This window comes from Lissotriton vulgaris, unplaced genomic scaffold (assembly GCF_964263255.1).
Source record: "Lissotriton vulgaris unplaced genomic scaffold, aLisVul1.2 SCAFFOLD_630, whole genome shotgun sequence".
NCBI classification, from domain to species: Eukaryota; Metazoa; Chordata; class Amphibia; order Caudata; family Salamandridae; genus Lissotriton; species Lissotriton vulgaris.
Genome location: NW_028252722.1, coordinates 887,732 through 1,022,726, shown reverse-complemented (window position 1 = coordinate 1,022,726; position 134,995 = coordinate 887,732). Strand labels below are relative to the sequence as shown.

Here is a 134,995-nt window from a genome sequence, read left to right as displayed (position 1 = left end):
ACTCTCTCTCACTCTCTCTCACTCTCTCACTCTCTCACTCTCTCACTCTCTCACTCTCTCACTCTCTCTCTCTCTCTCTCTCTCTCTCACCATAAGTCAGTTAATGCTGTCAAGGGTTAAGGGGGCGAAAATGATCAGAAGAACTGTACCATGAACATTTGTTTGCAACAAAGGGGGAGATGTCGTGACCCGACAGATGGGATGACAGGACTGGAGGACACTAGGACCCTGTGGGTCATGAGGGAGGTGACCAGGTCATCGGACACCACATCCGGTTAGGGACAGGAAGGACAGTAGATTGACCAGGACGGGCAGCAGGACAGACGTGTATGTGATCAGCTCCAAGAAGAAGTAATAAACAAAGCATTGTGTAACTAACCTGTGTCCTGAGTCGGATGTGCTGCCTGACGCCCACCATAGAGAACACGACATTGCCCAAGGGGCTGCTCCATGACACAAAGGGCATTTAAATATAAAAGAAAAACCCTGGTGTCTAGTGCGCATTCCTGCGCAATCGTGCAGCAGGAATCCTGAAAAGAGACATCTGAGGAAAGGAAAACCCTCAGGGCGTAATACAGGCCTCTGCAGCCCCCGCGGGGGGGGGGGGGGGGGGGCCGAGCTGCAGAAGGTCCCCTCAGCACAATTTTTAGGCCCAAGAACTCCTGATTAAACCCAGAGGAGGGCCCCTCTGTGTACGTGGCAGGGGTGCCCCCTCCATTTTCGTTACGCCACTGAAAATCCTTTCCTCCGATGCCTCGCTTTTTAAACCCCCCCCCCCCCCCCCCCCCCCACCCTCCCAAAGGAGAAACTCTCCTCTCCTCCTTGGACGCGCTGGAGCACGTCCGGTTTCACCTAATGAAGACTGTGCACGGTGCCATGACCTCATTAGATGATGTGGAGGGTGGGCGGGAGCCAGAATGAAGGGCAGCTCACCAGCGCTTCTCCTGTGGGTTGGTGCTTGGACGAGCCGTCCGACGCACGCAAAGGGTTAAATAGGACGGTAAACTCATCACATTACAATGAAGAAATAAATCCCAAACTCTTGAGGGGTTTTCCAAGAGAGAGCCTATGGAGTCTACAATTGGTCTGCCTGGTTGCCTTTTTTTCGAAGTTTTATAAAGCGTGAACTAGGAATCAGAGCGCTTTACATGAGCACCAGTTCCGCTACATAAGACCACCACATTCAATTTTGTTAGGCACTTTGGGCATCTTTGTGTATTTTCGGGAGAAAGTAGATGGTGGCCATTTTTTGCATTCATAATTCGGATATAGTGGTATTCTTCCAGATCACTATTTAGCCGTTTATTCAACAGTACATGATATTCTTTTTCTATCTGTTTTGCAGGGTTTTTTGTTTTGATTGTGTCTAATGTGCTGTATTTCCCAGCTGTCGTTGTGCCTCAAATTAGTAAATTGTCTTGTCCATTAAAATATTACCCCTTTATAAAACCATCTGATAATTAGTGACTCATTGTTCTTTAGAACATTGATATGATTCCAGTCCTTGAATGTTCTATTTCCCCTATCCTTCCATTACTTTTTCCTTCTTAAATTATCCTCTACCACCAACTATGGAAGAGATCAATTGTGTTATCTTCTGGCAATTGTGGCCAATATTTTCTGTTTGCAAACACGGTATATTACAGTGCCCATATTGAATCCCATCATTGCAGATCCGACAGCCAGTATATATATATGTATGTGTATATATAAATATATATGTGTATGTATGTGCGTGTATATATGTATACGTATGTATATACATATGTATGTGTGTGTATATGTGTGTATATATATATATATATATATATATATAGATATAGATATAGATATAGATATATATATATATATATATATATATATATATATATATATATATATATATATATATATATATATAGCACTGTGGCGTTTGCCTCTTTGTAGTTAGGTCAGAGTTTCCATAGGAAGAGTGTTTTCTACTTTGTTAATAACGTTGGTACAGTTTGATACATTTTCACAAAACCTTTCAAGAAAGTTAATCTACCTCCTCTCCTTTTTGGAAACATGTGGGGAGATCCATCAAGCAGGAGCTGAGGGAAAGGAGGGTTTTGCAAAACATGTTTTCCCCATGCAGTTTCCCATAGGACATTTTAGACTGTGCCACAGGGGAAAAATGGCTCAACAAATTTACATCAAATTTGATAGAAAGCTAGATCTTTACTCAAAGCGTGGTTTGTGAGATTTGGATTAAATCTGTTCAACACTTTTTAAGAAATTACGGTTAAAAGAAATCGAGCTATCTGGACAGTTGGTGTCCAGATATGCTCTGATTGACCACTTTAAGGGCAATTGATTAGTTGGTTACAACCTGGACCATATGTTGTGGTAGCCATTACAGAATTCGAGGACATAGAACTTGTGTCCAGAAAGTGATTTAAATGTGGATGGATGGTCCCAAGTGGATCTCTGATTAATTGGCTGGCCATAACATTGACAATGTGGGGTTGCAGCTGTTAAAGGACTCTGGGACATAGTGTGGTATCTTCCATCCTTTGTTCCCCCCGGCGGCTCCGCATGTAATGGAGCTGCTCGCGGTGACATCACATAGAACGTCACCGCGACCAGCGTTCCAAGGCGAGCGCCGGGGACGACTGTGCGAGTTGACTGAGGAGTAAGGCTGTGGCTGAGGTAGTCAGGTTGACACCCATCTCAATAAATTAACCTGAGGTCACTTTCACTGGCGTCTGGATCCTTTCATTGACCAATATCACACTGGCGACGAGGGAAAGTTTGACCTGCGACCTCAACACGCTTGGGTAATAATAACATTTGTAGAAGTGACAACTACTGGAAGAAAAGCGGAACGGAAGCGGATGGTGATGCGCAGAATTAGATTTTTTGGGACACAAGGTGACAGCCGAAGGAATATGCCCTAAAGCCGAGCTCCAGAAGACCATTATAAGCCTAAGGCCTCCCACAAGCAAAGATGAAATCAAATCGTTTATGGGAATGCTAGAGTTCTACGGGAAGTTCATACGGAACCTTGCAGGAAGGACACACGCCATCAGGCTGCTATTGAAGAAAGAAACTGAGTTCAACTGGAGTAAGGAGTGTCAGAGGGAGTTTGAAGATGTGAGGAGGGCACTGGCAGAAGCCCCCAGCTTGAAGTCCTACATACCTAACCGGGCGACAGTGGTCACCACCGAGGCTAGCGCCAAAGGGCTGGGAGCAGTCCTCACGCAAATGGGCAAAGACGGTGAGGAAACGATTGCGTTCGCCTCTAGATCACTTCAGAAGTCTGAAAACAACTACTCGGTGATCGAAAAAGAGGCTCTGGCAGTCTCCTGGGCACTGGGTAAATTCAGAGACTTCCTGTGGGGCACACAGTTTACTCTGCGCACTGACCACAAGCCGCTAGTGGAAGTCTTCAGCAAGAAGGGCCTGGATGCCATCTCCAGCAGGATCAGGCGGTGGGTGGTCAGTTTTCAAGAATACACCTTCTGCGTCGAGTATGTTCCGGGAGCACGTAACTTTGCAGCAGACTGTTTGTCAAGACTTGTAAATGAGGAGGAAACGAAAGAAGCTCATGACAGGACGGATGATGAAGCAGATGAACACCAGATGGAGAATGTCTGCGCTATCCAGAGAGCTTTAGGAGAAGAAACATGGAATAACGCTATGAAGGAGGATGGAATCTTGGAGGAGGTGTGCAAGAGAATAAAGGGCAAGTGGAAGCACGAAGACAAAAGGGAGGAGACTCTGCGGCTGTACTGGGTTGTCAAAGACGAGATGTCCATAGTCGATGAATGCCTGTTCAGGGGTACAAGACTAGTACCACCTGCATCAGTGAGAGAAAGCCTAGTTGAGATAGCCCATGAAGGCCACATGGGTATCACCAAGACGAAGCAAAGGCTGAGAGAGAGCTATTGGTGGCCAAACATGGACCTTGCAATTGAGAGGAAAATTAGGGACTGCAATCCGTGCAGCAACAGTGACAAAATCTTGAAGCAGATGACGCCGCCAATGGTATGCAGGCCGCCACCGTCAGGACCCTGGGAGGAATTGGCACTGGACATTGTGGGTCAGGAGAAGTGCGCACGCCATACATTCTGGTGCTCATGGACATGTATTCCAGGTGGCCGGAGGTGAGACTAGTGAGCGAAGTCACGACGAAGGTTGTCATCGAGTTCATGCAAGAATTATTTGTCAGAGAAGGGCTACCCTGCAGCTTACTTACAGACAATGGGGTGCAATTGTGTTCCAGAGAGATGGAAGACTTCCTGGAGGGGAGAGGTATCACTCACAAACGGTGTGCTCTGTATCACCCCGAGACCAACGGCATGATCGAGCGTTTCAATAAAACCCTAAAGGAAAGCATCCAACTAGCGAAAGCCAGTGGAATAAGCTGGAAGGAAGAAATATGGAGACGAGTGAAAGCATACTGGTTCACCCCACACCAAACGACGGGAGTCACCCCCTTCGAGTTGCTCCGGGCACGAGTACCCAACACCAAACTGTCCCCAGGATGGATGGGGTGGCACAAAGGATGGTCGGATCACTCAAAGGAAGCGAAAAGCCAAGAAAAACAAAAGGGTGTCATGATAGAAAGGAAGGAAAGGTACAACAGGCTCAAATCAACACGAGAGGCCAAGTTCAAAGTTGGAGATACCATCAAGATCAGGACACCTACTGGTAGAGCAAGTTGGTCAGGTTACAGCAGTCCCACCAAGATCACTAAACTGTTTAAGAATGCTGTGAAGACTCAAGAGGGGAAAATCTGGAACCTGGGAAGAGTAGTGAGGTTTCACCCACCCGGGCATGACTCTGATAGTGAAGGAGAGGGAAAAAGTGATGTGGGAGGGAGCAATCGTGCAAACACTAGAAAGCCGTTGTCGGTCTCCCACCCAGAGGGTAGGTCTAGCAGGAGAGTGACCAGACCCCCAAGACATTTGGATCAATATGTTATGATGTAACTTTCTGCTTGATATTGTTCTTCTGTTCATTCTTCTGTTTCATTCCGCAGGGGAGGGGGATGTGTGGTATCTTCCATCCTTTGTTCCCCCCGGCGGCTCCGCATGTAATGGAGCTGCTCGCGGTGACATCACATAGAATGTCACCGCGACCAGCGTTCCAAGGCGAGCGCCGGGGACGACTGTGCGAGTTGACTGAGGAATAAGGCTGTGGCTGAGGTCGTCAGGTTGACACCCATCTCAATAAATGAACCTGAGGTCACTTTCACTGGCGTCTGGATCCTTTCATTGACCGATATCACACATAGTCTCCATTGAAATGCAGTTTAGTGAAAGCCTGTTTTTGAGAGTCCCAAAAAGGGGTACTTATAAAGGGTGTTTGAAGATTTTAGTCCCCATATAAATCATTTGTTGGTGGAACCATATTACATTTAGGAATTGTAATGTACCGTGATTTGATTTTTACCATTTGTAAATAGCTGATCTGCTGGGATTCGATGAATCACGTTTGAGAGAAGTTTTCTTGCAAGATTTCCTAATAGAAGTTATAGAAGGTGCTCAAGACACTAAAATAAAAGCGAATTATCTTTAAATAAAATTCATCTTCCATAGCCATGTGAGAATAAAGTCTTACATAAGTAAAATATGTACTTGCATTAGCCTGTCAGTTGATTCCCCAGTATTCTACGGCAGCTTTCCACAGTGTTCTAATGAATAACTAGAGCTCGAACATTTGTATTTATGGCTAAGGTGTGGCACACCTGAAGACATCGATGATTGATTTAACCAAAGCTATAAAACTTAAAACATTTCCTTTAGAAATGAACAAACGAGGGTTTGCGTTATGATAAAAATTATAGTTACTGCTGTAAAAAGCAAAATTAGGAATCATTTTGTATGTTTTCTCAAATATCTTCCTCATCTGTTTAAGTAAAACGTTCTGACATGCAAGCTAAAACATGTACTTCAACACCACCCTGCCAGTTACTCCCCAGTGATCAACTACAGCTTTTCAAGTTTTCTATTGTGCAACTAGAGTGCTGAAATTCTGTTTACATGACAAATATGTGGTACACCATATTGATGGCATCAAAGCTGTCAAACTTCAAGCATTTCCAAAAGATGATACTATAGTAAATTAAGAAATGAGGGAGCTTGATTACCATAAAATCGGCCATAAAATGGCTGCTTGAGGAAAAAGGAGCCCATAAATAGCCCCAATATAGTCCAGTGATTGAAGTGTGCAAAATGCTCAAGTAACTTGTGCAACTAATAATTAAGTGATCAATTGGATACAAAAAAATAAAAACAGCAACAAGTTTAAAAACCCGTTGTCGCTATTTGAGAACTCAGAAAATGTGTCCCCATTTAGCTTTCTAGAGCACTAACCATAATTTCTATGAAAAAATAGTAATTTTGTTAATTTCTAAAGGAAATGCTTTAGGTTTTACAGGAGAGTAGGGTGGAGCAAAGGGATGCAAATGGAGGAGAGGGGGTGAAGGGCATGGGTAGCAAGCTGATCAGAGGACAGACCGGCATGGGCAGCACTATAGGCCAGGGTGGGCAAGCGAAAGGTACAAGAGTTCACACACACAGAACGCAGGGCAGCAAGGAGGGAGCAATTTCAGCAAGCTGACCATGGAAGGAAGGCTGAAGGGGCTGGGGAACGCAGACTGAGATCAGAAGGCTGGCAGAAGAAAGGCAGAGGCACCAAGCTAAACAAGGAGGGTAGGAGTTGTAGGCAGGAGTATACAGATTGAGAACAGAGAGCAAGCAAGAGGGAAGCAGGGGCTACAGCAGCAAGCTGACCGGGGGGCAAGCTGCTGTGGATAGCCACCAGCGGAGGGTGGGGACTGTGCCAACCCTTGGCTGCGCATGGCCGAAGGCTGTGTGCTGAGGAGGTGTTGGCTGGATATTTTCAAAAAAATCCTTTATAAAAATTGGAAGGGTGATGTGCATGCCACCCTCCCCATAGCCGGGGACCGCGGACCCCATTCTCCGGGGTCAGCTCAATGAGTGTCCCAGGAGCCCACCCCCGGGACAAAGTTTTCCTACCTTCAGGAGCACGGGCAAGCAAGACATGTCTGATCCCACCATTCGCAAGCTTTAAAAAGGCACCTGCTGGGTATGAGCAGATGGTCTTGTGTGCAGGGAAACTGATTGCTCCCAGCTAGTGGCAGCAGTGAGAAATACCTGCTACTGCTGGGCAGTAGCAATGCCAGCTCTCGATGCACCTAGGATAAGTGAATGCGGGGAGCCGGCGGCCCCAAGGAATTAAACCCCACCCCCGTCCTCAACAGTGTGCACAATGTGCACCCCAGATGGGTAATACGTCACCCACTAATGGCGGTCCCAGGCATGTAAAGGCTTGGGGAGGGGGGATGAGTGCCTCCCCCCCCTTATAAAAAAAAAGGCAGATCCCAGTAGATGGTGGTGGGGGGGGGGGTCTTTGGGCCAGGAAAGGCTCGGTTAGGGAGGCTGCTCATTTTATATTACTTGTTCCTTGAAGGAGTGCCCCATAATGCTCTGGGATGGCTTGTTTATATTTGTTTGAGCTTGGTGCTGCCCCTAGAATAGGGTGGGTCACCACCAAACCTTTTTATTTTGGTAGCTTCAGGGAGGTCTCCTGGGTCATTAAATTCATGACACCAGGAGAACTTTTTCCAGCATCCTTGCTGGACCTCTATGCTTTTCAGCTGTAGTAAGGCCCTCTTGCATTTTCTGGTCTGAACAATGTTAAGTTTATATTAAAAACAAAGTTTAACTATTTAGTTTAGCATTTTTCACCCACAAAATGTAATAATAAAAACCGTTAAGGCTCACACACTTGATTTTTTTCATTAAAACTGTATTAAACATTTTTATAATCTGTATTAATAAACATTGTATTGTGTAAATGACTACAATATGCATTAGATTAAATATATTAGTGATGTGTGGAGAAAAATGATAGATCTGCCTTGTATATATTGATATGCTCACCCCTTGAAAAATTCTAGAGGCTCAAATTTTATATTTTAGCGTTGTGACTTTTTGACAGTCAGTGACTGCCTGAGTGCAGCCAGGACCTGCTAGACCAACCGCATGCTGCGCTTGCCAAAAGGCTGTGTATGGTGTGGGGTTGGCGGCTCACAGGCCAGGCCCTGTAACCAACTCCATGCCATGCATGGCCAGGGTTGTCTGCCAACGAGGGGTTAGACGCAGGGCCTAGCTGCAGACAAGGCACTATTGCCAGACCGTGTCATCCACGAAGAAAGGGAGTGTGCGGCAGAGATGGACTTGTGTATGATAATAAAATATTACTTTACGTTAAAAAAAAAAAACTAGAAATTCACTGGAAAGAAACAAAGGATAAAGTGATGTAGTTAGGTGAAAATATCAGACAACACAACGTTTTACCTTTGAAATTGGCGTAGATGTGGTGGCTAAATTATCCAAAGGGTCGCTGACATTAGCAATCACCCTCCTCTCCATTACACGATGAGCTAGCCAGTAGGAGTTTGCCAGTCTTATTCCAGATGTCATATAGACAGTGCTGTGAGGAAACCCACTGTCTGGCTTTTGCTAATAACATTTCTTTTAAGGGCTACCTGACCTCTTCCAATTATTTAAAGGCACAACATCACACGCCTCCCGACCATATCTCAATTTCAGTCCAGAGAGAGTAGTGCCCAGGTCACGATCTTAGTCTATATGGTGGCCAGCTTTATAGGAGAGATGTACATGAATGATTGTATTTGGAGCTTCTCATGGTGTAGCTGCAGAGGGGGTGGAAGCAACATTGAAAGGTAAAAAGTCCTCAATATCCTTGTGGATGGAATCCGCTAAATGGCTTGCTTCCTCTGGGGGAACCCCGCGATGATCACCTTCACTGGGGAGTAATTTGACAGGCACCTGAGAAGAATGTTGTATAGTACCTCCCCTAGCAGATCAGCCGCTTGGATGAAAAAGTAACCTAACCTTACCTGGAGTGTGACCCATGGGTGCCAGAGTAGAATGTATAATTCCTAGTGTGTGATTGGTGCAGTTTCCATACATCAGACAACCACTCGCTAGAGGCCCAGCTCTGTAAGGGAGCTTTACAGCCACTATTATCCAGTATTGGGGTATCTTTCATAGATTCACATGCTTGAATCATTCCCCATCATCGAAGTGGGAGTCCCACGGTAATATACATAAAGCAGTAAGTACACATTTCCATAGGCTATCATGAAGGCAACCATTTTATAGCCTACCTACCTCCTTTTAAAAAAAAGGGCCAAACTAAGTACAACCAATCAGTAACCCGCACCCTCTAGACCCTTCCCAAGAGAGGCGGAATCCCTCCGATTTGGACCACATGTAGTGTGTGAAGGGAGTCTCCCTGAGCTCTGCTCAGTGTCTTCAACTATTACTTCTTTTTGGATCATCCTAGATTATATTTCATGTTTTATTTCTCTGACCCTGGCACTAATATGTCGGTAATATGTCAGAGTGGCAGAATACAAGGTAATAGACTATGAAATATGTCTAACCTTTTCCTCAAAAACGTTCCCGTTCAGAGAGATGAATCTATTATTGGGACAACAGAAACTTAAATCTGTCAATCCTGATGAGGACAGTGAGGATTCCTTCACCTCATAGGAGAGGTCAAAGGGAGAGGTCACGCCAAGGGTCTCCAGAGGGCGCGCAGGAAAGCCATGAAAAAGACTTACCATGAGTCTTGATAAGCCACTTTTCAGAGAGAGACAATTGGGGAAAAAACTTTCTCAGAGGCAGATCCTACAACTCTCTATTCAGCCCTAACACTACATCAGGGAAATCCTCATAACCCGACAATGAGGAGACTATGAAAAAACTCCATGCCTACTATTACTGCCTCACCAATAATGGCTTCCTCTATGATGGCATAGTCTATGATGGTCATCTACGATGGCCTCTACGACGGTCTTCTATAATTGCCTCATCTAGGACTGTCTCGTCTACGTCTGTCGTCTGATGGTCGTCCATGGCAGCTGTCTACAACTGCCTCATCTGCGATGGTAGTCTACGACTGCCTCATCTGCGAAGGTATTCTACGACTGCCTCATCTGCGAAGGTATTCTACGACTGCCTCATCTGCGAAGGTAGTCTACGACTGCCTCATCTGCGATGGTAGTCTACGACTGCCTCATCTGCGATGGTAGTCTACGACTGCCTCATCTGCGATGGTAGTCTACGACTGCCTCGATGGTAGTCTACGACTGCCTCATCTGCGATGGTAGTCTACGACTGCCTCACCTGCGATGGTAGGCTACGGCGGCCTCACCTGCGATGGTAGGCTACGGCGGCCTCACCTGCGATGGTAGGCTACGGCGGCCTCACCTTTCGATGGTAGGCTACGGCGGCCTCACCTTTCGATGGTAGGCTACGGCGGCCTCACCTGCGATGGTAGACTACGGCGGCCTCACCTGCGATGGTAGACTACGGCGGCCTCACCTGCGATGGTAGGCTACGGCGGCCTCACCTGCGATGGTAGGCTACGGCGGCCTCACCTGCGATGGTAGGCTACGGCGGCCTCACCTGCGATGGTAGGCTACGGCGGCCTCACCTGCGATGGTAGGCTACGGCGGCCTCACCTGCGATGGTATGCTACGGCGGCCTCACCTGCGATGGTATGCTACGGCGGCCTCACCTGCGATGGTAGGCTACGGCGGCCTCACCTGCGATGGTAGGCTACGGCGGCCTCACCTGCGATGGTAGGCTACGGCGGCCTCACCTGCGATGGTAGGCTACGGCGGCCTCACCTGCGAAGGTATTCTACGACTGCCTCATCTGCGAAGGTAGTCTACGACTGCCTCATCTGCGATGGTAGTCTACGACTGCCTCGATGGTAGTCTACGACTGCCTCATCTGCGATGGTAGTCTACGACTGCCTCGTCTGAGATGGTAGTCTACGACTGCCTCGTCTGAGATGGTCTAAGACTGCCTCACCTGCGATGGTAGGCTACGGCGGCCTCACCTGCGATGGTAGGCTACGGCGGCCTCGCCTGCGATGGTAGGCTACGGCGGCCTCACCTGCGATGGTAGGCTACGGCGGCCTCGCCTGCGATGGCAGGCTACGGCGGCCTCGCCTGCGATGGTAGGCTACGGCGGCCTCGCCTGCGATGGTAGGCTACGGCAGCCTCGCCTGCGATGGTAGGCTACGGCGGCCTCGCCTGCGATGGTAGGCTACGGCGGCCTCGCCTGCGATGGTAGGCTACGGCGGCCTCGCCTGCAATGGTAGGCTACGGCGGCCTCGCCTGCGATGGTAGGCTACGGCGGCCTCGCCTGCGATGGTAGGCTACGGCGGCCTCGCCTGCGATGGTAGGCTACGGCGGCCTCGCCTGCGATGGTAGGCTACGGCGGCCTCGCCTGCGATGGTAGGCTACGGCGGCCTCGCCTGCGATGGTAGGCTACGGCGGCCTCGCCTGCGATGGTAGGCTACGGCGGCCTCGCCTGCGATGGTAGGCTACGGCGGCCTCACCTGCGATGGTAGGCTACGGCGGCCTCACCTGCGATGGTAGGCTACGGCGGCCTCACCTGCGATGGTAGGCTACGGCGGCCTCACCTGCGATGGTAGGCTACGGCGGCCTCACCTGCGATGGTAGGCTACGGCGGCCTCACCTGCGATGGTAGGCTACGGCGGCCTCACCTGCGATGGTAGGCTACGGCGGCCTCACCTGCGATGGTAGGCTACGGCGGCCTCACCTGCGATGGTAGGCTACGGCGGCCTCACCTGCGATGGTAGGCTACGGCGGCCTCACCTGCGATGGTAGGCTACGGCGGCCTCACCTGCGATGGTAGGCTACGGCGGCCTCACCTGCGATGGTAGGCTACGGCGGCCTCACCTGCGATGGTAGGCTACGGCGGCCTCACCTGCGATGGTAGGCTACGGCGGCCTCACCTGCGATGGTAGGCTACGGCGGCCTCACCTGCGATGGTAGGCTACGGCGGCCTCACCTGCGATGGTAGGCTACGGCGGCCTCGCCTGCGATGGTAGGCTACGGCGGCCTCATCTGCGATGGTCGTCTACGGCGGCCTCACCTGCGATGGTAGGCTACGGCGGCCTCATCTCCGATGGTCGTCTACGGCGGCCTCATCTCCGATGGTCGTCTACGGCGGCCTCATCTCCGATGGTCGTCTACGGCGGCCTCATCTCCGATGGTCGTCTACGGCGGCCTCATCTCCGATGGTCGTCTACGGCGGCCTCATCTCCGATGGTAGTCTACGGCGGCCTCCTCTACGACTGTCATTGACTACAGTTTGATGGTCGTCGACTGCGGCCTCGTCTATGACTGTAGTCTACGACGGCCTCGTCTATGCGGCCTCGTCTATGACTGTAGTCTACGACGGCCTCGTCTATGCGGCCTCGTCTATGACTGTAGTCTACGACGGCCTCGTCTATGCGGCCTCGTCTATGACTGTAGTCTACGACGGCCTCGTCTATGCGGCCTCGTCTATGACTGTAGTCTACGACTGCCTCGTCTACGTCGACCGTCCAGGACGGCCTCGTCTACAACTGCTGTCTGTGACCGCCTCTTCTACGACGGTCGCCTCTTCTACGACGGTCGCCTCTGACGGTTGTTTATGACGGTAAACTATGACGACTGCCTCATCTGCAATAACCTCCCCTACGATCACCATGTCTACGACGGCCTAGTCTACGATGACGTCTGCTGTGGTCTCATCTATGACTGCATCCTGTACAGACAACCACTTTCTAGAGGCCCAGCTCCGTAAGGGAATTTTCCAGCCACTATTACTCAGAATCTGAACATTGAGGTCTGGATCCATTATGGAATTATTCTCCTCTGAGAATCAGTTTGTCCACTGGCAACGTTTGGATCAAATCAGAAAGGGTGTCAGTATATCCTCATCCAATGCCTCTGGCACATAAGCACTCCCAAAGGACCAGGAGACACCCTGCAAAAAAAAAGTTACTCCCACAAACCAGCCCAGCGGATCAGTGAGTACTCCAGTGACAGTATAGGGAAAGGTGCAGTGAATCATGATAGCAACTCCCATGGATCCTGGAGTATATCCACATGATGTACCCTGGAATAGCCGTACCTACTCAGACTCACATCTAGAACCCAGCAGTGGGTTTCCTACAGTAGACTGAGCTGGGGACCAATTTTCTTGAGGTACTGTAATGTTGCCCCTCTCCACCTTTATTCAGGCCATTTACATTCCAAGAAATAATATTAAACTCCGCTAGTGCCCTATATGGGCTGACAATTCTGCTGTGAAAATGTGTGTACAACATTGGAGTATCTGACCAAGTACTGTCTTTTAGCTAACTAGAACAACAATTCAGTCCTACCAACAACCCCCAACCCACACTTCCCAGACTGAAGCATCTATCCAACTCTGTGATCTCCAGCTTGTCCATGGCATATCAGTTATCTGTTCCTATTGAAATTAACCAAGTAGTACCAGCAACAAAATAACTGTCAATATCCCCTAATGTCTAATCACTCTAGGGCAGGGAGAGTGCCCTCCTAGTAGCCTTAACCTGTCGTCCTGTCCCCATCTCTTCCTCGACCCTGGTCTCCTCATCTTCACTGGAGTCTGTAGAGACAGGCTCCATAACACCAACCGCCCTCTGCCATCTCCGCCACAGGCTCTTGGGCCAGGGATGTTGTAGTATTTTTTACTTTGCCATCTAATGAACATCTGTGTCCCCAGTTCTGGTCTTTCAGAGGAGTTCTGGGATACCGACTCGCTCCTCTACCCAGTGCAAGGTGCTCTCCGGGGAGTCGAATAAATTTGCTTTCCCCTTCATAAATAGCTTTCAACTTTGCAGGGTAGAGTAACATGTATTGGAGATCCATGGCTCCTAAATATTGTTTCACCTCCTGAAAGGACCTGCTTTGCTGCTACACCTTGATTGTATAGGCAGGGAAATTTAAGTTTAGAGTTGCATACTCCCCAGTCGGGGTGCGCCTGGCTGACATTACTTTTGCTCTCCTCTCTACTGCCTGGTGGTACAGTGCGACAACTTGCCGCCCACATACAGCCTGTGAATATGTGCAAGTCTTTCTTGGGCTAGCCAAGGGAGGCACACGTGAGAGGCCTGCGATCTAGTGTCCCACAGTGGCAGACCCATCCAGGCTTACAAATCCTTCCTGTAACCAGTGCTCCCAGGCTCAACGCAGCTGGCCCCCTGCCAAATGCCAGCTGTAGCGACAACAGCCCTGGAAGGCTTCTTGCTCTTCCCTCCAGTTCCAGCTGTTGGAGACCGCCAACCAACATCCACCGTTGGGGCCTCTAGTGTCTTCTACCCCCAACTGCATCCGGACTGCTGGGCAACCACAAATCCAGCTCTCCTCCTCCACCTGTCCCCGGTGTAGTCCAGCGGTCAGTGGGCTGTGCACTTTGGGCCCAGCCTCTGCCAGCAGAGTAAAGCCTTGTCTGCTTGTAATCTTTTGACAGCCTTTAGAGGGGACTTAGTCTTCACAGAGCCTAGAGGACACTGGGCGGCCAGCAGGGAACCTTCTGTGCCCATCCTGGAGGCTAGTATGCAGGATTTTCTTCATCTTAAGTGCGGCCGGCTGGAGGCGCTCTAGATTGCGGCCACCATCTTGATCACAACCCTGGAAGTTCTTTTAATCAATTTTCTGACATCCTGACAATGTCTCGAAGTTCTAATCTGAACAGTTTGGCAGTTAACTCCTTCTACCATGTCCACGTTTGGTAAATGTACGTTTCATATTAGTCGTTCACCTAGGGGGGCATAATATATGTGAAAGCTTTCTCCTCTGTCTTTCAGAAAGACTAGGAATAGTCGCTGCAGTCTACATAAGCTTTTGTCGTGTCCATTCTGCGGAGCAACATTTTGTTAAATTCTATATTTTGCATTTAAATTATTTCCTTGCTGTATAAATGAGTCTACAATCTGTTTGTTAAACATGCTGTGGTTTGTACTTAATTTGTATTAAAGTGCAAAGGTTTAATTAGGAGCCTCCTGAATGCTGAGGTTGCACAATATATGCCAAGGTTCCTACTTTTGATTCCACATCATGCTTCTTTGATCCACCATCCTACACTTCATGTCCTTTTACCTCATACAAGCTTTTTTTCCTCATTTATCCATGTGTCACTGTTATCCTATTGGTCTGTTTCTCCTTACTTCCTTTTCGGTCTTCCATTCTCCTGCTTGGTGTTAGTCACGTGAAAAATAGGGTTCAGTCCCAAAAAATAAATGTCATGACCCAATACCTACAAGCACAAATTTGTTTTTTCTCTGTTCATAGTAGTACACATGCACATAACTTTAGGAAACAAATACATGAAGCTATTTCACTTGATAACTGAACACTTGCACATTAAATAAAAACACAGTAAAGAAAATGTGGTACAAAGTATTGGAGTTAAAGTATTTCTCCTATGCACAATGGTCATGAGCGGAAGGGAGTTTATTATTTTTTTCATTGCACTGCCTGTTCATTTAGATCCATTAGCTCATGCCTCAGAATTTTAGTAATACTTTCCACGAAGTTAATCTAGATACCTTCCATTTTAGTGTGTGATAGCAGTCTAGTAATTGTTTCTTTGATTTTTTTTTTCTGCTAAAATGTGTTCTTTCATTTCAAGGCTTACATCAAAATCTATCAAGGAGAGGAGCTGCCACACCCAAAGTCCATGCTGCAGGTATTGTATTTTTTGTTTTATTTAGAGATTGAGCCAATTACCCGATGCAGGTGGATAGGTGCAGCGCCAAATCCAACTATCAGAGGTGGATCTACCTTCCTCTGGGGTCTTCTAAAATCTCTGCCAGTGTTGCCTGTGTTCAGTGTAGATAGGCCAGTAAGCCTAAAAAATATGCTAGCCACTGCATAAAAATCACGCCCTTTAGTGAGAGGCAACGGCTTCTGTTTCCCCCACTTGGGACTTTACAAAATCTGTTTTGTTACTACTGTGCATCGCGAAAAGCAGATAATGGAGAGGAAGAGAGCAAAGTTCTTTACAATCCATCATGCAATAGTACTGTTTAAACTTTAACCTTTACAGGAGATGGCCTCTATTAAGGCCATTGGTTCTCCTGTGAACACAGAGCTTGAGCCTTCTCAAAGGAATCCTCTCTACCCTTGTATTTGACCAGAATTCATTAACTCCACCTCCTCTGTCACAGTTTTTAATATTTTGACAATTGTTTAGATCCCTTGGGTATGTAGCGGTCAATCCTGGATAATCAAATTGGCAAAACTTGAAATTGGGGCAGGCCATAGAGAAAGAAGAGGAACTTAAAGTTGGTACCAACCCAGGACCACTGTGGCAGTATACCCTGACATGGGACAGAAACGCTCATTTAGACTTATAAGCATATGAGACATAAAAACAATAAAGACCAGTGTTTCAGAAACTCTGCAGGTTTTTTTTTCTTTTTTAACAATTCGGAAGATTTTGGAACCCCAGAGGAAAATATAATGGGTCTCTTACATAACACTCATGCGGTATAGTTTTTGTTGTTGCATTCTGGACTTGTAGCCCTATGTTTATAATGGTAAACATCAAACGTCAAGCCCCAGAAAGTAAATTATAAAACTTATGATTTGAAGGGAAAACACTAGATGAATACTCGTGGAATTATAAATGGAATTATTTGAATGTACTAACAGAAATTTTCAAGCCCTTTTCCAGACTTGACATAGAATTAAAATTGTGCCGCCATTTGTTGAAAGTTTGTTGATGAAAATACTGAAAAATATTTTATGAAATAACCCCTATACTTCCACTATATGTTGATTAGAGGTTGGGAGGGGTGGGGTGCGGAACATCGGAGGAGGGGGCCTCAGGGGGAGTTTGGGGTGGGGTGAATGGGGTTGGGGGCAGGGGGGTTGGGAGGGGCTGGTGGGGTGGTTTGTAGCATGACCGGGATGTCTGGTCATCGTAAATTGTTGTCCCCTCCCTTGCTTAATTGTATCCGTTACCACAAATAAATGAACTCCATCATTGTTAGCTTAGGAGAAGATTGTTCTGGAACTGTAGGCCCTTGGTGAGATGTCTAAAGATCTACTCTACAATCAAAATTGTCTGAAACCCTTTAGGATATCTTCACCAAACTTAATTGGTGGTTTCCACAGCACCATCATCGGCAATAGACCTACTCTTGAAGCCCTGAAAACCTAGAGGCTGCCATTAAGCGGTGGCTGCTACTGGAACCATCAAAGCTGTGACTCCTGCTTTGGTGAGGATTAACAAACATCTGAAGTAATATAACGCAGATGAGTGCTGAATATTGCTTAAAATGGTTGTTCTCTGAAGTTTGTTTCAACTCCTTTAGCCACTCTTCTAAAACAAGTCCTCCGTGCCATTGAGATTTACCTGTGCAGAAGGTAAGCATGCTTCAAATCAGAAAAGGAGTGACGATGTCTCCTAACCTCTAAAAGAAATGTATTGCTGTTACTTTATGGTTCAAAGTAAGGATCCCAGTCAACATTAAAGATCTGGAGTTTATCCGAAAAAGTGAACAAATGGGTAAAGATAAACATTTTGAATGTTTGCCCTACATCAAATTTACTCTCAGGTGGACTGGATGTGTGCCATAGATTTTCGCAATACTTATTTGCACATAGCCAGTGTCTAGCAACACCTGAGGCTCTTCCCATTTCCAATAACCTTATCTGATAGAGACTACTCGCCGCAAATTCCCTTCACATAGAATTATCCCCAGGCGTGAGACCGGATCCGGAAACTTTTTTGCCACAGCATGCCTGCGTGCCGGGGGTGGGGCGACTCCGGCCAGGCGTCGTCCACGCACGTGACGTCAGCGAGGTCATATAAGACCCGCACTGGCGCGCCTACGTCAGTTTTTACTTTTCCACGTGCAACGCAGATCCGGTCCTTGCTATGGGTTCTATTTCGGGCCCTTTTTTCTCCATTCTTTTGGTGGAACAGTGTGCGAATGCCTTCGTGCTTCAAAATATGTACGTTTTGTAGGCGTCTTATGTCGACGACGGACCTGCACCTCGTTTGTATGTGGTGTTTGGGGGAGGATCACAGCACTACCTACTGCGAGGCTTGTCAACCGTTAAAGCCGAAGTCGCGGTGGAAGCGCCGCATGAACCTTCTTTTGGTGCGTCTCTCCAGGTCCACGTCCTCCCCTCGGTCTGCTTCGGCAGACGGCTTCAGGTTCGGCCGTGGTCGTCGCCCTCACCCTTCTCCGATGTCACGTGAGCGTTGCTCCCTGGTGGGTAAGTGTTGCAGTTTGTCCCCAGGGGCAGGGTTCTGGCCTACCGGGGGCGTGGACTCTCCGCGGGGGATGCCGCCCGCGTGTCGACCTATCCACCGTTCCCCGGTGTTGGGGCGTTGAGTCCAAATGGAGACATACGCGGTGGCTTTGCAGGCCTCGCTGGCGTCTCCTCCTCCTTTCCCTTCTGGGGCGTCGGAGGACCCCTTGACTTGCGCAGGGCCCTCTGCAGCACAGACTGGTTCGAATCCAGGTTTGGAGGGTGTGGCTCTGTTGGGGTGCGGCTCCACTGGGGCACCTGCTTCAGGCCACAGCATCCCTGCCTCGCCGCAAACTCCTGCGGGAGTGCCTGTGGGGTCGCGGGAGGCCCCCGGGGCTCGGGTCGCATCCCTGAGCCCCTCTCGGTCCCTTGACAGGGTGGTCCTATCTAGGACCGAGGTGACGCTTCTACGGCGCCGGCAGCAGCTGGACTGTGCAGAGCCACAGGGGTCGGTGAACCCTCCTCGCCCACGCTCCGGGTCGAGGCCAGGTAAGGACCCCTCTACCCTCTCCAGGCCCCTCTCGTCCTCCCCCGCAGGCGGCTGCCTCGACGGGGGGGGCGAGTCGGAGGTGGAATCGTCCCTGGCACCACCGTATGGGTTGTCGAGCAATCTACGCCTCATTCTGGGCCCCGATTGAGGGAGTGCTTCGTGTCACTCCCTAGGACCATCTTGTTCCCCCACGCGGATGGCTACCTCAGTGGGGGTCGGGTCGGCTCTGTTCCGGGGCCGGTCCGGCTCCAGCACCGCTCCCCGGTGCGGGTGCCTGGGAGGAACCTGGTCCGGCGACACCGGAGGGTGCCGACACTCTGCCTCCGGTGGCGGACTCTACGGCTCCACGCAGTGGTCCTGCCGCGGATTGGTCTTTGGATGCTCCTTCTCCGGAGGCAGCCTGTATTTTGGTGTTGTCCTCCCCGGAGACGGGTCACTGTGTGGTGTCTTTTTCACCGGCGTTGAAAGGCGGCTGTCCACCCTTCCTGAGGCAGAGGTGTTCGTCGGAAGAGCGCAGGTCCCTCATTCGTCTGCCCCTTCTGACTTCCAGGTCTGGCCCTTGCCCGCCCTGCTTATCCTCTGGGATGGCCGCCTTGGTTTGCAGCCGTCGCCCACGGTGGAGCTGCATTTCCCTGCAGTGGAGGCCTACGGAGGTGGGTGCGGCTTTCGCTCACGCGGTGTCCACGGCAGTGGGCATCCTGTGTATGGGTGACCCAGTGGCTCACTTTCCGGCGAACCATCTACTGGAGATTCTCCACCAGGGCTATGGTGAGCGGCAACTATTGCTTCCATTTGAAGGGGCTGTAGGAGAGTAGGGTCTGCAATCCTATGATCACCCAGATTTTTTGCTTTTGTTTCACTGGTTTACGACTTTCTCTGGCTGTGGGCCTGCCAATCAGACCCACAGCCTAGCTGTTCTCTCACTAAATTGACATGTGTACCTTAGGTGCATTATCCAATTGGGACTGGGCCACCTTATCAGACCCTGTAACTCAGGGCATAGGTGTACCCAGGGCCTACCAGGGGCTGAAGCATGTATTATGCCACCCCTGGATGGCCATCTAAATCTGACACAACTGGCTGCACGACAGCTGGGGCAAGGTGGTGTAATCACCCTTTGCTTTAGATATAGTACACCTATATCTAACCCTAAAAATGGACACACAGATTCCTATCAGTCACTCCTATGGCAGGCCTTGACAATCCTGAAGGCAGAGTGCTTGGAATCGTGTGAAATGGTGCTCTGGCATGAGCTGAGCCCGTTTGCAGCTTGTGGAACCTAGTCCTAATAGCTGTTCCATGATAACGCATACCATATACTCTTAAGTGCATTATAATCCTCGTGGTTAAATGCTATCTTTGGTATTGCTTTATCAAAACATGTCGAGTAAGGTGTCATACGAATTGGAATACTAACCCCTCGCCAATTCTGGCGACGGGGTTAGCATTCCACCCTTCTAGAGGGACACGACATGTATGTAACTGTGAACCCCGGTTAAAGTTAAACGAAGCCTCAGCTCCACAAAATGGATGCTGCCACCACAGACACGAGTCTGACCTCCTGCTGCTGGGAGTCCTTCCAGCAAGGAGAGCTTGGACAAAGGGTTTCCTGTCAGGGGCGGTGCTAGCACCATCCCAGACAGGGTTTTGTGTATCCTGGGTAGGCAGGGCTTTACAGGAAGGTGACTGCTGAGTGGCACCCCGGTGCTCACTACGCATCTGCCGGCTAGAACCAGTTCCAGGGGCACACCAGCCCCTGACCTGGGGAAAGTCCGGCATGGTAGAGGGGTGTAACCACCCCCCTTCCTGGTCCCACCCCTAGGGCAGGACCTAGTCGCGTACCCACCCCTTTCTTTAGGATAAAGGCAGGAGCGGGGACCCTTCCAAATTAGATCATCTTTGAATCCTGAAACGACTTTCTACGAAAGGAATTCAAGACTTCTTCTCAAGATTTCTCCCTTGTGACTAAGGAGTAGTCACCCTGCATCCGCAGGCACCATCTAAGAACTCTGCGGTTTGCTGCACGTCCTTCCTCAGGAATCTGACCGACCAGCACGACGAGACCCGGCTTCCCTGGCACCTCTGACCTCTACCTACCCCTACAGCTAAGCTGAGAACCGTAGGTGCGACGAAACCTCGAGGGACCGGCCATCGTCAGAACTGCACGACTCTAATCCAGCACGACCGCCGAGGGATCCTCTGGTGAGTGCTTTGGGGTCCGAGAAGCCCCGACCCTGAGCAGCTCCAGCACCGAAGTCCAGCCTCCCAGCATCTCCACGATCTGCGTGGGGCCCTTCTGCTTTTTGCTGCTCACCATGTTGTTTGGCTACTAGCCCGCTGGCTTGTGGCCTTCTTAACGACGCCCGACTACATCACTGCTGCTGGTCTGGTTGCTCCAGACTGGCCCTTGCTCCCTTCCAAAAGAGGAGCACCCCGGACCCTCCTGGTCCACTCCAGACGGCAATTTAGGTCCACCGCGTGGGCTTGAATTTGCCAAGATTTGTTGCCCCAATCCTGGGTCCAGCGACGTCGACAGCTTCATCCATCGTGGGACAGCTCGCACCTCCATCCTGGTCGCCGACATCGCCTCCTGGTCCGTGAGATCTGCAGAGCACAGCGTCGCCCACTCACCTAGTCGAGGTGACTACCCTCCGGTGCCCTCCTGGTGCCACCTGACTACTGGCTAGTAGTCACGAACTTGGTCCCCTCTGCTTTCAGGTGTCATCCATCTTCGATCCAGGCTTGGATCAACTCGAACTATCTTCACTGGTCGCCTGCCAGCAACTTCTTTCTTCAGGCTCCTGGTTCGTCTACGAGGATTCCCGACGTCTTTTGAGACATATGCAGCTGCAGCCCCTGGGCTAGGTAAACTCGGCCTTTCGGTGCCCCAGCATAGCCTCACTATCCAAGGGTCAGGATCCACTGTCGTTTTCGATCTACCTTATCGGGTTCGCCCGAGAACACTAACTTTGTCTTTACTAGCTCCCATAGACTTTGTCCCGCATCCCGCATCCCGCGTGAGAGTGCACACTCTGCACCCGAGTCCCCTAGGCCTCCTACTAGTAATCTGAAGGTTCAGTAACGTAGTCCTAGCGATTCCAAAGCCTATTAGTACAGTACTTACCTGCTAGTAATTTCGCATTCCACTTCCATAGTATATGGTTTTTCGTGCCCCTCGGGCATTTGTGTAAATTGTGCAACTTGAAGTATTTTCATAAGAGTTTTGTTGTGTGCTTAGTACCCTGTCCTCATAAAGAGTACAGGGCTGTTGTGATTCTAATAAATACACTGTTTATTTTCATAACACTTGTGTGGTGTCCTTTCACTTGGTATTCAAGAGGTATATGTGATGGTATAACAGCTGGCTTAACACGCCCTCTAGAGTTTAGCCCGAAGACTGCTCGTATCCACGCTACTAGGATAGCTGGCCTAAGGTTGACTTACAACCAATCACCATAAGGGTTGCTTGGACTGATATATAATGTTCACTATTCTAGTGAGCACTTTGTATCAGGCCAACTTCTCACAGGGGCGGATCTAGCTCGCGACCAAGATGGCTGCTTGAGCCGATAGCTCAGATAGACTGCCACATTTCCGATTAATTATCCTGCTGCTGTGCCGCTTCTCTCCCCCCTACAGTGTCCCATAATACTGGAGGCACCAGAGAACTGATCGCACAAGGGCCGACTCTCCTACCTGCTCACTCGGCGGAGATACGGTTCCCTCGATGCTGCGGTGGACTCGCCCCGAGTTGTTGGCGGGCTGAGCCTTGAATCCCTCCTTCTTCCCTCCGGCTCGGGGGGCGAAGTTTGGCTCCCACAGCGACCCGGCTGTGGATTCTGCGGGGCTGTGGACTGGCCCGACTGCTGGAGAGGGAACTGGTTGCCCCCTTCTGTGATCGCTGCCCTGCGACTGCCGGGGAGGAGCTGGCAACCTGGGAGTGCTGCCGAACAGCCCTGCTGGTGCGGTGGGAGTGGCGCCTTCTGGTGAGCACAGGCCACGCTCCGATTGCTGACTGCAGGCCCCGATATATATATATATATATATATATATATATATATATATATATATATATATATATATATATATATCCTATATGACGTGTTAAGTTGACATGAGCTTTTTAGGAGTTTAAACGCCATTTTACCTTTCTGCTGCTTTTGCACACGACACATAGCTGTTGCTTTAGCTTTGAGCCTAGTAGAATGTTTTCGATTCTTGTGAGAATAATATGTTACTCTGATAACAGTCTTGTTTGGCGAGCTGTGTCTGTACAGTGGGTGCAGAAACCTTCGAGGATATCTCAACACAGTGGTTGTTGTGAGCACTGATCTTCTCACGTTCCTAGACACAACATACATGCAGCTGCAGCCAAGTTCTGGCTTTAGGCGTGTTTTATATTGCTTTGCACAAGAGCATACAAACACACTTGATGGTGCTTCGCATGCCGAAGAGCTGGTTGCTGATGATGTGATCCCTTAACACTAGGATCTTGAGGTATGGGGCCGCTCTGCTAAAACCTAAAGAGACCTTCTTAGATATAATACAATATACTAGCTAGGGAGGGTGAGAATTAGGTTTTGTTAAACCCTATTCATTTTTAGCATAATACTATGCTTGCACCGTTTGTGTTCTATGGACTAGTGACTATGCTGATTACTTAGTTTCTTATAATATGTTTGCTTGTATTAGCTAAGATACTGCGTTTGAGAACACTGCATTAGTGAATAAACATTTCAAATATGCACATGTCCTCTTTTACTCCTTGTTCTGGATTGAAATGATTGTATAACGAAAGCGTGTTCATGTGTTCCACGTTACCTGAGGTGTACTAAGTCCATGTTCTGGTTTGTCTAAGCATTGGGAGTTTATGATAACCAATGAGACACTGATAGCTAGTCTGGTAGGGGATTTTTGGGTACTAAGGTGAGTTTTGGCACACCCTAATTCACTGAGGTTCCAGGCCTCTATGCACAGTTCTGTCTGAGCACGGAATCCCTGCGACAACCCCTTGGACACGGGCTGGGGAGCGGCCCTGAGACGTTTGCGGGTGCGGCGGTGAGACCTTCTTTACGACCCTCCTGCCTCTTTGGTGGCTGCCGGTCGGGCTGGTTTTCTCCCCGTGCCTCGCCTGGATTCTGACTGATGCGGCCTGCGGCTGCCTATGCGGTGAGGCCTACTGCTCGGCCCCTAGTGCTCCTGATACTGGGACTTATTGTTTCTGAAGCGGGCGGCTTGACCTGGGGGCGCAGCGAGCCCCAGCACTCTGGGGTCTGTGAGGGCTGATGAGGGTGGACTGTTGCTGGGCCCCACCTCTCCCTAGATAGTGTGGCGGAGCGTTTCTCGGGGGCTGCTGTGGATGCCCGCTGAGGGGAGCCCTACTGTTTGTGACCGTGTGCTGCCAGAGGTCCTTTCTACACGGGGTCCTTGCCCTGACGGCTGGGGTCAAGCCTTTTGAGAGGAGCGCTGCTTGACTGCCCCCCTCCCTCTGATTCTTGATGCAGCGTGGTGGACCGGCCGCGAACTGACCGCGGGCGGGGTGAACAGAACTGCCGGAGGCTGGGACCTGTTTGCTATCAAGTAGAGGTACGGTGACTAGCACTGCGACGATTGAACCACGCTCTGGTAACTCAGAGGGGCCTGGTGAGGTGTCCCGGCTGTTTGAACCTCCCCTCGGATGTATACGCGGGGCACTGGGACTGGGCTTTATTTGATCTCCACCCCCCCCCCCCCCCCCTTTCTCCTCGCGATCCACAGGTTGAGTCCTGCTGGTGGGGGGAGGTGCAGTACGCTGGCTCAGGGACTCTACTGACTGGGTGTAAGCAGAGGGGCCTGGTGAGGCCGCCATGTTGCGAAATTTGTGACTAGCTCCCTGAGGGCCTTTCCTAATCCGCGGTGACTGCGACAGCCCCGGTACTGGACTGAACGATCTCAGGGCCCTTCCTGTGTGTTCACTGATAGCGTCATGCGGAGCGCCCCTCTGCAGCCCCAACACCCATCTTGAATTTTACGTCGGGAGAGAGACTTGCGCTACGCCAATATGGGGCGAGTGGATAGGACTCAACCCAAATTGTCTTTTGACCCTAAGCGGACCAAACCTGGCGAGACTTTGACGGAGGGTGGCGCTGAAGAACAGGTACAGGTCGCGGAGGACCAGAGCCAGGACATTCGCGGCCTACTATTGTCCATGGGAAAGAACCTCCTAAGCGGAATAACCTCCCTAGGCACCAAGATGGATGCCCTAACCTGTAGAATGTACCGCATGGCCAAAAGACTGGATAAGCACGCAGAACGGCTTGATATGTCGGAACAGGCGCAAACTGTTCTTCATACTGAACATAAACCGATGGGCAGAGTGCTCCAAGTCTACAGGTTAAAACAGAAGACCTAGAGGCCCGTTCCCGGCGCTGTAATCTCCGCATTACAGGCCTGCCGCAGTCTACAGCTACGTGGAACATGGAATTCTTCATGGAGAAGCTGTTAAAAACACTGCTGGGAGACTCTTCTTTCTCAAATATGTTTGTGGTAGAAAGGGCGCACCGATCTCTGGGCCCTAGACCAGAGCGGGGTGCACCCCCAGACCGATCATATCGAAGCTGCTAAACTACAGGGACAGGGAGGTCGCACTTAAGCTAGCCCGTGAGAAACAGCCATTAAGATGAGGGGTCTACTATTTCGCTGTTTCCAGATTTTACAGCCAAGGTTCAGGGGGCGCGCTGCTTATTTGCCCCTATTAAAAGACAATTCCGAGAATTCGGAGCGGACTACGCCAAGCTGTACCCTGCGAAATTGAGAGTTAATCGCCAGGGACGCTCGCATATTTTCACAGACCAAAAGGCCTTACAAAAAGCGCTGAAAGAGTGGGTGTAAGAGAAGCGATCTCACCCGGACCAATATCTCCTGAGCGAAGCATCGGGAGGATACATGGACCAACAAGATTGACTCTGACATGTAACCTAGAACTATTGAGTAGGGCCTGATGATAGGGGGGTAGGAGTTTTGTCCATTGGATGCTACTGGGCTGGGGTCGTGACATACGTAGCTGAGGGGGCTGGAACCTCCGATAGCGCTCCTTGCGGATATGGTTTCTTTCATCTGCGTGGTGGTGGGGGTTCTGCATACTCAGGAAGGGGTTGACACATTGCGATGCCCTTTAGATGCTACCTGACTCCAACTTGGCCTTCTGTTGAAGATGGGAGGGGTCTGCTGCGACAAACCAATGTCTGGCGGGTTTGGGGAATTGATCTATGATGTGTCTATACCTCCTGGGGACTAGTCAAGTTATGTAATGCTACTCTATCTCACTGCTGTGAGTATTTCTACAGGGCGGGTGAGGGGCTGGATCATTGGGGATCCCACACCCTTATTGTGGTGTGACCTACATCTACCCCTTCGTGACTCACACCTGGGATGTGTTTTGTTGCCTTACAACACATTTGTTGGAAAGCATCTTTTCTAGTAGCCATCACTTTAGCCACAGTGAACTTTATACGGTTTTCTTAAAAAATAAATGCAGATATTTATTGGGAGAACTCAATTTGTTCACCCAAAAGTAGTATAAAAAATTTCCCTTCCAACCTTTTTATAGAACCCCTTCTCTCCAGCAGAGAGAACCTTACTTTCACTGGATGTTAAAATGGTGTTTAAGTTCTATCGCGCTACAACAGTTGGATCAACTTTTTGTTAATTGTGGGTTCTTTCATTCACGTCTGGCCACTTCTAAAAAGTATTTCCAGATTGCATCCTGTAATGTTATTTTAATGCTAACAGAGCGTTGTCTACAAAGCCCACGGCCCATCCTACAAGGAGTAAAGTGGCTACTGCTGCATTAATAAGAAATGTTTCCGTTTCTGATCTATGTACAGTAGCCACTAGGAGGTCCATACCCAGCTTTACAAGACCTTTTTGTCTTGACTCCAGTTCCAAAGTATATGGTGTGGTGCTCTAGCTTCCTTACTGAATGTTTTTGGGCACGGTTTCTTTGCCTTGTCTTGTGCCTGCTTTTTATGTGAATACTATTTCTACTGAATTCCTGGCTTTCCAGTGCTATTCAGTGACTATAAATGAAGATCAAACTATAAGAACTCTGCACCAGAACCAAGATAAGGGACATAAATCCTTTATTGAGACAATTTGACAGCCTTCTTTCCATCCACATAAATATGGTCAACCTCAAGACCTAAATAGTTAATAGAAATCTGGACCTTCCTTAGGGTGGTATGCTTCGTACGCAGACCCGTTTCTCGCCTGTTTTAAGTGTCCTCAAAATATTGATGGGCTTCCTCACAGTGGTAAGGTGTGGTGCAGTGGCCAGGGCAGCTGACTTCAGAGCACAGGGCTCACGGTTCGATCCTCCGGCTCCGGCGGCAGATCAGCTCAGCACCATGTGATTCTGGGCAATAGCTCACTTAATTTCCATGACGGCCCCCATCGCCTTGAGACCCGTAAGGGTGAGTAGTTTGCGCTATTCAAATACCGGATTTACGATTTCCCATATTCAGTTAGAACTTGTCAGAAAGAGTCTTATCAAACACAAAGAAATGGCGCAGAGATGCGGTCCCTAAGATTATAAAGGTCAGAGAGCTGATTGGGGGGAGTGGGGGGTGTCAGTTTAATTTGGTTCTCCTCAAAGTAACTGGTAAAAGTGACAGTGTTTCTACCTTATGAGAAGAGACTACATGTTTCTGCTTTTCAGTGAGCCTAGCAAGGTTTAATCCCTTTGCTTCTAGCACTGCCCCTCCCCCCAGCGTTTCCCTTGGTCTCCTGATAAAAATGATACCTCACTTGTGTGGGTGTCCAATGCTGAGTCAGCCTAAAAACTTGGCCCCCCACACAAGTGAGGTAGCATTTTTAACTGAGACCTGGGGGACGCTGAGTGGTAGGAAATGTGTGATGGCCCTGTGATGACACATCTTTCCCACACAGAAATGTGAGGAAAATGTTTTTAGCAAAATTTGAGGTTTTGCAGGGGATTCTGGGTAAGAAAACTTTATGGTATCCACGCAAGCTACACATTCCTGCAGTCTACCTGGTGTCTATTTTTCAGAAATGTCTGGGTTTGGTAGGTTTTCCTAGATATCTGCCAAGCCCGGGACGAAATAGAGGGTGATTCCCTCGCAAAACCAAGTTGTTTTGTGATAGATATGGGGTATCTGGGTTTTTGTTCCCGGGCTTGGTAGCCATCTAGGGAAACCTTCCTGCAAACCTCACATTCAGTTAAAAAAATTCATTTGGCTCACATTTCTACATGGGATCAATGTGCCGGCACAAATTTCCTACCAACCAGCGTTCCCCTCGATCGCCCAATAAAAACGATACCTTGTGGGTGCCCAAAGAAGAGTCTGCCTAAAAACATACAAAGTGAAAAACTGAGGAGGGACCAAAGCGTGTCTATAAGGGCAGTTTTTTAAATATTTTTATGGTGACTGATTTAGGCACCCACACAAGCAAGGTATCATTTTTATCAGGAGATAGAGGAGAACGCTAGGTGGTAGGAAATTTGTGCCGGCCCAGGGATACTTCAGCTTTCCTACACAGATGTGAGCAAAATGTGACTTTTTAGCTAACTTTGAGGTTTGCAGAGGATTCTGGGTAAAAAAATGCTGGGAATCCACGCAAACCACACTGCCAGCCAAGCAACAGTCCACAAAAACACACGCAGCCAGCCAAGCGACAGTCAGCGCACACTGCCAGCCAAGCACCATTCAACGCACACCTCCAGCCATGTGCCAGTCCACACACACCTCCAGCCAAGCGCAAGTCCACACACAAAAATGCCAGTACTCACACAGCCAGCCAAACATCGTACATACAGACCGTCAGCCGAACTCCAGTTCACACGCACAAACAAACTTTGCCTGTTATCTAGTGGTTTTCTGCTCCACTTGGGGACAGATGAACTTTTAAATATCACTGATCTGCCCCCAAGGGAAGAAACGGCTAAAATGTGTGCCTAAAGTGACTTGGTGTTCAATAAGGCTTTTTCAATATGGATTGAAGGCATTAAATCCGTCATGACTGTACCGAGCTGATGCCTCGGTGATTGCCTATATACCTATACTACATCTGATACCAGAAATAGCACCTTGGTGAGCTTCTTTAAAAGAAAAGTCCAACCCTGATGAAGTCAATGTTGGATGAAACGTGTTGGCTGGGCTGTTGCATTTGACTACAAATAAAGAATAATTGAAAAAAAAGAAATCTCAAAACTCTTTGCACTGTATTTTCTGATTTGGTGGATCTTATAATATTTTGTTTTGTTTGCAAATGAAATGTTTAATTACATGCTTGAGCATAATTGATGAAGGAATGAAGTTACGACTGCATGCTTCTTTTCAGAATTTGATTATTTGGAGAGAAAGCCTTTTCTCTTATATATCTAACTTCAGTGGTGGGGTAACGGGAAGTTGAGCATCCTCACTATACACCTATGAGAATTAAATATACTGGTGCAGCCCCTATAAATTTAGATGTAACTTACTCGTTTGCCATTGTGGCATACATAAATTCACCTTCTGAAAGTTTCTCCTTGAAAATATTACTTTTTTTTAGTTGTTTTACATATATCATCAGACATATCATCGATCTTGCATTCATCGTGTCTTTGTGGCATTCAGCTTATTCATACATTGCTATTTATTATACAGTCAGTCTACATATAATCTCATCTTTTTGCAGAAAGCATATCTTCTGCTCTGTGCCTTTATTTTCAAGTACCATTCTAATTTAATATAACCTCTTTAACTTTCAACTTGGGTCAAGGTTCGGGTTTGCTGTGTTAAAAGCTTAGTGCCTTTGGTTTTGTTGTAGGGTAGGTGGGAGGTTGATCGAATAGATATCTCATCTATTTAAGTCAGATCTTTCCTTTAGTTTCATCACTTGAAAAATGACATTAAGTACCAGTTTGATGTCCTTTCTATCCTTAGCTTTCTGGCAATAGTGGTACTAAGTGAGCACTTTCCAGTGTATGCCCATTGCTTCTTCAACTAAAGATTAAGCAGTTTAGATGTCTCAATTTTAAAGGCTTCCTGGGAAGTACAAACATTAGAATCTGAGCATCTGTTTGTGAAAAATGGTGTTTTCAGTCCTTGTCAAATAGTGCAAGTAGTCTCTATTATCAGGTGGAGGGTCTTGGTTTTCCAACTCTTACATTTGCTAGAAAGTATCTTAATTCTCAGATTATGCCCAGTTCAAAACAGTAGCATCATTGAACTTGAAACTTGTCTCTTTTGCAGACATCTCTTGGCCAGCAACGTGGGCCACTCATCATGATTTTTACAGCAGTTACTTTCTGGGTGCATCTTAAAGAAAAGATGCAAAATGTATATAGAAGTTCTGGGCAACCTATTAGATTAAAGCCTGGTCATGTATATGCTGTCTTCTATTCGCATGAGTCTTAAGGACCATGACGTTTGTCTGTTGATTTGGGGAGGAGAGAGAATGGGGCAACCAGGTAAGGTAAATTTGTCTTTGTGGATCCAGTGATTTTTGTTCTTGCTTTATTCTCTTCACAAAACCCAACACCGCCTCAATTCATATATGCTGTGCTAGATGTTTGAGATTCATGTAGGAACTGAGTGAAAGTCAGGCGCAAAGGTGAAGAGTGTAGCTCATGGGACCATTGGAATTATCACTGAAAGCAAAAGCGAGCTGAAGATGGGTAGGATGCACATGAATCTGGGAGGATACCTACATTGTGTAAGGAAAGTTTACTTATAGTCCTATTATAGTCCTAGCTATCTTCCAGAGAATCCTCGTCAGTAGTCCTAAACAACTAATAGTTCTCATCCAGGGGATACTCATCAATAGTCATAATCTATGAATAATCCCCGCCCATGTGCGGGATCCCGGAGCATATAGAAAATACATATAAATATATATGTATATATATGTGAAACATATATTTGCAGCCAAAAAAACATTTTCTAACTGGCAAAATTGCCGCAAAATTACATAAATTTGCATACATACAGTAGTACTCTTCCAAACCCTAAGGAAGAAAGAGAGCAGAAAACATTTGTATACAACAATGCTTTATTGCCATAGGAAAACCTGTAATTGCAGGCATTTGCCAGTAGGATGCAGTAGAGTATAAAGCAAACAGAGAAAAACTGACACCTTGCCTTTAAGGCATTAGAGTAGGGGTACCGTACCTTTAAGACCTGAAGGCAACCCCCTGCTCCCATGGTGCACCACAGGTGACAGTTGGGTCAGTTCTTTTTTCCGGCCCTTCTGTGAGGATCCTGGAGCTTGAGCTCTTCAGTTTTCAACTGAAATTGGTTCTTTGAGAGAGTTTTCTCAAATATTTCGACATTTTTTGAATAAATAAGGCTTCTGATTTATTTTTCTGTGGTAACCCACAAGAATTTCCTGTCAGAATGCCTGCTCTTTTTAGGAAATGTCCTTGTGACAAAAAGATGGCTCTGAATGATCCACATTCTGTGTGTATTGTGTGCCTTCCATCTTCACACATTCCTGATCATTGCCATCATTGTAAAAAATTTAAAAGTCGGACTCTTCGCGACAGGGAGAGAATTCGACTTCATGCCATGCAGGAGATGGACAAAAGTCCCCAGGTGGGTGCTTCCACAGCCCCTAGATCGTCTCCTACAAGCAAGCATGTCCAAAAACGGCGTCATTCCACCTCTCCTGTTTCCAGAAAGAGGAATGAAGGTCGAAGATCTCAGTCGAGGACGCCGTCGAAAAGGCCCAGATCATCTTCACGACGTCGAAGATCTCCGCCGCAGTCAAGTAAGTCGGCGTCAAGGCACCATGCTTCGGGCTCGAAGTCCATGGCTGCTGCTACTTCCAAGTCTCTTGACGTCGAGGTTTCCGTCGACGTTGAGACTCTCCGCCACCCCGGAAGGGATCGGCGTCGAGAGCTAGGACGGCATCTAGGTCGCCGCTGGATAGCGGGCTGCCGTCGAGAGGGACTGTCAGATCCCACCCTTCGACGTCAAGGAGGTCGACGCCAGGAAAGGTCGCCGTCGACGCAACGTCGAGGAAGATCGACGTCGAGGTCTCCGGATCGACGTCTAGGTTCTCAGTTGAGCCTTTCACGACGTGATTCAAGACACCACTCGACGCCGCTAGTCACCCAGACTTCTTCGCCAAGGATTTCGCCGTCTAGGGATAAAGTGACGGCAGAGGTGGAGTCACCTGGTTCTAAGACTTCAGGAGGAAAATCATCATCTCCTGGCTTGAACATTGTGCAGGTTTCCCCAGAATCTACGCCTAGATCAGCGGGCAGCTTGATTTCTCAACATCCTCAAGGGGCTGTATCTGAACAGAGTAGTCCGGACTCGGATTACTCCCGTACATATTCCCCTTCTAAGGCAAAGACTCCAGCCAGACCAGCTAGATCTCTTCGGAGTCCCAGGAGGTCACCCAGGCCGAGATCGCGAGTCGGATCACGTTCTCCAGTGCGGTCAAAGACACCTGTCAGACCAAAATCTCCAATCAAACCAAGACCAAGGTCTCCATCAAGACATCGTTCTAGGACTAGGAGCAGTCACAGCAGGAATCGTGACAGGTCCCATAGGAGGCGGCGTACAAGATCTTCCACAAGGTCGTCCTCGACTAGGTCGTCTTACCGAGATTATTCTCCGACCTATTCCTCTACGCCCCCTTCCCGAGTCTCTCCAATTGATGACCTCGCAACTTTCTCCGATGTACTGGTCAGGGGAGCAAAGAAGCTGAATATCACGCTGAACACTCCAGTGGTTCCCTCTTCTGTGATTTTTGATACCCTCCGTCATCGTACAGCGCCCAGGCCTCTACTGCCTCTGGTTCCCGGTCTCCTAGAACCAGCTATGGCTACTTTCCTCACACCAGCAGTGGTGGGATCTGTTCCATCTCGGATAGCCAAAAAGTATAAGGCCCCTGCAGAGGACCCCTTGTTCCTCAGATCGGATCCTCCTGCGGATTCCATCATTGTGGCGGCTGCCATGAAGTCCCATGCAGGCTCTACTTCTTCCTCAGTACCACCTGAAAAAGATAGCAAGCTTATGGACTCTTTTGGAAGGAAGGTATGCAACACCTCTTCTTCCTTTATGAAGGTAGCGAGTGCCTCTGCCTTGCTTGGAAGGTACGACAAGTCCCTTTGGGACTCCCTGACTCGCTTTACAGATAAGCTCTCCAAGGAAGATCGCCAAGACTTTCTGGAGACTTTACAGGAGGGAGGCCTGGTAGCCAATCAAGTTATTAGCACCGCAGTGGATGCCTCTGACCTTGCAGCTCATGGCTACTCAAGTGGTATTTGTTCCCGTCGTTCGGCCTGGCTCCGTCTGACAGGGCTCAAACCAGATGCCCAGAAGAAGATTTTGAATTTGCCCTTCAATGGAAAATCTCTGTTTGGTCCACACGCGGACGACGAAATGTCCAAAATGAAAGCTGAAATGGACACCGTCAAAGCTGTGGGACTAGAAAAGCGTAAGGAGTTCAAGAAACGCTTTCGTCAAGGAGACAGGAAGGCCTTCCAACAGTGGGTTCAAACCCCTCAGTGGCAATCCCAGTCTCAGCAGAAGACGCAGTTCCAGCAGCGTCGTCCTGGCAGAGGAAGAGGTGGCAATAACAGACAGCAGTTCACCTCAAAGCAACCTCCTAAGCCCTGAGCCATTGCTTCCTCCACGTCTGTTCACCACTCCGGTGGGAGGGAGTGTTTCTCATCATCTGACAGAGTGGGAATCCATTACAAAAGACAGATGGGTGCTGAGTATTGTGCAGCATGGTTACTTGCTGAGGTTCAAATCCCCTCCTCCGCAGGTGTTCCCCCAATTGCAATATCTTCCACGTTACAAGACTCAATTGCTAAGAGACGAAGTCTCCGTCCTTCTAGAGAAAATGGCCATAGAGGAGGTTCCCTCAACTCACAAAAATCAAGGAGTGTACTCCCGATATTTCCTGGTTCAAAAACGAGGAACTGTCAAAGAATACAGGCCCATTCTAGACCTTCGAAGGCTAAACGAGTTCATACGAAAAGAAAAGTTCCGTATGCTTGCCCTGCACCAGATCTTCCCACATCTACATCAGGGGGACTGGATGTGTGCCATCGACTTGCAGGACGCCTACTTCCACACACCAGTGTCAATCATGCATCGGAATTTTCTAAGATTTCAGATCGGACGTCGTCACTACCAATATCGAGTACTGTCGTTTGGCCTGAAATCTGCACCTCGGACATTCTCAAAATGCATGGCGGTGGTGGCTGCTTTTCTCCGCAAAAGAAAGATCTTCGTCTATCCATATCTAGACGATTGGTTGTTGAAGAGCTCCACTCCGTATCTGCTTCAGAACAATCTGTTGTTCTGCCTCAAACTGATGAAGTTGTTGGGTCTTCACGTCAATCTGAAGAAATCAGTTCTCAACCCTTCCCAGCGGATCCACTACCTGCGTGCTTCTCTGGACTCACTTCAGGCAAGCGTGTGTCCTTCGGAAGAGAGGTTGTCATCTATGCTCCTGAAGGGTCGCCTTCTTCTGGACAATCCGGCCCCCACAGCCAGACAAGTGTCCTCTCTGCTGGGGTCGATGGCATCATGCATTTACATTGTGCCCAATGCTCGCCTTCACATGAGACCTCTACAACAGGCCCTCGAGGATCAGTGGTCTCAGAGATCGGATCCAGTGGGAAGACCGAGTTTTGCTTCCTCAAGGAACCAGGGACTCGATCAGATGGTGGTTGAAACGATCCAATCTTCTCCGAGGAGTGCCATTCCATCGTCCTCCTCCATCTGTCAATTGTCACGGATGCCTCCCTTCAGGGCTGGGGTGCTCACATGGACCAACTCCAAGTTCAAGGCCTTTGGTCCGAGGTAGAGCAAGGCTACCATATCCACTTCCTGGAGCTTCGAGCAGTTCACCTTGCTCTCAAGTCTCTTTATCCTGCTCTGCGCACCAACCACCTCCAGGTTCAGACGGACAACACAACAACTATGTTCTATCTGAACAAGCAGGGAGGCACGAGATCAAGAGTCTTCTCTCTGGAAGCACAAGCCATCTGGCACTGGCTCCTAGCAAGAGGCCTATCCATTGTGGCAGTTCATCTACCAGGAATTCAAAACGTCCAAGCAGATTGCCTCAGCAGAATCTTCGTAGAAGCGCACGATTGGGTGCTCAACGAGGAAGTGGCTCAAGAGGCTTTTCGGTGTTGGGGCGTACCGGACGTAGACCTGTTCGCAGACGTGGACAACGCAAAATGCCCCGTCTTCGCATCCAGGTTCACCCAACAGGGATCACTGGGGAATGGCCTTTTGATCAGCTGGTCTCAAACATTACTCTACGCCTTTCCACCCCTGCCTCTGATCCCGGCAGTGATCCAGAAGTTCTACAGGACCAACACCAGAATGATCCTGATAACACCAGAGTGGCCACGCCAGTGGTGGTACCCCGATCTCCTTCAGATGTCGGAGGTTCCTCATTGGCGCCTACAATGCCGTCCAGACTTGCTGACCAAAGACCAGGGGAGGGTGTTGCACCCCAACCTTCTTTCCCTTCGCTTGACGGCATGGCTCCTGAGGTCATCCAGTATGGACATTTAGACCTCCCAGCAGACTGCATGACTATTCTTAAAGAATCGAAGCGACCCTCCACTAGGAAGTCCTACGCTTTCAAGTGGAAGAGGTTCTTCTTATGGTGTCGTGAGCATTCTCTAGACCCGGTACATGGCCAAGAGCAGGTGATTCTTCCATATCTATTGCATTTGGCGAGATCAGGCTTGAAATACCCCTCCATCAGGGTTCATTTAGCTGCCATCACAGCATATAGGAAGTCTCCTAATCAGACGTCTTTCTTTCTTATGCCTGTAGTTAAAGATTTCCTAGAAGGTCTGAAAAAAGTCTTCCCACCGGTGAGGTCCCCCTCCCCTCCCTGGGAGCTTAATGTTGTACTAACTAAGCTGATGAGTGCTCCTTTCAAGCCTATCCATAAGGCCTCTTTGCAGCACTTGACCTGGAAAGCTGCCTTTTTAGTGGCGATTACCTCTGCCCGTAGGGTCAGTGAAATACAGGCCTTGTGTTGCAAGGAACCTTACAGTTTTTCATGCCAATAGGGTGGTTTTAAGAACGCACCCAAGTTTCCTTCCTAAGGTGGTTTCAGACTTTCATATCAACCAGTCTATTACCTTACCTACATTTTTTCCAAATCCTTCCACTCCCCTGAGAGATCATTACACTCCCTTGATCTCCGGAGGGTCTTGAAGTTCTACTTGTAAAAAATCCTGCCTCTAAGAAAGTCTGACCGGCTTTTTGTTAACTATGGCAGTACTAATACTGGCCTGTCAGCTTCCAAAAGGTCAATTTCTCGCTGGATTGTCTCCTGTATAGCTTTTGCTTATCAGCTAGCTAACAAGACTTTGCAGGGTAAACCACATGCACATTCTACTAGAGGGAAAGCTTCCACTACAGCTCTCCTTCGTAATGTTCCTATTTCTGAAATTTGTAAAGCGGCAACTTGGCGGTCTGTTCATACCTTTACCCGCCATTATTGCCTGGACTCAGGCCGATGCCAGAGTAGGGCAGGCCTCTTTAAGGAATTTATTTGCATAAGATGTATTTGCAATATATGTCTTAATCGTTCTGTGAAGTCTTTATACTTCTTGCACGTCCGCGAGACTTTGGGTATGAGCTTGCTAATCTATTCATAGATTATGACTATTGATGAGTATCCCCTGGATGAGAAGGATTAGTTACTTACCTGTAATCCTAGTTCTCATCCAGGGGTATACTCATCAACTGAATTTCATTTATGTTCTTCATTTTAAAAACAACTGCAAATACGTAAAATTACCCACCAAACAGTTAAGATACTCTCAAAAGTCAATCACAAACCTTTTTTAAAACAAGAGACGTGAATGAAGCGCAGTGTTGGCCAATAACCTTCAATGCAGTGTTTAGGAGAAACTGGCACTGTGCCTTTAAGGGTGTCACAATCCACTCTGTACATCATACCTTACAATTTTCTGTTCAGTTAATTTTTCCTTTTTCTTAGAAACGGGGTCTTGGATCACTGAGCTCTGCTTTTTTGACTAAGTCATTGGAAAATCTTTCAAAAAATTATTTGCTTCTTTTTTTTTTTTTTTACTTAATGGCTCTAGAGACTTAGATTGTATTTAAACCTTTTTCTTACATGAAAGGATTTATTTTTCTGTCAAAATACTTTCACTGTTGCAAAGTGCCATTCTTGTGGAAAAAAGGCCCAGTCAGACCCTCAGTCTGCATTATTTGTCTTCCAGTAGACCCTCTACTAGAGACCTCCAGCCACTGTCAAGTTCTCCAGAAGAACACTTAAAGACAGGGCAAAGAAGATCCAGCTACATGGGATCCAGAAAAGAAAACAAACAGCTGCTGGGGCAGCTAAAGACTTTGAAAAAGGTACTCCTTCTAAAAGAGAGACCTTCTTCCTCACCAAGGACTCCCGTAGAGGTAGATCCATCGTGAAGCACCATCAGAGGAAGAGTGGTCACTCCTGATCGACATTAAGAAACAGGACGTCTAAGTTGGGTAAACGTATTCACTTGTACTCAGTCAACAGGTATGCCGATGAAGATGACTCAAATACCCCTTTCGGCAATAAAAGCAGCATGGCAGTGACCCTCTAAGACACTGTCCATGTTGGACATCGTTGAAGCTGATTTCAGATACACCAATGAGACTTTATTCGATGTCCAGCACAAGATGTCCAACGTCATGGACATGATTTTCAGCATAGCTTAAGGCGATGCAGAAAAGAGTGCCTGTCTGCCTCCGATTCTGAGTACTCTTGTACCTAGTCACCATCAGGAGGCACTCCTGATGCTTTCCTTCACCAAGGTGACCAATCTACCTTACTTTCATCAAGCACACCATTTATATGGGGTTTTTACAATCCCCTCTGCTTGCTCCTCAACACGTCATCCCTCTTCTCCTGTAAGGCCTCAGAGAGAGCAGTCTACAGTCAGACTTCCTCCCTTGGAACTCCCAGAATGTCTTGAAGTTAAGAGGCATCACTCATGCTTTATATCAAAAACTAGATCCAGCTGATCATGTAAGGGAACATCTTTTCATACAAGAGCTAGATGATCCAGCAGAGGATAAAATAGAATATCGCATTCTCATCACTGAACACTATCCACATCCTGAACAACCAATGCCCTTCGTCTGTCACAGATTATTCCCCATCTTAAACAAATTCTCCTCCAGCAAGTGTCTTTCCAGTGGACGATGTAACCACTTTCATTGACATCTTAGCAAGTTAGAGGAGCGGCAACATAAAAAAATCCAAAGACCACTTCAGCGTCTGTCACTTTACCAGACAACCCCATTGAAACCTTCTCTTCCTCTGGTCCCTGGACTACTGGTACCCGTAATGCAACTGTTCCTCATGCTGCATAAATCACATGTGGTCCATCCAGACTGTTATAAGTATAAATCATCGGACCAGGACCCTCTGTTTCTAAGAGCAGTTCTCCTCCGGTCTCCATCATTGTAGCAGCAAGAAAGTCTTACGCAGTAAGGACCTTTCTTCCTTCATTTCACCAGCCAAAGACCAAAAGAATGGACTCTTGGCAGGAAAATATGTGGAATATCTGCATCTACCATGAAAGATGCTTGCACCACTGCACTTCTAGGAAGATGCAATAAATCTATATGGGTTTCTCTTCAGAAACTCTCAAATGAAGACACACTACTTCCTGGTGGTACTTTAATGAGGGTATTCTTGTTTCTAACCAGATAATAGGTGCAGCGGCAGAGAAATCTGAGCAAGCGACTCATGTTTACTGCCATGATATCTGCATGAGACCAAATTCCTGATCTAGACTGACTGTACTCAAACCGGAGGCACAACAACAGATCCTGTATTGCCATTTTCCTGAAGTTCTCTCTTTGGTACTCATGCAGATGGTAAAATGTCTTGCATGTAGTCTGTAATTGAGACACTAAAAGTAGTGTCCCTGAAGAAGGAATACCGTAGGAGATGGACAGGCCTTACAGTAGATGTTAATTCCCTCAGAGGGTTCCAACCCCTCAATCACACCAGCAACAATACTACCATCCTCCTAATTCCTTTAGAGGTAGAGGTCAGCAAGTAATTGTGGCTGCAGGAAAATTACTTGCCAAGTAATGACTTACTTCTTCCCCCTTCTCTGTTAGTCCGTTTAGGGCTTGGAAGCGTAGTCTAACATCTGCAAGAGTGGCTTCTCATAATTGACAAGTCTTCAGTATTGTTCAGAATGAATATTTTCTATGATTTAAATCCCCTCCTTCTATACCACCAAGCAAAACTTTCTTATTGATTATCTGTTGCCAAAATAAGTTAACACTTTACTACAGAATAATGTGGTGCAGAAGATTCCTTATCACCAAAAAGGAGCAGCGGTTATTCCCATTACTTTTCAGTTTAAAAAAAGACACTATAAGAAACGTTCAGACCTATTCTCAAGCTCAGGATCCTGCATTTTCCTAACTTAACGTGCCAGGCTTCATACAATTGCCTAGAGGACCAGTGGAACCAGTTCTCAGCTGGAAAAATATTGGTTTGAAGACTGCAATAGTCAATCAGTCCCATGATAGAAACAGCCAAAAAAAGGATAAAAAATCTCATTCAGTCAAGATTTCCCAGATCAAACTCCAGTCACATACTTTTCTCTACAAGGAAAGGGAGCTCAACTGGGCTGCTTAAGGATTTAAGGGATTTGGGTGTTTCATCTGGCTTTGAAATCCTTTCTTCCATCGATCACGACAAACTCTCACCTTGGTCATTACAATACAACAGTGTGTTATCTAAACAAGCAGAGGGGAACTCATTACAGACCACTGCCTCTAGAATCTCAAGCCATACAAAACGGGCTAATAGCAAGAAAAATGAACATCGCAGCTGTTCACCTGTCAGTGGTAAAAAATGCGGAAGCATACTCCCTCAGTTATGCATTCAAAGAAAATCACAACTGAGTTCTAGACTACAAAGTCTTGCAAATGTTTTTTTCAGAATGCAGTTCACAAATAGGTTTACAGGTGCAGTAAGCAATACCTGCCCAGATTATGCCTCCAAATTTATACCCAGGGTCAAAAGTGAATGACCATTTGATACACTGGTCAAAGTAATTTGTGTGCTTTTCCTCCAGTACCACTGATACCAACAGTTCTTGACAAAATGGGTTGGGGCCCTCAAATTGATACGGCCAATCTGAAGCTCACTCAGGCAATAGGGGGATTATTGAAAGTCCAGAAGGGTTGTTCCTCAAAGGTGATAAGCTCACCCCTAGAAATTTATAAAGTACAAGCACGCTGGGCTTCTCTTTATGGGGCTGAACTTTGGGGTCATAGCTCAACAAATGCACCGACCCTTACTGAAAATAAGTTTATTAGACGCATTATGGCTTTGCCAACAAACACTCCCTTGGTACCCCTTAGGATAGATCTGGGTATCCTCCCAATGGTGGACTTAATCTCGAAACGACCCTTGCTCTATTGGCGTCGGCTATGGAGTACAGCCGAGCTGAGACACTATAGGGAGGAACTCCAGGTACTACTATTGTCACCGGGGGCCGTGGGTAGTATACCGTGGCTGTCTTTTGTGAGGGATTTGTTTCGTGCTATTGGTAGGGAGGACTTATGGGTTACCCCGGAGGAGTCCTGCCTAGCTACCCCAAAATAAAACCCTAGCTAAAGAATTAAGAGATTTGAAATAGACTTGTTTAATCCATGCGACTAGAGTTAGGAGTTTGACGCATGGGTTTTTGGACTTTAAGTCACACTATCAATTTGAACAGGTCCTAGATTCAATACAGCCTGCATTAACAAGGAGGTTGTTTCTCTAATTTAGATATGGGACCCTTCCACTTTTTGCAACAACTAAAAAGTGGTCAGACGAGGCCTGTTATTTTTGTCCTGGATGCCGAGTGGCGGAGGAAACAGAAATCCACGTACTGTTCTTCTGACCGGCATACAAACAGGCTAGGTCTAAATGGCTTATACAATTGTGTAGAAACTTGGGTATCAGGGATTACTTTGTATTCTATAGGATCTTAAAATCTGATACAGATCCAGTGTATGTGGTTGTAATCTCAAAATTACTCCAGGCCATGTGGCTGAAACGAAGGCACTTGTTGAAAATTGATACTTGGCCAACCGTGACCGTTCTAATTAGTTGTGATTACTCTGGAGCTTTTTAAGAAATTACATGAGATGTTTAATGTTCAAGTTTTTATTTTAAATTATATTTTCAAAATTAACTCCTATTTAAAATTGTTTTTGTTTTTAAACAATTAGGGAAGTGTATGCATCCTTACAACTGCGAATGTCACCGCGAGATTCTACTGTATACTGCTATGGGAAATGTACTGTTTGTTATTAATTCATATGTGCTTTAATGACTGTAATAGTCGCAATAAAGTTATCATGAATGAATGATACCAACAGTTCTAATCAAACTATACTGTTCCAAGACCAGAAGGATGATAGCACCCTAATGGCCTTGCCAATAGTGATTGACGAACCTTCTACCTCTGAATATCCATACAAGATTGTAGTCCAGGGACTTGCACCCCAACCTTTGGTCATTGAACTTAGCGGCCTTACTCCTGAATTCCTGCAAAATGTTGTCTAAAGCTGCCTTAAGACTGCATTAATATTTCACGGGAAATAGTCACCCATAAATAAGGACATCCTTTGCCTTCAGGTGAAATTGTTTTACATTTGGTGTAGTCAGAATAATCATGATCCTTCCACATGTCGGGAAAATTCCTTGTTTACCTTATTTGACAAGGACTGATCTACTTTGTGATTGCTCAAAGTGCACCTTGTGGCTGAAACTGCCTGTAGTAAATCCCCTTCACAAACCTTCCTTAGAATACCTGTATTTAAGGATTTCTTAGAAGGTAAAGTGAAATGTCGATTCAAGCTCTTCTGAGCCATTTGCTTATAGGTTACACATAAATGTTTTTATTCAAATGTTCTAGTTAATCAGGATGCTGAGCCTCAAATTCAAAAGTTGTAGATAGGAAAGTAGAATATCCCTGCACTATCGAAATAACAGATCTCGAACCAGTGGGAGCAGCAAAGCATTTTCTGATGTGGGCATTAGAAGTTCTCTGAACCATGTTTGTGAAGGCCAAAAAGAGGCTATCTGAATTAAACTTGAGTTACAAGGCTTCTTGAATTTCAGGACAGTTTGATTAACCAGGGGAAAATTTGGGGTGCTTCAATGCAGTCTATCATTGTGACAATCATTCACTAAAGCTTGCATGAAATCTGCAGAGAAAAATATTTAAACCATACAGTTTAGTGCTAAACATGGAAGCTTAATTAATTAATTCGATGTTACAGCACATACTTACTGTAAAGCTATGCTTGCAGTTCTCATGAAATATGTTAGTCTAGAGACACGCAAAGGCACTGTTAAATTGTAGAATTTGGAGGTTCCTTACCCAGCTCTCCCTCATGCTGACAGCCTTAGTTCCTGCTTTATTAATGCCCCTCTTTTGTGCCTCTCTCATTCGTGTGGCTCTCTCACACTCTGGTAAAGCTAAACTTGTGCTTCTTTAGTTCTCTTGTTAACCACTCTTGTGCATCTTTAATTCTTTTGATGATTCTGCTTCTATTGTTGTGCTTCCGCCTCCCGTCAAACTCCTCTCCTGATTGCTCCCATCTAGCACCTCCCAGCACCACTCCCTCCTCCCAGCAGCACCACTCCCTAGTACCTGCTTAATGGAGGCTGCAGCGTGATCAACACCCTGACATAGCGCTCCCTTGTGTTGTCAGCCTTTGTTCTTGCTTAATTCCTGTGCCTATCTTTCTTGTGCCTCTTTCTTTGGCCTCTTTCTTGGGCCTCTTCCTCTTTCTTTGCCTCTTTTCTTTCTTGGGCCTCTCTCTCATATTCTTGGGCCTCTCTCTCATATTCTTGGGCCTCTCTTTCATATTCTTGGGCCTCTCTCTTTTTCATATTCTTGGGCCTCTCTCTTTTTAGGTCGAAGCCTGAATTGCAGGGCATGGCCCTGCTGAAGGCAAAGACCTATTGTGAACAGGGGGATTTCAGTACTGCGTGAAACCACGCCCCCTTTTTCCATTGGCAGGCCTCGCAAAACTGAGGCCTGCCATTGGAAAAAAGCTCCTGTTTAGCAGATTTGTCTGCTCTGGATCCCGCCTCTCGAGGACTCCATGACCTGCCTTACGGTAGCACGACAATATTTTCAGAAATATTGCCTTGGCAACCATGAGGCAGGGCAGGGAGTCCTGGAGGGGCAGGATTCAGTATCCTGTTCCAGCCCCTTTTTTTTATTTTCTGTGCCTGTGCTTTTCGTCATTGTTGCATTGCAGTGGATGGAACCTCCTTGTTATCGGTTATTCTCTTGTACTTATTACACTTCCTGCCGGGGACAACAACCTAAAGAGCATTCAGCAGCACCGTGTGCACTAGATTTGGGTGGTATGGTAGCACCTGCCCTTCCTGTCTTGCAATGAGCGACCCCGGAGTGGGTGCAGGGGGCTAAGTGTTGTAACTGCGTCACCGCCTCGTCCGCCTAGTTTTTGTTGTTTGTGCAGTCATTTCAGCCCCTCACTCGTGGTTGCACTGCGAGGGACAGCCGAGCTCCGAGGGACAGGCTGTTGGCGATGCATGAATCACAAAGGCCGACCTAGGGCTGCCAAAGCCGAGACGAGGTAAGGAGAGAAACTGAGGCATGGAGGGGGGGGGGGGGGGGGGTGGAGGTGTGAAGACGGAGGGAGGGGCCGGGAGAGCGGGGGTGGGGGGGTGATTAAAATAATTTAAGGGAGAAGAAGAGTGGAGATCACACCTGGAGCAGCAAGAGACATCAGGCGAGGGGAGAAGAGAAGCATGGAAGTGTGAGGCCTGAGGGAGGGGCGGGGGGCTGATAAAAAGAAATGAAGGGAGAGGACGAAACCGTACGGGAATGAGAGGAGAAAGGGAGACGGTGTGAAGAAGGAACATGGGGTAGAGGTCGTACAAAAAAAATAGAGCAGGATTGCTAAGTGAAAATAAGAGTCTGGGGGAGGACGGAGGACCGAGAGGAGGAAAGTAAGGGAGAACAAGAAGGTGGAGGGAAGGAGGAGGGCTGTAAAGAGAATAACACCGCCCAACGCGGAGAAATGGAACAAGTGGGGGAACAGGGCCATGGACTGAGGAAGGAAAGGAACGGAAAAGAAGGGAGCGGGGATGAACGCGAGGAGGAGGTAAAGAGAGGTGAAAAGATGAGTAAAGGAGGGTCTGGGGAGGGCGAAGCGCATGTACGAGGGTCACTCCATGATGCACGCACTTCCACTAGCATGTAACCGTCGAAAGCATTGGAAACAGGAGGGGGAGGGTACAGCTACCCAACGGAAGGCCACGCTGTATCGACACCGAAAGGATGAGGGGCTGAGCCGACCCTGCTGGGATTCAAAGTATTCGGCGTCAGACTCGACTCAGAAACGAGAAGTAAGCGGCAGTGGCTGAAGGGAAATGATTGAGACTGAGGGGTGGGGATGAGGAGAGATGGGGGCAGAGGTGCTGTGGGGGTGCACAAGTGAAGGGATATAAGCAGACGTGCCAATAGACCCGATTCAGCCGGGAGACTCCAGATTTTTCGAGCCCAAAATGGCTTCCTTTTAACTATCTCCCGCCTGAAATTGCATCTTGTTCAATAGAAGTCAATAGGGGAATTACATTCTACCTATTTCAATTTCACAATCTCCCACTTCCCTGTCCTAAAATGTTGCCATGTATCAAAGGGGGGACCCAGAAAGGAAAGACAGAAGTGCCGAAGCGAGGAGAGTGAAGAAAGGGGGAGTGGAGGGGGTGAAGGAGTTCAGAGGAATTGACAGAAAGATGGGCAGATGAGGAGACGTGGGGGGCTGAGGAGGAGAGCAGGGGTGTGACGGATGAAAGCCTGGAATGAAAGGCCTGGGGGGAAGTAGCAGGGCGCGGTAAGGCATGGGCGCCCCCCCCTCCCTTTCCAAAAGGCCCCATCTGTATCGACTCTCTTTATTTCTGTTTGCAAACGTCTCTTCTCTCAGCCGCCCGCTACACCCTTCTCTGCCTATCGGGCACAGCTTAAGGAGTTGGGGGGCCGGGGAAAATGCATTTTTTCCCCTATAGCGATGTTATATTGTTTTTTAGGTCTCGGCTAGCCGCGCGGAAGCGCGTCTCCGCCGAGATCTTTTGTTAGCGAGTGCGCTTCCCAGGAGACCGTTCCGGCCGCGCCCATCCTTGGAGCCGATTTGAAACGGGAACGCGCGCTGTGGCCAGGCGCTGTCTCCTGGGAAGCTCAAGCACCACACACGCATGCGCATACACACACACAAGCGCCCATGCACGCACGCACATACATACATACAGAGACTCCCCCCCCCCCCCCCTGACACATACACACACACACACGCGCGCACACACACGTGCACCGAGGCCCACTCTCCTTCCCTCCCCCGCCGTCACCGTCGCACACATACATACACGAGCATACACGCACACACACAAGTGCACCAAGCCCCCCCAGCCTTTTGGAACTTACCTGGCCAATGTCGGGGACTCTGCTCTCAGCACGCGGCGCCCAAACTCCTGCTGGCGCGGCCCCGGGGCTCCACACCGCTCAGAGGAGCCCCGGGCGCGAGACGCATGTGACTCCGCCTGCCTCCTCTTCCGGTCTGGACGTGGCCCCGCCCCCGTCACAGGCGACCGTGCCTGACTTCCGGGGCGGCCGCGGCGGGATTCCGGGGGCATTTAGGATGCTCTCTCAGCTTGCACTGGTTTTTTATCTGGCTGAGTTTTAGTACAATGGTAATTATCTGCAGTATTGTGAAAATTATCGTGCAATAAGCAGCACAAGTTTGCACAGGCAAAGAAAAACAAAAGTTGGGAAACTTCACAAACTTCAAAGAAACGGGCATTTGCAACCTTTGCTCCAAACAAATTTGCGCCCATCCCTATTTCGGTCTTGCTTTCGATTGAAGTATAAGATGCGTCATCTTTCATTCGCTCTGTCACTTTGGTTCTCGGCCTGACACCAGAGATGATAGGGAGCGGTGCGCGCCGCGGCGAGGACTTTGAACCCGGAGCCCAGTTAAGGCACCAGTCACCGCCTGGCACTGCACACCTTCTATGCCTTTGTTTCATTTCCTTCTGAAAGCGTTTTATTGTGAAGTATGCACAGACCCAGCTTAATCGGGTGAAGTATGCACATGTGCCACAGATAATGTGTGGTTTGACCGGCCGGAGATTGGTACGCCGCACTTTCAACAAATTCTTATTAAAAGGGGAAATGCGTCCTAAAAGCAAAGTGTGTTATCTGCTGGAAGGAAATATCCTTGTACTGAAGTCCGGTTTAGAGCTGTACAAGAGAACAAAGCAAAGAGGCCGATGTTATGTATTCCTGAATTAGGTCTCGGCCTGCATAGGCCGGAGCCATGGGGCCGTCTATCGTGAGAGGTGGCATATTAAAGCGTTCGGCAAGTTCCTCATCCCCCTGTACTCTTCTTTCAGGTAGATTTCCGAGGGGCGGGTGCAGCTTCTTCCCAAATAGCTAGAGAAAAGTAACAGTCGCTATTGACAGGCTCTAGTGCAGGAAGACACCCTCACTCAGTGTGTGGGAGGCATGGCAGTGGTTATGAAAAAGCATACACACGCTACAGATGTGATTACAAGAATGATTGTCAATGGCACAATTACATATGTACTATTTTAAAGAGTATTTGCACAGTGGAGTTGGAGTAGGAGGTGGTGGAGTAGGAGGTGGTGGAGTAGGAGGTGGTGGAGTTGGAGTAGGAGGTGGTGGAGTTGGAGTAGGAGGTGGTGGAGTTGGAGTAGGAGGTGGTGGAGTTGGAGTAGGAGGTGGTGGAGTTGGAGTAGGAGGTGGTGGAGTAGGAGTAGGAGTAGGTGGAGTAGTAATAGTAGGAGGTGGTGGAGTAGTAATAGTAGGAGGTGGTGGAGTAGTAATAGTAGGAGGTGGTGGAGTAGGAGGTGGTGGAGTAGTAGTAGTAGGTGTAGTAGGAGTAGTAGGTTGTGGAGTAGTAGTAGTAGGTTGTGGAGTAGTAGTAGTAGGTTGTGGAGTAGTAGTAGTAGGTTGTGGAGTAGTAGTAGTAGGTTGTGGAGTAGTAGTAGTAGGTTGTGGAGTAGCAGTAGTAGTAGGAGTAGCAGTAGTAGTAGGAGTAGCAGTAGTAGTAGTAGGTGCTGGAGTAGTAGTAGGAGTAGTAAAAGTAGGAGGTGGTGGAGTAGGAGGTGGTGGAGTAGGAGGTGGTGGAATAGGAGGTGGTGGAGTAGGAGGTGGTGGAGTAGGAGGTGGTGGAGTAGGAGGTGGTGGAGTAGTAGTAGTAGTAGGTGTAGTAGGAGTAGTAGGTTGTGGAGTAGTAGTAGTAGGTTGTGGAGTAGTAGTAGTAGTAGGTTGTGGAGTAGTAGTAGTAGTAGGTTGTGGAGTAGTAGTAGGTTGTGGAGTAGTAGTAGTAGGTTGTGGAGTAGTAGTAGTAGGTTGTGGAGTAGTAGTAGTAGGTTGTGGAGTAGGAGTAGCAGTAGTAGTAGTAGTAGGAGTAGCAGTAGTAGTAGTAGTAGGAGTAGCAGTAGTAGTAGGTGCTGGAGTAGTAATAGTAGGAGGTGGTGGAGTAGGAGGTGGTGGAGTAGGAGGTGGTGGAGTAGGAGGTGGTGGAGTAGGAGGTGGTGGAGTAGGAGGTGGTGGAGTAGTAGTAGTAGTAGTAGGTGTAGTAGGAGTAGTAGGTTGTGGAGTAGGAGTAGTAGGTTGTGGAGTAGGAGTAGTAGGTTGTGGAGTAGTAGTAGTAGGTTGTGGAGTAGGAGTAGCAGTAGGAGTAGCAGTAGTAGTAGGAGTAGCAGTAGTAGTAGGAGTAGCAGTAGTAGTAGGAGTAGCAGTAGTAGTAGTAGGTGGTGGAAGAGTAGTAGTAGGTGGTGGAAGAGTAGTAGTAGGTGGTGGAAGAGTAGTAGTAGGTGGTGGAAGAGTAGTAGTAGGTGGTGGTGGAGGAGGAGGAGGAGTAGTAGTAGGTGGTGGAGGAGGAGGAGGAGTAGTAGTAGGTGGTGGAGGAGGAGTAGTAGTAGGTGGTGGAGGAGGAGTAGGTGGTGGAGGAGGAGTAGTAGGTGGTGGAGGAGGAGGAGTAGTAGGTGGTGGAGGAGGAGGAGTAGTAGGTGGTGGAAGAGTAGTAGTAGGTGGTGGAAGAGTAGTAGTAGGTGGTGGAAGAGTAGTAGTAGGTGGTGGAAGAGTAGTAGTAGGTGGTGGAGGAGTAGTAGTAGGTGGTGGAGGAGGAGTAGGTGGTGGAGGAGGAGGAGTAGTAGGTGGTGGAGGAGGAGGAGTAGTAGGTGGTGGAGGAGGAGGAGTAGTAGGTGGTGGAGGAGTAGTAGTAGGTGGTGGAGGAGTAGTAGTAGGTGGTGGAGTAGTAGTAGGTGGTGGAGTAGGAGTAGTAGGTGGTGGAGTAGTAGGTGGTGGAGTAGGAGTAGCAGGTGGTGGAGTAGTAGTAGGTGGTGGAAGAGTAGTAGTAGGTTGTGGAGTAGGAGTAGCAGTAGTAGTAGGAGTAGCAGTAGTAGTAGGAGTAGCAGTAGTAGTAGGAGTAGTAGTAGTAGGTGCTGGAGTAGTAGTAGGTGCTGGAGTAGTAATAGTAGGAGGTGGTGGAGTAGGAGGTGGTGGAGTAGGAGGTGGAGTAGGAGGTGGTGGAGTAGGAGGTGGTGGAGTAGTAGTAGTAGTAGGTGTAGTAGGAGTAGTAGGTTGTGGAGTAGGAGTAGTAGGTTGTGGAGGAGTAGTAGTAGGTTGTGGAGGAGTAGTAGTAGGTGGTGGAGGAGTAGTAGTAGGTGGTGGAGTAGTAGTATAAGGTGGTGGAGTAGGAGTAGTAGGTGGTGGAGTAGTAGGTGGTGGAGTAGGAGTAGTAGGTGGTGGAGTAGTAGGTGGTGGAGTAGGAGTAGTAGGTGTTGGAGTAGTAGTAGGTGGTGGAAGAGTAGTAGTAGGTGGTGGAAGAGTAGTAGCAGGTGGTGGAGGAGGAGGAGTAGTAGCAGGTGGTGGAGGAGGAGGAGTAGTAGTAGGTGGTGGAGGAGGAGGAGTAGTAGTAGGTGGTGGAGGAGGAGGAGTAGTAGTAGGTGGTGGAGGAGGAGTAGGTGGTGGAGGAGGAGGAGTAGTAGGTGGTGGAGGAGGAGGAGTAGTAGGTGGTGGAGGAGTAGTAGTAGGTGGAGTATTAGTAGTAGGTGGTGGAGTAGTAGTATAAGGTGGTGGAGTAGGAGTAGTAGGTGGTGGTGGAGTAGGAGTAGCAGGTGGTGGAGTATTAGTAGTAGGTGGTGGAGTAGTAGTAGGTGGTGGAAGAGTAGTAGTAGGTGGTGGAAGAGTAGTAGTAGGTGGTGGAGGAGGAGTAGTAGTAGGTGGTGGAGGAGGAGGAGGAGTAGTAGGTGGTGGAAGAGTAGTAGTAGGTGGTGGAGTAGGAGTAGCAGTAGTAGTAGGAGTAGCAGTAGTAGTAGGAGTAGTAGTAGTAGGTGCTGGAGTAGTAGTAGGTGCTGGAGTAGTAATAGTAGGAGGTGGTGGAGTAGGAGGTGGTGGAGTAGGAGGTGGTGGAGTAGTAGTAGTAGTAGGTGTAGTAGGAGTAGTAGGTTGTGGAGTAGGAGTAGTAGGTTGTGGAGGAGTAGTAGTAGGTGGTGGAGGAGTAGTAGTAGGTGGTGGAGTAGTAGTATAAGGTGGTGGAGTAGGAGTAGTAGGTGGTGGAAGAGTAGTAGTAGGTGGTGGTGGAAGAGTAGTAGTAGGTGGTGGAGGAGGAGTAGTAGTAGGTGGTGGAGGAGGAGGAGTAGTAGTAGGTGGTGGTGGAGGAGGAGGAGGAGTAGTAGTAGGTGGTGGAGGAGGAGGAGTAGTAGTAGGTGGTGGAGTAGTAGGTGGTGGAGGAGGAGTAGTAGGTGGTGGAGGAGGATTAGTAGGTGGTGGAGGAGGAGGAGTAGTAGGTGGTGGAGGAGTAGTAGTAGGTGGAGTATTAGTAGTAGGTGGTGGAGTAGTAGGTGGTGGAGTATTAGTAGTAGGTGGTGGAGTATTAGTAGTAGGTGGTGGAGTAGTAGTAGGTGGTGGAAGAGTAGTAGTAGGTGGTGGAGGAGGGGGAGTAGTAGTAGGTGGTGGAGGAGGAGGAGGAGGAGTAGTAGGTGGTGGAAGAGTAGTAGTAGGTGGTGGAAGAGTAGTAGTAGGTGGTGGAAGAGTAGTAGTAGGTGGTGGAAGAGTAGTAGTAGGTGGAGGAGGAGTAGTAGTAGTAGGTGGTGGAGGAGGAGTAGTAGTAGGTGGTGGTGGAGGAGGAGTAGTAGTAGGTGGTGGAGGAGGAGTAGTAGTAGGTGGTGGAGGAGTAGTAGTAGTAGTAGTAGGTGGTGGAGTAGTAGGTGGTGGAGGAGGAGTAGTAGGTGGTGGAGGAGGATTAGTAGGTGGTGGAGGAGGATTAGTAGGTGGTGGAGGAGGAGTAGTAGGTGGTGGAGGAGGAGGAGTAGTAGGTGGTGGAGGAGTAGTAGTAGGTGGAGTATTAGTAGTAGGTGGTGGAGTAGTAGTATAAGGTGGTGGAGTAGGAGTAGTAGGTGGTGGAGTAGTAGGTGGTGGAGTAGGAGTAGCAGGTGGTGGAGTATTAGTAGTAGGTGGAGTATTAGTAGTAGGTGGTGGAGTAGTAGTAGGTGGTGGAGTAGTAGTATAAGGTGGTGGAGTAATAGTAGTATAAGGTGGTGGAGTAATAGTAGCAGTAGGTGGTGGAGTAGGAGTAGTAGGTGGTGGAGTAGGAGTAGGTGGTGGTGGTGGAGTAGGAGTAGGAGTAGTAGGTGGTGGAGTAGGAGTAGTAGGTGGTGGAGTAGGAGTAGTAGGTGGTGGAGTAGGTGGTGGAGGAGGAGTAGGAGGATTAGTAGGAGTAGTAGGTGGTGGAGTAGTAGGTGGTGGAGTAGTAGGTGGTGGAGTAGTAGGTGGTGGAGTAGTAGGTGGTGGAGTAGTAGGTGGTGGAGTAGTAGGTGGTGGAGTAGTAGGTGGTGGAGTAGTAGGTGGTGGAGTAGTAGGTGGTGGCGGAGTAATAGTAGTAGGTGGCGGAGTAGTAGCAGGTGGTGGACTAGGAGTAGTAGATGGAGTAGGAGGAGAAGTAGTAGGAGTAGTAGGTGGTGGAGTAGGAGTAGTAGGTGGTGGAGTAGGAGTAGTAGAAGTGGTGGAGAAGGAGTAGTAGAGGTGGTGGAGGAGTAGTAGAGGTGGTGGAGAAGGAGTAGTAGAGGTGGTGGAGAAGGAGTAGTAGAAGTGGTGGAGAAGGAGTAGTAGAAGTGGTAGAGAAGGAGTAGTAGAAGTGGTGGAGTAGGAGTAGTAGAAGTGGTGGAGTAGGAGTAGTAGAAGTGGTGGAGTAGGAGTAGTAGAAGTGGTGGAGTAGGAGTAGTAGAAGTGGTGGAGTAGGAGTAGTAGAAGTGGTGGAGTAGGAGTAGTAGAAGTGGTAGAGATGGAGTAGTAGTTGTAGGTGGTGGAGTAGTAGTTGTAGGGGGTGGAGTAGTAGTTGTAGGGGGTGGAGTAGTAGTTGTAGGGGGTGGAGTAGGAGTAGGTGGTGGTGGATTAGTAGGTGGTGGTGGAGGAGTAGTAGGTGGTGGTGGAGGAGTAGTAGGTGGTAGAGTAGTAGTAGGAGTAGTAGGTGGTGGAGTAGGAGTAGGAGTAGTAGGTGGTGGAGGCGGAGTAGGAGTAGTAGGTGGTGGAGGCGGAGTAGTAGTAGTAGGTGGTGGAGGCGGAGTAGTAGTAGTAGGTGGTGGAGTAGTAGTAGGTGGTGGAGTATTACTAGGTGTAGTAGATGGAGTATTACTAGGTGGAGTATTACTAGGTATAGTAGGTGGAGTAGTAGTAGGTGGAGTAGGAGACGTAGTAGTAGTAGGTGGTGGTGAAGTAGTAGGAGTAGTAGGTGGTGGAGTAGGAATAGTAGGTGGTGGATTAGGAGTAGGAGTAGTAGGAGTAGTGTTAGTAGATGGTGTAGTAGAACTAGTATGTGGTGTAGTAGGAGTAGTAGGGGGTGGAGTAGGTGGTGGTGGAGTAGTAGGTGGTGGAGTAGTAGGTGGTGGTGGAGTAGTAGGTGGTGGTGGAGTAGTAGGTGGTGGTGGAGTAGTAGGTGGTGGTGGAGTAGTAGGTGGTGGTGGAGTAGTAGGTGGTGGTGGAGTCTACTACTGTTAAGTATTATTCTACTATTGTTATGGTTAGACTACTTATTATTATTATTCTACTACTTATTAGTAGTGGTTAGTACTTAGTATTGTTATTGTAGACTAGTAGGATGATGTAGTGGAGTATTAGGAGTGGTGGTGGTGGAGTAGTAGGTGGTGGTGGTGGGTAGTAGGTGGTGGTGGTGGAGTAGGTGGTGGTGGTGGAGTAGTAGGTGGTGGTGGTGGAGTAGTAGGTGGTGGTGGTGGAGTAGTAGTAGGTGGTGGTGGTGGAGTAGTAGGTGGTGGTGGTGGAGTAGTAGGTGGTGGTGGTGGAGTAGTAGGTGGTGGTGGTGGAGTAGTAGGTGGTGGTGGTGGAGTAGTAGGTGGTGGTGGAGTAGTAGGTGGTGGTGGAGTAGTAGGTGGTGGTGGAGTAGTAGGTGGTGGTGGTGGAGTAGTAGGTGGTGGTGGTGGAGTAGTAGGTGGTGGTGGTGGAGTAGTAGGTGGTGGTGGTGGAGTAGTAGGTGGTGGTGGTGGAGTAGTAGGTGGTGGTGGTGGAGTAGTAGGTGGTGGAGTAGTAGTAGGTGGTGGAGTAGTAGTAGGTGGTGGAGTAGTAGTAGGTGGTGGAGTAGTAGTAGGTGGTGGAGTAGTAGTAGTAGGTGGTGGAGTAGTAGTAGTAGGTGGTGGAGTAGTAGTAGTAGGTGGTGGAGTAGTAGTAGTAGGTGGTGGAGTAGTAGTATAAGGTGGTGGAGGAGTAGGAGTAGTAGGTGGTGGAGTAGGAGTAGTAGTAGGTGGAGTATTACTAGGTGGAGTAGGTGGAGTATTACTAGGTGGAGTATTACTAGGTGGAGTAGGATAAGTAGTAGTAGGAGTAGTAGGTGGTGGTGAAGTAGTAGGAGTAGTAGGTGGTGGGGTAGTAGTAGGTGGTGGAGTAGTAGGTGGTGGAGTAGGTATAGTAGGAGTAGTAGGTGGTGGAGTAGGAATACTAGGTGGTGGAGTAGGAGTAGTAGGAGTAGTGGTAGTAGATGGTGTAGTAGGACTAGTATGTGGTGTAGTAGGAGTAGGAGTAGGGGGTGGAGTAGGAGTAGGGGGTGGAGTAGGAGTAGGTGGTGGAGTAGGAGTAGGTGGTGGTGGAGTAGGAGTAGGTGGTGGTGGAGTAGTAGTAGGTGGTGGTGGAGTAGTAGTAGGTGGTGGTGGAGTAGTAGTAGGTGGTGGTGGAGTAGTAGGTGGTGGTGGAGTAGGAGTAGTAGGTGGTGGTAGAGTAGGAGTAGTAGGTGGTGGTAGAGTAGGAGTAGTAGGTGGTGGTAGAGTAGGAGTAGTAGGTGGTGGTAGAGTAGGAGTAGTAGGTGGTGGTAGAGTAGGAGTAGTAGGTGGTGGTAGAGTAGGAGTAGTAGGCTGTGGTAGAGTAGGAGTAGTAGGCTGTGGTAGAGTAGGAGTAGTAGGTGGTGGTAGAGTAGGAGTAGTAGGTGGTGGTAGAGTAGGAGTAGTAGGTGGTGGTAGAGTAGGAGTAGTAGGTGGTGGTAGAGTAGGAGTAGTAGGTGGTGGTGTAGGAGTAGTAGGTGGTGGTGTAGGAGTAGTAGGTGGTGGAGGAGTAACAGTAGCAGGAGGAGTAGTAAGAGTAGTAGGTGGTGGAGTAGTAGGTGGTGGAGTAGGAGTAGTAGGTGGTGGAGGAGTAGTAGTAGGACTAGTAGTAGGTGGTGTAGTAGGAATAGTAGGTGGTGGGGTAGTAGGAGTAGTAGGTGGTGGAGTAGGAGTAGTAATTAGCATTTCTTACAAAGCCCTTGGACTATACCATTTCCTGCTGAAAGGCAATATTTTTCTCCATGTGTTCCTATACCTGGCGTGTCACGCAGTTTGGTGCTTGCTTACCCTCTATGTTAAACAAGCATTTGCAATGCAATAGGTCTCGCAGTTACGCAAGTTTGAGCTATTGGCATTGTAAATGTATATGCGTTTTATTTATATATGTAAAACAAAACCCCAAATAAAAGGCCTAGCCATTTACAATACTACCCTAATTCCCTTACCTTTTATCTGCATATCTTCCCCTTCATTCTAATCTAAATACTCCATCAGTACAACACATCTTACTCACAAACCTATACAATATATGTTGCCCTCTACCAAACACATGTAGTTTACAGTTAGTACTAAATGGCCTAATGTGATATATAAAGACTTATTGTGTCTATCTTTTTACTTTTATTTAAAATTACAATTCATTTTCATTATGTTTTACAAAATAAAAACACACAAAAAACAATGTCATTTACAATATCAATAGCTCTAAATAATGTCACTGCGAGACCTATCGCATTTTTAATGCTTGTTCATATTCTTGGGCCCCTCTCTTTTTCATATTCTTGGGCCTCTCTCTCGCTTTCTTGGGCCTCTCTTGTGCCTCTTTCTTTGGCCTCTCTTGTGCCTCTTTCTTGGGCCTCTCTTGTGCCTCTTTCTTGGGCCTCTCTATCTCTTAGTTCCTGTGCCTCTTTCTCGTTAGTTCCTGTGCCTCTTTCTCGTTCGTTCCTGTGCCTCCCTCTCTCGTTCGTTCCTGTGCCTCTCTCTCTCTCTCGTTCCTGTGCGCCTCTCTCTCTCTCGTTCCTGTGTGCCTCTCTCTCTCTCGTTCCTGTGCCTCTCTCTCTCGTTCCTGTGCCTCTCTCTCTCGTTCCTGTGCCTCTCTCTCGTTCTTGTGTGCCTCTCTCTCTCGTTCCTGTGCCTCTCTCTCTCTCTCGTTCCTGTGCCTCTCTCTCTCGTTCTTGTGTGCCTCTCTCTCTCGTTCCTGTGCCTCTCTCTCTCGTTCCTGTGCCTCTCTCTCTCGTTCCTGTGCCTCTCTCTCTCTCGTTCCTGTGTGCCTCTCTCTCTCGTTCCTGTGCCTCTCTCTCTCTCTCGTTCCTGTGCCTCTCTCTCTCGTTCTTGTGTGCCTCTCTCTCTCGTTCTTGTGTGCCTCTCTCTCTCGTTCCTGTGCCTCTCTCTCTCGTTCCTGTGCCTCTCTCTCTCTCTCTCTCTCGTTCCTGTGCCTCTCTCTCTCGTTCTTGTGTGCCTCTCTCTCTCGTTCCTGTGCCTCTCTCTCTCTCTCTCGTTCCTGTGACTCTCTCTCTCTCTCGTTCTTGTGTGCCTCTCTCTCTCGTTCTTGTGTGCCTCTCTCTCTCGTTCTTGTGTGCCTCTCTCTCTCTCGTTCTTGTGTGCCTCTCTCTCTCGTTCGTGTGTGCCTCACTCTCTCCCTCATGGTTGGGCCTCTCTCCCACTCTGCTAAAACTAGACTTGTGCTTCTTAAATTCTCTTGTCAACTACTCTTGTGCATCTTTAATTCATGTACTGATTCTGCTCTATTGTTGTGCTCCTGCCAGTTTTCCCGCCTTCTGCCAAATTCCTCTTCCGATCGCTGCCTCCTCCCACCTAGGCCTGTCCACCGCCTCTCCCTCCCAGGACCTACTTAATGAAGTTCACAGCTGGCGTGCCAAAGGCATGCCCGTCTGCACCAAAGGCAAGCCAGCCTGTGCCTGGAACGCAGCCAGCACCCGGCCCCTGGCTTCCAGCCCACCACAGGTGTGCCACTGTCCTCCGTGCCCTGAACACCGGATGACCCAGCAAACACTGTACCAAAGGCAAGTTTGCTTGCCCCTGGATAGCGTCCCGCACCAGGACCCCTGCCCTCCGGCCCACTGCAGGTACATTGCCGTCGTCCTCTGCAGCCATGAACACCGGCTGACGCAGCAAACACTGCTGCTATGCCACACTGCATTCTATGGTAGAACTGTTCTCCTGCACCTTCTGCTGCACCAGCACAGCCACCTTCATGCCACAAAGCACCATGCCTACCTCGTGCCACACCACACATGACCCACCGATTCCACTGCCTACTCCTCAGCATGCATTATATGTGCAAACATTCCATCGAGTTATGGGACCCCTTTGCCACCCTCGCACCTAACAGTCTTCCTCACCTAGACCTGGCTCAACCCCACATCCCCTGCTGACATTGCCACAAAGATCCCGGACTGATATAAAATCACTCACCAGGACTGCTCCAACAAGCTGGGAAGAGGCACTGCCATCATCTACAAGAAAACCATACACTGTACCACCACCACAGACAATACCACCCCCCATGGAACACGGTCTTCAAGCGCCACACTGACGACAAGATAACCATCAGAGGTAGCCTCGCATTCCGCCCCCTGGGCCCGTGCTCTGGCTTCTGCACACCATTGCAGACTTCATTGCTCCCCTAGCCCTGGACTCCAATGACTGCCGCTTCCTAGATGATGTCAACTTCCACATCGACCCAAATGCCAACAAACCTGCACACCTGCTGGAAAGTATGATCAGTCTCGGACTGATCCTGAAGGTCCGCAAACCCACACACACCGCAGGACACATGATTAACCCCAATCTTCACCTCCAGCAACCTTGCCAAATGAAGCAACATCACAGATGTCTCATGGAGCCATCGCTCCATTGTTCACTTCAGCATCTCCAGCCCCTGCATCACCACCCCCAAGATGGTCATTGCCCAACCACCACAGCTGGAACACACTTTCAGAGACCAGCTGGACGGACGCCCCCAGCTGCTCCAACACAGCTGCCACGACCAACCTGGAAGAGGGAATTCAAGAACTTCAAAGTCTGGATCGCCAACTGCGCCAACATCGCCCCCATCGAGCAACAAACCGAGCCTCCAAAGAGGCCAGTTGGTACACCCAAGAACTCGAACATCGAAACGTGACTGCAAACAGAAAGGGAGGAGATGGCACGCCAACAAGGACCTCCGAAAGAGCAGGTTTTTAAGAACTCCTTCTAACACCACCTGTTGAGGGCAACAAAGACAGCCCTAGCTACATGCATCGAAACCAGCACCACCAACTGCAGCAATAAGCTTTTTAACATTAAGGGATTCTCCAACCCGGATGCCTGCAAAATCAACATCACACCGTCACAAGAGCTGTGCGACAACCTCGCCAACTTTTTCCTTGACAAGATTGAAGCCATAAACCGAAACTTCAAACCCCAACCTTCACCTACGGACTTCCTCGACAGATACTCCTGCACTACAACCAACACGAACCACAGACTTACCAACTGGAACCTCCTCACCACCCTGGACACCTCCGTCATGAAATCATCCATTCCAGAGCTTCCACAGACCCATGCCCGCACCACATATTCAATCTTGGAAACCACTCCAATATTTCCCAACGCCTGAAAACATGCCGAAGTCTAATATTTTGGAGGATGAGACCGAGCATATGCTGTTGAAATAGTTACAAAATAACTCATCAGGAACATGTTTGTCATGAGTATTCATTTAACTAACCAACTCTTTCCATCAGTTCTAATGCACTTCATTTAAACCAGTTGGGCTTAAGCTGTTTGCTGATGGTTTGTTAAAGGAAAACTGCACCAGAATTATAATGTCTTTGGTGATACTAATCGGAGGCTCAGTGCATGTATGTGAGTGGTTTAAGTTGTTCTCACGACATAAGGCTGGTGAGTGAGGAGACTGAAATAAAGGATGTTAATTTCCATTTTGAAAGAATAGAGCAGTCCAATTCCAGATAAATTTGCTGTCGCTTGAGAAATAACGGAAGTGTATGAAAACAGTATTTAGAATTTGTCAGCTCATTTTAAAGAGGGCAGATATTCTTTAGTGTAGACATACCAGGGTTTAGGTAATGTTTGTTTAAACAGGGAGTGGTTGACTTTTCTTTTAGTTGAAGATTCCATTATTCTTATGAAAAAAGTATTTCTGGCTTGTATAATAGCTGGGAAGAATTCTAAGCATACACGTTTGGGGTGGGCTCTCATGATAGAAAACTGCAGCCGTAGGTAAGTAAAACTTACATGATTTTACACTTTAACTTTAACTGCTCCTTTTTAGGTTTTGCCTCGCCAAAGATGCGCTCTGCGCATCTTTTCGGCGCAGGCGAAAACCTGATGAGAAGAATAGTGTGGCTTGGTTCGGCCCTCGTCGTTGATTGGCTGGCTCCGTAAACGGAGCCTTGCCATTGGACGAGGGGCCTGTCCGTCAATGCCGGACCAGACACGGGGGCGTTCCCGACATTCTTTGGCTTTTGCCGACGTCACGCGACGCCGGGAACGCCCCCGTGTCTGGTCCGGCATTGCCGGCACTTCTGCGTCTCTCCTGGTCTCAAATGGTCGTGAATTTAAGAAAGTACCTGCACTCCCGACCCGCACCGTACGTGTCACATTAAAAATCACATCTGGTCGTTAAAATAAACGTCCACGTACCTATACTTGCTTATTAAAACACTGCCGTAAATGGAATCGATGCAAGTAGTCTGAATAAAAGACGAAAAGTACTCACTTGTCCACGAAACATCTAAAAATAAAGCTGCTCTTCGCATCACATGAGTCTGCCCTCTGTTTTTGAGCGGATGCGCTACAAGTTTCTTGAATAAACAGAGGCAAAGCCAGTTTCTCTGCCCGTTGATTCGATCAGCTCGAGACTGGTGAAACCTCGTACTGCAGCCTGTGAGCGGATCGAGGGCTGTCCTGGCATTTCCAGCGGTGGGGGTCGGTTCTCCCTGAGTGCTGCTCTCAGCAGTTGGCCAGCGGTGTTGTAATTAGACCCCGCCCCGCTTACTGCTGAGTGCTACAGAAGGAGTTTCTTGGTTTGCTTCACGTAGCATAATCGTGCGTCAGGTGGCAGTTTAAGACTTATGAAGTGACACCACGCGACAGCCTCTCTGGAATGACGTATCGCGGCAGTTGTGTCGTCACGAGTGAGCAGTTAACGTTATGAAGTGACGTCGTACAGCAGCTGTTGGTGTTTTGGAGTAACGCCGCGCGGCAGCTGCCACTGTTCCGAAGTGCAGTGGCGCAGCAGCTGTTTGAGTTCCAGTCTCCGGGCTCGCCCTGCCCTGAGCTGCGGAGGCAGCACCGCGAGAGGAAGGAGCGCGCACCCCCCCGCCCCCGGCTGCCAGCAGCAGCTGCACGGGCTGCGCCTCGCTCCGCACAGGCTCCCTCAGCCCCAGCCGCCGCGCGGCTTCCCCGGCCGCCCCCATGTACGGATCGGACAAGCCCGCCCTGGACATGATGGACTATGGATTCAGGGTTCCCGCGCCCAGCGGAGACTTTAGCCCCTTCAGCGCTAGCATTCCGGCCACCAAAGTGGAGCTGACTGTTTCCTGCAGGTGAGTGTCCAGACTGGGCATAGGGAAGCACTCACGAGCAGTCTGGGAATACATGTGTACACGCTTTGGCTTGAGAGGTGGGTTCCATTGGACCTCAAGTAGCGCTTTAACCATTGTCGGGCAGCAGCAGTATTCTACTCAGACAGGCACAGGTGCTGTCACTAATGTGTTTAATGCAGGTTTGTTGTCACTGGAGCAAGATAGCGGTTCCGAACATAGGAATGCACTAATCAGGACGTGGTTGCAGTCATTGAAGAAGGATTGTACACACTAAGGCAGGTTCGCTGACATTGACACGATTGCATTCAAGCAGAATTATAGTAACTAAGGGGGTTTGCTGCCACTGACAAAAAAGTGCGTTCGCTTTGTTTTCTGTACTAAAGTTAAACTAGAACTTCGGGCACTAAAGCAGGTATGTTTTCACGTTAACAAGACAGACTGCAGTTTCTCTGGATATCACTTATTAACTCAGGATTAATACAAGATTACTGTCACTTTGGCAGAACTGCGCCCCCTGAATCAGGATCACACTCAGTAACAAGATTGTGGTAACTCTACTGCTACTCTCACAAAATTGCTACCACTCTGGTAGTATTGCTGCGCGCAAGTAGGGTCGATGACTGTGGAATAGGATTGCCGTCAGTGAGGCTGATTCAAGTCACTCCGACAGGACTATCCTCATCCAGGCAGGGCCGCAGTCAGAACCATATCTTCCTGAAAGTCTCCAAATCGCTTTCCTAGTGTTACATTTGTTCAAAGTTTTTGAGCGTGCTTGCTGCCTGGTTTGTTCTATCTATAGATTTTGTGTACCATGCAGTGCGTGTGTATGCCTCTTTTCTCTGGCCAGCTTGAGGGATCCTTGCTCCTGTTACTCGTGAGCATCTCTAGCTGCTTCTTGTTTGAACCATGGGGCGTTATTACAGTAACCGGGGGAGGATTGCAGCCTCTCGTACAGGGCTGTAGTGACTCAGCCAGACTCGCTGCCTCAAACCACATTGCACTCACTTGGGTAGGATAGGACTCACCATGTCAGGGTTGCAGTCACTGATGCAGACAGGTACCTCTGCAAACGGTAGTGCAGTTGTTTTGAGGCACGGGTTGCACAGGAATCTTTATGGGAGTGCATTCATTCTTTGACAGAGCTGTTGACCTCTAGGGTCCCACGGATCATCTGAGGTGGGGTTTCGTTTTCTCAGCCAGGATTACATTCCTAAACACGGGATGCCCCGCTGTTGTTTTAGAGATCGGTTCTGACGTGAAACCCTAAATTAGCAGCACTGTCCGAAGACGCAGATTATTTACTCCTAGGGCGAGCAAGCGCTAGATATCGATTACTCCATAAAATGGATCATTCGTGGCGGGGTGGGGAGGAGAAGGCGGGCGTGACAGTCTCCATGCCTCATTCAGCTTGATGCCCCTTCTGCGGCACCTGGACCAACGAAAGCATAGCAGGCTGTTTGCTGTATAGATGCTAAAAACCATTGACCCTGTGCTTAGAAACCCTGGAACTATTGCTTGTGAGGATTATCAATATTCATTCCCTAGTGCCCAGGCTATCGAAAGTCCTTCGATGCTGAACAGGTTTCTTTTTGTTTGTGCGCTATATAATCGCTAAATAACAGCAGCATTGTGATCAAAAGCTCCGAGACAGCTAATAAAACAAACCTGTCTTCGCTTTCATTGTGGTTAGGAGTGTGAACAGGTTTGCAGTTTTTAACCGCTCTTCACCTGTTGTGACTTGAATGATCGGAGCAGATGTGCTGCCGTCTACAAACTGACTGCCGTGCACGTTAGAGGCAACCCCTGGCACCCCATCTTGTCTTCAATGGATGCACATTTTTTTTTTATTGTTGCCTAATCGTTTATAGTTTTTGTTTCCAGAGTCGACTAGCATATTCATAACAACCCTGCTAATGCGCATTTTCTTCTCCATGTTGTAGTTAGAGTTTACCAGGGAGGGAAAGACTATCGTGATTGTACCTAAGATATCTGTTTCGTGTACACCATTATTCACGTTTGGAGGGAAGCGGGCTGCGCGTTAACACAAGTGATGTCAGCATTTCCACCTTGCATGGATTCAGTATACATGTTTATTTGGCAGAATAACATCTGTCGTTCGTTGAACGAGATCTATGTACGTAAATCTAGGTCAGTCTGGGGGATAAACAAGAGAACTCTTAAGTGATGGTGGTTGGATTACATTTTCTTCTCCCTACCAAAGCACAATATACCTGGAGAAGAAGAAAAGTATTTGCATCTTACAAGCATGGAAACATTGCGAGAAATTGTGGTTATGGTGTTCATGTCATTTTGCGTTCTTCTCCTATCACTTGGACCTTGATCCAAAAGAACCTCTTGGGAATCATCTGCACATGTGAGTCAGTGGTAAAAGATAGAGGATTCTGATTCAATGTATCTGTGATTGAGGAAAGCTCCCATAACAGGAAGTCTTAACATTCCTGACCGTAGAATCCAAGTTTAAGACAAACCAATGTGACTTATCAAGTAATTCATCATGTTGGCAATTTTTGACTTGCATTATCTTTCTTGACTCGCATTAAATGTAGCATACTTCTGCTCTGTGTGGGGGGGGCTCTGTGTGGGTGTATGTGTGGAGGGCGCTGTGTGGTTGTGTGGGGGGGCGCTGTGTGTGTGTGTGGGGGGGCTCTCTGTGGGTGTTTGTGTGTGGCATTTGCGAGAGATTAAGCTATTGGCATTGTAAATGACAATGCCATTTATTTATGTTAAAAAAAACATAAATAAAAATAATGTCAAGAGCAATGCCAATAGCTCTAACTTTAACAAAGGCAAAACCATTGCATTGTAAATGCTTGTTTTATTATTGCTACATCTTATGTGATCCACTAGGGAGTTCTACATTTCTGATCAGAACTAGCCATAATCAAAGTATTTAACGTTATTTTCAACAGGAGTACACTTGTGTAATTTATCACTGCCTTATTTCCCTAGGCAACTGCTGAAGCAAATAATCTGGCTGCTGTAGCAGGAGGAAAGGACACATACAGCAAAGGCATGGAACAAGTACGTGGCACAAGCAGCAAGTGTATATGCAGTCAGTTTAAAGCAATTTTAGTGCTTTCCCCTTGTTGAATTGATTTCTACTGTAACTCACCATTGTGCTTACTTTAAGTATAGCGTGAGCCCGTTTAATCTGATGAATGGCTGTTTTAACCCCTTCCACGCTGATGACGAGCTGGGCTCGTCATGGCGTATCCTCCTCGCACGCTGATGACGAGCCCAGCTCGTCACGTAACATGTGCTTTTGAAAATCTCAGCGTAGGAGCGGAATTCCGCTAGCGCACATGTGGTTAAGATGGTGTCCTTTGTCTTAAGATTCTTTACTCACACTTCAACCCCTTGTTTTTTTTACCTTTTCTTTGATTGGTGGTGTATAGCAGTTATTACTAATTTAATCAGCAAATTGGGACCTGGAAGAGTGCAAGGTCATACTCCGCCTTATGTCCTACACGCTGGTGCAGCTGTTGGCTACAGAAGGAGTAACCTTATTGTTTTCCTTACTGCGAATCTCACACTGTAGGGGGTAGCCACTTTGAACTCTTTGGACCCATATGTTTAATCAGGATCGAGTCTTGGTATTGCCGAAACTTTGAAATGAAAAATATTAGTTTCAAAAACATTGACTTTTTTCACTTTAATGTTTTATTATAGGCAATAATAACTGTAATTTATAGACTTTGCCCTGGACCCTGCGTAATGTTGGGAGTTAAACAGGACTATGGGATACAAAGAGGTATCCACTACTGAAATAAGTTGCCCAATTATATATTGGTTGACACTCTCTAGGAATCTGTCTTTTTATGTAATATACCAAAACTAGGTATACTATGTGGGAAGTACAGATGACCTGTATTGGCTTACAGGGCTTAAATTAATAATCCCATGTGCTCTCTTTTATAGTAGTGTTAACGAGCAGTTTAGGCTTAGAGGGTAGTGTTAATGCATTTGTTGTACACACTCTGTCAATAACTGAGACAGACAATCTGATAGACTTCTACCTGAAGATTCCTTACCTTAGAATTTCCCCGGCATCAGGCTGGATCCGGAAACTGTTGCTGAGCAATACCCCTTGCGCGCAATGTCGGGTGGCTCCTTTCGGCTCCACGTTACATAGTCTGTGTCAGCAGTGCCTACATAGGCGCCACCCATGCGTGCAGGCATCAGTTCTTTTCTCTCCGTGCCAGTTGAGCACCGATCCGGGAGGAGCTAACCCTCTGCCGCTTTTTGGCAGTCTTTTTCTCGACTTTTGTCGTAAATTTTGGAATCGACTTTGTGTGCGAGGGATGTCTTCGAGGAAGACCGGTTTCAAACCATGCATGACTTGTTCCAGTATGATGTCAGTTACCGGTCCCCACCGCATGTGTCTTTGGTTTCTCAAGTGCAACCACGATACAAAGTAGTGTTCGGACTGTCGGGTGATGGCTCCGTAGACCTTGAGCGAGAGAGCGATGAGGGAGCGAGCGATGAAGTTACTTGCAGCCTGGCAGTCGACACCATCAACCAGGAGGTCACGGTCCCGTTCGAAGAAAAGGTGGTCACAGGACCGCTCCCAGAACCCTAAGTCCTCTTCCTCCCATTCAAGGTCCTTGGGACACTCTGGGAAGAGGCACAAAAAGGCCAAGCATACTTCATCTTCATTTCAACTGGCGTCTGTCGTCGAGAGGTAAGGAGCAACGATGCTCTAGGCAGGGTTCCGCTGAGCCAGAGTCTACTTCGCTCCTCTCCCCCTTTCCGAGAGCTGGAGCGACTCCTGCTCAAATAAAATCATTTTATGAGCTCATGCGCCACGTATTTGAACGTAACAACCCCGCTGGAGAGCCTTTCGGCCCCGTGGGGTCAGAAGGGGCTCTATTGGGTTAATCACTTGGTTCACCACCAGTGAGGCCACAGGGATCCGAACCCGGTTTGGTGCCCATCGCGCCAACGCGACCTTCCCCGATGTCAAACCTGAAGTCTGTGCCTGCGACGCTGATGCCCGAAGGTGGCGAAAGCCCCATCCTCATCCCCGTCGACACGGAGCCGGAATGGCGTTGATCGCGGATTCCGACATTGACTGAACCCAGAGTTTGTGTTGTCGCCTGAGCACTTTGAAGATGTGCTAGTCTCAGGAGAGGAATGGGAGCGATCTGGGGACCCTCTAGAGAACCAGGATGTTTCTGAGGAGAATTAGTACTGGTATTTGGAACTTGGGGAGGCCAGTGGTCTGGATACTTGCATGCTCTCACCTCGTATGGCTATGGAGGAGGGAGCGTCCTATGCCATGATGGTAAAGAGGGCAGCTGAGGTCTTCGGACTGGAGCTGCCCTCTGTGCAAGTCAGGACTAATCTCCTGGTGGAGGGGCTTCAACCTGTGGCTTCCACTTTTGAACCCCTGTTGCCCTTTAATGAGGCTCTTACGGACGTCCTTCTAGGAACTTGGTCCAAACCTATCACAGGAGCTCGAGTTTTGTGGTGCAGGGCTCTACATCCCAAGGCGCATTCCCTTCCACCACTCCGGATAGGAAATCCAAGAGGTTGGATTCACTTGGGAAGATGTTTTCTTCCTCCAACCTTGCATTGCGGTCTGTAAATACTGCATGCTTGTTGGACCGTTTCTCCCATTCCCTTTGGGAGACTGTTGCGCAAGTGCTGCCACAAGTTCTGGAGGAGGCCCGGGCTGTTCTGTCCCGAGCTGTCCAAGACTGGAGGGATGTAGAAAAATTTGCCATAAGGTGTGGATTAGATACGACCGATTCGCTGGGCCAATTGATTTCAACTAAGGTGGCCCTGAGACGGCACGCCTGGCTTCGTACCACTGGCTTCCTGGGCGATGTCCAAGCTAATTTGATGGACATGCTCTTCGATGAAACCCGCCTTTTCAGTGAAAAGGCACTCATTCCTGGTCAGGTTCAAGGACTCTCGTGCTACTGCAAGATCCTTGGGCCTGTCCTCCACTCCTCGTGGCCAGTCGTCCTTTAGCCCCTTTCATGGCAACGGAAGGGGTACCCAGCTGCATCAGCCCTACCCCAGCCACCGTCCTGCACAGACTGCCCAAGCCGTGCGTGGATGTGTATGCAGTGCATTCCGATCTCGGAATGGAGGACAGAAATAGTCTACCCCACTGCCCCCAGCAGCCGCAGCCTTCAAGCACTCCTAGGCTGATTCTGCAGGACCACACTACTCTAGTTGGTGTGAGAATTTGTCATCTCCCTGAAGATTGAGACACAGCAAAGTCGCAATTATACAAAGTGCACTTTTTACATGCCCATCATGCCAAAAACTTAAATTTTAAACAACTCTGTGTATATAGTCTAGGCATCTGTTCAAGACTCCTTACAGCAATTATTCTTCACAAACAAATTATAAACAAAGTATTAACAAAACATTTCAAATATACAACATAGAAGAAACAATTTAGACTTTTATGCTGCTTTTAATATGCAGTACTTTCATCTGTCATGAAATTCATCAATTTCAGATACACAATGACGTATTTCTCATATCGTGTTTATTCGTCCCAATGCATTTCGGGATGACCCTTCGTCAGGGGAACACTGTAAATGATATCATTAAATTAGAAACCAAGCAATCGCTATAATGTTAACAATCTTATCAACTGAAATGATCTAACCTTCCAAGAATTTGCCCAGGTCTGCAAGTGAGCACAACAAACTTGAGTAAGAACAGTGTAAAGTAACATTCAAGCTTTCTAAATGAAAAAGGTTCCAGCACAAAACTACGCGAGGGAAAGAACCAGTGAAAAAAACGTGAGACATAAACCAAACCATAACCCTGATCCAATGAAAGCGAGGTGCAATGCTAAGCACCAGAGAGCGTCAAGAGTGAATGCTGAGAGCAAATGGGACAAAGATCTTCACCTATCCATGGCCTCTATACGTCGAGTGCAATACTGAGGGGGAAGATACATTAAAAAATGTTATAATCAAAAATCCAAGTATAAAACCTAAAGAGTGGGGGTTAATGTATGTGTCCGAAATTGTTACTCACGTTAAAGTTGAAAAACTCCCTCAAGACTACACCACGATCGAAGTCGATGCAACGTGATGGCGTAAAGAAGTAAATTAATGTAAGTCCAGTTTCTATAGGAATGCGTCCACTACAGATGCAAAGTATCTTCTGTGCCAAGTCACGTTAAGGGTTTAGCAGCTGTAAACAAAGGGAGCATATTGTAACAAGAACGGGCTTCACCCAAAGCTTAGAATTAGATTCTAACCTCATCACGCTCAGAAAATAAGAGGAAACTTACAAGTATATATGAGTCTGGGCCGGAGGATTCTCCCGGTTTCAAAAATGCTGAAGGCAGGTATGCCGAGACGTGCTAATTTGGAACGTAACAGAGCGTAACGACATGAAGATGAAGAGGACTGCAGTTTATACGATTGTGATCGTATACTGAGCCACATAAAAGGTCATAATGAGTGAACGTCTACTCGCACTGTGATGCCCCAAATAAACAAAAATAGACTGCGGGAGTGCCGGATGAAGCTCCTTTTGGCTTGCCTGTCCCGGTCGCAGTCGTCTCGACCCCTGGCGGCCTCATCGCCGGCAGGCCCCTCAGGTTTCCAGTTGAGGCGTTGGTCGCCCTCTGGGGCCCAGAGAAGTTGCTAGCCCCTTATGGATAAGTTGCGGTACAGGTCACTGAGGCCCTTGACCTCACTTCCCTCTGTTGTCGGCACTAGTTCCCGGAGCCCTCCGGACGTGCGTACCCAGGAGTCGCCCCTCCCCTAGCTGTCTTTTTCCGGGCGCGGGGCCACTCAGTCCCAGATGGAGGCTTATGCTGCGGCCCAGCAGGCCTTCCTTGGTTCCTCTCCTGTCCCTGGGGTGTCATTGGCGCCTCCTCTACTTACCGGGTCCCCGACTGACTCACCGTTGGGTTCGCCCGACGACACCAAATAAGCGCTTGCCCTCCAGGGACGACGGAGATATGGTGTAGTCCGGGTGCAGCCCGGCTGGGTCTCCCTCTAAGACCCATAGCACCCCTTCTGCTCTGCGTAGTCCAATGGGGCTTCCTGTGGCATTGCAGTGGTTACTGGTGCTCAAAGCCTTGCTTAGGGCACCCTTCGGCCTTCCGGGCAGGTGGGCGCTTGTCCGGAGCTGGGGTCGGTGCCGGTCCGGCTCCGCTCCTTACTTCGGAGTCGGAACCTGTTGTGGCTGAGGCTGAGTTTGCACTGGTGTGGCGCCGGAGGCTTGCCTCCCTGGCTCCGGCGCCATCCCCTTCTTCGGAAGCTGAGCTTGTTGTGGTGGACGTGGAGTCGGCGCCGGACGAGGCCGACTCGGAGCCCAATAGAGCAGAGTTGTGGCCCGGCGAGGCAGGGTCGGTGCAGCCCAAAGTCGTATAGGCCCCGCCCCGAAACCGGATTGTTGACTCTTCTCCGAAAGTTTCTGGAGAGAGTTTGACGTCTCCTTCACGTCCGGCGACGCCGGATCTATCCTTGCGTGCCCGCCCCCCCCCACCCCCCCCCCCCCCCCCCCCCACCCCCCTTTAGAATTGATGGATCTGGCAGGAGCCCCATTCGGACCTCCCTTCATCGATGGGGCTTCCTTCATTTGGGCATTGGTCGCATCCTCAGTGTCTTGGTAAACTTAGTTTACAGCCCTCGCCTACAGATGAGTTGCTGTCCCCTCCTCGGAGGGCTACCAAGGGCGGTGCAGCCTTCCTTAGAGTAGTCTCCTTGGCCGCTCGTGTTTTAAACATGCAGCCCCCTTCGGTCCCCTTGCCTGTGGACCCTCTGCTTGATGTCCTTCACCAAGGGTCGGGGAATGTGGAGCCACTTCTGCCCTTTGAAGCTTCTCTTTGACGCCTTTTTGGGCACCTGGGCTTGGCAGGCAGCCGGTTGCTTGTTCTGTCTTGCACCGCCTCCATCCTGCTTCACATGATCCAGTTAGCTTATTTGTTCACCCAGACGTGCAGGGGTTTGTTTTTCAAACTGCCTTCCCTTCCTTGCCTCAGTTAATGCTTCCTCTCTCGTAACATCTTCGCCTCCACTAGTGATACCCTTCGTTCACTGAATATAGTGTGTCCTGGCTCGGGCTACCTCTGCCCTGTGGGACTCTGCAGAGTCTCTACTTTCCGCCACCTCTGAAGGCGCTCCTGTGGGACTCTGCAGAGTCTCTACTTTCCGCCACCTCTGAAGGCGCTCCTGTTTACCTCCTTCATCTTCTCTGAGATGGCCGTGACCTTGCTGAATTTGATTTGCTCGGCCTTGGATACTGCTGATTCCTTAGGCCGAGCTATGGCTCGTTTGGTTGCCTTAGGGCGCCACGCTTAGTTGCGGGATAGCATCTTCCCATAGAATATCCGGGAGCGCCTTGTTGTTATGCCTTTTGCTGGGGTTCTATTGTTTGATGCCTACGCCCAATCGGCTGTTCAGCGCCTCCTTGCGGGCTTTTGGCCTCCCCCATAAGTCTGTATTTAGCAGGTCTTCTTTTCACATGTTCTGGGGTGGTTGCCTTCTTGTTTAGCATCCTTCAGATGCACTAGGTTTTAGGCTGGCAATAAGCCTACTGTGGCGTTGTTCACACATAGTTTGTGTTTGGGCCTCTGACTGGTTTGCCCTAAGAGGTGTTCCCTGCTTAGGGGTGTGACATACTCCAAGTGGGGTACTTGTATACTATTGTATAGCTCTGCTATCTGTCAAATGGTCGTAGAGATCCTTTTGGGTTCTGTACGTCCACTGGTGCTTTTATCTTACAGTTGTACAGTGTTTAATGTTGTGGCTTTTGACGCTATCTCCTTTACGCCGTAAGTCACATTACATATGTGCTCATTCTCCTCCTTAGGAGGCTTTCACTGTATTTATCACGCTTAAAATGCGGCTACCTCCTGCCATGAATGCAATAAGTGAGTTCCTCCTATGGCACCCATGTGACTGGGTCGTGTATCATTCCACCATATATATATATATATATATATATATATATATATATATATATATATATATATATATATATAACACCACATTTGGCATAGAGGTGGTCCTCAGTTCCGACTTATGCCTTTCGCATATCTGGTGTCAATCTGTTCAGTAGTTTCTTTGAAAATTACGGTTAGTCATTTATATATCTATGGGCGCAGAGGATCCGCGGATTGTGCGAGGATTGGCCTCGTAGGATAAGCGCACCGTCCAGATCACGCGCTCAATTCTAATTGGCTGTCAAGCGGTTGTAAACATTCTAAATCAGGAACTGTTGGCAGCCATTTTGTGCCTCGGTAGAAGCGAGGCTGAGGAAGTCTTTGAAATGTGTGGAACGTGTGAAAAGGGGGCAGGGTAGACACACCCTGACCCCCTATGCCTGCTCAGGGGGTCACATAAGGACCGTAGGGCCAACAAAGTAAGATAGTACTTTTCTTTTTTTTTTTTTAAGTCGCAGGATGCGCGTCGGATCCGGGCATTTCGCCGCCGAAAAAATAGAAGCATGTATTTTTGAGATATACATCAAGCTTATATATATAGATGTTGGGTGGCTCTAAAAAGAGCCCTTGTGTTTGAGAAATTTTAGTACTTACAAGTAAGTACCGATGCAGCGTCTAAAGTTCATGAGAGACTCTGTTCCCTTCATCTGTAAAATGTACACCATCTCTCCTATAGATGCCATGCATATTGAAACGCAGATTTTTGTGGTATATGGACACCATTCTATTGTCTCGGAGAAAAGTAGTAACAGATTTAGTCAAATTTTTTCCTAGCTTTCTCAATCTGTGGACAAAATAGATTGGAGTAGTTCCATTTCTGCCTTTGGCATATGTTAGACTAGACAGAGGGAGTTTGGGGGAATAAGTGAAATTAAAACAGAAAAGAAATGATTGGTTGTTTGACAACATTCTACACAGAAAACTAGGGTGCACGTTACTGTTTTTTTTTAAAGCATGATTCTTATTGGTTATCAGAACGTGATTGAAAATAACATTACGTAGGATGAGGTAGTCTATTGAGAAGTCGAGCACACTTGCTGTTTTTTTTTTAGCAACATTGTGTGATGAACTTTTGCGTTCTTCGGGAGCCAGTATTGCTTTTTTGCATGTGTAGATGCTAATTTGTATATGGAAATGCAATCTGCTTTGGATTTTGAAAGTGAGAATAGATTTCACTGCTCTGTCTTCCAAACGGCAAACTATGTTTGCTATGGGAGGGCAGGAGTCGCGAGAGTCCCGCTCTGTCAAAGCAAACAGCAGTCTACCGGGGGAAGGCACCCCGGGACACTGCAGGAGCCGGTCGTAGTAGTTTCCAGGGCCCTCGAGGGCACCAGGCGGAGGGCCACGCAGTCTGCCTCCCGTAATACACAAATTCCCAGAGGTGGTGATTCCCGAAGCTTGAGGGAGGTCGTTCAGGCCCACATACTTGTAATTTTGTAGGGGGGGTGGATGCGAAAGTGGTGCAAGGGGGTTGCAAATCTGGTACATAGTGTTTTGTTTTACTTTGCTTCCCTTTCTGTCATGTAGAGGATCCAGGGTAAATATAACGGTTTCTGTACCGGCAGTAACTTTTAACCCTACCCCCAAAAGGTTTTCTGCCTGTTACTATAGTAACAGTTCATGAAACACTTACGTGAGCACAGAGGTTAGAATTCACCACACTATGTTGCTAATGGCGTTGTACTTTTTATTCTTTTGAATTGGAACCGTAAGTTGTAGCTATACACTCTGGTGAAGAGCTAGCCTCAGAATTATACTTTAAATTATAAATATCATTTCTATTGTGGACTGCAACCCCCACAAAAAGGTTTTTGTTTTTATTAACTTTTATCAAAACATTAAATAACTGGAAATATAACTAAATGATAACAATACAATAAATAACTAGAACAATAACTTTAACAAAACAATATAACAAACAACATATAATATGGAGTCCAATAGAAGTACTGTAGTTAATCTGCAAAACAAAAACAAAAATTAGTGTTTAAAATTCGATCGATGTGACTAAATGTGTGCAGTGCACCTGATTTCACTTATCTTATAGGCTTGCATTCAAACTGTGTCTGTGTGGTGCCTACTGCGTCATATTTATATTACAGATGAACAGGTCTTTAAAATGATTCACAGGTGAGACCGAATTAGGTGAATGATGAAGTCATTAGGCAGGACAATATTTTTTAGGGCTTATTTACAAAACCCTTGTGCCACTTTTGTGTTACTTTTCTCGTGTTGAAAGTGACGCAAAAGTGGCGCAAGGGGTTTGTAAATAAGTTCTTTTATTTCTAAAGCATTTAATTGGAGGTATTGTATATCTAGGCCGCTCTGCTTACCTTGTGTAAACACTGTGGCCAACAGAGTTCACAACTTAAACTACGCTTTGGTTGGCTACTTGCCGGATATGCAAGACTGCTTTTAAGAGGAGACCCCAATGAAGAGTACTGGTGTGGAACTGCAAGTATGCGGAAGGACTTGCAATCTAAGAATCCGGTCAACTTTGGAAGGGAAGAGTTAAGGATATCGAGAGAGGCTCCTTCTGTTTCATGAGAAGGCCCAAGTACCAGTGGAGCAACACCGTCAACCTCTACTGCACAGCCTAATATTCGTCCCCAACTTGGAACCCTTTAAGAGAAAAAGTAAGCAGGTTGGGAGCTTTGTATGCCATCCTAATACCTAATCATCCATTGGTTATACAGATATCCACCCTCTATCAGACTAATTTGTACAAGTGTGAATTGGACATTATCTGACACCAAAAACCCCTCAAGTACTTATATCTGTTACTTTTTAACTTCGTCAACTACTCGTATTGAGAGTATTTACCTTAACGTTGTTCGTTAAAAATTTGTGAATCTGCTTAGCTTCAGACAACTAGCTCATGCCATATTTGAGACATCGGTGTAATCGGCTGGAACAGGAGGATATACTTTTCTTCAACCTTAGCAATTTGCTGCTGATTTATGTAACATTCTGCAAACTGAAAAAATAGTTCAAAATGTATATGGTGTACATATGTCCAAGATTAATTTAAATGTAAATTAAAACATTTGTTCTCAATAGGATTGGGGATGAAAAGCGATCATCAGAGGTTATATTTGGCAAGAAAAATGGGAAATAGCATTGCATTATACAAATGTTAGGCCAAGATTGGTCACTCACTTCATTTACAAACTCCTGGCCTTGATCTGATAGAACCCTTTTAAAAGCACTGTTATCTGTCTGCAAACTCATGAAATACACAAATGCTTATCTCAGAATGCTTTTCAATCATGAAATGTTAAAGTCAAACCTGATAAGTCCATTAGGTCCATTGCAATTTTCGTCTGATAGCATATAGAGAGCAGTCAGTGGATCTGGTATGTCGAGTGGTTGACCACCATCTGGTATAGTGTATGGGCAGGAATAAACAGCTTGTGGCAACCAGGAAATGCTATGGTTGAGATATCTGTGTAATGAGGTAGGAGCCCGTTCTTTTTATTTTCCTGCCGAACTTTGGTGCCAGGGATTGTTGCCCTACCTGTTGCCGCAGATGCTGCTTAGGGGGCCGCCACACCGCAAAAGTTCCACCAGAGTGCCGCCGGGAGCCGCCATTTGACTCCTGACACAAAGGGACTGCATCACCCACCATCCTTTGCAGAAGTACTGCCGCCTAACAAGGTCACATGCACCAGGAGGTGCTTAAAAAGGGGCCAGGGGTCCCGCAGAGCGGGCGTGCCCGGGCAAAGCCCAGGCCAAGGGCGGGCCCGTCAGAGCCCGTCAGCAGCAGGAAGAGGCTGGGCTGGGCCACCCCTCCAAACATTTTCTTCGATTTGAAGTAAGCTGCGAAATCGACTTTCTTTGGACTTAAGGGAGCTTTGCTTGTTTTCAGTCGTGCTGGAAGGAGAGTTATTGTTGAAGGAACAAGTTGTGTTATTTTGTGTTATTTAGTGTGTTATTTTTGCTAATTTTCTAAATTATACCTGTCAAGTTTACACCCAACGTTATGAGTAAAAACGCACGTAAGGGGGGGGACTGGGGCAGGGGTAGTGGGGACCCTAGACGCCTTCCTCTCACGGGCCGAATCCGTGTTAATACAAGAGATTGAGCTCACTGAACGGAGGCTTTCCTTAGACCCATTAAACCCACTCACAAAGCAAGCTCCAGTGCCAGAGTCCAATGTCATTGTAGTTACGAGCCCCCAAACCTTTCTAAGGATTACACCTAGCTCACAGCAGGGTACCCCGCAATCTCCACAAATGGTCAATTTCTCTTGCCTAACCCCATTTTCTCCGTCAAACATTCGTACCAGGTACCTAAGGTCTTCACCAGCCCCTAAAGGCAACGATCAGTCTGAGAAAAGGAAAGCGCGTAGTGCCCCCAAAGCTAGTCACCAGATCTCAAAGCAGGCAAAGAACAGGAATGTAGTTCACGGGCTGGGGGGGCCTACGGATACACCGACTGATTTCGACAGTACTAAGGGGGTTGAAGTTAGCGATAACCCATCTGTACCGGCGATCGGTCATGACTCTCCATGGGTTCAATCATACTTTATAAAACAGTTGGAAGAAAGATTCCTAGTTCTGATTTTTCCTGTAATGGTGAAACTTGAAGCAATCGATCAAAGACTAAGTAAAAGGAGAGCAGCACATATTTAAAGATCAATCTGTTAATCCTGGGAACAGACATGTTGAAGATCTAGCCGTTAGAGAGAGGAGAATTTCACCTAGATCACCACGCTCCAACATGGCTTGGCCCTCATTATCTTCCATGGTAACCCCTCTGAACCCCCCTACATTGTACGAACCAAAAGGCAGGGAAGGGCCAAAGGGCCCAGTAGGGAGACTGCAGGGCTTGGGAAGTGCTACGTCTGCTGGAGCATCTTTACATCTTCCACCCGAGGCGACCCCACACACCATTATTTTAGCAAATGTTCCGAAACTCCAACATCAAGAAGAAGAGCACTGGTCCTCCCTTAAGAATAAGGCACTCCACTTCTTGAATATTAAAACAGGGCTTGGGAACCATCTCTTTAGGGAGTTTAAGATGTGAGAAGGGTTGCTTGGGTAGGCCATTCTCAAAAAGGTTTGGATGAAGATTGTGTCGTTTTAAGTTTCAGGTCTCCGAACATGGTTCGGTGTATCTTGGACCAGGCAGCCCCCCTTAGGATTAGTACTGAGGCCATCAGTGTTCTTCCGTTGGGATATTTCTACCGATCTGATACACATCAAAGGGCAACAAGGGGAAGGTCAACCAGGAACTGGCCAGGATCTACCAATAGTGCAATCTCGATGGCTAATAAATTTGAGGTTCTTAGCACATTGGATGAAAATGATTGACTGTCCCCAAAAACAGACCCTAAAACACTAGGGGTGAGTACACCCCAGGGCCCTAGTGAGAACAAATTTATAAGGACTAACCAGAGACAAGGGGCCACTATGTTATCGACTATCGGCGCACCCAAGGGTATTAACTGGGTAGATCATATAGGGGTGGTAAATAGTCCAAATAAAGTCTCATGGTCTGTTGTATGTCCAGTACCAGGTATAACTGTTCCAAGCGTAATCCCTGGTGCAAGCGGGCACCATCAACGCAGTAATCTCAGTTTTGGCTGTACACAATTGTCTTTGGTCTCATGGAACATCGCAGGGTTAAAAAGTAAATTAATATCACATGACTGGCTTACATTTATAGATAAAAACAATGTCATAATATTTCAGGAAACATGGCTAGTCGAACCGGAGTATAGACAAGGTTACTTAAATTTTTTTAAGCCCTCCACTCGCAGTTTGCGGGGTAGACCGATGGGGAGTTTAACCACCTGGGTGAGACAGGAAGACAGTTACAAAGTCAAACAGATGGACTCCGAGATTAGTGACATCCTAATAATTAAAATCCAAAGTCCAGAGTTTAAGGATCTTTTCATTTTTAATATTTATGCAAGGGTTAAGCCTGGGGGTAAAGCCTCGGATACCATTTGCTTTGTTAGATTCGTATCTTGACCTTCATAATGGAAAGGGAAACATTCTAGTAGCAGGAGACTTTAATTGCTGTTTTGAACCACTAGATCGCAATGACATAGACCTCACCTTGGAGGAAGACTGCTCTTGGGTCATTCCGCAACTGTCCCTACCTCCAATTAAGAAGTGTACAGAGGCTGCACTCCACCTTAAAGTTTTATGCCTGGAACAGGGGTTAAGGGCTGTGAATGGAAGAACGGGATCCGATAAGCACTTTTAATAAAGGATTGTGTAGTAGTCGCATAGACTACATTCTTTTTAATAAAGAAAATTGGTTCTCTATCAAGGACATGGTCGTATTGGAAAGAGTGGAAAGCAACCATAATCCGCTTGTATTGTCCTTCCAGTTGTTTGGAAGTCATCCTCCAGAAGCTTGCTTAGAGGGTATCAATACTTTCCTCACTAATGACACAAGGAGAGTAAAATGGTCTAACTGCCTTCTTAAAGAGGACCATCTAGTCGCAATGAGTGAGTTGGCCATTGAGGCTACAGCAGACCTTCAAAAATGTCACGCAGCAGGATATGGTGTCTGTTATTTCCATCCATACTAACTTTTTTAACAAGCTCAAGGGTATTTTTATAATAAATGTACAAAATCTGAAGAATAGGTCTAATTCTAGGACGGAAATCATGCAGGGATCCCTACAAAGCCTTGGCTAGGGCCATAAGAACTAAAAATAGGGACAGGATTAAAAGTGCTAGGGTGGCGTATAAGAAAGTGCAACATGGGGGGAGGAGCCTAGCCGGCAACAGAGATGGCCGCCTGAGCCTTCGCCTCCGCCGACCCGTCCGCTTCCCACCCGTACCGCTTCTTCTCCTGTTTCCTAAATCGTGTCTGCTGTGCGGTATCGGGTAGGGGAGGAGACGCCGAGTCCGACGATGTGCTCCCCGTCGTCCATCCTGCACCGGGAGTGACGAAAGGCCTTGAACTCCTGCCGTCGCATTTTGCATGGGTCCGGTCCTTTGTTCTCGGCTGCGTCTGGCTGGGGGAACAACAACGCCGGCCATTGCGGGAGATACCGAAACCGCCGAGGAGACGCGGCAGACTGCCGATATTTCAGTGCCGGCGCAACAGTTTCTTTTTGCGGTCTCTCTGTTCCGTGGCTTTACACCCGTCGGTGTAACAATTGTATCTCGCTTTGGAAGCTGCTGTGCATTTTCTCGCTTCTCAAAGCAATGGAGGGGGCCATTTGGGCTGAGTGATTGTCGATCACATATGGCGCCTGGCTGGACCGTCACTGTGGTGTCCCCGTGCGAGGCGATGCAACGGAGTTTGCTGCCCTGATCCCTGTGCCCCTGCCCTGCCTGTCTGAAAGCTGCTCTTACACGGCGCCTACCAATGGCTACCGAAGGCTGGTGTCGAGGGTTGCCACACGCCTGTTACTATCGTGGGCAAGGGACTGGCACTCCATCCTGCCTGGAAATGCCCTTGAGTATTGGCGACGTCCTGGAAGCTTTGTCGGATCTACGAGCTGCTTGGTGCTACAGCGTCCGTGCCCTGGAGCGCCGCCTGGACGCTGTTGCCCCCCTACTCTCCTTTTCTGACCGGGCGGGCGGCTGTGAGCGTAGCATATCGCCGAGTCTGATGGTAGGCGGCCATTTGCAGCCCCTCCGGGGTCTTAATGAGGGGTCACAGGTGATGGAGCTTAGCATCGCCGCTGAACTGCCTGCTGAAACTATGGAGGATGCCGTGCATTCTGTACTTTTGCGGACACTCGAGGTTCACCGTCCAGCGCCAGATCTATCAACACCAGCGGGAACTCCTGACGATGTGGCTGCGTTTCCCTTGGGCATTTTACCTGCTAGTGCTTGGTCTACTCTTGGCGGACTGTTGCTGTATGCCTGCCCGGACTGTACCCTGGTGGATCACACTGTCCTGCTTTGGATGGGATTTCATGGACGTTGCCTTCTCTCGAGGCGGTCATGCCGGTTGCTTTTCCTACACTATGGGACTGCGCCGCTACTACAAGTTGCTGATTCAATGGACCGTAAGGGCCAGGGCTGAGTCCGCCCTTCTCTTGCCTTATCTATTGGTATTTACATTTTTGGGACTGTGATGGACTGGTGGGGTAGTCGGACGTTGGATATGGTCGATTTAGGGGTCGGGGAGGTGGTGGCCGCTTACACTCCTGTTGGTTGGGGTTTCATGGGAGTTTTAGATTAGATTGCTCTTTTCTTGCTCCCTATATCTTATGTGATATGGTATTTCTTTTTCTTTCTCTCACTTCTTACTCTATATTTCGGGTTTATTGGGCGACAGACACACTGCTAGGGGGGGGTAGGCCGTAGCCTTTGCATGCGTGTAGGGTGGGGGTTGGGGGATGGGATTTTATTTTCTCTTCTGTTTCTATGGTGCCTTGATTTTTCTTCTTTATTTATTTCCTCTTTTCTTTTTATCTTGGGTCTGTGTAGGTGTTGCTGGTGGGCGGGTGGCGGTAGACTTTGTTGGGATCTTGGCTCTGATATCCCTGTTGCACACTTAATGGGCCGTCATGCCGCCTGGGGGGACCTGAAGATTGGGATGCTGGGCTGTGTGTGCCTCGGTCGCTAGTGACATGTCATGCCTACGTGAACCCTGCTCTTTAGTTTATATTTTTTATTTTCAATTCAAACGAAACAGTCTGGACTTTAATGGTTGCTAGAACGAGGGAAAAAGATAAAAAAAATTAACCTTCGTTGCTCCTTAGGCGCGATAGCATGTGATCTCCAGTGTAACTGCTGAATATTTGCTTATTGATACTGCTGCGCTATTGCGTCACCGTACTGTATGCACCTGTGCCTAATCAGTTTTCGTGGCCGGCCTCAGGGTTGTGGGCCCGTATTTGTACTTCTTTGGATGCACTAATAAAGGTTTTCAAAAATTAAAAAAAAAAAAAGAAAGTGCAACATGATGGAAAAATGGCTTGGGATGAGCAGCACTGGATGGAGTTGTATCATGCCAGCAGAGACAGGAATAAGGTTGCATTCTGGGATTTGGTTAAATGGGAATCCTAGGGAACAACCATCTAATCACGTACCACCAGACCTGTGGGTATCGCACTTTACAACTCAGCTCGCCCCCCCAGCTCTTGATCTAGAGCTGTGTCCTGACCTCCCGAACATCCCCAAAGATATCACACCCCTACATTTCAGCAAGACTGAGGTAGAAAGAACACTCAACTCTGTCCCAAAAGGTAGAGCGCCCAGGCTGGACTGTGTACCAGCTGTTCTTACATGATAGGGGAGTGTGGGTGACTTATATTCAGTCCCTCGCCAATGCTATTGCAAAAGGCTCTCCCATACCAGATACATGGAAGGGTGCTGAGATCATCCTGATGTATACGAAGGGGGATCGCTAAGACCTAGGAAATTATAGGCCTATAAGCTTAATTGATTGCATCCAGAAGGTAATAGCTAGGCTCGTTTTGACCAGAATCCAAGGCTGGATTGAGGAGGAGGACATTGTCTCCTCTTCAGGCTGGGTTCCGCTCACATACGAGCACTATTGATCAGGTTTTTAGATTTGTTTTAATTTATTGGCGAGTGGTAATCCTTAGAGGAGGCACGCTTTTTGCTGCATTTGTCGACCTCAAGTCGGCATTTGATTTAGTGCAGCGTGCCAAAATGTGGAGTGCCTTTGCTGAACAGAGTATGCCACTGGACGTACTGGCCTTTTTAATTAAACTTCACGACGCAAACTTCGCCCAAGTACGCTGGGGACAGCAAGGGAAAGTAATGGATAGGTTTCCCATTTCCAGGGGGCTACGACAAGGGTGGGTACTAGCAACAACACTCTTCTCCCTGTATATTAACAGGGTGATTCAGTATTTTAAGAACCATCCTACTGATGCCCCCAAACTCTATGGCAAGATGATCCCTCTGCTAATGTTTGCAGATGACACCTAGTTAATTTCCAAAACTCAGCAAGGCCTTCAGAAGGCTATAGTGCGTTTTGAGGTGTTCTGCAAGGACCATGGTCTTACCATTAATGTGAGTAAGACAAAGTTTATGGTGCTGCACAAGTTCGTAAGAGGGAGGATGGTTATGAATGGTGTTATGCTAGAACAGACCCAAGTCTTTTCCTACCTTTTTATAACTCTGGGTTCTAAATTAGATTGGAAACCTCACACTAATCAGCTGGCCAATAAACATGCACAACTAGCTGGTGCCCTAATAAAGGAACTCCGCCTCTCAGCTACAAAACCAATCGCCCCAGCGCTTAAAATCTACAGTACTAAAATCAGCACATCAGTCCTTTATGGGGCTGAACTATGGGGGTTCAGCAATTTAGCAGCATTAACCAGCTCCCAAAACAGGTTTGTGAGGGGAATAATTGGCCTTCCACCATCTACGCCATTATTGCCCCTCTTTTATGATTTGGGATGCCAGTGACTAGAGGACGTAGCACGATTTAGACCTGTGGCTTACTGGAGGAGACTGTGGGTTACCCCAGAGCTCTCACAGTACGCTCAGGCTTTCCTCGAAGTTAGAGATGCTGATAGTGCCCATAGAATTCCATGGATGAGAGGCCAGGGCAAAAAACACAGTTTGGACAGAATGCAGAACAATGTCTTACATTCACCCCAGTACAAAGATCTGGGCCACTCCACACCACCCTAGGTCAGACACTGGCTATATGCAAATCAGCCTTGACCCTGTGCCTCATGGGAACAGTCCAGCCCGAACTACCAAGCCATGTCTTTCCTAGACCGGAATCAAGCATCCAAGGACCGGTTTCTGGCTATAAGCCTTCTTCAGCCTGGATAGCTTGACTCCAGTGATGTGGAGAGCCTGGGACTCACGTCTGAGCATACCCTGCCCACTCGGGGTGAAAATTGCAAAAAACACAGTTGATGGACAGAATGCAGAACAATGTCTTACATTCACCCCAGTACAAAGATCTGGGCCTAAATCCATCGTTTTTTTGCACTCCACACCACCCTAGGTCAGACAATGGCTATATGCAAATCAGCCTTGACCCTGTGCCTCATGGGAACAGTCCAGCCCGAACTACCAAGCCATGTCTTCCCTGGACCAGAATCAAGCATCCTAGGACCGGTTTCTGGCTATCAGCCGTCTTCAGCCAGGATAGCTTGACTCCAGTGGCGTGGAGAGCACGGGACTCCATCAACTGTGTTTTTTGCAATTTTCACCCCAAGTGGGCTGGGTATGCTCAGACGTGAGTCCCAGGCTCTCCACATAGTAGTTCGGGCTGGACTGTTCCCATGAGGCACAGGGTCAAGGCTGATTTGCATATAGCCATTGTCTGACCTAGGGTGGTGTGGAGTGCAAACAAATGATGGATTTAGGCCCAGATCTTTGTACTGGGGTGAATGTAAAACATTGTTCTGCATTCCAGGGCAGTCTATACTGCTATGGGCTTGAGTTTAATGTGGGAGAATCCCACTGTTAATCCTTTTCCGCCTAGAAAATCCTTTTGCGCCTAGAAAGGCCTTTAAGGAGTTATATTGGACGATGGTCTCTATGAGAAGTTTTAGGATTTGTATTAGTCCATCGCTCACAAAAGACTTCCTGGAGCTAAAACATGATATTGCTTACGAAGGGTACTGGGATTTTATCACACTTCCCTGCGATAGGAAATGGTACCACTAATTTAGGGTGGGAACGCTTCCTGTCAACTTTCACCGGCAAATGGCATGCTAAAACCAGTACAAGTTGTCCATTTTGTCCATCTCAGCCAGAAAGTATAGCACATATCCTGTTTATTTGCCCAGAGTACAAATATCCTAGGCATACGTGGTTGAAGCCTATTTGTCTGTTGAAGGGCATTACCACTGGTTCAGAGGCATTAAGGACATTTGAAACAGATTGTTCAGAACCCACTGTTATTGCTGTCGCTAAATTTCTACATTGGATGTGGGTAATTTGTGCGCGTAAGTTAAGCCAGAACTAAAATTTTTTAATATATTTATATATATTTATTGTTAAATTAATTCTGTGATGCTCATTGTGTTTTGGCCCTGGACTCTTGTTCTACATTTTTCATCGTTTTTTTTATTCTGCTTTTAGATAAATTGTGTATTGGATGGATTAACTTGATGATCAAATCTTTTTGCTGTGTTGCTCTGTCACTCATATGAGAATGAAATGTTTGCTATTTAAACTTTTTTTAAATTAAATGTATAGTCTTTTATGATATGTATATCGAAATAGACTTTTGAATTGAATGGAGATAGAACAGGGGACAAATCAAGTTTAAGGTTATTAAAAAACTTGGAGAGCGTGCTAAAATACAACATTGGCTAATCGATTACATGTGCAGTGCATGGGGAGGAAGTAGCACTTGGCGCACTACTTTTGAAAATTAAAGGCGGCAGGATTAAGTGATTTGTCTAGAAACATCGCCTACCAAGGCAAGATATTGAAGGTGTAAGAGCTGGAAACCGTGCTAAAATACAGCATTGCTGAAAACATTAATTATGCAATGCATGGGGCACGTGACGCACTACTTACACGAGAAAAACTACATCGCATTAATTTGAACAGCATGTAGCACACTGCTGCGGAAACGGCCACGTGGCGCTTGGCAAATTAAAGAAACGTGTCAGCATTAAGAGATTTGCACAGAACAAAGGATAGCAAATCAAGTTTAACGTTTTTAAAAACATGGAGAGCGTGCTAAAATTCAACATTGGTCAATTGATTACATGTGCATTGCATGAGGAGGAAGCAGCACGTGGCCCATTAGTTACAAAATTAAAGGCGGCAGGATTAAGTGATTTGCTTAGAAACATCGCCTACCAAGGTAAGATATTTGAGGTATAAGAGCTGGAAATCGCGTTAAAATACACTATTGCCGAAAACATTACTTTTGCAATGCATGGGCACGTAACGCACTACTTACATGAGAACAAATACTTCGCATTAACTTGAACAGTACGTGGCACACTGATGCAGGAAGGGCCATGTGGCGCTTGGCAAATTAAAGAAACGTGGCAGGATTAACTGATTTGCACAGAACAAAGGATAAGAAATCAAGTTTAATGTTATTAAAAAACATGGAGAGCGTGCTAAAATACAACATTGGCCAATCGAATACATGTGCACTGCATGGGGAGGCAGCAGCACGTGGCGCTCTACTTACAAAATTAAAGGCGGCAGGATTAAGTGATTTGCTCAAACAAAAGTTACGAAGTCAACTTTAACAATATAAAAAAGTAGGAAAGCGTGCTTAAAAACATTGTCAAATCGAACAGAAATTTGCATTTACGCGTTATTTAAAGATCATTCAGATTAATTATTTTAATTATTCTTAAAAAAAGTGCTCACCTACGAAGAAGTGGATACGAACACCATCAATGACTGTGACTGCGGAATAGGAAAAGTTTGAGAAGGTTGGCAGGTTATAAATGCTTTGCAGAAGGATGATTGGTTGAGCATGATGTCACTGGGTGTGAGACCTGTGATTGGGCATGTTGTAATTGAGCATGCGCAAATAAATGTAAATACGTTATGGGTACATGTCCAGACGGTGGGACGTATTGTGCGCATACATAATATTAACCCGCATGCGCTACCACAAACATGCATGCATGCGTAAAGTGAAGGCAACTTCTAGGTGGTACATACACAGATGGACTTCGGATGTTGATAGAACACCGGCTCCCGCAGGAGGCGGGGAGCTGGTGGGACAGTAGGTGAATTGAAGACCCTCGCACCGTCCCAAACGGTGACGGTCATAATACATTTTTTTAAAAGGATGTCCCCGGGGCCTTGAAGTAGCTTCAGTAGGGGGGCTACGTAGCCCTCCTCCATAAAATAATATATAATTAGCCGTGCCCCGGGGGGTGGGGACCTCGGTGCCCGGAATTGACCACGGGAGGGGGGCAACGCAGCCCCCTTCCCATGAAAAAATTGAATACAGATACTCCGCTGATTGTCATCGTACCATAAGCGCAGCCTTCCGATCACGCGCTGAATGCTAATTGGATGTCGAGTGCATTCGAAACTTGAAACTGTTGGCAACCATGTTATGCCTCGTTAGAAAGGAGGGTGAAGAAGTGTGTGAAATGTGAGTTTAAAACGTGAAAAGGGGGAGGGTAGACACACCCTGACCCTCTAGGTCTGCTCAGGTGGTTCCACAAGGACCCCCCCTGGGCCCCAATTTGTTTTTTTTGGTAAAATCGCGGGGTGCTCGTATGATCTGCGCATTCTAGCGATATAAAAAAAAAAGAAAGACGTGGGCTTCCGCACGTCTTTGGTAATTTACATTCTTTCAACTGTTTAGAGGTGATGCAGCAGTGCTGGATCCAGGATCCACCCCTGAGTAAGAAAATGTAATAACACTATTTACCTGCTAAGTGAGTTTCTTTTCATAGGCTGACATTGACTGGTTTCAGTTGCAAATTCTTCTCAGTGTGCAGTTTTCGAACTTTAAAATATTCACCTTAAGTCATCCGAACAAAGTATTCCGATGTATTCATTTATCAGGAGAGAATCCAGTGCTGCATCTTTTAGCCCAGCACTGACCATGAAAAGTAGTGTCAATCATACTTACAAGTAACTTGTATTTCCTTCCATAGGAATCCCATTCCTATAAAAAAAAAATATGAATAAATTTAGATTTGCAGGTCAGGCTCAAGAGGATGGGGTGCAGGGCCCAAAAAAATTACAAAGAAGGGGGGCCACACAATGTAATGTAAAAAATAAAATATCTAAAAATAGCTAGTTAAAAAAAAATTGTAAATCCATATCAAAATAAAACAAGCATTTACAATGCAATGGTTTCGCCTTTGGAAAAGTTTGAGCTATTGGCATTGTAAATGACAATTTGTATTTATGTATTGGTTTTGAAAACAGATAAATAAATGGCATTGTCATTTACATTGCCATTAGCTTAATCTCTCGCAAATGTGAGACCTATTGTACCCTACGGACGAGCTCAGCAGACAGCAATTACTACCACACAAACACACCCAGAGCCAGCCACACACACACACACACCCAGAGCCAGCCACACACACACACCCTTCTGTTCAGACTGTCTTGAGGCCTTGGTGGGTTTGTGTGCGACAGCAGCTGTTCTGAGTTACATTCCAGTTACTGAAACACTTTTGCATCTACAGACACATTGGGAAACCTTTTTTTCCTGCAAGATCTCGCTCTTCTGTTCTATCGTTTTCTGTTAAGCTTTTCTACATAGTGCGCCTCCTTGTTCCCTGGCAGCGATACTGTAAGTCTAACCCCACCCCCTTCTCCCCGACATGTCTTCCTTCAAGCGTTTTTTTTCCCCGTGTACCTCTCGGATTTAGGCAGACTTGAGTCCGCCCTGCCCACCTCGGTGTAGGTTTCATTCCAACTGCTGATGAACAAGAAACAGATGTTAGTTGCATTTCCCTGACTCTGCTGTAGTTTCCTGTCATTGCTACGCTTCTGATTTTATTTTTCCACACAGTCCAGTCAATGATCTTCCTAAGGCTGTAGGGGAGCAGATTTGGGATGAACTAAGCAGTTGCATGACTACACCGGAAAAACATGAAGCACACGGACGGGTGGGGGAGGGGACGGACAGCGGGAGGGGGGTCGGGAAGGCCGCTGGAAAAACATGAAGCACACATTAGGTTTTCACCTTCGTGAAAAGCTGCGTGCGCAGCTTTCACTTAGGCGAAACCTAAAAATGGGCTAAAATCTATGGATTATGTGGCAAATGCGGCAGAACCAAAATTATGTGAAAGACGCCGCAGCAACACTACCGCATAATCTCAGTAGTCCTGCCTTGATGTGACTTTAGAGAGCTGCAGTTACCCAGAGTTTGTACTCCGAGTGAGAGGTGAACCAGGCATGGCTTCTGGTGATGGATTAAAGATGCACGGGGGAGGGGGGGGAAGCGGAAGGCATCCTCCTCTCGACCACGGTTCTGTGGTCACTCGTAAACTACTTGGAAAAGCAGCGTTGGGGTCTCTTTTGTAGACATGTCTCCTTTTGGGACTCAGAAAGGGGGTCACATCCGACATGTGAACGAGATTGCGGCCCAAACTTATATTGCCAATGCTTTTTTACTTTCCATTTTTCAATCTTTTTCGTGTGCCTAAGCCATGTGTTCTGCTCACAGCAGCTCAGAATCAATCGAATAGTTTCTTTCTACTGTTCAGAGGAATTCTTTCAGATGACAATCATTAAAGACAAAGGGCTTCTTTCTAAGTTCGAATCACGGCGCTGCTCACACGCACCCGTGCTCTGTCACAATGATGGGAGTGGTGCAATGACATTCTGGGGGGCGTTCAGCTGCCACGTCAGGTGGTGGTGGGGGGCAGGGTTCCTTCGTCATTATCTTTATGGCGTATGTTTGCCAGCCTTAACAAAAAATAGAAGACAAATCGCCCTCACTGCGGTTCGCCAAGGCCAGACCTATGGGCTTTGCCAATGGCAGACACCTGTCACCAGAAGAGGCCCGGGCGCGGCAGCAGGGGGCGGGGGGTGTACCTGGTTACAGGATGTAAACACAGACCTCACGCCCTGAAGACAGAGCCCGCACCGAGGATGCGGCGGGCATGCGTGGGAGACAGGTGGAGGGGCGTGATAGGCACCAGACACAAACACACTTCTAGGAAGGGGAGGTAGGAAAGAGGGACCGGAAGTGACATCACTGCCCCTCCCCAAGCCCCGATCCTCCACCTCTGCTAAGACTTCTTTCGATCTCCAGACATTTCACACCGCCCCTCCCCGGGTAGTTCAAAGGATATTTGAGCTTTATATAGCGCTTCCTGGGCCCAACGGTATCAAAGCGCTTTACATGTTATGTGAATATGTTTACTCGAGGTACACGTGGGGATTCCTATGGGTTAAAAGAGCCACAGAAAAAGTATATAATAATGCAGCATTCAGGTAATGGGGTTTGCAACAGATCAGAGACAGAAGGGGGCAGACAACCGCCTCGAGGGCGGCCAGGGTAGAAGGGGCGAGAGGGTGGGGGCGTCCGGCACGAGGGTACGTGTGGGTGGAACAGGGCGGGCGAAAGGTGTGTAGGTGAATGAGTATGGAAGGGTGACATCAGTCTGAGGGAGTGGGGGCCCCACGAGGGATGGCACGACCGCACCCCCAAGCACCACTCAGCTGCCACGGGTGGGCACTGACTGGGTCAGTAGCGGAGCCAGTGCGCGGTGGTCCCTGGCTGCTGTTGGAATTATAAAATACAGTATTAAGTCGGGGTTGAGTGGTCCCCTCGGGGCCCGGGTGTCACTGCACCCGCTGCACAAATGGTAGCTACGCCCCTGCACTGGGACTCAAAACGCAAACTCTCTGAACACCACGCAGTGACCACCCACCATACAAACTGAACACCCACAGCGCTTAGAAGCTGCGCCATCTTGTACCAGCACTTGTCATCCTTTGGATTCTAGTCTTCTGTACTGTCCGTGGTCCCGCGAAGGTCACAAGGCCCCCCTAACCCTCCGTGATAAGACACGACCTTTAACCCCCCAACCACAGCCAGTGTTTGCCCAAAGTGCCGAGAAGCCTCTGCTAAGGCGCTGATTGAATTCTGTGCTCTGCTCGGTTTGTCTTAATCCCGCTCAAACAAAGGGCACAAAACACGTCCTTGGGGTGAAGTCAACAAGAGAAGGAACGTGAGATGCGGGGGGGGCATCTCATGGGGCTTGATCAGGGGCATAGCTGTGGTGGGCACTCAGGGGCATGCACCGGAGGGGGCTGGGACTGTGTGGCATGCATATGAGGTGGCTGTGAATTGGGGGGGGGGGGTGTGCATGCGGACAGCGGGAGGGGGGTCATGAAGGCCGCAGGAAAAACATGAAGCACACGGACGGGGTGGGGGGCGGGAACGGACAGAGGGAGGGGTGTCGGGAAGGCTTCCTCCGTTGGCGGTCGGCCGCGGAATGGCCAAAACAAACCTGGACAACAACTAAAAATAAACCATGGCCGCGATGACGATGCGAAAAGGGTGGAGAGGGAAGAAATCGCGGGAACGCCCACGAATCTGGTCCGGCCATGACGGACAGATCTCTGTTCCAATGGCTAGCCTCCATTTATGGAGCTAGCCAATGGAACAGAGAGGCGGTGACCAAGCCACATACTGTTCTCATTATGTTTTCACCTTCGTGAAAAGCTGCGTGCACAGCTTTCACTTAGGCGAAACCTAAAAATATAAGAATACATTTATTTAAAAATTGTCATTTACAAAACCTTTAAAATTCACTGAAAAAAACATAGGTTTCAGACATGTTATAGTTGGGAATTAGCATTTAAAAAACTTTAGAAATTCACTGAAAAAACCACAGGTTTCAGGGGTGTTATATTTATTTGGACATTTCACTCTTACAAAACCATTGAAATTCCCCCGTTATAGTTAGTTGTGCTAACTATAACTAACGCGCCCGCAATCCACTGATGATGATGATGTCACATATTACATTATTCATGACATGGTCAGTGACATCACTGATGACATCTCCAATGACCTCACTGATGAGATCATCCATGTGACAAACTGATACACCTCATCATACAGTAGCATAACCTTTCAACACTCATTATAAAATATGAAGTACCATATTTGAAACCATTGACACACCAGTACAAGTTTCTAAAAACCCACTCAGTGATTCCTAGATCTACACACATCTAAACACTTACCTATAGATTCACTCATTCATGCTAACAAAGATCAATAGAACACTATTAAATATACTTATGCACCTACATCAACATTACACACCAGCACATATCCTATTCATTTATGCAGACATCCTACTCACTTATGCAAATAATTGATCATACTTATATTTACTGAGCTACATACTAACACAAACACCACTTTATTTATTCATATATCTCATACTAAGTATGTTATAAAATCACTGTTACACAACTCTGCGTCACTTGACTCCACACAGTGCCACTCTGCGCCACAACACTTCACACCACTCTGCGACACTCTACTCTACACGGTGCAACTCTGTGCCATTCCACTGTACTCCAGGCCACTTCATTGTATGTCACTCGACTCCACACAGTGCTACTCTGCACCACTCCACACTGCCACTCTACACTAATCCGTACTACTCCACACCACTCTACTCTAAAACATGCCACTCAACACAACGCCGCTCTGTGCCTCTCCACGCCACTCCAATTTACTCCATTCCACATCACTCCACTCAGCACAACTCTATGCCACTCTACTTTACGCCACCCCACAACACCACTGTACTCAACACTACTCTGCTTCACCCCACTCTCTGCCACTCTACTCTACCCCACTCAGACACTCCATTCCGCTCTACATCGTGCCACTCTACACCAACCCATATCACTATGACCCTCTCAAAGCTGCTCCAGTTCACTCTGCTCTATGCTACTCTAAGCTACACCACTCTAGTTCACGCCACTCTGCTCAGGACTGCTCTATGCTACTCCACTCCGCTTTTAAGTTCAAAGTAGCAATTGATAATTTAGGGAAAGCTCACCTATTGTGGTCATTTATCTTTTTTTTTCTTCAACTATGTATCAAAGTATTGTGACTAATTAGGTTTTAAAAATGTTAGCTAGATTGTCTATCGGTCTTCATGCAACAAAATCTTACTCTTAACAATTGCATGTTTTACAGGTATGCGGAGGAGATAAGCCATACATTGCACCTTCAGACTTGGATCGAAAACATCAAGATGTAAAGGATTCTGCTATCAAACAGTTCCGATCGGTGAAAAAGATGGGAGGAGAGGAGTTTTGTCAACGCTACCAGGACCAGCTTGAAGCAGAGATAGAAGAAACCTATGCAAACTTCATAAAGCACAATGATGGCAAAAACATATTTTATGCTGCACGTACCCCTGCTACGCTTTTTGCTGTTATGTTTGCCACATACATTATCGCAGGACTGACTGGCTTCATTGGTTTGAACACAATAGCAGTATTGTGTAACCTTATCATGGGTGCAGCACTTCTCTCCCTCTGCGCCTGGGCATATGTGAAATACTCTGGTGAATTCAGAGAAATTGGAACTCTTATCGATCAATTAGCAGAGTTAATATGGGAGCAGGTTAGTATTTCATTGTATTCTCATATACCTGCTTCTAGCTCTTTCTGTTTCTGAAACCTTGTTCAGTGAGTGCCTCATCTAAATCTTTTTTTAAAAAAATTTTAAAGCATCAGGTTGGTGTGTAAGGTAGTTAATCAGTCCCCGGATTCTCTGTGAATCCGATAAACAGTTGAATATCTCAACAGACTGAAGGGATTTGCACTTGCTCGAAGATATTTTGTTTGTGGATTTAGAGCGAATACACGACGGGGCTAGGATACCAGGTAAGTAACTTTTCAATCTGACATATATGTCCCGTTTCAAATGAGTTACTTAAAATCCTGTAAATAACTTGTGTTGTGGTTCGATATAAAACGCCAAGATAGCTTCTTTTTTTTTAATGTCGTCATTGCCCAGGTTTATCAGTTATACTCCGAACACCGCAGTCTCCCCCGTGATGGCGCCACGCCTAGATACCCTCGACTCATTTCCACGGAAAACCAAACCTTTCAAGTGTAGCCTAAAGATAAGGTGGAGGGGGCTCCGGCTTCCAGCCCTCCTCAAAGGCTCACATAGTCCTCTTATATTCTGCAAGGTCTTCAGGACAACAGTGAATCAGCAGAGCTCTTCTCTCTCTTTTGTTTTCCTCACTAACCTCAAACTATTTTGTTTGGAACTTATACATCCCCAGCCACACAGGTAAGCAGTGTCTGCTCCTTTCTTCAAGTGGCTGAGGTGGATTTGTTCATTTTTTTCATCATTGCTGTGCTATGGCTGAATTCTCAATGTCCTTGTTCAAGCCATGTCCTTCATATGGGTCAGGAACAATCTGTAGTGATAATCTCCACACTAAATGCATTTGCGGTCTTCACAAATTGGGTTGTGTATCCAAGGACTGTTTAGTTCGTAGTGCAGTTAGTTCCAGGACTGACTGATAGAGAGGGTCATATCTTAATTATCTACCAAAGCCTCAGTTGGAAGCTATATCAGCAGCAGCACAAATAAAACCATACAACCAGTATTCATGCTTGATTCATACAGACCGTGATGGCAAACACTTGTATACGATGGGCTAGAGAAACTGCATCTTACCAGCAACGTCTGTGAAGATTGCTAATTCCACTGTGGCTCTGGAAAAAGTTGCCAGAAGAATACTGTGTAGAAGTTAAAGGCAACATGAAGGTAGGCAAGGTCACGTTCTTCGCTCTTACTGACGCAGTCCTAAATCTATCAAATACTGGCTTTCGCCATATGGCCATGAGAGCAGAGCTTAGAAAAAGTGGTTGGCTAAAATAACTTCCTTGCAGACCAGAGGTGCTGTCAAGAATACTAGATATGATTTTTAATGGCCAGTGTTTATTCTATAAGCATGCTAACGACTTTCTTTAAACATCTGTAGACTGATACCGATGCGGCCAGATATCTGCATATCCTGCCAAAGAGGCAGGATTTTTCTTCTTGGAGTTAAAGACCATATTCTCAGACGTTTCTACCAACCAGGAACCTACAGTACTATTCATCCTTACAGAAAAGCTTCTATCCACAGCATGAATCCACCTAGTTATGTTCTGGGAGACAACCTGGAGGAAGACAGCAAAGTAAAGTCACGATCCTCCAATAACAGGCGAAACAAGTCCCATAGAACATGTCTTTTCAGTCAGCATCAACCCCATCTCGTACCTTCCCGTGGTAGGGAAAGTTCGGGCTTACTTCACACCATTGATGAAAACATTTGACTGTTGGGTCTTGCTCATAATAAAAAAACGAACAAACATTTACATCTGCAAGACTTATGACTAGTCAGTCAGCTATAGACCTGCTTCCAGAAGCCCAAAGAAATCAGGGCATCTATTCTATCATTTTCTTTATCTCCGCTGAAAATGGAGAAAGGCATCCTATTTTAAATCTGGGGGGTCTAAACAAATACATCGGGAAACAAACTGTCAGAATGGTAGCGCATATTCTACAGTCCATTAGCCATTCAGATAATTTAGCCTCCGACCTAGAGAATGCCTTTTTCCATCTGTCTATTCATCCTCTGCACCGACAATTTCTCTGCTTTATGGTACATGGACGCTACTACCAATTCCAGGCTAAAATCAGCTGCAAGAGGTTTTACAAAATGTTTAGGACTGGCCGCAGCCTGCTTGCACAGAAAAGGAGTTGGCATTTTTCCACACCTAGACGACTGCCTGCCAAACAGCATACTAAATCAGCAGTCCAAACAATTAAATTAGTAAAGTACTTATTCCTCGCTCTGAACGAGAAGAACATCTGTGTTCCCTGTTTTCAGGGAGCAGATATTCACACACATGTTGAAGGCATGTTCATCACAAGAAAAAGCAAAAGTAATAAACTTGAGACGAAACATGATTAGCAGATCGCAAATAACAGTACAGAAATTCATGGTCTTGTTACGAATGATGTCCTTATGCATCCCATTAATACCATACTGCTGTTTGAAGATTAGACTTAAGAGCAACTGGGCCTGCAGTGGGAAGGAGCATGTGGCCTCTAGAACAATCTGGTTAACTGAATGTGAGAAACCAAGACTGACTATTATGGTAGAACAAGCGCATCATCTTTGTCAGGCCAGGTTACATAATAGACCCCTACTATCATATAAAAACTGACGCCTCATTGATGTGCTGGGGGCACACTTGCTAGAATTCTCAACAAGTGGTCTGTGGTCTCCTCCTCGGGATCAAATACTCACAGCAATGTATTTAACCTCCGAGTGGTCAGACTCTCACTGGAAGTTTTCCCGCCAATAATTGCTCAGCAACGGGTCCTCATAAGGACAGCTAGTGGGTCTGAACTATAGAAAGGAGGAACAAGATCTCTACCCCTTTCACAGGAGGCTCTGGCATTGGGTATTCAAGCTCAAACTTGCCCTACCTGTAGAGCATATACCAGGCGTTCATCATTCCAAACAACATACCTTGAGCAGGAATAAGAAAATAATTTACTTACCTGTAACTGCAGTTCTCCAGTATTGGCATCTTTCATAGATTCACATGCTTGAATCATTCATCGAAATGGGTGACCCAGGGTCCATAATAAAGCACTATCTATCACTCATAGGCTATAATGGCAATGAAAAAGTCGATTTAATAGCCTGGCTATGTCCTTAATAAAAAAAAAGGACCAAACTTGAACTTTAACCAATCCAGCGACAGCACCCTCTAGAGCACTCCTAACAGAGGCGGAGTCCTCAGATTTCAAGCACAAATGAGAATAACAAAATCACAGGCTATAATGGGGGCCTCTCGGGGGAGGAGGGTGGGGTCGCATGTGAATCTGTGAAAGATACCAATACTGGAGAGCTGCATTTACAAGTAAGTTACTTATTTTGTCCTCCAGTATTGGATATTTCATAGATTTACTTGCTTGAATAAGAATAGCAAGCAGTTACTGTATTTGTATATCTTATAGTATTAGCTCAAATAGCGGATGGTGGGTAGAAAATATATACATAACGTTCATATGCAATTTAGTAAATTAATGTATATACATCATGCATTTAAATGTGCATAAATACATAAGCAAACACATGGAACTAAGACTCCCCTTATTGAAATAAGTGGTGTAGTTAAACTTGTCCAACCACTGCATCAATACGCTGTGCGGGATGCAGGTAATGCTGTGTGAATACATACTCTTCCAAGTCAAAGCACGATATATCTTCTCCAGAGGCACTTTAGCAAACATAGTAGTTGAGGTGGAAACTGCCCTAGTTGAGTGTGCCCTGGTTTTCGCTGCAAGGGATTTGCCAGCCTTTGAGTGGCAGAACTGAATTGCAGTTGAAATTCATCGATCAATGTTTACCATCATGACTGGCTCACCCTTACCAGTGTGTCCATCTGAGTCCACAAGTCAGTCATTTCTCATGATTTGCTTAGTGCGATGGAAGTAGCATTTTAGCTATCTTTTGTTACCTAGCATATGACTAGACCTCTCAGCTGGTGGTGAAGAATTTGTGAAGAAAGCCCAACATAACATAGGTTTAATGAGCCGAAAATCCATAGGAACCGCCGGAATAAATCTTTGGATTGGTTCTGACCAGCACTAAATTGCCTACGAGACGCAAGAAGGTCCTTGAGTTGAGAAAGCCTGCATCTCCTCTAACCTCCTGGTCAGCGCGAGATCTAGTAACAAGGCAACCTTCCATATGAGAAATGAGGTTTGTTCTGTGAACTGTTTCAAATGAACTCTTGATGAGTTGAGATAGAACTATGTTTAGGTGCCAGTCCGGGAAGGAGCCCTTACTCTGAACAATTCTTTCATTACCTGTTTGATGATTCTGCTAGAACAGAAAGAGAAAATGTGATGAGCATCTATATCTTGATATTGATGTAAGCCATACCTGAGCAGACACATGTACCAACTGTGACTGAGCTAGCGAGAGAACAGGTCGTTATCTGCCAGAATATGCTAGTAGAGGATGTAGGTTTGATTTCTGGCACCATAGGCAGAAACGTTTCCATTATGGTTTACATGTCTTAAAGGTGTATTCCGCCTTGAATTGCAGAGAATACACCTGCAGTCCTTAGGAATGTTGAGATTCCTAAAAACTCAATGGAGTCACCCCAATACTGAAAGAAGGGACGGGATGTGCGTGTACTAATAACATAAAAAATCCCTTTTCAGAGTCCCTTAATTTGTTCCAATTGAATAATCAGAAGAAGTGTTACTCAATGAATGATCAAAGTCTATAAATTGTTAATAAAACAAATCCTACAAATCAACTTGCATTAGACATAAAACATAATTAATATCAACCTACAAACTAAAAGCAATCCTTGAGCCAAAAGGAAAAATGAAAGAAAGCATATACATATAGATGTCATCAAATTAAGACATTGATTCTATAAAAATTATATATTATTCAGTTTCACAAATAATAAAAACAATGGTTACAAAAAATAACACTAGTCCACTTTATGCTTCAAAAAGTATCCCAAATCATAAAAACAGTTGATAAATTCATAAAATTCTCATGATCCTAAAAAAACAAATTGAAAATCAATAAAAATGATGTTCCTGTGGACATATGTTCAGTTGTATCTGTTGGCGCATCGTTTCGGTGAAATCATCACCTTCTTCAGGACAAACATTAATTTATTCAATTATGATCACTATAGAATAAACAGAAAAAATATATATTAACTTTGTATTTGCAGTGGCTCAACCTCAAAGGACTTCCTATATTAGCTACATTCTGTAATCCGTGACTATTCGTCCCAAATTATTTACAGAACACGTTTATTAATACAATTAAAAGATTAAAAACAGTTAAATGTAGGTACCTTAACATAAGGAAATTGTTCTGCATTGGATTCCTAAAGTGTTTACCTACTCATGATCTCTTTACATTTGTAAAACTCATCTAAATATTGTATTCAAACATCTAAACAACTACTAATCATTGGTCCAATATCTTCCGATTTTCAAAGATATCGCAGTAAATACTGGGCTAACTTCCCAGACAATACTCTGTAATAATTAAGACGGAACCCAAAGAACCATACCTTTCTATTGGGCAGATTTATTATCAAAGAAGGTTCTGCAATTTACTTTGTAGTGTGGAATCATAATTAAATCTTCCACTTATAACGACTTATCACAGCCGCTTATTAATTGTTACGTGCACAGGGTTCTGAAAAAATTGCAAAACATCCAGTTAGATATAATAGTGAAGGTGTCTGGGATAGTATATGCTGAATAATAACCCATAATACATACTTAGCAGCAATAAGGATTAAAAATTATGTATTAAAGGATGATCCGTGGTATTGTTCAGTGATAACCATAGGGTGTGGCAAATCAAGCCTGAAAATTTGAAAATAAAACAGGATCTGCACTACCCTGTACCTGCTGAATGCGACCAATAATGCATGTTTGCATCATAGGACTTACCTTTTGATGCACAATATATTGAGACTCAGGTTGGCAGTTATATTTTCAACTCCATTAAATGCAAAGAGCAACTTTTATTATTTAGTTGAAATATTTTATTCTCTGATTAGGTGATCTCTTTAGATATATAAAAAACCAATATACATCTTATTATTAATCAGGAACTTAACTATGTGCCTTTTGTTGTACAATGTTGCTGGTACACCAAGGTATACCTCTTCGCGTATGATGTTCGTACTACATGAGGTTTTGCAGCGCAAATCTTTTTGGGATTCAATATGCTGTGCATTATTCCGCCATCTAGTGGTTGGGTCCGGAATCGTAGTATTTCTTCTTTTTTTTTCGTGACCTGGTGGGTGTCGACATACCATTTGGTGTCCTTCTGTAACGTCGACATGCTTCCTCCTGAAGCTCCCACCTTTGGTCGCCATCTTCAGATTCTTTTGTTCCACCGTTGGGTCTGGATCGAGACGAAAGGAGCTCCAGAACTTGGAGGGAAGAATCCACGAAAATCATCTAGAAGAGCAGGAAAACAACTTGTCGACACACCGGCCTTTGAGGCGGTGAACCGGGACACAGAGAAGAGGTGAAACACCGCAACTTCGCCGTCCTGTGGAGAATGCACACACAGGGGGCTGGCTCCCTGGGCGCTGTAATGGACAAGACACCATTCAAGTTCTGTGACAATTGTCACCACAAGTACGCACAGAAGGACCAGCACCCTGTCTGTAACCTTTGCCGCGTGTTTGGCGTTCACCCCGAAGATGTTGAGAGTGAGGGATAGGCAAAGAAGAGCGTTTATATATTTAAACCTCAAATAAGTTATTAAACCTTATTTTTGTACGAGCGTTACCAAAAACATGAATGCTAATTGCAAGGCAAAGTTGTGTAAACCTTTTTATATCTGTCTCCTCCATCCTAAGAAAGGTTGTATACCCTTCCGAGGAGAACAGCAACAAACTACACATTTTGTAATTCAATCTTTCCACTAGATTACATATGGCCTAACTAATGTCCAGCACTTCATGGTCTCATTTAAGAAACCTTGCGCTTACCGACTCCAGCTGAATACTGCCTGTATGTAGAAAACGGTCCGCTTCAAACAGTTGCACATCCGAATACTCCGCTTTAAATAAGACGCTGAAAGATGACTTAGCAAAGCTCTTCGTAACCGAAGAGCATACCATGTGACTGCAACTGTGTCAAGTACATATGGCGGCCATCTTAAAATAGAAAAATTGTTCCCCAAAATACATACGATAGTGAAGCATCATTCAATCTACTTTTTGCTAACTCCTCCATTTATATTTGTTTCTATTCTAGTACTATACTTTTCATGAAAAAAATACGTTATGAAAAAATACGCCATGGAACTTGTGCTTGTGACTAAAAAGAATCTCCGGGCAGAATTTCCAAATTGTAGTCCATTGATGCTTATGTGTCCTACCTTCGTGTATGTTTGTTGCTACTCTTACACTATGCTTTAAAAAAAATGAATTAAGCAGGGAAGAATTTTATAAAACATATTAACCTCTACAATGGAATTATTAATCTACAGTGGAATAATTCATCTACATTAAAATATTAAATTTATTAATGGGTGCATGAATGAATCCCCTTGTTAGTAGTTTACAAATTCTAACCAAGGATTATCTCATTTTATCAGTACCCAGATTAAATTGCATGCAGTTGGATAACTTTAGCCCCAAGGTAATTCTACAGAATGCCTCAGAACCAGAATAAAAAACTAACCTAGTCTGTCTCTCATCCTTAACCACATCGCTGCTGTGGTTATTTTTCCCCTGTGCTGAAAAACATAAACATCAATGTTATATGACTAGCTCAGCTCGTCATCAGCACAGCTCAACTGTGCCTCATGACGAGCTGAGCTCGTCATGAGCATGGAAGGGGTTAAAGTGGTGACGAATGGGATAGGTATCTCATAAGATAGTTCTTTCACATTCTTCCTGGTTGTTTAGTTCTCTTTTATGAGTATCAAATTTGGGCATATAATACTGTTTTGTTTTTTTCCTTTTAGATACTACATCTACACCTCTAATGCTGATCTGTATTTGTTCTAAAATCGTCCATTTTAGATCTTCTATCTTATGGTTCATGGTCAACCAATGTTCCACCATAGGAGTATTGTTACGTTTATTATGATTTGCCGACTTGTGTTCTTTGAGCCTAACATGTATGTCTCTGGAGGTTTCCCCTACGTAAGCCTTACCACAACAAGAGATTGAGATAGGACCCGTTCTTAGTACGGCAATTGTTCATCCTGTTCAAATAGTTTGTAAGTCCATCGCATCTAATGGTGTCCCCAGTTATCAGATTGGGGCAATTATTACAGGATCAGCACAAATAATTACCTTTGAGACATGAGTTATGTTATACTCAATTGTCTTTTCTCATATCCTTCTCTCTATGTATGTACTAAACAAGCTGAGGAATGTTGAAATCTTTGAATTCATGGAACGTAGGAGCCAAGCGCATTAAAGGAGAGGGGTCCGGTCAGGATGAAGGACCTGGCCTTAGTTCATTGTCAAAAGGTTACGGGTTGCTGGTAGGTGAATTTGGTTGTACTCTGACAGCAGGAGAAGCACCATGAACCAATGCTGTGTGGGCCACTTGGGGCCTATCCGGATGAGATGACACTGCTCTGCTTGCTGAGAGCCTTTGTTATTGAAGGTATCCAGGGAAGAGGGTTGGAGGGACGTAAGCCTGAGATCCTGGGCCATCTGTCAAAAGGCTTTCCCCACCATCCTGGATGTGGATGCCAACTTGCATAGAACGGACATTTGTGGTTTTTGTTTGTTGCTAAGCGATCTAGAGCTGGTTTGCCCGTGAACTGAAAGATCTTATTTAGCGCAACTGATCAAACACCCGTTCGTGGAGTCAGTTTCCAGGTCTGCTAAGCGATTGCTAGTCCTGGGAACTTGTTCAGCCCAAAGAGTTATTCTGTGTTGTTGGCCAGCTCCAGATTTCCTGATCTTCCTTGGACAGTACCAGTGATCTTGTACCGCTTTGTTCACATATTGGATGCTGGTGGTATTTCCCTTGTAAACTAAGACCGAAAACCCTGCTATCATTGGCAGGAAAACTTTGAGACTGAGTTACATGGCTTTGAGTGCCAAGCAATTGATAAGTATAGACTTCTGGAGCAGAGACAACTTTACTTGAAATTTCAGATTCTGTAGATGACTGCCCCAGCTCTCCAGGGAGGCATTTGTAATCATTACGAAGTGAAGTATATGAGGATAAAACGTGAGGTTCTCTGACAGGTGAGAGGCCTGAGACCACCAGGATAGAGCTTCCATCATACCGGCTTGAACTTCACCAGGCCCTTTGACGATCTTTTTGTTTAAATCTCTTTTTGTAGCATCTCCCGTAAGGCTAATTTTCTGATAGATACATCTGCCAGTGGATTCCTCACCTTGTGAATATCCCCCTTGCGTCAGCAATATTTGTAAATTCTTTTTTTAGCTTCGCGCCGACGAATTCATAGAGGCACGGCATCGCGCACGACTCCGTTGGCGTCACTGACCCCATAATAGGCCCACGCCGGCGTGCTGACATCAGTTCCCTTTTTTCCGCATCATCGACGCTAACGGTTTCGGGGAATCTCTGTAGCTGTTGGTAACTTTCTTACTGTTTTCTCGATTTTCCTGCTTCTTTGTGTCTCTAGCGATGTCGACTAAGAAGACCGGGTTCAAGCCTTGTAGGGAGTGCGGCAAGATGATGTCTATCACGGACCCGCACGAGGATTGTATCTGGTGCCTGAGTTCGGACCATGATGTAGACGGCTGCTCTTAGTGTAGAAAAATGAACCCGAAGGCGCTTCGTGAGAGGGAGACCAAGCTTCTGATGGCGAAGTTGAGAGGTAGTAAAGAAAAGAAGACTTCGAGATCACGTTCGAGAAGGTCGAGGTCGCGATCAAGATCCCGTGCGGTGTCTCCTTCGAAGTCTTCATCTGATCATGCTTCGAAGTCTAAGAAAAAACATAAGAAACGAAGGCATGGGTCTCGACATCACTCCGGTAAGGATTTGGACTCGAGGCCGAAGTCGCCTAAGAGGAAGCATGGAAAGGATTTTGTGTCTCCATCGCCGGAAGTCTTGGATCCAGAAGGTGAGGCTTCGCCTTTGGAATCGCGAGCTCATTCACCGACTCCGGTTCCGAATCCATCTCCGGTGGGGTCCTGTAGGGGGTCGGCTTACCTATTTTCTACGGGATTGGGAATCGGTTGCATCAGATCTTTGTGTTCTCAATCTCGTAGAAAAAAAGTATGCTCTTCCCTTTCGGGAATTCCCTCCAAATTACCCTCCTTGCCAAGGTTTTTGCACGGAGGAACACCTGTTGCTCCTTCAGGAGGAAGTCCACACACTGTTAAGAAAGGGTGTGATAGAGTTGGTTCCAGAGCAGGAAAGGGGTCAGGGATGCTACTCCCTGTATTTCCTGATACCCAAGAAGGATGGCAGGCTTCGTCCAATCCTGGATCTCAGGATCTTGAACCTTTACCTGAAACAGGAGAAGTTCAAGATGCTCACCCTTGCACAGGTTCTTCCGGCGCTGATGGAAGAAGACTGGATGGTGTCAATAGACTTGCAGGATGCATATTTTCACATCCCTATCCTGCAGTCGCACAGGAAGTATCTCCGTTGTACGGTGGGTTCACAGCACTACCAGTTTGTGGTCCTACCGTTTGGTCTTACTTCTGCGCCTCGAGTTTTCACCAAGGTGATGGCTGTGGTGGCAGCACATCTCAGAAGATCGGGGATACCGGTGTTCCCGTATCTGGACGATTGGCTGATCAAAGCCGAATCCCCAGAGATAGTGCTCCATCCTTTGCAAGAAACAACTCCGTTGTTACACAGGTTGGGTTTTTCGATAAATGTACCCAAATCTCACCTGGTGCCCTCCCAGCGCAACCTGTTCATCGGTGCGGTACTGGACACAACTGTGTGTCGTGCATTCCCTCCACCTCAAAGGATTCGCGACATACAGGAGTTGATTTCTTTATTTCACAATGGAGCGGTCGTTCCAGTCCTGAAGGTCCTTCGCCTGCTCGGTCTGATGGCTTCCTGCATTCTGTTGGTCAACCATGCACGCTGGCACATTAGGGCGCCCCAGTGGTGCCTCCGCAGGCAGTGGTATCAGCACAACGGAGATCTCAGGGAGTCTGAGAGGATCTCCAGAGAAAATGCAGCGGATCTTGCTTGGTGGGGAGTGGCAGGCAACCTGGCTCAAGGAAAGCCTTTTCAACTGCCTCCATCGGTGGCCACAGTGATAACTGATGCATCCACTCTAGGGTGTGGTGCTCATCTGGGGGATCTGGAGATCAAGGGTCTTTAGTCTCCAGAGGAAAGGTTGCTTCACATCAACCTTCTGGAATTGCGGGCGATACGTTTGGCGCTCAAGGCCTTCCTTCCTTCCCTTCGCGGTCGGTCGGTCCAAGTCCTGCTGGGCAACACCACTGCGAAATGGTATGTCAACAAGCAGGGAGGAGTAGGGTTGCAGTGTCTCTGAAGAGAGGCTCTGCGTCTCTGGTCCTGGGTTCAGGACCATCAGATTTTTCTGATGGTAAATCGTCTGGCCGGGGTTCTGAATTTGCGTGCAGACAGTCTGTCTGCAGTTCTCGGACGACCACGAGTGGAGGCTTCATCCGGAGGTGGTTCGTCATGTCTTTCGGACGTGGGGGACTCCTCAGGTGGACCTGTTCGCCACTCACGAGAATGCTCACTACCGGTCATTCTGCAGCCTCCAGTATCCGATGCGGAGAGCCTTGGGGGACGAGTTTCAGTTGATTTGGGACTCAGGGCTCCTTTACGCGTCCCCTCCCCCCACCCCCTCATACCCTTGATTCCTCGGGTTCTGAGGAAGATTCGCCAAGACCGGGCCCAAGTTATATTGATCGCCCCAGTTTGGCCAAGAAGGGTGTGGTACACAGATCTTCTCCACCTCTCATCGTGCCCGCCGCTCCATCTCCCTTTCAGGGCAGATCTCCTCTCTCAGATGGAGGGGCAGGTTCTACATCCCCACCTTCAGACCTTACACCTTCATGCCTGGAGATTGAACGGGGCAACCTGAATTCCTTTTCTCTCCCACACGATGTGGTGGATGTCATTCTTTCGGCCAGGCGTGACTCCACTAAATCTATCTAATCGTACACATGGTCTAAATTTGTCTCTTGGTGTGGAGAGAAAGCCGTTGACCCTTTGAAGGCTCATTTGTCTGATATACTACAGTTTGCTCTTTCTTTGACGCAGCAAGGTTTTGCTGTAGCTACAGTCAAGGGTTATCTTTCGGCATTGTCGGCATTTCTCTGTTTGCCGGATCAGCCGTCTTTATTGAAATCTCCTGTGGTTTTAAGGTTTTTGAAGGGTCTCACTAATAAATTCCCTCCTACTCCCTTTATTGTGCCTCAATGGGACTTAAATCTAGTCTTAACCTACTTGATGGGTTCTCCCTTTGAACCCTTGCACAAGTGTCACATGAGACTTTTGTCGTTTAAGACGGCCTCCTGGTCGCAATTACCTCAGCAAGGAGGGTAAGTGAGCTTCAAGCTCTTGCTTCAAAGCCCCCATTCTTGACCATTCATGCTGAACGAATGGTTCTTAGGACCAGGGCTGCTTTTCTGTCTAAGGTGGTAACTCCCTTCCATCTAGGACAGTCTATTACCCTTCCTACCTTCTATCCTCCCCCTCACCCTTCCAAGGAGGAGGAGAGACTACACCGTCTGGACCCTAGGAGGGCGGTGCGCTTTTATCTCGATAGGACTAAAGACTATTGTGTGGATGACCAGCTCTTTGTTGGATTTGCTGGCCGCAAGAAAGTAAGAGTGGTGCACAAGCGAACTCTTTCAAGATGGATTATTCTATGCATCAAGATCTGCTACTCCTTGGTGGGTAAGGACCCTCCAGAGGGTATAAGAGCTCACTATACTAGAGCAAAGTCATCAACATCTGCTTTGTCTAGAGGTGTACCTGTTGAGGACATTTGTAGGGCGGCTACTTGGGCCTCCCTCCACACTTTTGCGAAGCATTACTGTTTGGATGCTGAAGTGAGGAGGAACGGTCACTTTGCGCTATCTGTCCTCCAAGATTTTCTGGTATAGGAGAGTGGACACCCTCCTCCGGGAGTGGGTACTGCTGTGGGACTATTCACAAGGTGAGGAGTCCACTGGCATATGTATCTATCAGAAGAACAAGTTACTTACCTTCGGTAATGCTTTTTCTGGTGGATACAATATCTGCCTGTGGATTCCTCACTGACCCACCCGCCTCCCCGTTGTCCACTCTTCTATACCTGAGTTACTGTAATGTAATGTATATATATTTTATTGTCAAGGAAATGTTTTGTTTCAATTGCTTTCCTGCATTAGCTTCACACTGTGTTATCTTGACATTTATGTACTGTGTATAATGTGTATATATCTTCTGTCATCAGTCCGTCCGTGTGCCTCGAAGGCACGGAAAAAAGGCGGAACTGACGTCATCAAGCCGGCGTGGGCCTATTATGGTGTTGGTGACGTCAGCGGAGTCGCGCGCGATGCCGTGCCTGACGTCGTCCACGTCGGCGCGAAGCTACAAAAAGAATTTCTGAATGTTTCTGACGCAAGGGGGATATTCACAAGGTGAGGAATCCACAGGCAGATATTGTATCTACTAGAAAAAGCGTTACCGAAGGTAAGTAAGTTGTTCTTCAGGCGTGCAAAAGGATCATATTGATCACTCACTAAGTACATGATGCCCAGAAGCTAACCGAACAGACTCACTGAAATGTTTGTTTTTTCCATTGGAGAGCCAGTTCCTAGAGTCTTTGTGTCTTGCCTAGGGAGAGAAAGTCTGTCTTGGACAGTATCTAGTGTTGCATCCCAGGAACAGCATCTTCTTGGATGGAGGAGTTATATATATATATCTATATATCTCTTCGGTTTTACAAAATAGAAAACCATAAAAGCAGTGTTACAATCAGATAAAAAACACTTATTAACAATTAATACACATTCATTACAATTTTGAGAATAGACTTCCCACACTGGCATTAAATATCGTTATTTGGGCAAAGGTAGAAAATTATCCAGTTCATGAATCGTAAGAGGGCACTACAGGTTTGTTCTGTGTTTAAAAATACATTTTAAAAAATTGACGACGTGATAGCAGGTGCATTCAGACTCTAAAAACTGTAGACGCAACATAGCTGGGCGACATTGCCTAAAGCCCCACTGTTTTAACAGATGAACAGCCATAGTCTCCGATGAACATGATAAAATTTACAGAACAGAACAGTGTGGATAGTCGTCTGCTCTGATGTACCATCGCAGGGGCAAGGCATGAGAGTCAGTTCTCATTGGAAATGCTACTAAACGATGAAAGAGGTTTAATCTAAATCTCGTCAAGAGAAGTCGCTCAAATACTTTAAACTCATATGTTAAATAGGGCTGAATTGACAGGAGGATCTGAACAGCAATTACATGTTGGGCAGAAGGTTTCGAAGCTTCGCTTGCGAGCCTTAAGGCTTCTAGTTGGCTCAGTGCCTTTGCTTTCGGGTCCTTCTTCGAGATTTCATGGATCTTCTCGGGTGCTATATAATAACACTCAAGCCCTAAGTCAGTAAAAAAGTTTTTCACATAGAGGGGCCAACTAATTTTCAGTGAGTAGTCTAATTCCATGCAATCAGCCATAATTTTCTTTGTAATTAAGTTCTTTTCAGAAGTCCATATTCGTCGCCAAAGTAAAAGTGGTTGGATTTTTACCAATTCCCCTAAATATGGTAACCCCAATTCCAAATGACAAGCTAATGTGGAAATTTGTTTGGGTGCCGCTAAAAGAAACCTTAGAAGGTGTTTTCTGCCACCTGCAGGGAACCAATGTTAGCATGCCCCCACACTCCTGCCCCGTACAGGGCTATTGACTGGCATTTAACAGAATAGATTTTTGACAGTTCTGCGGGGGGCCTTTTTCCCAGCCTTTGTGAAAAGTTTGAGGGCGGTGATAGCTCTCAGAAAAAGATGTTTTCTCGCCTCAACCGCAGCTTTCCAATTTAATTTCTTATCTATTATAATACCCAAGTAGGGATAATGGTCCGTTGATGCAATTTTTTGATTGCGAAGGAAAATATCTTTAAATCGTTTTTTCCCTGTGCCTGCTGTCATGACATATGTTTTTTTTTGTATTTATATGTAAATCAAGGCTCCCCATGAAGTTTTCATACCTATCCAAGGCCTTCTGCAGTTCATGTGGGGTACGAGCCAGTATCACAGCGTCGTCTGCGTAGAGCAGAGCGGGGATCGGTCGCTTTCGTACATAAGGTATGTCCTGGGCCCCCTCAGCATCTCCACTTCCAGGCCATTTGTGTAGAGGGAGAACAGGAAGGTGGCCAGGACACAACCTTGACGAACGCCGCTCTCCACTCCAAATGACGCCGATAATTCGCCCTTTGTGCCGAAACGTACCCTCGCTGAGGCCTTGGAGTATAACTCCCTCAGAAAATCTACGAGGGGGGAGTCTAATGGATGGATGGAGGAGTTGATGATCTTTCATATTTCACAAGGAGCAGGGGCGGCTGGTGACATTTGACAGTGGTGGGGCGTAAGCTAATTTGCATATTGTAACTGACGTGTTTCCACGTACCTTTAGAGGGTCTGGTTCTAAATAGAGGGTCGAGGATCTGGAGTCAAACCATATTGAACAAAGCTGCCAAAGTTTTAGATTGCTCTGTGGGACCTTTTCACCGCCCAGTGAAAAATACCCAATTATGAGTGACACTTTTTTCGCAAGCATTAGAAAGCCTTGAAGAGGATAAACAAAATTATTAAAATTTGCACCAGTTTGAGTAACAAGAACCCCAAGATGATCGTACCACTGCTGCAAGGCACCAGGAACAGAGGGGCCCTTAGTGCTGTAAGTTTGCAGTTTTGGAACGACAGATGCACCGAGCGGATCGCCCACCCACACATGTAGCCTGTGTAGAGTAATAGGATAGTTTTTTGAAACTCAAGGATATAAGCATCTGACTGAGGAATGAGGGTGGGAAACTGCACCATATTCTCTGGGAACCTGTGCCTCAGTGTTCTTTCCTTGCTGGTAATGGTGAAAAAAGGTGAAGCAGCGCCACCCGGTGGCCTGAATGACCCCTGGTGCGATGCTGGACTCTATCTTTGTGGAGGAGATCGAACTCTAGTTGCACCTCCGGGCCCAGCTGAGCGTACTGCGCCTACTCTGAAAGAGCATAGATGTTGGAAATACGGCGGGTCTAATTGGCCTGCCACGGAGAGCAAGAGCCTCAGAGATGCTAAATAGGCTGCATTGGCTACCTATCTCGAAAAGAATTGTCTTTAAAATTCTCACGTTGGCTTTTAAGGCCCTTCACTCAGTGGGTCCGAATTACATCAGGAAGCGCGTCACTTTTTACGCGCCGCGGAGGATGTTGCGGTCAGCGGAGCTGGCTAAAGCGGATGTACCGTCTATTAGACGTGCCCGGTTGGGAGGACGGTCCTTCCAATATGTGGCGGCATGCCGTTGGAATGAACTCCCCATCACTCTACGCAAAATCAATAGTCTCCTTTCTTTTAGAAAGGAGCTAAAGACTATGCTCTTTCCGGCATAAGCTCTAGGACCGCTGTGATTTGCTGTTACTGTGTCTCTTGGTTTTCAGGCCTCTTTGTCAAAGCGCCGGGACACCCCTTGGGGTAGCCGTGCGCTCTAAAAGAGCGGTATAACATAATTAAGTTCTGTTCCTATTGTGAAGCGCTCTGACGCCTTCGGGTAAAGTAGGCGCTATATAAAAATGCATAAATAAATAAATTAAGATGCCAAAACCAGTGCCTCTGCCTTTACCTCTTTGAAGCGTTAGGCCTGGTTCAGCTCGGCCTGAGATCGGGTTTATAGTTGCATGATGATGGGAAATCCAGGGTTAAGCAGAACAGCATCTCCCTGTGTAAATCCTGCCCCAGGAGCCGAAACGGAGTAAGTCGTTACACACATTCACCTGCTCAGTCCCACTCTCCCTAGCAGTTAAGAGAATTGACCAGCCAATCCTGGCGCTGTATGTAGCGCCAGGATTGGCTAGGGGGGCACCATGACTGCTCGCCCAGTCGCCCTGTGCAACCCCGGGGGCTGCGGACCGCCCCCTGGTCCTCTCTCTAAGGGGAAATTCACAGGAAAACAATCTGCGCATGCGCGGGCTAGTTTCTGCCCAAAAATCCACTTGCGCAGCTGCAGCAGGCCCATCCCCTCTAATAAATACCAGAAAACCAATTATTTCTTTTCACTTTCTTATTTAATTTTATTCTTCATCCTTATATAGTCCTTTATGGTTCATATAAACTCTTTTTTTCTTTTTTTTTTTAACACTATTTTCTTTCATGAAACAATTATTTTGTGAATCAAACAGTTCTTTTACAAAATGACAGTATTACAAAATTATTTGTACATAAAACCCCTGATTAACATTCACACCTGAGTAGAGAAAACATGCAACCAGTATCATACATATATACTACATACACACTCTTCACACAATACACTCCATCTGTAAGAGTTAACACGTTTCAGTTGTTTATCTATTGATCACAATGGATTCACTACATTCCGTAGGATTCAATAATAGACTTGGTCAACGCGTTTCGGTGGGATAAGCGATATTGAGAACCACCTTCTTCAGGACCCGTCAGAATATTGCATAGGGATCTCTAAACCCAGGAGTATCTACGAAATATATATATATATATATATATATATAATGATAAATATACATATATATATGATAAATATTTTTTCCTTACTTGGTAAAGTGCCCTTCTACTAACATTAAAAACAGTAACATCCGTTTGGACCCAAGTGATACGTGCATCATGTGCTAGACATATCCACAGTCCTGTGTCATTTACATTCATTTTTTCTGTGAGTACCGTTGTTTTTGGTACCTTGCACGTTGGCCCTACTTACTTGGGTCAAGGCAGGGTTATAGTGGCGAGGGTAGTACTATCGATCATTCGAAGACTTCTTTGGCCAGTGCTATTTTCCGCCATAATTACACCATTTTGGAACTGTTTTTCCCACACGATGGCGTAAGCAGCACCAGAACATTGTCACTCTAGGTAAGCTAGAGTTACTGAGAGCGTTGATGAGTCTGATACCTCTAACTCTTTCGTGGGTCTTTCTAAAGGGTCTTTCGAAATTGTAATGTGCCAGAGGATCTTGCGTTGTTGGTCAATCTTGACTGCTTGCAAGGCGTCGTCGACATGCTTGCCAGAGAATGTCGCTGTGGTAAGGTAAAAATATTACATATATTTGCACCTCAGGTTCTAAATTTTTTGTGACACCTTGAACCAACCTTGGAGTCTAGGGACCACTGACCCTGCCAGTTGTGGGTATTCTATTGAAGCTATATCTATAGCTCAATCTAAGTTTTCTGATGAGGACGTTTCACCCCCCGACCCCCCCCCCCCCCCCCCCCCAGAGGAACTTTTTTTTTATTCATTTTTTTTTTTAAATCCCCATTTTTGCACTTTGTCTTCTGGCAGAAATTCTATGTATGTGGTATGTCTGACCATAAATTGCTACTTCTTGGTTCTGAAGCGCTACAAGGCCTACGGGTAGTATAGGCGTTATATAAATGTTCTTTCCATTCAATTCAAATCTAGTGGTGATACCTGCCACATATTGCCAGTGAATTAGCAACCCACACAGTAGCACCGGGCATACTTTGGAAAGTCTTGCTGGTCAGGCGGGGTTATGAGTGACATGTTTTTTCATGATTGTGATTCCTCCCGGATATATCAACAATTGGAATAAGTCTTGCAGATTTTCTATTTAAAATCGGTAGGAAAACAAACCAATTGCTTGTTGGCTATCGGAAGTTGGAAGCATTTGCAGCTCGTTCACTCAGGGTATGGAAACAACCAAAAAACATCTGGTGGAGAATCCACTGGTTGTGGTTCTTCTCTCTAACATCACCACATGTGAACAGGTCGTTCCCAGGAAGCATGGCAGTATTTGACACTGGGATCATTCTTTGAGTGGCATGAGCATCAGAGGATGCTGACATATCAGACACAATGTGACCTTGCATGCTTGGGAAAGTGTTGGTAGTAATCCTGTAACATGCCCTGTAGGTCTAGTACTAGAGCTACATGGACCTGATCCATGCTCTGAAGTTGGAGGCGGAGCAAAGTGGTGAAATTGCTCCACATATTGCCTCTCCATATATTGCTGACTGGTGTAGACGTGCTCCTATTAGTCTCCTTAATTCTTGGCATTAAATTATTCTGGATTATGTGCCTTTTGTTGTTTTTGACTACAGTGCTCTCGTCATCGTTTGCATTACCATCAAGTTTGTTGTCGACTAGGTGGACGTAGACTAGGTTGACATCAGCAATATTTGATTGCGGCAAGGCCTTAGTCGTAGACAATGCAGTCTTAGACCAGGCCGATGATGAGGGTATTAGGGCTTCAAAAATCCACACGCATAGTTGAGCAAGATTTAATCATGACTGGCATTTTTTAGGGACTATTCACCCATTCTGGGGAGCTAATAACAGGTGTTCTGCTTGCTCACAAAGTGAAAGAGCAATAAAGATTCCTTTAAATCTTTTATCTTGTCACCTTTGCTGGCTTTCAGAGACAGAGGTCAAAACTCAGTTTATCTTCCTACATTTATTTTTCTTTCTGTGACTAAAGTTGGAGGATTTTGTAAAGTGAACTGTGTGACAATTGAACTGTGCAAAGCTTGTGAAATGAAAGGCTGTAAGAGGTCATTTTAAATGTGTTCCACTAGTTATGAAGATACATTTTTGTAATTCTGTGGTGAAAAAATATTTTTATAGGATCAAAAATAATTACAACACTTGAATTGGTGGTGTGCAAATTTTTATATTTTTGCTGGAACCCAATTTTTAAATATTTATGAGCTATTATCAGTAAAACTACGTTAGTGGGAAAGTTGAGGCCATTTCAATTGGAAATATGCTATCTGTAAATGACAGTGCACTACCACATCATGCTTAAGTAATATATTCATGAAAAGCAAGTTTTTACACATGAACTGGGAATTAGTATTGCTCCTGCCCAGATGACAATGCTATTAGTGAACTATGAGGCAAGCCAGGGATCATGTAGTATACCCAATATATGGGCGAGATTCTTTTTATACATGGAGCAAACAGTTAACTACGATTTTGACAGTGGTTTTGCCGTAGACGCCTCCTTGTCAGGTTATAAGGACTTCCCCGATGTAGTGTCAGGGCTGAAGAGGAAGTTGTAGGGTTTGCCTCTGAGGTCTTTTTTTCCCATTTTTGTCTGTGAGAAGAGCCTTAGGAAGTCTCATGGGAAGTCTTTTGTATGGCTTTTCTGCTTGCCTTTTGGAGACCCTTGGTATGACAACTTCCTTTGTCCTCCCCTGTGAGGTGAAGGAGTCCTCCCTGTCCTCATTAGAAGTGACAGATTTCAGTTTCTGTAGTCCCAATAATAGCCTCATCTCTCTGAACGTGGGCTTTTGAGGAAAAGGTTAGACATATTTTTTAGTCCTTTACCTTGTTTTCTGATACTCTGAACTATTAGTGCCAGGGTCAGAGAAATAGAATATGAAATTTATTCGTGGATGGTCCAAAAATAAATAATAGCTGAAGAAACGGAGCAGAGGTCAGGGAGACTCCTTTCACATGACCTGCAGTCGAAAAACTGAGGCAATCGACCTCTGTTGGGAGAGTTCTAAAGGGTACTGTTGCCAGATTAGTTATATTTCAAGTTTGGTCCTTTTAAAAAAGGACATAGACTATTTTACTGACTTTTTCATTGTCATTATAGCCCATGATAGTGATACCATACTGCTTTATTATGGTACCATGTGACTCCTACTTCGGGGAATGTTTCAAGCATGTGAATCTATGAAAAATCCAATGCTGAAGAGCAAAGACTACCATGAGTAAAAACTTCACAGAAGACTGTTACCGTTGCTCTTTCAATTGTGGCACGTTCCTCCCCTACATCTTTTTGCAGCACCACTGCATTCAAAATGCCAAAATATTGCTGGTTGGTTGTTGTTTCCAGGGACCTAGAAGAAAGCTTTTTTAGTGCCCTTGCTGGAGAAATTTGCTTAGGCTTTTCCAACATTCCCTTCCTCCTGCTATCGATATTTTGGAAATCGAAAAGGGAACCATGGAGATCATCCATCTTCCACCAGCATGGGACAGACAGTGCTGGTTCACAGCCCTTTTGGGATCTGTCAATAGACGCTAAATTCAAGTTCAACGCAGATCCTTACCTATTATACAAGAACCAGGGTTTAGTTCATTACAATCCATCTTCCCTGCTCCTGGCTGCTTCAGACCTAGATTATGGTTTTTCGAGTATACCACCAGGCTCTCGTAAGATTCTTAGTGCAGCACTATCAAGGTGCATTCAAATAAATGAAACATTTTTGCACCCAGACTCATGACATCTTGCCGTACTTCATCTGGTTCAGTCACGCTCGAAACACTCTGCCATTGAGGTCCATTTTGCAGCAGTATATCTGTATCTAAAACCCCCAGATCCACCTTCACTATATTTGACCCAAATATTCAGGAGGTTTTAGGGGCTTTTCTGTATATTCCCTCCAATAGCAAAACATCCGGCTGTCCTGCATCATTACACTTTTTTGGAAGCTCTTGTGAAACCTCAATTTGAACACATTCTTAACACTGGATTACAGATGCTGTTGTGGGGAACTTATTTCTGGAGGTGGTCTACAAGAAAAATTTGAGAATCGGGTGTTCTCAATCAACCCCCTTACCTAACATTAGATAAAAGCAAAGCAGCATTGATGACCAATCGGAAATTAATTCCAAGTTCTCCATGCAGTTTTATCTAATTGAAAAACGAATCTACCAACATTTTTTCACAACCAGCGACACTAGCTCAAGAAACACTACATTCACTGAATGTAAAAAGGTCTTCTATTTTACATCCAGGCAAAAGATTTTCCAAAATCTGGCCAATTGTTTATCATGTGGAAATTCAGACAAGGGCCGCTGTTTATCAAAACAAAGAATAGCTCAATGGATGATAATGTGAATCTTTTTGGCTAATTAAATCATGTCATCCTTTAAGAACTGCAGTTGGTGAACATTCCACCAGGAGTATGGGGTCCACAGGCATACTCTTTGAAGGGTTGCTGTGAGAAGTTGGCCTGATATGTAGTGCTCACTATTCTAGTGATCACTGTGTATCATTCCAAACGACCCTTATTGATGATTGGTTGTAAGTCAACCTTATAGACCAGCTATCCTAGTAGCATGGACAAGAGCAGTCTTTAGGCTAAACTCTAGAGGGCGTGTTAAGCCAGCTGTTATACCATCACATATACCCCTTGAACACCAAGTGAAAGGACACCACACAAGTTGTTATGAAAATAAAGGATATTTATTTATAACAAGTCTACTCTGAACTCTTTATGAGTCGGGGAGCTAAGTACACAACAAAACTCCTAAGAAAATACTTTAAGTTGCACAATTTACACAAATGCCCGAGGGGCACGAAAAACCATATACTACAAAAGTGGAATGCGAAATACTAGCAGGCAAGTAACAAAATCCAGAGGCTTTAGGATCGCTAGGACTACACTACTGAACCTTCAGGTTAGGAGCAGGAGGCCTAGGGAGATCGGGTGCAGAGTGTGCGCACTCACGCGGGATGCGGGACAAAGTCTATGGATACTAGTATTCGTAAAGTTAGTTATCTGACGAATCCGACTAGGTAGGCTGAAAACGAAAAAGGATCTGGACACTTAGATAGTGAACCTACGTTGGAGCACCGAAATGCTCAAGTTACCTAGCCCAGGGGCTGCGGCTGCATAGGGTTCAAAAGACGTCGGGAATCCTCGTTAGTCTATGGAGCCTGAAAGAAGAAGTTGCTGGCAGGCGACCAGTGATGAAGTTCGATGTGATCCAAGCCTGGATCGATGATGGAGACGACCTGAAAGCAGAGGGGACTCAGTTCTTAATCACTAGCCAGTGATCAGATGGGCACCAGGATGGCACCGGATGAAGTCACCTCGACCAGGTGAGTGGGCGACGCTGGACTCTGCTGTCTCACGGACCAGGAGGCGTTGTCGGTGACCAGGATGGAGGTGCGAGCTGTCCCACGAGGGTGTCTGCTGTCGGCGCTGCTGAAACCAGGATTGGAGCAACAAGCCTTGGCAAAGGCAAGCCCACGCGGTGCAGTGAAGATGGCGTCTGGAGTGGACCAGGAGGGTCCGGGGTGCTCCTCTCTTGGAAGGGAGCAAGGGCCAGTCTGGAGCAACCAGACCAGCGGTGAAATCGTCGTGGTATGTCGTCAGGAGGGCCACTAGCCAGCAGGCAAGTGGCCGGACAACGCGGTGAGCAGCAAAGAGCAGAAGGGCCCCACGCAGATCTCGTGGATGCTGGGGGGGCTGGACTTCGGTGCTGGAGCTGCTCAGGGTTAGGGCTTCTCAAACCCCAAAGCACTCACTCAAGGATCCCTCGGCGGTTGTGCTGGATAAGCGTCGTGCAGTTTTGAAGATGGCCGGTCCCTTCAGGTCTCGTCACACCCACGAATCTCAGCTGGGCTGATGATGCAGGTAGAGGTCAGAGGTGCCAGGGAATCCGGGTCTCGTCGAGCTGGGCAGTCTTGATCCGGAGGATGGACGTGCAGCAAACCGCATGCGCTTAGATGGTGCCCGCTGGTGCAGGGTGGCTACTCCTTAGCCACAAGGGAGAGTCTTCAGAAAGGTTCAAGAGTTCTTTTGTGGAAAGTAGTCAAGATTCAGAATTATCTAATTTGGGAAGGGGGCCCGCTCCTACCTTTATACTAAAGAAAGGGGCTGGCACGCGACTAGGTCCTGCCCATGGGAGGGACCAGGAAGGGGGTGGTTACACCCCTCTCCCCTGTCCGGACTTTCCCCAGCTCAGGGGCTGGTGTGCCCCTGGAACTGGTTCAAGCCGGCATATGCACAGTGAGCACTGGGGTGCCACTCGCAGTCACCTTCCTCTCAGCCCTGCCTACCTGGGATACACAAAACCCTGTCTGGGATGGTGCTAGCACCGCCCCTGACAGGAAACCCTTTGTCCAAGCTCTCCTCGCTGGAAGGACTCCCAGCAGCAGGAGGTCAGACTTGTGTCTGTGGTGGCAGCATCCATTTTGTGATGCTGAGGCTCGAGTTAACTTTTACCGGGGTTCACAGTTACATACATGTCGTGTCCCTCTAGAAGGGTGGAATGCTAACCCCGTCGCCAGAATTGGCGAGGGGTTAGTATTCCAATTCGTATGACACCTTACTCGACATGTTTTGATAAAGCGATACCAAAGTTGGCAAATACCCGCGAGGATTATAATGCACTTAAGAGTATATGGTACGCGTTATCATGGAACCGCTATTAGGACTTGGTTCCGCAAGCGGCAAACGGGCTCAGCTCATGCCAGAGCACCATCTCACATATTTCCAAGCACTCTGCCTTCAGGATTGATAAGGCCTGCCATAGGAGTGACTGATAGGAATTCATGTGTCCATTTTAGGGTTAGATATAGGAATACTATATCTAAAGCAAAGGGTGATTACACCACCTTGCCCCAGCTGTCGTGCAGCCAGTTGTGTCAGATTTAGATGGCCAGCCAGGGGTGGCATAATACATGCTGCAGCCCCTGGTAGGCCCTGGGTACACCTATGCCTTGGGTACCTAAGGTACACTGTACAGGGACTGATAAGGTGACTCTGTATCCAATTAGATATGTACCTAGGGTACATGGAATCCATTTTACAGAGAGAGCAGTGGGCCTGGGGCCCTGAATAGCAGGGTCCCAGGTCAACTAAGTCGAAAAACCAGCAAAACACCAGGCAAAAAGTTGGGGCAACCATAGTCAGATATCCACGTTCCTACAGTTGCCTTCAAAGGACATTTTGTTGCAGCAACATGAATCTCTACGCAAAGCTTCACCAAGCATTGTCTTAGATATTCAGTCAAAGACTGAAATAGCAGTTGGACAATCGGCACTAGGTAATCTGCTAAATTAAGGTGAGCCTCATTCACATCTGTTGTATATTCTACTGGAAGAAATGCTTTGGTATTCTAAATTAAAGCATGCAAATCTATAAAATCCAATGGTGAAGAAATATTTACTTATGTGTAACTACAGTTCTTTAGCGTTTATACATTTCGCAGATACACATGTGCCCTCCTTATAGTTGATGAGGCTTCCAGTATAATTCAGCTGAGCTCTGAAATCCTGACAGTTGGTTTCTCTGTGGAGGGTTAGAATCCTTGTACCTCCACCTGATTAGCTGGACTTTTAGGGCATGAAATGAGGTGAATTGGCAGCATTTACTTTGTGAATACTTGTCCATTTGTTTTCCACGAAATACTGTTTTTTAAATTATTTTCCAAGAGATATTGAAATACTGCTATGTTAACATTGACTCCCGGAAATTTCCAGACTGATTACTGGGACAAATTCAAGCATCTGAGTCTATTAAAAAAAAAAAAATCACAATGTTGAAGAACTGTAGTTACAGTCCAGTAACTTTCTTTGGTCTATCAAATATTTCCTGAATAAGACCTATGATAGGTGACTATACTGCAGAAGCTACTTTCTGCCAAAATTCAGCTGGAAGAACATCAGATCCCAATGCCTTGGGTTCTTTAATTGTTCTAAAATATGGTATATTTCCTGAATGGAGATTAGCTTTTAGTGATTCTTGGTAATCTGTGGTTAATGATTGCAGTACACAGTGCTACTTTAGAACGAAACATGCCCCTTGTTTATTTGGTTGTAGTAATTCTGGGTAAGAATAAATTGTGTGGAGTGGACGGTGAAATTCCTGCTACCTTAAATAAGTCAAATTCATAGATTCCAAAGCCAAAAGGTCTGGTCTTCAGTCATGCCACAGCAACAATTACATGGGTTGAGGAGCAACATAAACAAAGATGGTATTCAAGACTACTTTCAGCAAAAGACACATTTACACTACAGGGGCCAGGTCTTGTAGGAGTTCTTCATTTGAGGAATAATCATGGAAAACACAATGTTTCTCAAGTTGCAACATCGTTCCCTTAGTTGGACCTCCATAGGGACTGCAGTTTCTCTACTGAGGCACCTAAACAAAACCAATTAGCCATGTATAATATTTTAGCGCATAATTTCCATTCAATTTCATTATGATATGGAACCCCGCTGGAGATCCACATGATGCAAAATCGTAAGTACAAGATACATACGTAGGTCGTATTAAATACAGTCATAATAATGTACAACTCAGTGATAAAAATTTAAAAAAATCTTCGCACAGCCTTTAATATAAGTGAAAGCATTCAACACTTGCAGACCACCAGAAGTAATTATGATATTGGTACACTAACCTTAAAAAATAAACTTGTCCATATTAAATAAAGACTTTCAAATAATACATAGATAATAATAATAATAATAATAATACAGCATTTTGTAAAGCGCGAACAGCTACATAACGAGGAGGTGTCCCGGCGCTAGGAAGAACACTGTTGACCTAGAGGTGGAAACAAGGGAGCTTAGCGTCGTTGGGTAAAGAGCCAGGTCTTCAGCAACCGTTTTGAAGCAAGGTTCAGAGGGAGCTTGCTGAATAGCTGGGGGCAAGGAGTTCCATAACATTGTGACATTTGCCGAAAAAGTTCGGCCCCCCAATCGAGCCTTTTTTGCTCGTGGGACGACAAGTTGAACACGGCTATTGGAACGGAGCGTACGGGCCTGTACATATCTCGGGAGCCGGATTTTCAAGTACTTAGGGCAGGTGCCAAACAGAGATCTAAAGGCCAATGTAAGTGCTTTGAATTTGATTCTGTTGGCAACTGGCAGCCAGTGTAGTGATCGCAGATACGGAGAGACTGAATGCTTCAAAGGGATCTGCAATAACAGTCTCGCAGCCGCGTTTTGGACCAACTGGAGTTTTTGAGTCAGGTATTTAGGTAAGCCCAGATAGAGTCCGTTGGCGTAGTCCAGCCTAGATGTTACTGTGGCATGAATTACTGTTTTCCGACAACTCACAGGGAGAAGTCTCAGGATCCTGCGGAGATTTATCAGCTTACTTAGACAGCAACCGACTACCTGTTGAATATGCAAGGTAAAGGACAGGCTGTCATCCCACCTCACACCCAGATTTTTTGCCGAGAGGCTAGGTGAAGGTGCTTGGCCCATCTCCGCTGGCCACCATAGCTCTGAGGGAGGAGGGAGGCCTTTACCAAAAAAGATCACCTCCGTTTTATTGGCGTTTAGTTTTAATTTATTCGCGTTCATCCAACAGGCTACATCTCGGAGACAGCCCCAAAAGTTCGAGAAGGACTCCTGCGACACCTCTGAGTACGGAAATACCAACGGGGTGTCATCGGCATAAGAGATTGCCTTGACACCCCAGTTGGCAATCAACGCAAAGAGAGGAGCGAGGTAGATGTTGAACAAAAGGGGGCTGAGTGCCGACCCTTGCGGAACGCCACAGCTGATGACTTTAGGTGATGAAGCGACAGTCCCCAGTGCCACCTTTTGTGTTCTGAGACAGATACGAATGTAGCCATCCCAGTGCTTTGTCACAGATGTCTGTCTCAGCCAGTCGCATCAAGAGCCTGGCGTGATCGACCGTGTCTAAGGCGGCCGACAGATCCAGGAGTACCAGCATCGCTGAGCTTCCTGCATCCATCGACCACCTTACTGACTCTGCCACCTCAATTAGAACTGTCTCCGTGCTGAAGCCCGGACGAAAGCCTGATTGCGTCTCATGTAGTATCTTGTTTTTTTCGATGAATTCACTCCGCTGGCGCTGTATGATTTTCTCGAACATTTTTCCCGGAGCGGCTAACCGAGAGATCGGGCGAAGGTTACTGAGGTCTTCTGGGTCCCAATTGGGTTTTTTTTTTTAAGCGGGAGAAGGGTTGCATGTTTCCAGATGTTCGGGAATACCCCCGAAACGATGGATGAATTCCAGATTTGTTGTACTGTAGGGGCCACAAAGTCAGCGATGGTGCCCCATATTTTAGAAGGACATGGGTCATCCGGCAAACCGGATTTGCAGCGGATAAGTTCTTGTCTCACCGCATGCAGAGGTATAATCTGGAATTGAGTTAGGGTTTCACCCATCACATCTTTGGTAGCTAGGTCCGATTTCATAGTTTTTGTTTCTGGCCCAAAGGATTCGTAAACTTGTTTAATTTTTTGGTCAAAGTACTCAGAAATATTTTCGCATAGAGTGAGTGACTGGGGAACCTCCCTCTCAATGCATTTAGGTTTAAAAAAGGACTGTACCGCCTTAAAAATCTGCTTACTCGACTGCTCTGCCTGCTGGATAGAGTCCGCATAAAACTGTTTTTGTAATCTTTTGTATCTGCAAGCCGCCTAACTCATACAACAAATTTCAGAAACGTCTGGAAAATTGAATGATCTTGTCATCAAATATTTCCTTGGGTGTAAGCATTAGACACAACGAGTCTGAGTATTTAAAAACAGGGGTCTTAGAAAGTGATGTGCATAGTGCAACAAGATATGCCAAAAGTGGCATCATATGCCGGAACACAGAACTTACAGATGTTACCTAATTGCCCTTTTGTGTACACGAGCAACCTAACTCATTAGTACAAATTAAAAAAAATCTAAAAAAAAAAATCTCGTCAATCATTTCATTAGCTGGGAACATTAAACATTTATGGGCCTCCAACACTGAGCGAATATTGTATTTTAAAACATGGCCTCCGGGTGACTGTGCGTTGTACAATGCAAGACATTCAAATATTACATGATTTCAACCTTGAATATGTAACTGATATAACTCAGAATCTCTCCATTTTGGGGATCCTTATCCCAACGCCTGTAATAAAACGTAGGGGGAGAAAATCCATTCTCAAAAATAAAATCCATCTACGGGGTCCATAAAGGAGATTCCAGGTTACAAAAGGTTGAGGATTATTCTCAAGATTGCTCTCTTGTACCACCTGATTTAGCTGACACAAAGCAATGTCTCTAACTGGACTAATTTTATAAAGAGTATTTTTTTATAAGACTCTTTAAAAGAGACTTATACATACAACAGCCTACACTCAGATCAATCCCAAAGGTTTCTTTTGCCAACTCAAAGGACCTAAAGAAGGCACTCCTATCTTTTTGAAGGAGAAAATTTTAACTTAAAAGCTGCACGAAGTGCTGGCAGCTCTTCGCCTAAGATCGAATTTCCCCATCTCAGAACAGCAGCGAGTGCAAATGTAAAAGTTAACATTAACACAAACTCCAAGTGAAGGGCTTGAGGGCCTGCCACAGTATTCAAGCCACAAATCTGGTGGAGGATTCATTCGACCTTCTATTATCTCAAAAAAGCTCCAGCACCTCGCAGGCGTAACTTAGTGAAGAGGTTATTTTAACCTTATAGACCAACAAAACGTGACTAAAACGACCTCTCCCACAGAATTTGTATAATCTGTTATGGTAATTTGCCTGAAATAATGTCCTACTCGAGCAAAGAATAACATAATCTTCATCCCGCCTGCTACTGGAAAAGATTACCCAAATACAAATAAGAGTCCAATTTCTCTTCCCCTGGATTGCAGTTGAACTTTCCCCTTATTCTTTTTGCCTTTCTGTACGGAAAGTGAAAAAAAAAATTTTAGATAGTTATTTTCCGAAAGTGGGCTTCTGCCAACTTCATCCGAGCAGAAAGGCGATGTTGCAGGCCAATAGGGGTTAAATCCATTATAGCCATGTCATCTGCATACAGCAGGCAGGCAATAGACATATTGCCAATTTTTGGCGGGTCCCCCTGCACCTGATCTAAAATACCAGGTAGATCCTGTGTGTGGTCCAGGCGCTGCTTCTCAGCCGTGCGTTATCCCGCGGTCAAGCAGACCGCCGTATATTCGATAATCTCTCTCCACAAGGAAAAGAAGTTGGATCGCACAACAATACTTCTTTAAGGTAAATTAGGATATTTATTTCAAACAGACTCCAAACACCAACGCGTTTCGATCTTTCATTTCTCATCTTGCCACTGATGAAAGGATTTGGACTCCTGAAACGCGTCTGGCTTTACAATGGATGCCTGTGCCCCAGCGAGGAGACTGTTGGCAAGTTCACAATAAAGAAACGAACTACTTGAATTTCTTGAGGCTTTTCTTTGTGTTTGCTACCTGATGGTTTGATGGTTGGAGATGTATATATTGAGCGATTCAGCCTCTTTTGAGAGTGTTCTAGAGGGTACTGTTACCGGATTGCCTAACAGTTGTAGTTTGGTCCTTTTTAAAAAAGAACATAGGCTATAAAGCCTATGGTTCATTGCCATTCTGTCTATTGTAGTAATACACATTAATATAGTACTGCGGGACTCCTACTTCAACGATGGGGAATGATTTAAGCATGTTAATATATGAAAGATACCAATGCTGGAGAGCTACAGTTACAGGTAAGTAACTAATTTTCTTGATAAATATTGGCAACGCTAACAGCGTGATATTGCTTAAAAAAATCAAACTAGTTTGGGGATGTGAGTGGGATGCTGGCAAGGGTATGAAAAGGATGAAAACGGGGCGCAAGGAGAGAAGCGCAGTTGGAAAACAAAATAATATGTGAGACAGGAAAGTGGAAAGCAGTAGGGGTGAGAAGCACAGGACAGACAATGGTAGGGAAACGCAATGCACTAGGAATGCTTCATACAAAATTAAAAAATACGTTCCTGAAAAGCAGACCCTGGCGGAAGCATAAAAGCATCCAATGATAGGAAGTGAACAAGCTGTGCTCCTTGGGAGGGACAAACAGGAGATGGATGGGATAAAACAAATAAAACCGTTCGATAAAAAGCAAGAAAATAAGTGACAAAAACCAATGAAAAGCAACGGGCGGAGTTGCTTTCCAGGTAAGCAAGTAAGATGTCCCCAATAAGCCTGGTGGGCTTCGACCTAATTACAATGGAAAGTAACGTGTCATGTGAATAAGATCATTTGGTTGCACAAATACAATGGACCTTTGTTGCTGATCACGTCTTCCTTAGGTTTTCCTTTATTGAATTATTTCCAGAACAATCAAGATTTTACTAGTACTTGCTCTTCCATTTCAGAGGTCTTAAAATCCTTTTTTTTTAATTAAATTTGTTTTTAATCTGTGTAATGCGTTTTGTTTGAGTGTTGTATCCTGATGCGTTTTGCCAATACAGAAACTTTCAAATTAAGTCCCTCATTAAAACTAGTAGTGCAGTGTAGGTTGTGGAAACATTGTCAAATAACTTGTCTGAATTCTCTGCTTTTCTTCTCATGCCGCACAGAGGAGTCCAAGGAAGGTGAGGCATTGCCCGACATTAAATCTCCTCCCTTCATTCCCCTTTCAATTACTTTACCTCTGAACATCGGTTAACTTCCTAACACATCGCTCCATGTTTTAGGTATTTTCCAAACTGTTCGACGTTTGTCGCCGTCGGATGGCGCGTCGACCCGCGATAGCGGTGCCAAGATACAGACTGTCGTCGAATAATAACAAGAAGAACTATTAGACCAACCCTCTCTGCTTTACCTTTCTCTCTGAAGTGTTCGCACTTCCGCTGTACGACAATAAAAAAGGACCGAATGGACCGCTCTGCATAAATGCGGACACACATGCCAGAGTGATGCTGCAGATAGGCACTGGAATTGCACATCCATTTTGGAACACTAACGTGGGTTGAACTGATGACCCTCACTTGTCCGCAATCTGCAAAGACTAACCTCATATTATAGCAGCACAACTTGTTTATCATATCCGTTCATTCATCCTCATTGTTTCAGTTGACAGTATATTTTCTTTTTCTTGTGAATGTTTTTACGTTAATGTGAGTCTTTCCTTTTCCATTTTTGCTTTCCTCATGTTTTGTTTTGCACATTCACACTGCAGGTACTGAAGCCCCTGAGCGATAACCTAATGGAGGATAACGTAAGACAGACTGTTACAAACTCCATCAAAGCAGGCCTCACTGTACAGGGGTCTCACAATGCCAGGTTAAAGGCAGACTGACGTTTCTTCGCCTCTTCAGCTTTGCTCTCCTGTCCTTGACTTGCCTGCTACACATCGAGAACTCAGTAAAAAACCAAAGTTTACAACGGAATCTCTAGGTTTCATTTTCGCGTGACTGACTTCACCGGATGCGTCATCAAGAGGAGATGCTGGTTTCTGCCCAAGTGCCCCTGCCTATGACTCTGTATTAGTGCCAAGGAGGCTGGCCGGCGAGTTGTAAATGTTAAACTAGTATATTTTTCTGCACCTGTTTTCCATGCTCATCTATCCCTGCTTTTCTCCTTTTCCTTTTGTTTTTTTCGTTCTCTGCCTTATTTTATTAATGTGAACCATGTGTCCTGTGCTACGCGGATTTCAGGGAAATTGTTTTTTTAGTTTATCTTGAGGCAATCCTTTAACCGAATGTATGTAGGCTTACGATGTCCCGTTGTTTTATTTTGAGTCCTAGTTTTTGGTTAATTTGTAAAAAGGTTTGGACCTGGTAATAACTGACACTACTGAAGTCATAATTGCTTCACTCCACTAAAATATTTATATTGTTGCTTTACTGCCTTTTGCTTCCAGTATTACCTAGCTGCATGTACATGGTTGTCCAAAACACTGCTGAACACCGTCTAAGTTGTAGTGAGAACCTATTTCACCTTGGCCTTTCAAATTCAGCAAGCCTGCTCTCATAAAAAGAATCGAAGCAAGATAGGGGAGTAATCGGACTGTGGGAAGTTCAGCCTTCATGTACATACAGATGCCATGGATTCTATTGGGAGTAATTTCATCCAAAAATGCCTAAAACAACTTTAAATTATCTGTACAGAGTGTTTGTTTTAATTTTCTATAAAAATGATAGGGCATGTATATGAAATATAAATATATAAATACACTTTTTGTATCGAGTTTTTGTAGTCCAATGCAAAACCTGGTTCTGTAGTAGACTAAGTACGTCCCTGTAAAGGAATGTTAGTGGCTCATGTCAATGTGCGAATGCATTAAGCCAATTTTGGAAGTTTTTGATATATTTGTGACATTTACCTGCCATGAGCAATGCAACCTCACCCCCTTGGAAAACAACAATGGGAATGTTTTATTGTGGAACTGTTTTTGTCCTCTCTCTCCAATTTTAAAAATTATTTCTTGTAATTTATTTTCTGTTGATAAATAAAATCACGTGTATATATGAACTTAGATGTGTACCTTTTCTGGCTTTGCTTTAGATTTTTACCTACTTAATAGTTTCAGTTGTGCAATTTTATTGCAAATATTTTTGCTGTTTCTGCATGTGAAATAAATTGGATATTTGTAAAGCTCTCTACTACCCAAGGTCTCTTGGTGCTGAATACGAAGAAATCAGGACACGAAATCAAGTCAAGGTAGGTCTTAAGCTGCTTCCAAATATTTAGACTGGTGCAAGTAGATATCTGATAGAGACTTCAAGCCCACATTCCTTACCTTAGAATATTCTCAAGCGTCCGCGTGATCCAGAATATCTTGAGCAGTACCTCTGCGTGGCAGCAGGTGGTGCTGATCAGCTCTGTGGCATACGCGATGGAAGTGAAGTGTGCGGTGCCTATATTTTTCTGTGCCATCAGCCCAGATCCGGAGACCTGTCTTTTTTTGACTGCTTTTTAAAAACTTTTTGACAAATGTTTTTTTGAGCTTTGCTGCCAGTGTGCTTAAGGGATCTCTCCTGAAAAACTGGGTTTTAAACCTTGTGGGGCCTGCCACAGACAGATGTCTGTGACAGACCCCCCACCTGTTTACGTATGGTGTCCCCAAGACCTGCCAAGACCGCAGAGTGATGAATCCCAAGGCTGTCTAGGACTGTTCCTTGAAGCTCCTGGTCGCTCAACACCAGACTAGACTGCAACGCTGGAGTTTCGTTGAAGGTCTTGGGACCACTCCCGAGTCGCTACTATCAGTAGTCATTAAAATCTTCATCAGGTAAGTCCCACAAGAAGACTGCTGCCTAGAAGTCGAAGCATTCTTTGATTTCATCACACCAGTCTAAGCCATGGGACGAGGTACTAGAAAGACGCCACAAGTCTGCCGTGCTCCCATTCTTCACCCAAAGGGCCTGGGTCCACTCCCCCCCCCCCCCCCCCACCCCCTCTCCCAGAATTTCCCAGAGCGGAGTGCCCCCTGTCCAATCAAGGGAATTTTAAGAGACCATGCACCTCATTTGGGCGAGCTGACCCTTCTGTGGCTCCTTTGGGTTCAGAAGGTGCCGCTACTGGACTTATACTGCCTGGTTCTTCCTCGGCACCAGTTGGGTCCTTTGAATCCCTTCCTGGATCTGGGCTGATTCCGGTCACAAATTCACAACCTCAACGGAGTCCATTCCAGTGGTACCAGTCCCGGCACCACTGCACCCCTCAGCAGCGCCAACCCCATTGTCATTCCCGATTCTGATACGGAGACAGGTCAACATACTCTGGCACCGACCAGACCAAGACCCTCCAGGTTTTTCGACAGGCTCTGTGGAGAATGCGATTGAGGAGGATCTGTGGATCCTTACTGTTATCCTCTTGAGGAGCTCTTGGATGAGGATAACTGATCTGGGGAACTGGCTGATGCTAGTGGTCTGGACACCTCGCCAGACACTGCCCTGGTCTGTCCTCCTAGTGTGGCTGTGGAGGAAGGGGCTTTATTTACAATGGTGGTGCGGAGGGTAGCTGAGGTCCTGGACCTTACACTGCTCTCAGTGGCAATCAAGACTGTCTTGATCGAAGTACTTAACCCCTTCGGTGCTCATGACAGAACGGTTCCGTCATGACCGTCGGTTGGCCTGTGCTTATGACGGAACCGTTCCGTCATGAGTCCGTTAGAACCTTCAGCACAGCGCGAAAATTCGCGCCGCGCTGAAGGGGTTAAAGGGGTAGCCCCTATGGAACCTATTCTGCTCTTGAATAAAGCTTTCACTGATGTACTGACTGGGGCCTTGGCCAAGCCCCGCACAGGTGATCCTGTGCACTGTACGATTGATCGCTGCCACTGCCCTGCTGCTTGAGAACCATCTTTACTCACCCACCACCCCACCCCAGAGAGCCTGGTAATCCAGGTCCCCACATCCAAAGTCAACCCTTAAGCATTCACTACCACACCACCTTATAGGTAATACAAGAGGTTGTACACCTTTGCAGTATACCTTCACAGTAAGGGACTTCGTAGCACAAGTGCTGCCCATGGTCTCGGGGAGGCCTTAGCCATGCTGATCCAGGCTATTGCTAATGGCAGAGACGCAGCAAAGTTCACAATTTGCTATGGACTTTACATGACAGACCTGCTATTTAGAGTAATTGCTTCATCAGTGGCCCTTCGTAGAGACGCCTTTCTGAAGTAAACTGGCTTCTCAGGGGATGTCCAGGCATCCTTTATCGATATGTCCTTCGATGGCACTTGGCTCTGTGGCATCAAGGCAGAGCCAGCAACCAAGTGCTTTAAGGACAGCATGGCTACCTCGCGGTCATTGGGACTCTCTATGGCCCAATACCAGTCTCATTCTGCCTTTGGTGACTATGGTAGCGCCGCCCCCCCCTGTAGCCAGAGCCTCAAAACCCCTTTAATATGCCCTCGCAATATCGCAGGCAACCAGTCAGCAGTAGGATCAAGCATCACCTGCCTGCTGACAGTCTATAACTACGGACACATGGGTACTCCAAATTGTTCTGCAGGATTGCGCCTTTCCATTCACATAAACCCTGCCACCCATACCTCTGTCCTCAGATCGACTGACGGAGGATCATCTCTCCATGTTCCGTCAGGAAGTACAGGCTTTTTTGGCCAATGTGGCCGTTAAGAGTATACTGACATCAGAAGTTGGTTGTGGTGATTTCCTCTGCTTTCTGGTGCAGACTGAGGCCTCCGGCCTGTACTAGACGGGATCCCTCTCAACTACTTCCTGAAGGAGAAATTGAAAACTCTGTTTGACTCTGGTCCTGTCTGCCCTGGACCCTGGAGATTGGATGGTAACACTGGATTTTCAGGATGCATATTTTTATATAGCCACCCACCCGGCCACAGGGGTTACCTGCTGTTCACGTTGGGCCACACACATTTTCACTTCGCTGTGCTCCCCTTTGGCCTCACCAGCACCTCTCAGGTGCTCCCAAAAGTGAAGGCTGTGGTTGCAGCCCATCTGCAGAGGTCAGGAGTTCCAATCTTCCCCCTACCTCGATCGGCTGTTGAAGGCATGCTCCCCCAGGCAGTCGTCAGCCACCTCCAGACTATGGCGGACCTCATGCATTCTCTGGAGTTCTCCAACGTGGCGAAGTCCCCCCAGACTCCCTTTTAGGATGATCCCTTTCATTGAAGCTATTCTGGACACGGTGCAGTTCCGTGCATATTCTTCAGAGTGGTGAGTCCAGGCTATAACGAAATTTCAGCCTCTATCCTGGATTACAATAAGACGGACTCTGAGGCTGTTAAGCCTTCTGGCCTCCTGCTGGGACAACATGCCCACTGGTATATGCAGGCTCTGCAGTGTGATATTAAATCCCAGTGGGCACAGCATCAGGAGTCTCTCCGACCTGGTCCAGATATCAGAGGGAACTGCAAAAGACCTGCATTGATTGCTCACAAACCTAGATTTGGTCAGGGGCAGATCCCTCTCCCTCCCCTACCAAGATCTCACAGTGGTGACAGACGTGTCACTCCTGTGTTGGGGATGCCCTCTAGGACCGGTGGAGATCAGATGACTGTGGTCTCCAGCAGAGTTTTAGCTCCATATGAACTTGTTGGAGCTGAGAGCGATTTACTTGGCATTGAGTTCTTTCCTACAAGAGAAGGCTGGTGCAGGTGTTCACGGACAACACCACCGCCTTGTGGTATTGCCACAAAAAGGGAAGGGTGGAGTTGTGGAATCCGTGCCAGAAGGCTCTGCGCCTCTGGACTTGGCTGGCACCCCTGCACATCTTCCTCATTGTACAACCTGGCGGAGTCTCTGAACGCAGGGTGTGCTAACTCTGCCATTAATGCCTCTTGGACCATGAATGGGGTATACTTCTGGAGATGGCGCAAGGTTTCTTTCATGACTGGGAACCCTTGGTTAGATCTGTTAATCACTGCTGGGATCACACAATGTCAGCACGTATGCCCATTGGAGTTTCCATGGCGGTTCTAACTCTGAGATGCATTTGGGCTCAAGTGGGGCTCAGGACTCCAGTATGCCTTCCCAAAGAAATCATTCCTGTCTGAGTTCTGAAGATCAGGACTGACCAGGTCCAAGTCCTCCTTCTGGCATTGTGCACGGAGAGTATGCGAACTCCTGACTATGAGCATCGGTCCTCTGATCATGCTGCCCCTTTAGGAGGCTGTCCTGTCACAGCAACAGAGCAGGGTACTTCACCCGAACCTGCACACTATCTACCTTCATGCATTGAGACTGAGCTGCAGCAGTTGAGAATTTTAATCTTCCCCCTTAAGTTTGTGAGGTCATCTTGACAGCCAGGCATCCCTCCACAAAGACCATATATGCCTGCCATTAGGAAAAGTTGGCTTGATCCACTGAAAAATCATGTTGGCCTCCTTTCTGCATCCCTGTCTGACGTTTTGCTGCTTATTTTGCTTTTAGCCCGGCAAGGCCTTGTTCTGGGCACAGTTAAGGGGAATCTTTTGGCCATATTGGCTTTTTTGCAATGCCTCATCAATCCTCTCTGCTTGTCACCCGTTGTGGCATGCTTTCTGAAGGACCTTCAGCATATGTTTCTCCCAAACCTTTTGTTATGCCCCAATCAAACCTTAATTTGTTTTTAACCTTTTTAATATGTTTACTCTGAATCTATGCATAGTTTCCACCGAAGATTTCTGACATTCAAAACTGTGTCTTCTTAGTGGTCCATCACATTAGCCAGGTGCATCAGAGGAATGGCGGCTCCTCCGTAATGAAGGAGTGTCATCCCACTGCTCAGAGCCAACCAATGAAAAATAAAGTGATAATAACATTTTTTATCTTTTTATTTTTCACTGGTTGAGCCGAAGTCTAGTGCGGGACCTGGCCATCCTCTATGGACAGCGGCAGGGAGGGGGTGGTGGGCACTTAAGTGCGCATGTCAGTTTGACCGCCTGTCTTAGGACCTCCAAACTGACATGCTCACTTAAAATCCCCACACAGCTGTGTTGCACAGCTGGGTAGAGAAAAGGCACAGGGTCTCCCTGACCTGAGCAAGCATCAAACCAGCCCACTCGGGCCATTCCAGATGCTTCTCTCATACTTGGCAATGGCATGAGAGCAGTTTCTGGATTGGGAAGGGGTGTCTGGGAGCCTGTGCTGAGTGGCCCCTGGGCTGTCGGGAGCAGAGGATCACCGAGGCAGCTGGCAGTGTCAGCACCAGGCAAGACTTTTCTTTTAGTTTCCTCCTCCCTTCTCCCCTGCACTGCTTCGCCACTTTGTATTGGCAGCAGTCTTCCCTCGATCAGCGTTTTAGGCGCTTTTTGTTTATACCCTGGATACCAGCTTCTTTCCATACAAACTGGTTCTCCACATCCATGCCTCTTTTTTGCTGTAGGTGTTGACACCGGTCCATGTCGGACAAAGCATTACACTGCCAACCTTATTGGTTCTGCCTCACTCCTGCAGGGAGGAGGTAAGACTCCACTGCATGGATCTGAAAAGAGCATTGTCTTTCTATATCAATAACATCAAAGAACACTAAGTGGACTATCAGCTCTTTGTTGGGTTCACTGGAGCAAAGGAGAAAGTAGAGGAGAAGCTAGCTATTTCTAGATGGATTTATACTCTAGATTATGATCTATTACGCATTGGCTAAAAGGCAACCCTCTGAGGATGTGGGCTCATTTCACCATTTGCATATGGCTGGGTCTGAACTGGGGTGGCAAAGTGAGCTAAAGAACTATGATGGATTCAACCCAGATCTGTGAGTGGGGGTGAGTGTCTGAAAAGTTTTATCGCTCTGCCCATCATCTTTGTGTTGGCTTTGTTCTCCCTAAGTTGGCAGGGTATGCCCAGACATTGGTCCCTTGCTCACTGGATTCAAGCTAGCCGGGCTGATGAGGGGTGTTACATCGGCACAAGGTACCAGGATGCTTGTTTCCGGTCCAGGGAAGACCTGGGTTGACAGTTCGGTCTGTGCTCTTCCCATCAGGCACAGGGTCAAGACTGATTTGCATATGGCTGAGCCTGAACTGGGGTGGCGAAGTGAACTAAAGAACGATGATGGATTCAACCCAGATCTGTGACTGGGGGTAAGTGCCTGCCAGTTGCCTTCATTAGCAGGCAGCTTCTAACCTTAGAGCAGCGTTGGAGTGCCATTGAGAGGGAAGCTTCTGCTGTGGTTTGGTTCCTGAAGAAGCTGAGACATCCCTGTTTGGGACTCACTACTGAGTTCAGACATCCCACAGGCTTCTTATATGGCTGAGAGAACCCCAAATTATTGAGGTGGGTTGTTTCCCTACAGTGTATGGACTTCACAGTGGAACACAGACCTGGAACTGACCATGGCAATGCAGATGATGGCCTTTCCAGGTTTTTCCACTTAGATGATAACCGTCCGGAGAAGGGTTAGTTACTAATCACCTTCGGTCTACAGAGGGCCATGTAAGGAAATGCCCCTTTTTGTATGGTCCCCCCATGTTTTTTACTGATGTTGCTAGTTTTTCAATTAAGAGTAGACTGAGGCCTGCTAGCTCAGACCCCAATGCCTGTACCCATAAACTGATATGTTGAATTGACTTCTATCCAATTGGCTGAGCTAGCTTGCCTGGAAGTCCCTTGTAAATGGTACCCATGACATGTGTGTTAGTGTCTCCTCCCAGGTATTGCAGCATTGACTGTGCCACCCTGGGGGGACACGGGTAAAACAAGACTACCAGCCTGCCATTTGCAACCTGGAAGAGCAATTTAACTACTTGCCCGACTCTGGCTTTGCTATTGCTTTAAATGGTAGAGTTCCCCCTGGTATGCATAAGATAGGATGCAACATACCTCGTGGGCAAAACATGTATTTTACAGGTTCTGATAGTTAAATCGATAAACAGTTTTTACTATGGTAGAGGTCGCCCAATTTGCGAGTGCAGAGTTACATGCGGACTTCTCAGCTGTGCTAACTCTGGAACTGTGCGACCACTGTGGGTCATCCAAGGTAGCAAACCACTTGTTATATTAAGCTTGACTCAGGGCGCAATTAATGTAACAAGTTGCAGTGTGCAAATTTTGCAAAGTTGCCACTTTGTAGCCTTCAGTCCCCTGTGCCATACACGTTGCAGACGAGGTACTGTAACCAAGACCGCTTTCTGCCCTCCCGGGAGATATGCGAACAGCTCCCTGGAAAGGATACAATTGGAGCCTGCTCTGGAAGGAGGTGTTACCTCTCTCCTGCAGGAAGCCACACAGGTGTTGGCCCAGAAGGTGAGCTTCAAAGGCTAAACAACCTTTAAAGGGCAAATAGGTAACACTTGGGAAAGGGCTGCTTCATTGTCCTGGCAAGAAAAAGGACAAGGGAACCCAACTCACTAAGGAACCTGGGTGGGTAAATTATTGTCAGAAACCGTGGTTCCTGTGGAATAATAGAATCAATATAGATAATAAGGTGCACTGTCGCAATGGAAGGGTTAAAATGATGTCAGAGGGAAAGGAAACCACAAACACCCAAGGTTTTATTTAAATACAATCACATTTTATATTTTACAAATAAAATTCTAAATACAATGAAAAAGAAAAATGTGCGTAGTGTCCCCAGAAGAAAGCGAACCATTAACAGCGCGTATTATTATATATTGCTGCTGTATATTATGTATTGAGTTGCTAAATGGGCGACTTTTTTAATACCTTGGAAACCTTGTAAAATACTGTCACAATGATGTCACCAATATATCTGCAAGAAACAGGTTGGTGTTAGATTCCTTACCTTAGAATATCCCCAGGCGTCAGACTGGATCCAGAAAGTTTTGCATAGCAGTACCCCTGCGCGTCGGTAGGCGTCGTCTGCGGCTCCGTGTCCATCCTCGTTGGCGCCGGATGACGTCGTCTGAGTATTAGACGCCGCCCTCACGCGCTGACGTCAGTTCTTCTTTTTTCCGCGCCAGCAATCTCAGATCCGGAAAAAGTACTACTTAGTAAATTTTTGACTAACTTTTTCGATCTCTTTTGGATCCTTTTTCGAGTCGATACGACTCTCGGTGCTGATAGGGATTCCCGGGCTCAAACCCTGTGCCCGACTGTAACAGTCTGATGTTGGTTACCGACCCCCACCGTTGGTGCCTCTATTGCCTTGGGGCCGACCACGATGACAAGTCGTGCCCCGACTGCCGGGCCTTGACGTCGAAGGCTAGGCGGGAGCGGTACCGTAAGCACCTCTAGCTCCGGCAGTCGGCCCCGCGCCGTCACGGTCCCGGTCCAGGAGGAGGTCGAGGGACCGGTCGCGGGGCCAGAGTCATCACAGCTCGGCGAGATGACACCGCTCTTCCGACTCCCCCCGACGCGGCCTGGCGTTCCGGCGACACCGCCCACGCGGCTCCGCCAGAACCGCAGGCGCGGCACCCAGCTCCATACCAGCCGGTCCCTGGCCTGAACGCAACGCCGCAGGAGATCAGCGCCTTCCTCATGGCCATTAGGAATTGCTCCCCTCAGACTGGCCCTACGGAGGTGCCTCAGGGCCCCGTGATATCAGTCTGGTTCCCTAGTGGGCCGGTGGCTCCGGCGCCATCGGGTGCTTCGAATCCGGCGCCGTCGACGACTCCGGTCCAGACGCCGCAGTGCCCCACTGGATCCGGGTCCGGATCTGGGTCGCTGCTAGTCGACCATGCGACCCCTCTGCCAGCGCATACCCCCAGGGTGTCGCGCTCGACGCCAGACGTCGTCCGCGGTCCCCCCTCGGTCCGGATCCAGCGTCGGACTGTCGTCGCTCGATGCCACATTCGACGCAGAGATAAGAGCAATTCTTCTCGGGTCCGGCCCCATCCTTTGGACCGGACTAACAGGAGATGGGGGGCGAGGAGGATTGGGAGGGGTCTGAGGACCCTCTGGCACGGGAGTGCCAGTCGTATCAGGACTGGGCAGTTGAGCTAGGGGAGGCCAGTGGTCTGACACTTCGCCCAACACTGGATTTGTCTCCCCTCCTACCTTGGCTAAGGAGGAGGGGGCTGCTTACAGCGCGGTGTTGACGAGGGCGGCCAAGGCCTTGGCTCTTGAGTTCCCCGTCGCGGATGTGAGGACTAACCTCCTCAGAGTTCCTCAAACTGCAGGCATGCTCTTCGGAGCCTCTACTGCCTTTTAATGAGGCCCTTACTGACATTCTGTTGGGCACCTGGTCCAAGCCCGCTACAGGCCCCCCTGTAGACCGGAATGTGGCCAGACGCCACCGCCCGGCCCTGGGTGACCTAAACTTCCTGTCCACCCACCCGAGAGCCTGGTTATCCAGGCCTCTAACTACCAGACCGCATTCCCGACTGCCCCTCCTGATAGGGAATCCGAAAGGTATGGCCAGTGCCTTTTGGGCTGTTACACTCGCTCTCTTTGGGACACGGTTGCGGACGTGCTGCCAGACTTCCCGGAGGAGGCCCGGGCAAAACTCGCTCAAGCCCTTGTGGAAGGGCGAGATGTAGCACGGTACTCTATTGATGTGGGCAGGATACCACGGACTTGCTAGGCAGGGCGATTTCCACTACGGTGGCGGTTCGCCGCCACGCCTTGCTGAGGTCCGCCAACTTCTCAGCTGATGTCCAGAACACACTCATGGGCATGCCGTTTGATGGCTGTCGCCTCTTTGGCGACAAGGCAGACCGTGCGCTTGAGTGTTTCAAGAACTCCAGGGCTACGGCCAAGTCCTTGGGCTGTCGGGCCAGCGCCAGCAAACTTCTGCCTTTCGCTCCTTTTGTGGCCAAGGAAGGGGCGCCCCTCACGTCCTGCCAGCCACGGGCCACAGATTAACATCCAGCGCGGCGGCGGACGTGGTAACCGCCGTGGCGGGGACAGCGGCGAGACCAGTCCACATTCACCCCCGCAGTATCCGCCTCAAAGCCTTCCTAGTCCGAGCTTTCAGGCCCATTTGACATCAGTGGGGGGAAGGGTTCGCCATTACCTCCTCCACTGGCGCACCATCACATCGGACAGGTGGGTGCTGCAAATCGTCCAAAGGGGCTACTCCCTCTCCTTCGAGACGACCCCTCCAGCCATGCCACCACAGTACCACTGTGTGTTGGGGGATCACTTGCAACTTCTGCAAGTTGAAGTTACGGCCCTCTTGGCCAAGGGGGCCATCGAGCACGTTCCTGGGTGCGTAGGGTGTGGTTGTTAGTCCCACTACTTTCTGGTTCCCAAGAAGGGCAAAGGGGGCGTGCGCTATATCTTGGACCTGCGGACCGTCTACGGCTTCCTCCGGAAGGAGAAGTTCAAGATGCTGACTTTGGCTCAGGTCTTAGCTGCCCTGGACCCCGGAGACTGGATGGTAGCATTGGACTTGCAGGACGCATATTTTCACATCTCCATCCTGCCAGCCCACCAGCGTTACCTGCGGTTCCCGGTAGGCCACGAGCACTTTCAGTTTACCGTGCTCCCCTTCGGCCTTACCAGCACCCCTCGGGTGTTCACGAAAGTGATGGCGGTGGTTACAGCTCATCTGCGCAGATTAGGGGTGTCAATCTTCCCCTATCTCGACGACTGGTTGTTGAAGGCAGGCTTGCCCCCGAAAGTCGTCGGCCACCTCCAGACTACGGCCGACCTCCTGCACCTGCTGGGGTTCTCCATCAATGTGCCGAAGTCACACCTGTGTCCCTCTCAGAAGCTCCTCTTCATCGGAGCGGTTCTGGATTCGGCGCAGTTTTGGCTTTATCCTCCCAAACAGCGGGTTCGGGATATTCATGCTCTGATTCCGATCTTTCAGCCTTTATCCCGAGTCTCGGTCAGGTTGACGCTGCGGCTTCTGGGTCTGATGGCCTCCAGCATCCTTCTGGTGCATCCCGCCAGGTGGCGGATGCGGGTTCTGCAGTGGGAGCTGAAGTTTCAGTGGGCCCAGCATCAGGGCAACCTGTCCGACCACGTCCTGATCTCGGAGGGCACTGCAAGACAGTTGCAGTGGTGGCTCGCGGACCGCAATTGGGTCAGCGGCAGATCCCTCTCCCTACCCCAACCGGAGCACCTAGTTGTGACTGATGCGCCCCTCCTGGGTTGGGGGGGAGGGGCCACATGGGAGAGGCGGAGTTCAGAGGCCTCTGGTCTCCGGCGGAGTCCTGGCTCCACATCAACCTTCTGGAGCTGCGGGCAATCCGGCTTGAACTGAAAGCCTTCCTTCCCTCTGTCACGGACAACACCACTGTCATGTGGTACTGCAACAAACAGGGTGGGGTGGGGTAGTGGACCATTTGTTAGGAGGCTCTGCGCCTCTGGCAACGGCTGGAACACCAGGGCGTGTCCCTGGTGGTTCAACCCCTGGCAGGTTCCCTGAACGCCAGGGTGGACGGACTCAGCCGTCTGTGCATGATGGATCACGAATGGCGTCTGAACTCTGACGTGGCGCGAGGTCTCTTTCAGCAGTGGGGAGAGCCTTGGTTAGATCTATTCGCCACCGAAGAGAACGCGCAATCTCATCAGTTCTGTGCATTGGAATTTCCAAGGCAGCACTCGCTCGAGACGCTTTTTGTCGCGAGTGGAGCTGTGGTCTGTTGTACTCCTTTCTGCCTATACCACTTCTGCCCAGAATGCCGAAGATGATCAGGCGCGACTGGGCTCAAGTCATCCTTGTGGCTCCGGACTGGGCACGAAGATACTGGTATTCCGAGCTACTCAGCATGTCAGTCCATTCCCCCGATTTGTCTGCCTCTTAAGGAGGACCTTCTGTCGCAGCAGCAGGGGACGGTCTTCCACCCGAACCTGTCCAGTCTCCACCTCCATGCGTGGAGATTGAGCGGCGACAGTTGAGGACATTAGATGTGCTTCCTGAAGTCTGTGATGTCATTCTGGCAGCCAGGAGCCCCTCCACAAAATCGGTATACGCCTGCAGGTGGAACACATTTGTGGCATGGTGCACGGCAAAGGCTGTGGATCCTCTTTCTGCCCCCCTTTCAGAGGTTTTCCTCTTTCCTCTTTCTTCTTTCTCTTGCTCTGCTTTGGGCACTATCAGAGGCTACCTCTCTGCCATTTCAGCCTTCCTAAGGCTTCCTGATCAGCCTTCTCTTTTCAAGTCCCCTGTTGTAAATAGATTCTTGAAGGACTTCACTCACATGTTTCCTCCTGTTCCTTTCGTGATGCCTCAGTGGGACTTGAACCTTGTTCTGACTTATTTGATGTGCGCGCCTTTCGAGCCACTTCACAATTGCCCTCTTTGTCTTCTAACTCTTAAGACTGCATTCCTGGTTGCCATCACCTCTGCCAGGAGAGTGAGTGAGCTCCAGGCTCTATCTTCTCAACCTCCTTTCCTCTCTGTCCATCCGGACAAAGTTGTCTTGAGAACGCGTCCCTCTTTCCTGCCCAAAGTAGTCACAGCCTTCCACATCGGGCAGTCAATCACCTTACCCACCTTCTTTCCGCCTCCGCATCCCTCGAAAGAGGAAGAGATGCTCCACCGTCTGGACCCAAAACGTGCGCTTTCATTCTATCTGGACTTCACACCAGTTCCGGGTGGAAGACCAGCTCTTTCTTGGTTACGTGGGCGCTAAGAAGGGTCGGGCAGTGCGCAAACGAACCATTTCTCTATGGGTCGTTTTGTGTATAAAGGCTTGTTATTCACTGGCTAAAAAGGAGCCTCCTTTGGGGCTGCGTGCCCATTCGACTCTGGCCACGGTGGCGACTACTGCCCTGGGTCGGGGAGTCCCATTGAAGGACATCGGTCAGGCAGCTACGCGGGCCTCGCTGCACACTTTTGCCAGACACTACTGCCTGGATAGCCAAGTCCGGAGAGATGGCTTTTTCGGACGTTCGGTTCTCCAGGATTTTCTGGTGTGATCATTGGTTCGCAGACCCATCACCGTGGTTGTTATTGCTGGTGTATCTATTCTAATGCAAGGAATCCAACACTAACCTGTTTCTTTCAGATGCACAAGTTACTTACCTTCGGAAACGATATATCTCTAAGAAACAGTAGTTAGTGTTAGATTCCTTACCGCCCCACCCATCCTCCCCGTTCTACGAACCAATATCTAGGGTTAAGGTTCTTCCCTTCGAGGGCCCTAGTTTCACGGCACCAGTGTCTGTTTTTATCATGTCTCTGGGTTTCTGGCGCAGAAAAGCTGTGTATAAGAACTGACAGCGCGCAAGGGTGGCGTCTAAGTACTCAGACGTCATCTGGATGACGGACTCGGAGCCGCAGACGACGCCAACCGATGCGCAGGGGTACTGCTATGCAAAACTTTCTGGATCCAGTCTG

General features: G+C 47.1%; 1 protein-coding gene across 1 annotated transcript; it reads left to right on the top strand.

The window, feature by feature from the left end:
• Nucleotides 1-15,542: 15,542 nt before the first annotated feature.
• Nucleotides 15,543-121,864, top strand: LOC147662061 (atlastin-2-like; the record flags this gene model as incomplete). The annotated part of the gene is made up of 4 exons (XM_086951143.1): nucleotides 15,543-15,605; nucleotides 61,841-61,912; nucleotides 88,380-88,811; nucleotides 120,570-121,864. Coding segments are annotated over 4 exons (687 nt in total), but the record flags the coding sequence as incomplete, so codon positions are not given.
• Between the last annotated feature and the right edge of the window lie 13,131 nt (nucleotides 121,865-134,995).